This window comes from Vanessa atalanta, chromosome 7 (genome assembly GCF_905147765.1).
Source record: "Vanessa atalanta chromosome 7, ilVanAtal1.2, whole genome shotgun sequence".
Taxonomy (NCBI): domain Eukaryota; kingdom Metazoa; phylum Arthropoda; class Insecta; order Lepidoptera; family Nymphalidae; genus Vanessa; species Vanessa atalanta.
The window spans coordinates 9,509,337-9,632,199 of NC_061877.1; the positions used below are offsets into that span (position 1 = coordinate 9,509,337).

Genomic DNA, 122,863 nt, shown 5'->3' on the forward strand with positions numbered 1-122,863 from the left:
CTATATATAACAGGTATAGAAAAAGAAACATATTGTATAAATGAAATAAAACAAACCAAACGATTTACGAAATATCAAAACGAAATCCTTATTATTTACTTAAATATTACGACGTTCGTTCATAATACGATCTTAGTATGATTAAATGTTCTTTGAAAATCAAGGCTGAACAGGCGATACTGCTCTTAAGGCAAACTTACTTAGGAACAAAATTAGATTCGGTCCCTCACAATCGCACCATTACGTTCGCTTCAGGAGTTTCAATTCACTCTGTACTGTTTTTTTATATTCGCTTATTCGCTTTGATAAACTCCTTTTGCTTTATTGTTAGAGATGTTATTTGAATCGGCACTTATGAAATTCTGAAATTATTGGTGTTCAATTCGGAACGACGCTTCCTATAGTTCATCATATGAATTCATGATTAGAAGTACATAGTAGAATAGAATAATATTATTTATACTTGTAATAAGAATTAGTGCCTGATGTTTTATTATAATTGACACTCGACGAGCGTGATATATTCTTATACTCCGGGAATTAAAATTTACTCACCCAAACGCACACATAGAAACAGCTAATGCGAAACCTAAGAGAATATTATTCATATAGGTAATTTAAATGCTGATGTAAACCACTCTATTTTAAGAATTAATTGATTTAAGAAGCTTAAACGGCCCAGGTCCACCATACTTGATACTTGGGAGTGATAAGCAGCTTCTTTTTGTCTCCGGTCGGCCAAGGTGGTATGATTTAGTTTAAAATTTCCAGAATGGAAGCAATCAAACTAAAAACGTGCCGTGCGTTCTCTTACAGTCAGCAGAGAGACATTAACAGAGTGTTATTTAAAAATACAGGTCGTTCGTATTGCGTTTCGAAAATAACGCGCATTTTTTTATGGTCTCAGTAACAAAACAAGTGCAAAACTGTCAAAACAAAGCGAGTGCAAAATTGTCTTTTTAAAAGATATTTTATAAAATAATTTGAACGAGCTATATTATAAATTATTAGAATTCATGTTTAATTAAACTACTAGCTAGTATGAAAAATATATTTAAATACAAAAATTGTTAGGAGTAGTTATTCTTCGTTATGAGCCGAGATGGCCCAGTGGCTAGAACGCGTGCATCTTAACCGATGATTTCGGGTTCAAACCCAGGCAGGCACCACTGAAATTTCATGTGCTTAATTTGTGTTTATAATTCATCTCGTGCTCGGCGGTGAAGGAAAAAATCGTGAGGAAACCTGCATGTGTGTAATTTCAACGAAATTCTGCCACATGTGTATTCCGCCAACCCGCATTGGAGCAGCGTGGTGGAATATGCTCCAAACCTTCTCCTCAAAGGGAGAGGAGGCCTTTATCCCAGCAGCGGGACATTTACGGGCTGCTAATGCTAATTCTTCGTTATCTTATGATTTTCACCGACAAGTTTCTAGAAAGGAAAATAAATTTCTGTATTTTCCGGCTCAATTATTTCTCTTTCGGCAATTATATTGGACATGTTTTTATAAGTTTTAGGTTTTTCCCGTACATTAATTACTGACGAGGAAACAAAGGTTGAACAGGTAAATATTAATAGAAGTTTTTAAATGAACTGTTAATTTTAATCGAAAAATTTCGGGGTCTAATTCGAATAAAATTAACTTGTAAAATCCACAGGGCTCTCGGCTATAAAAGAAAAAAAAAAATTACAAAATAAAATGCGGCATATTACGTTATACGGCCTTTACGAGCATATATTAATTCTTAAAATCTAAAGCGTGTGTATTATAGCATATCCAGTGAAAAATTATTTGCTTTTGTTTCGATTTGTACTCTTATACTTTATGTCAATAAATAATATAAAAAAAAAGCTTTATGAGCTTATAAACTTTATAAAGAGGTTTTCATGTTTCTTAGCCCTTCATGATTTACATAAAAAGTAAGTACTAAAATTCCTTGGATTGTTGGAAGCGCATCATTAAGATATTGACAAAGTAAAAATGGAAAAGAAATCGCCCGGAGCACAGCGGTTGTTTAAAATTAATAATTAACACAGATTTGTTTTGCTGATATTAAATGATTAAAATTTTTAAAAGGGAAATCTTTGTACCCCTTTTTACGAATATAACGGAGTGCACGGAGGAGTGGGAAATTCGGCACAGTTAAAGTTTATATGGAGAAGGATTGCAGAAAGTTAATATTTTTTAATAATATGTACTAGAAGTATACTAAATGAATAAAATAAAAGAAATAACTCACACCACGCGCGTTTGACACACACATACTTAACTATTTAATACATTCATCGTTTACATCCATACGGCCAATGACAACTCACGTCAGGTTAAAGGTAAAAATCAATGACGCAGGACGCTTGTTTTGACATTTTGGTTTTTTATTCTAATAATGACAAGGTATCATCTAGCTGAGCCTTGATTTATTATACGTTCGAAAATATATGGTGATCCATTTTTATATATAAAGATTTTTACAAATACTTATAAGTTCGGGCGACCCTAATGGACATGAAATATAACTAAATAAATAATTATAGAGTGTATATTTACTGGGGTGAAAGGAGTATATTTTAATAACTTTCACGAGCGACGTAAACCAAAAAAATACTTTCATTTTAAACCACAAATAATAACAAACTTAATTAAATTAGTACACGTAGTCTAGAAATTTAATATTTGTAAAACGTATACACAGCGAATGTAGGCATAAAAGGCATATATTCTAAAAACGTTCTAATGTGTTTGTTTTAGAAACACAATACTTTTTATTTAGTTTATTTTTAAGCATGGTGTAAACGTTTTTATTACGAAACTCCCGCAAGCCCTAACATTATTTCTTATTTAAGTACCTGACTTAATGATGAAAATAGTAATTCTTGTAAAGTTTTCGGAATAGATTTTTAAAATAATTTTATGGATTTCTATAAGGCATAAAGAAAATGATCATGTAAAATTCTTGATTCAGCATGACATGTTTCATGAAGACTTTTCTCAAGTATCCTACAGGAACCGTGGACTTTCTGGACTAGATATTGGGTTATGCTACTCTACAGCCTTTAAAATATATTTATGTAAAAACTTAACCATTTATTCTGATCGCGCGTGGAAGGGGGAATACAGAAAAATACACTTTACCATCATGTAATACAAATAAACCGCAAACGTTGCCATGCATTCGTATAAATACTACTGTCATGGCGATCGCTTGGACAGTACAAAAGTTTATGTTTACGCCATCTGGCAGCGGGCTACAACAAAGTTGTCCATGAACTAAAATATATAAGTGTCAATTTTCACAATGATCAGTCAGAGTTGAAATCTATTAATCTTCACTACATAGTAAGAAATATAGTCGCTTCCCGCTGTCTGTCCCTATGTACGCGTAGATGTTTAAAACGACGCAACGGATTAATGCGTAAAAAAAATCATTTTTTGCGCTAACATTGCAAACGCTGACTAAACCTTATGAGATAGATCAAAATGATGTACTACAGTATTGTACACCTCAAAAAGATCTACACAAAAGTCCGCGATGGTTTATCTCTTAGGGATAACCCATAATATCAATTTTTTAACTTTTACTTTTTACGAGAAATAATGGCTAATAATGTATGGCTTAAATTCGTTTCTTTAAGAAGCGACATTTTCAACAACATTAATCTTAATCCAATTAAGTACCCTAATTACATTGTGCATTTAATATAGACCAATGTGGCCTTTTATGACATAAAAAGCAGTGAAAGTTGTATATAAAGAAATTCTGTAGTATATTTAGTATAAGCGAAGCCGGGTCGGGTCGCTAATAAACAGATAAAGTAAAATCCATTTAATGTATAAGATTACATGAATTTATTAAATAAATTGGTAAATTTAAGCTAAAACTATAATCTCTGAAATTTTATTTTATACAAGCTTTTAAAAATTTAATTTCAAACCGTGTTAAAAGTTAAATAAAAAATAAAAAGCGATGTAAGCGCTTAAGTTTCTGGTTTCGATTAATCGTCAGTGGTTTCATTTGCTTCGTTTTTAATTCTAAACGGACGAAAGTGTTTATGTCGCCAGTAAATTGAAAAACTTCCTAGCAATTCTTTGCCGCTTTTAATTGAATTTAGGTAAACGAATACGAGTTTATCTTTCCTGGTAATTTTATATATATCTTAGTATACTGGAAATTTCTTTGTTCGACTTTTTAGCTTCGAAAATGCACTGCATATGTTTTTTCAGTTGGTTCTATTGATATGCGTAAATGCATACGTTGGTAAATTTTATACTTACGTAATATTGCCCTTCATAAATGACTCCTATCCTAATGATAGAAGTCAAATTCAAATCTAAATATACATTATTCAAGACGGATTTTTACACGCATTTCATTTTACAAAATTAATTTTAATGTCTTGCTACTACCGGCTCGCAATGTTAATTCTAGCTAGAACGCCCATAAACTCGGTTTATTTCCCACTGCTGGACAAAAGTTGATAGAAGCAAATTTTACGATCCCAATTAGAAATTAACTAATTTCTATATAGTATGGAACAAAATCGCTTCCCGCTATCTGTAGGCTTAGATCTTTTAAATTAGGCAACGTATTTTTTGCGGTTTAAGCAGAGTAATTTAACCCTTCGGGTGCCTGGTGGGTAAAAATCACATGGCGTGCCTGATGGGTCTGTGGGACCCGGTAACAAAATGTTTGTTTTTTACTTATTTAATATGTCAGAATGCCAAATAATGTGTTTATACTTATTTTAGAGCTGTTTAGTTATATGAATGAAAAATAAAATGAAACTAAAGTTCTTTTACAAAGTTATATTAAAAAAATTAAAAAGACTCTAACTTTACGTTACAAAAATTAACACTTATGTTTAAATCAACAATATTAAACTTTTTAATTGAGATCAACAATCAGACTTCACGTTAATTTAAGGCACTAATTAATCAACTTACAAACTATTATATTTTGATCTAAAAGTAACAAAGGTATTGCTTATAACTAATCAGTATTTATGTGACAATTTTCGCAAACAAAAATCGCGTGTTCCAGGCAAATATGACTTGTGCAAGAGACACAGGTGTATTTAGACTTCCGATCTTTTTGGCTAGGACATATATAACAACGCCTTTTTATACCAGCATCATGTCTTTGAGGTTTTGTCTCCCAGATTTGAATAGTCTCTGAATATGCATATTCGTTTGAACTCTCATAACTCTGCCTCACATTGCGGATCTTATTGTTAGTGTGTTCCAGCACTATGTTCAACATGTCTTCGGTTACAAATAGATGGAAGCAATCAAGTTCTTGGAGAGCATTCTTTGCGTGAAGTTTTACTCCAGTTGTTCCCGTTAAAATGTTTTCTGCTCTTGTGCGAACACGAGAACTCGGAGGATTATGGTACCAAAGTACCCTATCTTTCCCTTTATATATTGATCTGTGAGCAAAATTACTCAATGGCTGGGACATCTCAAAATCACTATCATCGTTTTCACTATTATTTTGTTCATTAAAGACTTCTGCTTCTTCCTTATCATCATCAGAATCATGTGGTACACTCAAGTGGTCTGAATCATCTTCACTTTCATCAAAAACTACATCGTCATTTTCATTTTCTTCAAAATCTTTCTCTAAAGCTTGACTAATTTCATAATTTGTTAATCGCCCAGCCATTTTTAACTGCAACAATATTGTTTGAATAAATAATTTACCACACAAAATATAATAAAAAGATAAAACAAAAATAATAACTTACCGATTAAAAGTTACGCCGCGTGCCTGGTCGGGTCTCTGAGACCCGAGCGCATACAAAATGCATATTGTTCGGACGCGTGCACGTTGCGAACTGCGGGAGGAACGTCAAAATGGCCGCTAGTTAGTATCGCGAAGCTACACAGGTATGCAGCGAGTTTGCTTCAAAAATTTAAAAGGTATCGTCGATTTTTTGAAGTGACGGGTCTGTCAGACCCACCAGGCACCCGAAGGGTTAAGAACGTTCTTCAAGAGTCACTCTGTTGTGTGAATGTACAATACATGCATATTATAGTAGAGAAAAGCCGATTATAATGTCAAGACCCGGGAACGTTTAGCAATTAGCTACGCAGAATAGTTAACATAAATTAACTTCATAATATCGATCCAAAAAATTATTTTTTCTTTTGAAATAATTAATCATAATCATGAAAAATTGTTGATATTTTACTAGAAAAGGTAAAGTTATTGTTGTTATTCGTATTTATTAATGAAGTAGTTGTAATCTTTAGCTATGTTAGTTCATATATTCTAATAATAATAGCAATTGTGTTGATGTCTGGCTGTTTTATAACGCAGCATATAAAGTGACTCCCGGGCGCGAGTGTGGCCATTATTCTTTTCATATAAGATTAATAACCTCGAATAGTTTATGGAGAAGCGAGAAATGCTCTATTGAAACACAGTGAATTCCAAGAATTCCTCACTGAATATTTAGTATGAAAGGTTTTGTCTGTTATCAGTTGAAGGAATGTGCTTAATATTAGGGATATTAATAATGAAATATTTATTAGTACGAAAATATCATTCAAGATTTAATGATATATACAAATATTATTTATTATTGTTTGGGTTGGTGTAACTCTCACCCACACATGTACATTATCACACACACACATCTAAATAAGTAGTTGTCATTCTTTCTGTAAAAGGGTTGATTCATATATATCAATGGAGGGCTAAGAATTCTTCAAAGACGCAGTTTTTAAGATATATAGTATTGCTACGATGAATTTTTAAAGCCAAGAGGTTGTTTTAAATTAAAACCTATTTTAATCCCTTTTTAAGGACGGAAGATTATGAAGAAAAAGTTTTATTTTTATTCTCATTTAAAGAGTCGAGTCAATAAGTTGACTATGTAGTTCTATAAAGTATGACTAAATTAAAACTAATTGGTTCCACGGTTAATATTATTACGCAACATCTTACATATCCTTTATGCTGTGGATGTTGGATTAATCAAAATGATGTTTTCGAGTTCCAACATTCCGTGTGGCACACACTATGTTAATATGTGATATAAATTTTATGAATACCTGGGCGATAACGCAATTGGGGAGGGTACTTTTAAAGTAAAATTTTTAGCAATTTTTTTCACGGAGATAATTATATTTTTTCTCTCCGTGAAATATCGCAAAGCTGCTGCTGAATAGTCTTATACTCGTACCAAATAATTGAAAAGGAACCCATTGGAACGAAAAAATTGGGGTTGAACGTTTGTATGGAAGTCGGTTGTTGTTAAATTGTATGACAAACAGATAACGACATGTGTGTAATTCTAAATGTAACAAGATAGTATAAATGCCGTATATGTATATACAGTGTAGGCAACGTTATGCATTTACATACACTAATTGTTAATTGCCTTGCTAATTGAAGTGACGTACACCTCTTATTATTGAGCATATAATATACCGGTGAAATTTGTCATAAGACATAAATAATTTACCATTGCGAAGTGTAAAATTTAACTGTAAATTAAAAATAAACTATTCCTGAAAAACTACCGTATTTGTTTGTAGTTTATATATTACTAGCTGCTCCGACTTTGTACAAGTAGAATAAGGATTTTATCACGTATTATTTTTTAATTATTGAAATATAACCATTCACCGACTGAACTATTAGCCCACGCAGTGGGGTTTAGGTATCGTACAACTCGCCCTGCGTTTACTTAAATATCATGTATTATTTTACAAATATTTTTTAAAATATTTTGGTCGAATTGCTAAGGCATATTTAATAATAAATGTAATGTTAGCAATATTTGATTTTATACAATTATATTAACATAACAAGCGAAATTAGTAGATAGTCACAAAATTTGCTCTCTCCCTTTATAATATTAGTAAATATATAGATTCTAAGGTAAGGCTTTCACGACCCTCTAAAGGTCCACATTGAGTACTTTCTCTTTTAATATGTGATACATTGATTAAATGTAGTCCGGCCATTTTTTATATCTTTTTCGGGTTTTACTTGGTGGTAGTGCTTTGTGCAAGTCCGTCTGGGTAGGTACCACCCACTCATCAGATATTCTACCGCCAAATAACATGTAGAGTACATTGTTGTGTTCCGGTTAGAAGGGTGAGTGAGCCAGTGTAATCACAGGCACAAGGGACATAACATCTTAGTTCCCAAGGTTGGTGGCGCATAGGTGATGTAAGGAATGGTTAATATTTCTTACAGCACCTTTGTCTATGGGCGGTGGTGACCACTTACCATCAGGTGGCCCATGTGCTCGTCCGCCAACCTATGCCATAAAAATAAACCAGGGTCATAACTTTTTTATTTATATTTTGGCTGATATTTTGTTATATTTGTATAATTATATTTCTTTATAAGTATTAAGTTATATTTGAGTTTGTATATAATTGTAAAGATAGATATCTTTACAATTTATATAATAACAGTTATAAATACTTTTTATTTTGCTTTCATTTAACTCTCTGAAGCTAAGCCAGAGCGTGACCCAGGTGCCCACCAGGTGGCCTAATTACTGCCTGCCGTGTTATTGCGATTAAATCGAAACATAAATAAAAATATAATTACATTTATCAGGCATGTCCTTATTTTTATTATACTTTATATATATAATCTGTAATTATGGTATTTATAAATTGTTAACAAAAGAAATAAAATAAATCTCATATAAACCAAAGATATTGATTGAATCATCTTCAACAACATCGCCAATTTTTAATCAGTATCCCAAAAATAAAGTTTCATGTTTCTAACTTAAAAAATGACGGACTTCCGTACAAACGTTCAACCCCTATTTCACCGCCTTAGGGGTATGATAATGAATCAGTCAGTCAGGACATATTATTTTATAAGTATAGATTATTACGGATAATTCTGTTATTAGTTTAACTACTTACATTTATCTCACATAACACGCATGACGTATGGCACTTACGTTACGTTATTGCCGTCAAAGTTTTCAGTCACAAATTCTCTTCCTAGCATAAGTTCTACTGTTAATCTTTCGACACTGACTCGCTTGTTACTTCGTGAAGTATTACCAGCTCTAACTTTAAATTGAAATCATATCTTTTCGAGCGAATACGTGCATGTTCGTTATATTTGATGTAATCTACTCGTTCTCGGTGTAAATATATTTTTTTTATGAATAATCTATACAGTACCCTGCCAATGCCTTATTACACAACAGTACGAGTATTTGCAGTATTTACGAATGAATGGGCATCGAATATCGAAACAAATTTAGTATTTCTGTTATATAATACATCGTGTTTGTGTATTTTTTTTAATTAATCTAGGAATAATCAATAATGTTCACAATATGGAATTGTCTATATTTTTTTATTATTATATAGTATATAGTTTTTATTTCAATAAAGTATACTCTATTAAAATTATATACAAATTTATCCCATTTAATATTCTACTTAACACCTACCCCACTTAAGCTTAATGGGTTTTGTTCGTTTACGAGTTTTATTAAATTAATCAAGTACTTAAAATTCGAAGTAATTAATGTTTATTTAATTGCCATATACCATTTATTATTTTTTTAAATGCACAATAATATTTATCCTTAAGAGATAGCAGTATTATACAAGTAGAGATACATTTTTTTATTATTTCCCTTACACTAATATTCCTGGCTCTGATTCTTGAATCTATAAATTTACTTATAGTAAGATCGAGTTACTCCATTATGTCTCGCATATTCTGTTAAAAAAATGGCATACTATTGTCGTTTGGGTGTTAATAATTGAATTTAATTGTGAATTGGTTATTATTTTATTGGTTTACGAATCATGAATATAAACTCGGTAGCTAGTTTATGATATTTATAAGCTTTTTTTAAATTATTGAAATTGCTTTCGCCGGTTCTTCTCAGCGTGGTATTAATTTCCGAACCGGTGAAAATTTTTTACTATCAATAAGCAAGTGTATATTTGTATATCAATAAGCACTTCTATATTGAATAAAGATTTTAGACTTTTTGACTAGATTTTTGTTAGGAGTAAGTTTGGAATACGTTTCAAACCTTTCATTAATTTCAAGTTATCAAATGAAAAACATATAATCACTAGTTAGAAGCTATTTACTTTATACGAATGTAACGAGTAAGCCTATTATTTAAACGAGGATTATAAATACACGTTTAGAACTCGTCAATTTTGACCGAAGATTCAAACCACTGAGATTTTCATGTGCTTAGATTGATGTTTATAATGAATATCGTATTTTTCTCGGCGCTGCTAGAAACCCATTGTGAAAACCTGGAATGACCTTGAAAATCTTCTATAGATGAGGCAATTTTCTTATCTTAAGAACATCTTATGGTCCAGCAATGGCATGTTACGTTACGTAATATATAAGCAACTTCCAAATAATATATGATAACATAGTTATGTAGAATACAGTGACCATAGCTGCGATACAGTTGCAAGAGGCACATCGCCTCAGGGCTCTTAACTCGATTACGTGGTCGCTCACCTGTGATGAACAAATTACTGTATCACGTCAGGGCCCTGTCCACGACTATATTATATATGCAGGTTAATATCGTTCCTGCAAACAAATCAGGGTAACCTTTACGTGACTCCACGTCTCATATTAAACGAGAGATATCTCAATTCTGTCTCCTCTTGTACATTGTCATTCACTGTGGGAATCTGTTTCTTGATAAACTGTCCGTTGAAACTACGGTTGTGAGCTTTATAATCGTTATAATATCTAAAATAAAATTATATAGTGTTTTAATCATTTTTGTTATTTTATATGTTTAAAGTGATTTGAGGCATTTTGATTTCTTTATTTATTGATTGCAAGATTGTATGTTTAATTAAATTAAATTTTATCTGAGTAAAGTAAACAAAGGAAAGTAACGGACTGTTAATGTCCCGCTGCTCAATGGCCTCCTGTTCTATTGTGGAAAAGGTTTGTTTCTTCATTTTGTTTAACTGAAATTGATTAATTAATAAAAAAAATAAAGAAATATCTGTACTAAATTTGTGCTTAACTTGTCCCCCCCCAGGGGCCTGGGTACCTTTCTGAATGTCTCCACTGGAGACAAAAAATAAGTTTATATAAGCGTATATCTTCCAATTGCTAAATGAAAGGATTGTCCTAATTTTAAACAGAGTAATGAGCATTAAACAGTTGGTTTACAAAAAAAAAATCATTAAAAGGCATACTAATAGTCGAGTGTTGCGTTTTTAAAAATAAGCCTTAAGTAAAATAAGTGAAACACTGTTTGTTGGAATGAACAAAAATTGTAAAATACTTTGTCTGAAGGCTCTGAGCTCATTGTTTCACAGAAATACACAATCAATAATTACGCAATTAACATGAGTGTCTGCTATTTGAGTTCGTTGGAAATGTTAATTAAGGTTGATTGTTCTTTGATTTTAAAACAAAGTTTTCCTACGGGTAATGGAAACGTTTATCCGCAAAAAGACGTAATTGAATATTAAGGGGTAATTTAATTTAACTTGGTCTCTGAATTAACAGTAAAGTAGGTATTTATTATCTTGACTTATGGATATTTATAAAATTGCTATTCTTATCAATATTTATTTATATTTAATTCTAGAATAGGCTCTTAACTAATGTCAGAAATTATGTCCAGAAAAAAGTAATACTCTGGTTGGATACTGGATTTTTAATAGATCCACGAGTACAGCAATGTAAAAAAAGTTGAATACTTATAAATGTGTGGATAGTTACAATTTCGATTACTAAATTTACGCTCTTAAATATTGAGACAATTGATTTATCTTACTCGCAGTAAATGTAAATTATAAAAGGTATTGTTTTAGTAAATTTAATGTCATAATTATTTCGAAAAAACTATATGTGAAATATTTAAATGGAAGAAAAAATTGTTAGTATTTTTGTAAAATTAATTTAGTCCATAATGTAATTGATAGAAAAAAGAGTGTTTTATTTAATTTTTTTGATTATGGTTAAATTAAAAACTTCAAAGTAATTTTAAGAAGTCTTTAATACATTTATTGTTGATTAACATTGTAATTGTTAATACATACACTAAATTTAAACATACATTGAAATCTTCTATAATTAATGATTTATCATTTGATAATTTATAAATTATATATTTACAGGCTTAGTACATACTATTCTTTTGCCAGTTAAATAATATTATTGAAAGGAAATAAAAACGCCAAAGAACATCGATAAAAACTTTATTCATAAATGACGAAAGTCATATTCGTCTTTTAAGCGTACGTTTCTCCCGACGCGACATCTTTTTAAATTATCTGCTATACAATGATAAAGTTAAATTTTTTAATGGTTAACATTTGATTACAAGACATAGACTGTCGACAACGAGACGGGGTAGGGTCCGGAGCACGCGGTGGGAAGTCGCCGTGAGCGCGACGTGGAAAGTGCGCGTCCGTTCATTACAAATACTTACAATTTTCTAACTAACGATAAGTCTAATAATTTGATTGCTAATATCAAAAATTTTACAATGAAAATAGAATTTACTCTAAAAATAATTGAACGCAGAGCAAGCGTCGGTCGTGAGTCGACTCGGGACGACCGGCGCTGGCATCCAGCGTGCAGTCTATCACATTGAAAGATTTATAAAGTAAGGTACATCGAGGGCGACGGTGAGGAACCTCGAGTTGTCCTCACTTGCCGCCCGAGAAATAATTCAGTACTTGACAAATAGGTATTATGTGTAAGAATTTTCAATATTTCTTCTTTGTTTACACAAAAAGATCTTTCAGCGATGAGCATAAAGAAGCATCGCAGCCCTCTTCTTCTTCTGATCTGTTTATGAACCAGCGTTCACCTTCACTACGTCCCGCTCGGCTCGTGCTCGGTCGTGCTTCATTTTCGGGTTTCGGTTTAGTTACTTGTGGCACTGATATACCGGATGTCGATGGTCCGGGATTGACAGTATTGCCACTACGTAGGAAAACTTCAATAGCGCTTCCGAGTGCGCTTGCGTCCACTACTGAGCCCGATGGCTTGTCCCATACTACAGCAGCTGCGTCTCCTGTTGCTGGTTTAGCATCTGGTGCGAATGTCACTCTTGGTTTCTTTATCTCATTTTCTTTCTTCTTAGTTGCAAGTGTTTGATGTCGTCGAGTAAACCAAGTCGTTCCCGATTCTGATAGTTTTTCACGTAATGTCGATGCATCAAAACTGCTAGAGCGCATATCAGCCAGTCGTCTATTGCGGTCAGGCTTACCGCATCGATCTATCTCTGTAGCAGAAGAAGTCAGTGCATTTAACATAAGTTTGAGATCTGTATCAGTGCAAACAACGCCTGCTCCAGCCCGCGGAGGTATAGGTGGAGGCATTTCTGAAGCACGACGACGCGCTGGAATGGGTGGCAATGGTGACCCAATGAAATCTGAGTGTCGACGTCCACTTTTCGTGTATCTGACGGAACTACTTATGGGAGATCGTTCATCGAGAGGTTGAACTTCACAAACTCTTTCGTTTGACGTATTCCAGAGACGCATTCGTACTTTGCGAGCTTGAACGATATCGTCCATTATATCCAGTTGAAGGTTGTGCGTACTTCCCAGATTGTCAGTAGCTGGTGGACCTATAATCATTTAGCATATGAATTATTTTAAATAAGATTTTTATTTTTTCTGCCATGAAAATGAAAACTTAGCTTTACATTTTTTCGCACCCGAGTCACGACGACGGGAAAGAGCAGGGAAAGCCGCAATTGATTCACGACGACCTCGTCCGAAGAGCGCCTGAGGCACTCTCGATATTGTCACAACGGAATGTCTAAAAAGAAAAATAGCCTTTGTACAAATGAAATAAAACGTTTTGGTTTATTCGCTCTGACTTCAATTACCTTCGGCCTCCAGGCTGGGGCGGAGCTTGGCTTAAAGTGGCCAAGAATGCTGCTTCACGGGCTTCACGCGCTACACCCTCTCCACGCTCCGATAATCGTCGTACCTGGCATGTATACAAAGTAATTTTAAATTGAAACTTATGAACTAATTATAATAAAAGTAATTTTATAAGCTATGTATATTAATAGAGTAAAATACATAAATATAATATTTTCCTTTTAAATTATACCTGACTAGCAGTAGGTCCAGACGTGCATGATGGCGTTGGAAGAGAGTGCTTGCGAGTTTCACGCCACGGCGACAGGTGGTATGGATCTGGTGGAGACTCTTGGTCCTCAGAGAACCCACGGATAGGTACGGGGGACCGGTAAGATTCAGCATCTTCAGCCCCACTCTCCTCCACCACGATCAAGGGCTCGCCGCCGCCGGCGATGGCCATTGAACCGCGCCGCATCATGGCTACGAGATTCAAAATTATTTGTTTGTTTAAACAAAGGCATGCTGTCTATGTCGATATTTTCAGTAGGTATATAAAAACAGAAACTAAGCTCGAAAAAACAACGATATGAAAGATAAAATAAATGTTGGAAGCACTAGTTATCCAAAATTATTTTTCAACGTACGTACCTATAGGACCTTGCTCTTCCTCTTTTTAAATGGTACATCTTTCTTACACGTAAAATATGTTTGCCTATGCAATGAAAATGATACAAAATTATTATCAATTAATAAATAATTTGTTTGTTCAAATGAAACATAAAATCCAAACCTACTATGTTATATTTTGTAAGTAGAATTTGAAGTACGCCACTTCAGTGCAGCCAGACACCTTCATTCGCTTTAATTAAGAAACGCTCAGCAGGTGGTTTTGAATATAGTGAATGCCTTTACAACCTACACTTAATTTTGTTCAACATACAAAATTATACTGGGTTTTGAATTATATTCGCTAACATTTGCTTAATTAAAATAATGTTAGTCACAATAGATGTAATATGTACTTATTCATGACTAGTTTTATTTTGTCTTTCTTCATGAAATAATGAACTAACAAATTATTATTGTCTATCATCTGTTGCTAAATTAAGTTTTATACATTGCTAATTGCTAGGTCAATTTATAACGAAGTTCTTTTTTTGATTTGCTTTGCATGAGCACAGTTGGATATTTGTTATTTTATATATTTATTCTATATCTCATATGATTTTTATCAGCGTAAGCTAAGTACACGTTGAATTGAATTAGAAACTGGGAAACTTCTTCGTAAGTAACATGGAATCCAGCTATGGGGTATTTAGAGACTTCGAATTTACGTTTGATTTTTACTATAAAATATTATGGAGGTAAATTGGTAGGTAAGGCTGGTAAGTGGTCACCGCCGCACATAGACATTGGCTACGAAATATTAACAATTCTTATCTTAATATGTCACCAACAAATAGTATATTAAATTAGTAATTAGTAATACAAGATTATATTGATGATAAAAAAGCGTGGAGTTAATGCTTGTTGGCTTCCAGGCAGGAGACATAACATACATATATAATTGTAGGTATTTAACTAACATGACTGTATTTTCAGATACTGAGTTTCTTGCCGGTTCTTCTCGGTAGAATAGACATTCCGAACCTGTTTAAGTTTGCTTTACTTCAAATAGTTTGTTAAATGACGATTCGAAAGTGCTTGTAAAAGCCTACTTGAATAAAGTAAATTTTGATTTGATTTGATTTAATGCAGTTTTGTGTACCCGTAGATTGAGTGAGAGCTACCCCCCAAGACGGTCTTTCAGAAACATATTCTACAAAGTAAAATGTAAATCACATCAATATAAGCATAAAAATTTTTAACTGGAGAGGTCTTCCTCCAGGTTCAGGAGGACATTTAATGGGCTGTTAGTAAACTTTATAAACGATGTCACATAAACTTTAAGTATATTCTTAGAACATTTGCTTTTAAGATAGATTTCATATTTGTATTGGTTCGTAGCGGATTTAACGAGCATACTCCTAGATTCGAACGAGTAATATTTAGACGTCCGGAGTAGAATATACATGGGTTCAGATGGATTAAATGTTGTTAAATAAACCTAATATTATAACTCAATACTGCTGTTTATTGCTGTTTTATTCGATAATGAAATAATAGGTTTTTATGAAGTATAATGTATGTTCTTTCTACGTTTTATTAAATATTCAGTCTGAATTATGATTTATTTATATAGGTCATTGCAAAATTGACGGTTGCTTGATCTATATGAAACAAGGAAAGAAGAGTATTATGTGAGATCAAATAGCTCGTCATAAGACACAGATCATTTAAGATTCTCCAAGAATAACATTCTTAAAATCGCTGTTTATTTCAGCGAAAATTAAACAAAATTCCTTGTCCAGTGCTTTGACTTCCTTTGAAATGTTTAATGGATATACGTAAGATGTGCCAAATTAACTTTTCGATGTCATAAAACTACGTTAAATGTTTATAACCGAAATTATATACCTATGTACATGTTTCTAGCAAGATAGAATCGGATATTTTCACTTCCTAAGGTAATTGCTAATAATACTATTAACACTTTCACGTGAGCATGGTCGGCGTTTTAACCTCGGTGAGGCTACCGCTGATTTTCCAGGGATAGTTTGGTACTCGTTATATAATTTCACTTCCCCTCCCTTCCCCTTCCCCGGTTATTTGGAGATATTCGGATAAGCTTGCCATTATATATTATATTATATATTTTAACTAAAGGTGCTTATTAAAGTATTTCTATGTATGAGTCAATAATAGTCTTTTACAGTAACATTTTCTAGATTCTAATAATCTAGACTTCAATCGACACATCAAAAGAGATTAAATTCAAATCCGTAAATAAATAAAACTACTCACATTAAAAAATAAATTATAATTGTATGTATGAAGTTTAAAAGCACAATCTACACAGAAAAAGTCTATTGTCTGTTTACTTTTCAATGTTTAAAGTAATCTAGAATCAAAGGCCGGTATCGCAATTTACAACCAATGCCGGTTCGGTTATCCGAAGCTCACAAAAGCGAACGGTAATATAATCATACAAAATCTCAATCGATATATCAACAGGTCCCCAAGGCTGTGCGGCAAGGGTTGCCAGTTGGCACACGATTACCGATTTATTTATTTATTTATATATTTTTGTTAAATAAGTATATAATGATGAGTCGTTATTATTTAAAATTTTATAAATTAATTTATACTTGTTCGTCGAAGTAGTTTTAAATTTTAAACTATCATTAAATTATATTTAATGAGTTTCTATACATATTGATCATATTTATTATTTAATTATGTTATGAATTGACAAGAGATAATCACAATGTTTCAATTTGAAAGCCCCAGCTTTGACCCGGTTAAGTGACCTAGAGCCTCGCCGTAGCTGGAAAATGGCTGTCTCTGTTACTTTGACAAGTCTGCATAAAATAGAACTCTTGCCTCGACGCCTTTTAGATATTATCAAACTGTCATTTTGGTTTTATCGTTATATCTCTTTGAATAGAATGTGGATCCAGATATTTGTTGTAATCATGAGTTTTAAACTTTCATGGAAAGTTTATAAATAGTAAAATATTAAAACAAAGCATTATAATATACAAATAAGCTCTGTCTACCAATCCCTACGTATAGATTTATTGTATAACAGGTAACAATAGCGATTTCAACGTGTAGGGCGAGTCTACTGTCAAGTGCAAAAACACGGTTGGTGGAGCATTACTAATGGGGTCTGTTTCTATATCATAATTATATTAAAATATGGGTTTATTTTTATTTTCAAGATTTATTTCGATATATATGTATATTATAAATATGTATTATGTACTTTACGGAGTTTAACGAGGTATTTGGAAGGGTAGATCCGGGATCGATAAAGATTACATAAGATAAGAATAGATAAGAATGTCCTAAAGTAATTAGATATAATTAGTTATGAAAAAATAATGCAAACGTCTTAAATTAATTTTATTTTTAAAAAATAAAAAAATGCCTCTTATTATCATTCATCCTTTGAAATAACTTGCATATTCAAGAAAAAATATTCTCGTAATGTTGACTGCATTGGAGTTAAAATAATCCGAAATAAAGTTTCTTATTGTACATATTTTTAGGTTTTTTCACTAAACACATATTATACCGGAAAACAGTCATATTCAATATCGCTTTTAACAGCAACGGCAACAGTTTGAAGGGCGAGTTAGATTTTGCCGTCATAAATTTTTATAGTGTCAATGTCGAAAATATTGATCAACTCTTATATCACAACTTTTTAGCACCAGGTAGCCCGTTAGAGGTCAGCTAACATTTTTGAAATTGAATAAAGTTTTAATTTTGCAAATAAACCTTTGCATCCTCTGAAGAGTCGTACGTGAAATTTTGTTCTAAATGTTGCGTGATATATGGAATGTGTATAATATTGCATTTTATAAAATAAACTCTTGTATTAACATTAACTAGAAATATAAAACGCATCATAAATAAAAAGTTATGACATTTCCTTTAGTTTGTCAAATGGGCTGTCACTTTATGCAGTACGGGGTTATGAGAAATCCCTTCATCCGAGCCTTTATAGATTATTAAAGCCTATTGGAAACAGATTACGTCTCTACATGAAAATCTACTCAGATACACTAAGGTGGAATCGTAAAAGGGGAACGAGCCCTCTCGTAGAATATAAAACGTCCGTTATAATATTTATGAAATACTAGTTTTCGTCAGCGGCTTCGCCCGCGTGTAGGGGAGCGCTTGTAAGTATAAAAAAATAGCTTATGTCCTTCCTTAGAGCTCAATCTTGCTTCACAATAATTTCATCAAATTCGGTTCGGTGGTTTAATCGTGAAAGCGTGACAGACAGACAGATATATTTACTTTTGCATTTATAATATTAGTAAAGATAAGAACAAAGTTTCTATACATATATTTTGCTAGAGAATATGTTGAATGCAAAAGTTTATTTAAAATAAGCTGTTACTTGTGGTTAAGGGCGCTCTGCTATTGTCTTTGTTCTGTCTTCAGTAGATTTAAAATAATACCATAGTTAAACAATTTCCAGAATATCAAGAATATTTTTCAAACAATCTCTAAAACGTAATGCAAGAAAATCATATTCAAAAATTGATTTAACAGTTTTCATAATCAGTATCCATCAGACGCCAAAACCTAACAATGCGGGCGGCATCCCTAAAATCGAGTGGAATAAAAAAATCGCAATTAATTTACCCCTATCATCTAAATTATAGTTATCTTATTTAGCAGAACAATTTATTTTAAAATATATCATTTTGAATTTTGTATTCCTTCAAATTAGAGCCCGGGGCAGAATTTGCTCTCAAATCTGGGGCTGCTTAAAACCAACTATAATCTATAAATGATAAGATTTTACTGTATCCAGCATACATTCTCCAAATAAACTTGTAGATGTCTCAGTAATATACAAAGTTTATTGACAGTTATTGGCGTTGCGAACACGAATTAATACAAGAGCAGCAACTAACAACTAATCGAAATTTACTTTAGCCGCTCGATTAAGTTTGCTCGTATCGAGTTAATGTTTCAGAGAGTTCGAGTTTACTTTAAGTTCTGTTAAAATTAGCGACATTTATAAACATTTCGCCTTTCTCTTAAACGTTTCAGCGGTTGCTTATATTTACTGAATGATCTTTTTCTGGCCTCAATGAATCTTTCATGTTATATAATAATATAACATGAAAGACGAAGACGACATTATTTAACCAATCACAAAATTTGGTAAAGCCGGGTAAATATTAGTTTCGTTCAGGATTCCCTTTTCAAAATAAAGTATTTTCTTATTAATTTGAAATATGTACTTATATTGAATTTTTGCTTATATCTCGTATTGAAATATCAAAAGTTTATTTTAGAGTGAAACTTATAGGCTATGTATGCCCCGGGGTGTAAAGATCCATTCGCAAAGTGATACATCACAATTATCGAATTTCGGACAGTCCCTCGACGTTGTTTGTTATCTCATAAACTTCAGGAGAACGAAAAAGTTATAAACACGATTTAATACTAATTTCAAAATTGTCTCCGACTCAGAAGGTTATAAAAAAATTACCTAATTATTAAAATTAATTATTACCTATTAATTATTTAATAATTTCATTGATTTTAATTACATATTGAAATCGTGAACAATAACAAGAGAATCGCTGATGTATTTTATATGATTGTTTTATTTACTGACACATTTATAAAACGAACCATAATTTCTCTAATGCTTTGTAAATAATTAAGATTAAGTCCAATAAAACGTAAGAAATAAAAGAAAAATTCGTCGACGAGATAAATTTGAAGCTAATATTCATAAAAGAAGATTTATTTCAAAAGGAATTCTAAATTGTGGAGTGAAGTGTGAAAGATAAGATATAAGAAATAAGGGCAATAAAACGTAGCAAAGTTAAAAGGCTCGTAATAAAGGGAAGAATGGTGTCGAGGGACCCTAAATATCACTTGGCTCGGAGTGTGGGCTCTGAGCTTCGGGTTTAATTACGCTGTTAGGAAACCGCCCGCCTTTTACAATACTTGTTTTTCACTTATCATTTTACCGTTTATGAGGAAACCAATGTAATGTACTTGCAGAATGTTTTGTTTTGCACCCTATATTGAAAATTAATTTCGTTCACAAGAGCCTCTTTCTTTTGTCTTCTTGAAGGGTATCTCATTTGCGGTACTTATTAATTATTAAAAGTCTGACAAATTTATTCTCTATTCTGACTGCATTCATGTGCAGTCAAGTAATTACTTTTCGGTTTCTCGGTTTTATAATAAATTAACAAAATATTTTCAAACGTCAGTTGAAGTTTTCCGAACATTTTTGTGAGCAAATATTCCCCACAAAAACTGACAGAGTTGTGTGAGCGACGCGACGTTAGAACCGCAACGTTAGCGAAAATTTTATCAAAGAGAATGAAATAACTAAAATTGCTATACAAAGGTTTTGGGAGCTGTATTCGATAAAAAAGCAACAACAGCAGTTCTAAAAGAGAACGCATATAAAAATCTTACCGAGTTTTTTATTTGAACGGACGGATTGACCTATTTTGTTATTTTATATTTTTGCTCAAAATCGATACTCGTCTATTTCAGTAAGTGAAAAAGTTATTTTTTTTGCCCCAAAATACGTTCGCTTGACTTTGCATAACACCAATTTGCACGCGAATGTGAAGAGTTTCACTTTGTTTTAGTGTGTTTTCATTGGCTTTATTTCAGCTTGGATTCATTTTAGTGGCAACTTTATTCTGCAAGAGTAACCGTAACTAACTAACTTTATTCTGTAAGAACAAGAGTTCGTTGACATTTGATGGTATCTTTGTAAGTAAATCATATTTAATTGATTTTGAATTTGATTTTCATTTTCACTAACATAAAAAATGTCATCAGATAGATGTACATTGTACATACATTATAGTATACATATATGTATATCTATACCTATTAGTGTAATTACCATACGATTTAAAGTTGTAAAACGTAAGCTATCAACACTAATGACATTCCCATTTATTTAATAGTATGTCTCTGTATTAGACAAATACGACAAATAGCACTTCAGCCAGGCTTATTTGCTTTTATGTAAATACTACTTACAAGATATTTATTTTCTGTGGTTGACGCGTAGAACGTTTATAATTATAAAATATGTTAACAGTGGAGAAAATAAAATGGGCAATATAATTTTTGAATCATGTGCTTAGTTTAAATTATATAATGTAATAAAATATTCTATTCAATAAAATAAGTACCTACGTAACAGTAAGCATCCTTGGATCACGAGATGCTTAAATTTTGTAGGCAAATTATTATTATTATAATGGACTAGCAGTGCCTCCATTAATAGTATAACACCTCGCTGTATTGCCTCCACTGGTGACAGGAGGGTTGCTTCATTTTTTGCCCAGAGGATCGGAATTGCGATTCAAAGGGGAAATGCTGCTGATCTTGCCATCATTCCACGCGAACATGATTTTTACAGTAACTATTTTTAATTTTTATTTGTATGTAGTTATGGCCTTAATGTTAATAGTTCTTATATATAGCAATATAATATTAATAATAAACCTCCTAAATATAATATTGAATAATGAAAACTTATTATTCAAGTGATAGCGAAAATAGAGAAATTTATTATATTATTTATATATATTGTTCTATTATTTATTTAAAATTTCAGCCCATATCAATGTAATGTTTTCCGAATGCGACATATTTAAAACAAAAATAATATAACGGCTTACTATGTAGCATTTTGGGATAAAATGCTATTTACTCAATTATTGCTCCCCATATTACATACAATACGTCAGTAAGTAAACTATAATTAATAATTATTTTCAATGATAACTTCAATTAGTACATACGAATTAAAATAATCTGCTTGCAGCAATTTATTATACATTCAAGTAAAGTACTTATAATTATTTTATTATATTGAGTTTATCCTGATTTCACTGATATTTCGGATGAATTTCAACCACTACGCAACTGCTCTAATTGAAAAACGCACGCGGTACAGTTACCGTTACAGTTCGAATTAAAATTAGAATAGGTTTTTGACTAGTTATTTCCATTAGACCTTTTACGGCCTTTGATGATTTTTAAAAGAATGATAAGAAAATATGTTTAAACCGAGTTTCAAGTAATTTTATAAAATAATATATACCACTCAAGTCAGTGTTCAGTCCAAATTAAATAATACTGTACTATATTTCACTTGATTGCCGCATCGGTATAAGTGGATTAATTTCGCAGACCTCAAAGTCCTGGATTCAAAGTCCAGACCATTAAACATGTTTTGGTGTTTCTATTGAGAAATTCTCAGTAGCAGCCTGGAATCAGGGATACACATATTGACAGGGATACACTCCTGTGCTTCGGAAATCGAGTAAAACAATGGAACTATTTCCGAATTAAGCGTGGGAATAGTTGACACCGATGAATGTATGTATGTATGTATGTTTGCGCGCACACTTGTGCACTATATACGTAATAAGTCGGGAGGGCATTATGTTTCATAGAATCTTTATTTATTAATAACGGAATTAAATTATTAATTATAATTATAAAATATAAACACAACTATATATATATATTAATAATGATGATTGCTTGTAAAACGAGATATGATATTATTTAATAAAAGTAATTCCGCATTGAAAACAAAATATTTAGATGTTCATATATATACCAACATGCAAAATATAATATTTAGCATTATCATAGACGTTAGATGAAGTTATCGGATTGCGTAAACATTGTTTATACAGCAAAATTAACTACGCTGTTGCAATTAGCCCTCTATTCTCTGTTATTACATTATTGTGAAAACATATACTCAGATAGATCTGGTTGGACATAATATCATTGTTTCATTATCGTCATTGTTGGTTAGAATTTAACACTACTAAAGATAATTATTTACGTATACATGTTTTACATAAACGTATCTACATGCAAAAATTTGATAAAGAAATAACATTATAATTATATATAATTCAAGACGATTTTTAATTTTGATTAAAAATATTACAGTATCGGGGATTTAAACTTGGACAAGTGACCACTGTTATTATTGACGTAGACGTTTAATCAAAAAAATTTTTTTCATTACATATAGTATTTCTATAGATTATATTATATGATACAATAAAAATGACTCTTGCCATCATAGACGTTCCAGCTCTTACAGAATTTAATATAACTTTTTTATACCTAACACCTAACGACCAACCACAAAACTCGTTAACAAACTGGTATTTTTGTAAGGGATTGAAACGAAAGCCAAAACAGAAACTACCAGCAATAGCAAAAAATGCTTAAATGAATTTCGCTCGGGGCCATTTGCACACTTGAATAATTCACATTTTAATGTATGCACATCACCAAACACAAGCTCTCGACATTTTTTCAATACGTTATGAAAAAAAGATAGAAATTAAAATTCTGTCGACGTGTCATTGAAGGGAAATATGTTAAAATAGATTATAATCTATTGTATTTTCTTTAAATAATGCGGATTTCGCGTTTATTAAAATACCAACCATTCTTGTGATACTGCGTTGATACTGTGTATGTTTATTAAAATATCGCTTATATTAAAACTACGATATATGCCGTAGATTTTTTAGTATGCAAATGTTAGTTGCTTATTGTAAAATGTAGTACATATCTTATTCCTGCGTAACATGGTTGTGTTTCGTAATATTTTTAGAGTACAATATTTTTTCATATTTTTATATTATTTTATTCCGTAAAATATATTCCAATAATAATCTTCATTTCTTATATTTAAATATGTGACTTGTCCCTCAAATACATAAAGTACCTCAGTACTTATGAACCGTCATTTCACAATATTATTAATTCAAGTGGGCACTTTTGAATCATGTCATGTTATAATATTGAACGGGAGCATTTCCATTGTGTATAATTTTGCAAGATTTAAATTAATATTAAATTATCACCAATTTATTAAATTCTAATTCTAAGGGAAGACATTGCAAGAAACTGTACTTACTCTACTGAAAGAAAACCAACGGACATATGCATATACCGTTGATATACCTAATATCTATACATATAATAAAATTGGAGTGTCTGTTTGTAATATTGAAATAACTCATTTTTACAAAATGCATATGTATGTATACACGGTAGATATACCAAATTTTTTTTTTACAATTTTTGTCTGTCTGTCTGTCTGTTTGTTCCGACTAATCTCTGGAACGGCTGAACTGATTTCGACGGGACTTTCACTGGCAGATAGCGGATGTAATAAGGAGTAACTTAGGCTTACTTACTTTTATTTTAGAATTATATATAGAATTAAAAAAAAAACACGCTACAATATCCAAATAACTTAAATTCAAACAACGCGCACGAAGTCGCGGACACAGCTAGTCTACATATATAATTTTGTATAGATTAATATATTTTTAACATAAATAATATTGTAACAGAGCGTTTTTCCTGGGTAATATAAAGTGATTATTTTCTTAGACGAATGAATCAGATTATATCAGCATGTGCGTTGGTGTCCTCGGTGGCGACCAAATTCAAGGGAGACCAGCCAACTATGTACGTCATATTAGAGTGCACCATAAGCACACTCTCTATTCTATTCCTCACTCCATATTCTGATAGGACGGCAAATCCGACATGATCGGAAAGAATAATTTCTTTTTATTTTATATATACCATACATCACCTATGCGCCAGCAACTTTGGGAACTAAGATGTTATGTCCCTTGTGCCTGTGATTACACTGGCTCACTCACCCTTCAAATCGGAACACAACAATATTGAGTACTGTTGTTTGGCAGTAGAATATCTGTTGAGAGTCGATACCTACCCAGACGGGCTTGCACAAAGCCCAACCACCAACTTCAGACGCAGGACCATTTGTTGGTCTACGTACTTTCACACACTTTCATACACTTCTAACTTCGAGAACCCGGGCTGTTAATGATTTTTTTTATTTTTTTTATTTGACCTAACTCAGAACTTTAGGATCTGTGGCCTCGATGATCTAGCCACTAGACCAATGAGGCAACCAGATTCAAAATTATTGTCATATTAACAAAGTTGGAAATGAAACAGAGGACGTAGCTCATAAAGAAAGGACCTTATTGTTGTATTATTTGAAGGGCGTGTCAGTTTGCCGTTTTAAACTAAATCCATTAAAGGACCAGAGAGTTTACCTTTTAACAAAATAAACAACCTGTGTTTCAATATTATATTAATTGGGTATAAATTTGTAAATGTCTCACCGATGACGGAACCTTCTCTCCTCGTATGACTTAGAGCTTATTTCGCCTTATTTTCAAAAATATTATTCAATTAGTTATTTTTCTGAATTTCAATCGACACTTGTAATTTTCCTTACAATATACTGTAATTGTTAGCACATGAGCACATTTATATATAAAATAAGCACGTATATAATATAGCAAGTAATTTGAACTAGCCGAGATGCCCCAATTGTGACACGTGAATCTTAATCGATGATTTAATAACCCAGGCAAGTAATGCTGAATTCATATTCTTAATTTGTTTTAATGTGATGGAAAACATCGTGAGGAAACCTGCATATGTCTAATGAAAATCTGCCTTATATGTATCTAAGAACCTATATTCTATATAGCCTTCTTCTTAAAAAATTAGAGCCCAGTTGTGGGACTTAGTAAATCATTTTTGTTTTTCCGTATTTGATCTTGACCCTTGATCTTCATTCAACCACTAGACCATCACGACTCTTTTCAATTTCATTAAAATATAATTACATTATTACATATAACGATTATATGCCACGTTACTAAAACATAATATAGTCGCAAATACCCAGTGCAATCTGCGAATTACACATTAAATCTTGTGGGTAAATTATTATAGCGTTTAATCACGTCTATTTTATAAATTTCGTATTATATTATTGTGTGAATTTATCTAACGTGATTCGCTCGCAGCTTCCGTGGTTGCTGAACATGCATAATTAATTGAAAACCTTCATCCGAGACCACCAATGATAGAAAATTTGTTTAAAGATACTCGGGACCGATAATAATAAAAACATGTGAAACTAAATATTACGTTCATAAAACTTCATAGTTAACTTGCATGTTTCATTCATCGCTAAGTAAGAAATTAATTATGAATATAAATTAAGGTTTAAAATATTTTGCCGTTCTTACTTGGATTTAAACAAATATACACGTTTTACATACCTACTTATATTTACTACCTAATACCTACAGATTTGAATTCCCTGGTTTTATGTGTTCTATCGATTGAGCTGTCTTGGTCCTCACCGATCGTATATATAGATATATATATTTTTAACGTACATCCAAAACTATAAAAACATCAAAAATTTTGATTACTCTTTGGATTTTTCGGAAATATACTTAATCGAACTCGCAATAACATAACTTAAATTTACCCATTTTATATGATTTTCTGATAGCTCTATTTATAATACGCATTTCAAATAATTCTTCAAATGTCTTTATTTATTTCATTCATGAATTTTAATTTTTCTTTGAGCTTCTATACCGACAGTTGAATGTTAAAATTACTTTTGTGCCTTTCGTCTTCCTTTTGTTGGAATATAATTTTGGTAAGCTATAATTTAAGTCTTCAATAATAATAAAAGAAACTACTCCGTTTAAAAAGGATCATTTAATGTACATAATCTGTCAGTGCTAAGCTTTTGCAACAGCTATTACTAAGACATTTCTGAAACTGTACATCTAGCAAGCACCCCTAAAACGTCGCTCCGACAATTTAATTTACTACGACGAAGACGAACACAAGATTCACTAAACCTGCATAATATCACTATAAAATATTCCGGTGAAAACCTTTCTAAGTGGATTGAAATGTGCCAACCTTTTGTGACGTTTCTACAATAGTTTTGATTGAAAGTGGCGTTTTCTAGAAGGATATATTTTTATATATTTTAAATATAAATTAAATTACTTAAATCCTAAACTTATACATTATTGAAAAATAATCAAATTGTATTTATTATATTGTCATATATTAAAATCGACTACTCTATGTCAGATTCGTTTTCTGAAAAGAATGTTTTAATAAACAATTGCTATGATCTCATAGCAATCGTTTATTATTAGCGATACTTATTTATGTATTAACCAACGTTACATACATTTAGCTTCGCCCACATTTCGATGGCCATGCTAGAGGCTACGATGGCTTCTCTCAAGGGAGACTGGCCAGTTAAATAAGACATATCATAGTTTTCAAGTGTGGCAACAAACACAAGTGCGGAATGCACACACAAGTGCACTCCCTCACTTCCTAATTCAATTTGACGACCGAAAAGAGTTCAGGAGCAGAATAATTAAAATACAGGTTTTAGGTGTATTTCGAAGCACGGTGGAGTAACCGCTTCTCACTTTCATACTTCGGTCAGCCACTGTGAATGATCTCACCTCTCTCAATTTTAATAACTTATTTTAGTTCGAACTGTGTTGGAACCCAAAACTTCGGGATCTTAGACCGTATTAGATAATCACTAAACATTAAGAGATATATCATACATCTGTTTATGATAAATCTTTGATAATGAATAATACGAAAACGATGTTATTAAAATGCTTATGAAGAGTCTATATATGTAGAAAAGGTTAGGTTATTGTATTAATTAATCGTACATAGTATTTTGTTTGATGTAGAACTAATTTAACATTCTTTCGATTTCCTATTTAGGTTGGCTAGTGCTGTATCGATTTAAATTTTGATTTATGGAGTTCGGTATTCACGCACGGGTCTGATTATCTTTCAACAACATTCTGAATGATTGTGTTAGTTCGGTTTCATCGATATTCACCTCGTTAACACATAATGTGGTATATAAAATTTGCTTAAATAAGACAATAGAAATAGCAGTTTGAAAGCTTTTGAGGTGTGATTGCTATTTGATTTTCTGCAATTACTTTGCTCTCTTTGTTTATTTTATCTTTAAATTAATTTTATATTCTACAGTTATAGAAAAGTAAATGGTAAAATCACTAGACGACTCAATCTTGTTTTATTTAAGAGCGTTTAAATTTACAATGTATTTGCATTTAATAAATGAACCATGTCTTTACAAGAAATGTTTAAAGCAGTTATCCCACTGCTGGGCAACGGTCTCGTTCGGGTTGGTGAACGACGCAGAATTATTTCCGACACATGCATCTATAACGCAGACCACAAAATGAATTATAATCACAAATTAAGTACCTGGAAACTCAGTGGTATCCGGATTCGAACTAACAATCTTTGGTTTAGATTGTCCTGCCAATGGATTCATAAGTAATCTATATTGTTATATTTATTGTTTAAATATATTATATCGTATAAACGTATGAGACTATGACCAATCGATCCTAAATTGTCCTTTGATAGTTATATGTTATTCATTTTTTGAATTTCGATGATCGCTTTATTCAGATTTAAATTTTATTGAATGTCCAGTGAATCGGGCGTGTTATTGCTAGTGTATGAATAAATTGACATTTTTTATTCAGAGACGATAATTATGATCTATATATAAATATGCAAAGGCAAAACAGTTCAGTCCTTTGTTTGTCAAACAATTTCCTTTTTTTTTTATCTTGACGCAAGCTAGCTACTGTCTCGCTGGAGTGCTAACAAGAGTTATATGTTTGTTTACTCATAATATATGTTTTCCTCAATTTTTCAATAATGATTATTGGTCCACCGGTCATATAACACAAACGTAACACTAGTTATTATAATACGTTATGTCTATACTATGTGCACGCACGAAACCGTGTTCTAGATACATTTAAATGTAACTCTATTAATAGTCAGTCAACAAATTTTATAGACAAGTAAATATAAAGGTTTCTAGGGCATTATAATTACAACGCAACATATTTTTACGGACGAAAAGTTATAAAAAAATGTATTTGTAACAATGTATTCAGAATTTTGCGATATTTTTTTTAAATATCAAAATTAAACATTAATAGTATCAACGCGTTAAATGTTTTTGTAAATGAATCTTAATATTAATAGAATTGGTTTATATTGAGTGTTTCCAACTATTAGTTACGTCTTGATGCTGTAGTCATCTTGCGGAAATAGAGCTTGATGAGTAATTTTCCATTCGATATAACCGATTATCGATTGAATGTCAAATTGAAATTTAATCAGTCTTGTGTATAAGCATGCGTTAGGAATCTATTTATTATATACTGGCTTCTCAGCTCTGTTATACCCCTGTCAATCGCTACTGTTCCACACCCTTGGGTCATAGCTTCATATTAAACTTTCTCAATAAATGGTCTATCTAATAAATTTTTTTCATATCGTATTTTTAGATCCTGATTTGTGGTTGAACAAACAAACTCTTCGGCTTTATATATGTGATAGCAGAGTTTTGATAAAAGCTAATTTAGAAGCACATGTTAGTTGTATATTTTGTTAGTTTATAGGTATATGATTAATTATATAACATATATTCAGTTAATGATTATATATATAAAAATATTCAACTTATATTTATTCCTCTTATATCGTATAAAAAATACAATATATAATGGAGGTAACAAATTTATAAAAGGAGTCCTAGTAAATAAAAAAAACTGAAGGTCACGAGGCTTTATATCTGATATTCCAGATGAATGGGTTTATCTGAACTTTATATGATATTCTATAAAAAGGTTGCGATGGAAAAGTATTCAATGTAAATATGTACTTTGATAAAAAAGTTTTTAATTTTTTAATTTAACTTAAAACGCATCGATACGCCTACCCAATGCATAAATTTAATTATATTTGTATACACTTTAGTTATGTTCATTTTTAAATTATACTATACTAATTCTGTATTAATATTGTCTATTATGTTTCTATTATTATTTAAGTCTTTGTCATATGTCATTAAGTATTAATGTTTAAAATAAAAATATAAAGTATAATTATAATAAATTATATTGATAATGTTTGAATTGTTGAATATTTAGTACAACTATGTTTTCTTGTAAAATATCGAAATTTTGCTAACGTTGCGCCGCCATGCCCCGCAATCATGATTATAAAGCTCTACGCTTTATTGTATTATAAATATATCAAATTAAAATTAATAGTTACAAGTGAAAGATCATTCATCATAATAATTTTGTAGCATTCTGCATGAAAACAACTCTAAAAAGATGTTTTATGAGACGTGTGTTTGCAAAGAGGCTTATGACAAAGGAATTTCATCTAACTTTATTAATAAATCTGACAATGAAATCATGACAGAGATTATGGATCAATTTTGTTAGTAAAAAAGTAAAATATTACGTAATTTTGAATAACTCTTGTTTTTATAATTATTAATAAATATGTGTTTTGGTTAATTTAATAAAGTTGGTTGTTTTTTTAATAGAATGGTAGGAATGCCCCAAATTATTTAAGGAGTTACTAATATTCCTATTTACCCCTTATAAGCTTATCTCTTGTGTTAGTAGATATAATTACATTAATTGATTTGCTTTTTCTTAATATCTATTCAAAGATCATCATTCATAATATCAATTAAATATTTCTTGAACCGTAATTTATAATTTATACATAATCATAACTCATAATGTAGTATATGATATTTTTGGGACAGTAAATATGTACACCAAAATTACTTTTCTATTGTGTCTAGTGAACTATATGAGTGTGTTAAAACAAGAGAAGTAGCGCTCAAAATATATGTATAACAATAAAATTTAGGCGAAGCAATCTCCAATTGTGTGGGCTTCTCTCATCAGTTTTATGACTGTAATGGAAGATTTATGGTTGCGTGAACAGTTATTTCGGTTGCGTACATCAAAGCTCTCTTTAGTAAGTGGTTTACGAGGTGGCTAAGGCGATGACGGAACCGTACCTTAGCCTGATTATGTTAAAGCGATAATTATTTTTTAGCACTGCTTGCTATTGCGATATATATAATAAGTTTATTGTAAAAGAAACCGTTTAAAATACGCACTAAAACGATTAAAATGCCAAATATTAGATTGTTTTGTCATCAGAACCTAACATGTCACTAAACACCTAACAAAAGATCAGCTCAAACGGTTTGTGGGAAGCTTGTTTAATATTCTTGTTAGAATATCTGTCAGTTCAGGTGAAGTCAAAAAAGCTGGTGAGAACTACAACGCGATGACTTTATAATAATAATAGATTGTATTTCCGATAAGAATATATTTTGTAAAATAATAATTAGTACATTACAAGGCGTACTAACATTAGTAGTTGAATAATAAATAAATATTGGACAACATCACATACATTACTCTGATCCCAATGTAAGTAGCTAAAGCACTTGTGTTATGGAAATCAGAAGTAACGACGGTACCACAAACACCCAGACCCGAGACAACATAGAAAACTAATGAACTTTTTCTACATCGACTCAGCCGGGAATCGAACCCATGAAAACCGGTGTACACACTACTCGACCACGGAGGTCGTCAAAGGCAGTAGTAGTTGAAACAATAGAATTGAATTTTATATGAAGCAATAACTATTATATATTTCGTTAATATTATTTAGTATGTGATAATCGCGTTAATTCAAATGATTAATATCTTAATGTTAAATGCTGGCTTAAATTATTTTTATATGATGATCATTTTAACGTAACATGTTTAGATACTAGAACCAAGATGGTCCAGTGATTAGGATACGTATGTAAATCTTAAACGAGCATTTACCGTCCAAACCTGGGTTATTATTCAGCTGCATAATTTGTGTTATTTTGAGTATATTTACTTTTAAGCATTAGTCTACTGATTTTATTATAAAAAAAAACAACATTACAGTATATTATCTAGCAAAATCAAATACTTACCGGACAAATTATAAATTCAATAAACGAATTGAAGTAATCAAGTAAATAATGTTTCATTGCTTCCGTAATTTCAGTTACCTTTCAATATGTCGTAATGAACGTTTGTTTGTTTGGGGCCATGTTGTGTCGAGTTAAAAGCCCGCGCGAATGGTTTGACACATTTACTTTGGCTCGCATGTAAATGTGGTGACTAGGGCAGCCAGGCCTTTAAATAAAATCCGGGCTCGGATTTAAATTATTCCGGACACTAGGTCTAAAATCTGGATATTAATTTTTTAAAGGTGGAGGAAACTTTTAATCGTTGATATTACAGTTATAATAATCGACACTATCTCATTTACTCCTCAAGCACTGCCTGCAACTGTTATGTGTACACTATATTGTGTTAACATACTGAAAAAAGGCGTAACATAAACTGAACAAACCGAACACGTGAATATTTAAATGGAAACGACATTTAAAAGCCGAAAACCTGGCGACCGTACACGTGACTAGTGCTAACAGTTCATTCGGTAGATTCGCTTTACGTCATTACAAATATATTCATATAAAAATATGATTCACTTGTACATATCTATGATATTATCAAAACATCAACAATATAATAATTGCTATACGAAAACAATTCCTGAAAGTAAAGTAAATTTTTTTTTTAAATAAATGGGTTTATTGTATATAATGAGAGAAAGAGAGAGCAGAAAAATTATTTTAAAAATCAATATAAACCACGAATTGCTATTTATTATTAAATTTGATGAGATTATTTAGTTTGTAAATTAGTTATAATGCAATTAACTGGTATAAGTATTTCATATTTCGCTATGCTCGACAGCCGTGTACACATATTAAACGCTTTGCTGTAATGGACATAAAATATTAAATTATAAATATAATTGCAAAGGCCTTCATGATTCCTTCTTACCGAAATTTTATATCGTCATTTTACAGAAATATAATATAAACCTACGACCGTTTCGGAATGTGGATTCTTTAGAGAAGCATCGGCAACAAAAACAGTTTAATTTTTATACATCAAATCTAATAATCACATATAATTAAATTAAAACAGTATAATAAAAACTTGCATTAGAATCCGTTCGTTAAGATACGATACATATAGAGAAGTTGCAGAGATATTCTCACTTGAAATCGACTTCTCATCTTAAAATGATGCACTTCAGATAGAATATTCCGACACACATTTTCTAAAATTAAATGAAAAGTATAGAACAAACTAGTATAATAAAAGTAAGTTAGACGGGTTTTCCTATAATTGGTAAACTTTTTTCTACTACACGCTTTAGCTTTCTGATTAAATAACGCTTAGATTTCTACCCACGATGGAACAAAAACTATGAAATAATTATAAGAAAGTTAAGAAAGGCAGAATTATAAGCTTGTCTGCTTTCAAAACTATTTAAATTAATTTCAATCGAATATAAAATCTGATAAAGTCACCGTCATTCCGATCTCTACTAAAATTGAAATTTAATTTGTTCGATTGTGGTTCAATTTAGTGTCAGTAATGTCATTGGGTTGTTTAAAATGTTTTTGGATTCAAAATATATTATTTAGTATTAGTTTAAAAAAAAAAAACACTTTTTTCGACAAAATGATTTTCGAATTGTAAATTATTTATGAATATGAAATTTGATGATAAATGTATAATATCTGCCACTTAACAATAAGTAAAAAACCGTCGGAATATTACGCGAATAAATTTAAAATACCGCGATACAGTATTTATAATATTTTATAGATTTAATAATTGTTTCATAAAGAAAGAGTTATATTATTAATTTTAATATTTTACAATATTTAAATATAATGTTTGTAATAACGAAATATTTAAGTATTCATATCACGTTTAAACACGTTTCACTTTTATTAAGGTACCTATAAAATATTTTAAAATAAACTTATTTTGAATTTAGAATGTTATAAAAAAGGTAATATATAATTTAAAGTTGTTGAAAGTGAAAATTAAAAAGAAAAATCTAAAAACTGCCAAATAATTTAAGAAATGGAATTTTAAATAATTATTATGTGAGATTTTAGTGTTTTTATTGAAGACGAGATAAATTCTTTAAATTATTAGATACTCGTTGATTAATTTAGGTTCAGAGTTAATTGTTTCGCATGAATGAGACGGCTGAGTAGTCCCGGCGGGATTTTAATAAAATAACTTCTTATTGCTTCTATTGGATAAAGAAAAAGGACATAACCTTAAAAGAGAGATTTCTTATGTTATTTGATAGAGTAAATTAATTTAAACGAAAATACTCAAAGAAACTGATATTGGTTTTAAACTACAAAGGGTTTTGTTTATGTTTAATGTTAATTTGTTTTGAGTTGATCATTTTCATTATATGTTTTTCTATAAAAATGTCAATATAGAGAAATATAAGATTGTTTGTACTAAAATACAATAACTACGACAGACACGTATATTTTAAAACATTTGGAGTCGGAAAAAGCGCATGCAAACACCGAATATACGCCGCGAATAATAATTGCGCGTGTCCATTATTCACGAAATTTTGCGAAGATTTGTGCTCCGCGCAATTAGTATCCACACGGGGTGGGGGGTGGTTGAGTGGTATGGGTGTGGGGGTAGGGTTACGTGCGTGTAAGCGTGGCGCGTACCGACGGGTGCGTGGTGTGCGTGCGCGGCGCGGCGTGCACTCGGAACGGCGGTCGGAGATCCACTGCGCGGGACACGCGGGACACGCTGCAGCCTCGCCCGGACCGCCGCCCGCCCACTCCCGCCCTACATACTGATACAACCCCTGCAAAAAGTTAACTTCCCATTGACTGCGAGCACAATCCCATCAAATTCAATAATCTTACTTCACGCACGATGTATTAGTGACATTGATTTTTGCCTCGTGGGTGTTAAAATGTTACTGGAGTACAATGTTTGCATTTTTCTGATGCAACTCATTATTAGGTTACGCTTTTATTGTAATTATCACAAAGGTACATACACGTTTGTATATGTATGGGTATAGTTATCTATGTATAACATCTAATTCAATTAACTTTTGCCAAATAACTGTATAGCCTTTTTAGTTCATTATACATTAATATTAATACATTAAAAAAAAAATTCGCTACCAATCTGCCTTGTAAAATTATTATATATTTTTTTTTATTATTTACGCTTAAATCAACATATATTTCAATCTAAAATAATACACATATCCTACGGTTTAACGTATATATGTTATAATCAATATGTAAGACCTTTTTAACAGATATTTTTATGTATTAAAATTGATATTATTAATTAAGAATGCTTTCATTATATTACTTAAAGTCATTTCTAAGAGAACTAACGCCGTAGAGCTAATACTCTTAGCTAATGATCAGGAGGGATCGGAATCGAAGGACTCCGAACTTATTCAATAAAACCTTGTAAATCGTGCTTGTGAAATTATACACAGAAGTTGTGAAAACGACAAACTACACAAGCTTTTAATAAATCAATATTGAGTAGATTTAGTGCAGTTCAATTTTAACGAATAATTAAATCAATTGAGCTATTTGCCTGAAATTTTCAACCAGAAATTTCCTAAGGTTTTTTTTATATAAAATTCTAAATTCATCGGCTACTCTCAAAATTGATGGGAGTTAAGGAATAGAAATATAATTATATAATGTCCTGTTGGTATTTGTACTAGGTACGGTAATTGGGAAGGGGGAACCTCTCTTATCTCGATCGGCAGTTTTGTGAAAGGGAAGGGAGTGAAAGTAAAGTAAAATAAGGTCAAAATCTTAATTTCAAAACATTACGGTAAAAAATTATGTTGGTTTATATCTTTGAGATTAATAGACTTCGAAGTCGTTCTGCCGATCGCTATACAAAATAGGCACATATTTGACTATTTTTAATGACATTTGGTATACATTTAACACAGTTTACACTTAAGCGCTAAACGTAATTAAAAAAATAATAAGTATAGGCACAGCAACGCATGCCAGGGTTTAGGCTAGTAACTTATTAAACCAGTTTAGTGTTCTCTTAAAATGTTTCAAACTAACATAGCATGTTCTCCACCATTTATAATTCCCGGTGTAGCACCTGACGCCGCCGTTTTATGTCGTAAAGTTTGAGGCTCGATATTCGTCTACGGCGACCGTTTTAATATCTAATGTAGTCACTTTTACTTACCTTGTTCTCTATTCTCTAATATAAACATATATAGTCTGATTACCAAATATTTATATAGTTAAAAATGTCTTTCTCTGTGTTCTTTTGCAAAATTATTTTTTGGTTTACTCTTAACGTTTAACTGCCTTTATTTTTGTTTATTTCTTATTCCAATAAGATAGATTTGCTAAGTATACCAAAATACCTATAAGGTGTTTCTTTGACTATATTTAACTGAAACCAGTAGATTAAAAAAGGATTTAGTAAAATAATGCTATATAAAAATAAATAATATAAGCAAATTTTAATTTAGATTCTAAGAATGTGTTATATATCTGATCCGACCTACTAATGCATGCAATATTCTGACGTTATTAGGTCAGAAACTGCGTTACACGTCTCATTATACAAGTCACTTAAGTCAATATATATACCTACATAATCTATATAAAGCGAAGCTATAGCCATAAGTGAAATGTCTTCTATGATTTCGAAGGTAGGACATCAACAATGACGGAATGGACTATTATATATTTCCACCCATTTCAATATCAGCACAGGAATTGATCACAACAACACAACACAACAATAATAAAATAATAATAAATAACAATAATAAAGTAAATTGAAAACAAATACAGAACCATATTAATCAATGTGTTGTGAAGGTAAATATTATAAAAACAAATGCAATTACATTTGTTTTTACAATATTTTCCTTCACCGCGGCATGAGATTAATATGATATAATCGAAAAGATATGTATGTACAGTGATGCTTGTCAGAATTTCAACCCGTAATATTCGCTATTTTGGCTCAGGACAAAGTCGAAAATTTCTAGGAATATATTTAATTTTGTTTAGGATTATAATTCAATTTAGATTATTATTGCAGGATTATTAATTTTTTTAACGTGAAAAGCTTGAATTTTCTACCAATTTCACTTTACGTTACGTAAATTTATTTGACAATCGTTATAAATGAAAATAGTTTTGAGCAGTTTCGAACATAAATTACAGAACGTAGTATTTAACAAATTTACAATTAAATTTAACTTCTAGTTAAATTTTTAATTGATATACATTCAGGTTTTAATTCGATGTATATTAATTTTATACAAAATGTATAGAAATAAATAGAAGATTTTAGAACGTCTATCTTATCTTATATCTTTACTATAATCAGACAAAAGAATGTTCTAAAATATAGACCTACCAATTGGGCGCGCTAATTACATATGTTATAAATTGGGCGCGGTTGGTAGGTCTATACTATCAATCTGCATTCGTAGAAGTTGGGTTTGGCCGTCTAAATGTTTAATGAAATTTGAACCTACTCTACATACTTTACATCAAACTAAAGTAAATAAAGGATGTGTATAAAAAAAAATCGTTGATTCGATTTTTAAATTTTTGATCGTTTAACAAATATTATTAACACTAAATTCCATCTGCTTTTTCTCTATGAAACTTCCTTTATCGCATTTAGTAAAAAATTTTATTGATTACATATCGAGGTGCTATCTCCTGTTTTATTTTCTTAGTTATGATAATGAAGTTTGTTTTAAATTACTGTGACTGTTACATTTATACTGTTAAGAATTAAATTAACAAGTTTGAATCGATATATTCTGGTAACGTGTAAGACGAATGAAGTATTTACAAACATCCGTATATACAAATGTTGATCCTATAATCGAATCGATTTTTGGAAACATCAAAACGAGCTTCATTTTTGTTTCTAAAATATTAGAAACATTTCAAAAATATTTTGTAACATAAATGTTTATTACTTGTTTAATTCTACTGTTATTTTGAATATCATATGATATATCAAATTAAACTTTCCCTATGTAAAGAAACTTGTAACTACCATTATTTCAGTAACACGACCATTCGGGGTAATTTGCTCGTAGTTGTAACTTAATAAAGTTATGAGTCTCGCAAACACGTAAGAACACTTTGTCTTACCTACTTGTTCTAGACTTTCAAAGGCGATATCTATATATAGTTCTTTACATTCGATAACATTGACTATTCACGTATGTATATTCAGTAGAATGTACATAAGATATATATATGTAACGACAACGTAATAAAACTGATTATGTTTTTATATATTTTTATAAATAATATAATAGGATTATATAACACGGTTATTTATTAAATAATCTGCTTAACACGTGTTAAACGTCCCGGTTCCGTCGTCGAGGGCTGTGGCGTGATATAAAATAAATATTTCATAAAAAAAACTTATCGCGCCTGAGAAAAGCGCATTAAAAAAAACAAACAAATACATCACCTTTTTTAAATTAGGATAGATAATAATTGATTTATTAATTGTTAACCAAAATCGAATGAACAAGTCCCAGTCGCCCCGGTACACTGGCTGGTACCTACTATAATATTATTCTGATATAATAGTAATTCATATAATTATATCATGTATTAATGACTTTATCCGTTTAAAGATTTGTTAAGTTAGAGAAAAGTTAAAAGAAAGAATAAAGGCAAAGGACTTCAAAACATGATTTAAACCGATTACGTTATATGTTTAATTTCAGTACATACTTCATTGCTCAATTTAGTACACACGACGAAATAAAACTGTATCAGATACGTTTTACTATTGAAACGTTACACAGCAAAAATTCTACTTTAAAATTGTGCTCTAAAGAAATTTCTCTGTAAAAATTTCCGCAAAAGAGTAATCGGGAAGCCTACAAAGCCCGAAACTCCGTCAAGACCTGTTGCTTTATTAGTAAAACGGCGCTCGTTCTCTCGACTTGTTATCAAACACTTATGAAATAAAATGTTGAACATTATTTTCAATTTAATTATTTGGGTATAAATAATAATTTGTCGACTGTTTTGGGTTGTAGAGAGCGCACGTCATTTCTTTCATTTGACGTCATTTCGTCGGCATCTTTGTCTCGACTTAATTTCCGTTTGCGTTTGTTCTGTTTCTCTTGTAGTTCTTTTAGCGAAAAAAGAACTGAAATTGAAAAAAAGTTAATTGAATATAAAACATCTGAATGTTAACTGAAAATTTTGAGTTCAAGCCCGGCCGAATTTCTGTGTGCTTAATTTGTGTTTATAATTCGTCTCGTGCTCGCCGGTGAAACAACTTGGACGAATTAGATAAAAATATTCCAATCTGTGGCTATGTAAAAAAAAGTAACGATTCTGAATTAAAATCTTGTAATGAAATGTGAAAAAGAGCCTTTTATGAAATAATATTTCATTTGTAAAGCTGCGACATAAAAAGCCTCAATATGACTTAATAATATGCTGCCCTTGTATACTTCAGTACGCTAATGAGGTGACTTGCTGTTCCATCCCTTACTCGTGATAGAAATGAAATGACTATAATTTTAATTTAACCAAAGATATTTGGAATTCAATTTAAAATACTTTCATTTATTAATGATTAATTAAAAATAACAAAACATCAATTCAGACTTACAGGCAATATCAGCTTTACGTCTTATTGGAGGAACGGCAGAGTATATATTGCCTTCGTCCGAACTGTTACACAAGATTTAATAACAAATAATAATTGGTCTGTATCGAGTTTTAGTACTATAGGACCTTGCGACATTTATTAGCCACTACACCAACGAGGTACTCTCTAAAGAATATTATGTAAATAAATTGATTCTTGTCAATAATCGAGTTTTATTAGTAGGAGAGATAAGGATCGATTCGGTCGGAAATAGAACTAGCAAAGCGCCTTTGAAGATTCTTTTCTATCTGTCAGTAGCTCCGTAACTGTGAACAGTTATTATTAGTTTTGTAGTTTATTGTGTATATGGAACGTAATATTATATTTATTTTTGTATTTAATTCAATTATTTAACAGGTCGGCGAATGCAAATACATTTTTGGTCTAGGTCATCGTCATGACTAGGTAAATAAGGATTTACCTCGTTATATAATTTTAAAGTAATGAAATATCATTAAACAGTAAATATTTAACTAAGTATAGCTAAGGTAATTTTCTCTACATTCTAATATATGAACACACTACCGCACGCATCAATATTTATTGTTTATCATTTGATCAATTGCCTAAAATTACCAATTAAAAATATATATAATACTTAAAAATTAATGTATAATTTATTTGAATATAAATTAGAACTGTAAGTCAAATACATTTATCTTTATTCATTTATCTTTAAAAGAAAAAAATACTGTTAATATTTTGGACTTCCAAACACATTCCATATAAAAATTTTAAGTACCAGCATGTTTTATAGTTTTGACAATTTTTGCTTAGATAGCAATACAACATCAACATACCGTACAGTTTATATCCGTCCGGAAATTACAGAATAAAATAATATTGAAGCGTCAAATGCATCGGGTTGAAATATAACTATTATAATAATGTAAAATGTCGAATTACATGATATTATTATGCATATATATGATCTTCTAAAAACAACCCGAATAATCCTTTATTCGGGTTGTTTTTAGTCAATGAAAATATAAAAGATTATATTGGCGGGATATTATACGGATACAATATCCTCACTGTTGAAACAGATGTATGCTACGTTCAGACCATTAGGATTTGGTGACCCGTCCCCTCGTGACTATCGGCCGACGACGCCAATTTGAACTGATGGAGATAAATTTACTGTTCAATAGAGTATTACTCTCTGTATGTGGAGTAAGTTTTATTATAGTCAAAATCCAATTTATTTATAGTACTATTCTGAAAATAAAATTTGTGAGTTGAGAATAACTCAAATTATAAACTATTTTCAAATGATGCTTTAAATTAATGGATCAAAATCACTAAGGTTTCAGGGCTACGTAAATAAATATTTATTATTAATTTTTACAGGAATATGGAATTTACGTTTGTCACGCCAATAGTTTAAATTATAAGCGGATGAAATTGCGAAGCGCTACTGTTTATATGGTAATATTATATACTAAAACGTATTCGAGAACGCGCTGTATCATCCGGTTTAGTAGCTTTTCAGTAAGACAAAACCAAAAAGACTATGTTTAGCGCCTCAAATAGGAGCACATTTAATCCACTGTCACCAGGTCTGCGAATGGCGTCCTCTTTACATCTGTGAATCAGGTCTCCTTGGGCTAGGTTTCTGATTCACCCCACCTCAGTAGACCCTGAACGGACGTCGCTCGCCTTGACTTTCACCCAGTGGGGTACACTAACGCGAGCATCTCCGGCTGGAGTTTCCAGCGTTGCCACTGTTGATATCACAGTTCGGTAACCACGTACAGCCATATTTGTCGTAGAACCGATAACCGTTGGGGAAAACGTGTTCTAGAGTGGAGACCGCGTCTCGGCAAACGTAGTGTAGGACGTCCTCAGGCACGGTTGAGTGACGATTTGCGCAAGACGGCTGGCAGGAGCTGGATGCGAGTTGCCGAAGAAAGACCACAGTGGCGTGTATTTGGAGAGGCCTATGTTCAGCAGTGGACGAATGCGGGCTGATGATGATGTATAGCCATCACCGCTATGACGCTCTGTGGCCTTGTTTTGAGCGGTAAGAGTATCAACCCAAATGGGTGTATCGTACACCGCCTTACATACCTATCCTCGTCTATAAAATTTTGTTTTGAGTAATGCTCCTCAAAATATATTTACATTTTCTAATGGGCAATGTTAATATTATAATATTATTTTATTTTGTATTCTGATTGTGTAATTGTTGTTGGCTCTTACTGGATTTAATGGCGCAACGACGAGTGCTTGACTACGCTTTGAAATTCGAGACGTCTCGGGCTCCAAATGACGTCCATCTTAAGGGCCCCGTATGAGTTCGCACCTCATTACGGTGTTCGGGTGGCGTTTTTGTTCGTAAAATATGAAATAATTTAAGATAATAATTTACTTATTACAAAAAACTTGCCAGCGCGATTTAGAATCATCAAAACATTAATAAGAGCAATCTATTGACACTTATTATTAACATATTATCTTAGTATTAGTATAGTTAAACTATATATTTGTTGAACGAATTAATATTATTACTGTAAAAAAAAAACATTATTATATTTATGAATTTGCTACGCAAATAGTAACATTTTCAATATTTTACAAAATAAATTTAAGCTGAAAATATATTTTCATTTCTTGCTTAGTATATTTTACTTTCTAAGGTCACGTAGTTTATACGTTATGTGAGTTGGTTTGTGTACCTGTTAACTTTAGCCGCTGGAGGCGCCTTATAATTACTTCCCTCGGTAAGCCTTGGACGTACTTTGGAAATTATTTATGTATTTTGCATTGTGTACTAGATAACAACATAAAGTTTTTTTTACTTTAAATAACAAACGTTTCTTATTAACACTTAAATTAAATATATAAAGGTTTATATACCTATATAGCGAACATACATTTCAGGAAGAATAATCTGAAACTTATGATTTAATATCATATTTTTTAAACGTGAATCGTAATTGACGGTTTTAAGTTCGAACCAAGCAGTACTGAATTTTCATGTGATTAATTATAATTTAGAATACATTTTGTGCCAGGTGGAAATGCCACATCACGAATTGGATTACCGTGGTAGAATTCACTTTAAACTCTCTCCTCAAATAAGAGAGGAGGCCACAGCACAGCAGTGGGAAATTTACAGGCTGTTTCTTTTCCTTATTCGATATTATTTCTCAGTTTTATTGAATTTGAATCTAATGAATATTGCAGTTAAAAAAATATGTGTTTTTTTTAAATCAAGGTCATTTTCAAACCTGCATAATTTGGCAAAGATATTCAATTGAATTTTGTAGGTTTATTAATTCTTCAGCTTCGGCTTCGACTTCAGGCTAAGGTCATGGCGATAGTCAATTAATAAGCTTCGGAATCGGATTCGGCCATGATGCGACCTTTGGTCGGACATTTAAAAATTAAGACACTGAGCATTTGAAGGGTTGAGATTCTTTTTGGTAACGAGGTGCCCTAGTAGCAGGTACTAGGTGTCATATATCTTGGTCGTTTTTATTGCTTTGGTCACAAGTAATACACACTGTATCTCAAAGTTAGGTATTAAATAATACTAAGGTACTTTTTAGGTATAATTGGCTTTTATATAAATTAAACACATGTGAATTTGAAGGGAAAACTTCGTGTGGAATCTTGTACGAAAAACTGCCACGAGTATCCCTCAATCCGCATTGGAGCCGCGAGTTGAAGTAAACTCCAAAGTAACTCCTGGCCTGTAGACATTAACAGCCTGATACTTTTTTGTGTACTAAAGATAAAATGATGTAAAACATAACTATTTTATACCGTCTCTAATAAACTTATTCATTTTAAACATTCTGTATAGATATGCATGTGTAAAACAACACAACAGAGCCTTTTATGATGCATTCTCTTAAAAATAACTGAATCCAGCTCACAGAATATATGTACGTCATGAATAGTTATGTAAAAGTTTTGAAACGCGCTTGCAACAAACCAATGAATATGTTACAGAAGCGAAATGCAAAATAACTAAAACGAATGCAGATTGATTTATTCGTTTTAAAGAACTGTTGCCGACTATAACTGACAATCATATAGAACTATTCGATATTTTTTTTAATCCAACTTACTTGTTTTATACAAGCTATCGGTACATATTTTAGTCGTTTCTATTGTATTGCTTATTCTACAGACACAAATGATACAATATTATTATCTCTAAATCAAAAAAGTTCTGCTTATGTTTCTCCAACTTTCTATATAAACGGGACAGCAATTAGATACAAATTCTAAAACTAAAGTAATTTGACATTTCAAAAAGCTCAGCATGTGTACGACACAATCAGTGGGACTGTTTATGTTTCAATGTTCGTAGTACTTTTATGCTTACCATTTGAAATTCTATATTAAAATTGTAGAGTTATGAGGTTATTAGAATTTAAAAGATGTTTACTGTGTCATTGGCTGTCGTAGTGATTAGCTTATAAGCTAATCTCGAGGTCTTAGGTTGAAGTCTCGGATTTGGGCATTAAAATTATTGTCTGTCAATAAATTTGCACTAAAATCTTACACTCTGGCGCCCGGTTATGTACCTGTTGTATCGTCGGTCGTGTTAAGTTGTGAGATAAGTACATCTGTGTTTTTGCGAAAACATTTGCACCATTGCCTCTATGACCGTTATCGATCAAGAGGATACCATCGTCATTATATATAAACTATAACATATTTATTGTTACACAACTATTTATAACGTGATGTAAAATTCACTCTGCGGTCGAAATTCACCCGTAATAATTATCGGAAATTTGTGGTATTGTACGAGTATGTATCAATTTACATGTTTTGAAAAAAAAACTACTCTTATATTTTTTTAATTAGTAATATTTAAAATTTGTTAATTAATGCTAACATATTGTAATTTATACATAGATAAAGTTACGTCACGTAGATTGTACTAAAACGGCAATAGATTGAATCATTTGTTTTAAGACTCATTGAGTCATTTTACACAAAAACGAGATTACGTTCAACTGAATAGGAGTTTTAATCAAGTTTCAGGATTCACGTCGATTCGATTGCTAAGATTTTGATGAATAAATTCATTTTAGGGACCAGGTTAATCTTTTGAATCAATGCTAATTTGTTGTTCGTTCCAAATATGTTTTACTTTTGATATATTTTATTGTATTGAAGGTATTTATGTTTTCGTTTATAACAAGTAGTATATGACAAAGATGAACATTTTATACTCATTATAACTATGTTTTAAATTTGGTGGAAATATAATAATTGTCTACTTCGCGTAGCGTCGCGAGTTATCGTGACGACCTCGGGAGGAGCCCGACGGTCTCGGTAACTCGGGAATTCGGTAACTCAGGAATACCCGAGGACGGTGACTATGTCTGGGTAATGTTTCCCTTACTAAGACAGCGTTTGCGGTAGAAACTCTATAGGATTTTTAGTTCCGAATGCTCGTAGGATTTCTGAGTGCAGATAATATACGAACAGGCCTGAGCTTATCAACAGATGACCGTGTTGTCTGGGTATATCAAAATACGCCGCAGATAGTATTTTGATTGGTGATGGAATCGATGTCGAAGTCTTTATGGAGATCGATCGTACAAATATACCAATGCGAGTAACGGCGATATGCGAGTAACGGTTTTGAATATTTGCAATCGCTTAATTAGGTATAGATTACTGTAAACGTTGATGAATATAAATATGTCGATAGTATATACAGTTATTGCCAAAGAAAGTATTAATAAAGTAATTCAGGCAAACCATGTATAATTAAAATGTCGATATAGTCTTTATTGATGTATTCCTTTGTTATTCAAGTAACTAAGTATGAATGGATAATAATAATTAATTGCAAATAAAAGAAGATTACATTTTATACTCCGAAACTATAAGATTAACTTAAAGTTACTTTACTTAAATTAATTAAATTTTAATTTTAAGGGGGAGAAATATGACGATAAATAGTACGATTTTTATATACGGATTACTAGTAATCATATTGATTCAGCATTATGGTTTTCATATTTTTTGTTACTATCAAACACAAATATTAATAAACATTTTTAAGGTGATTTAATTGTTTTAAAAGGTTCTAATGTTTATTTTCTTCAAAAGTAACAAATTATTGATTTACAGCTTAAACGAATTCCGTGTCGGGATTTTTCTAATGTCCTCGGGCAAGCTATTCCACAACCGACCATTTCCTCGGTGAACGAGGTCAGTAATAAATCCGACGCGATGCGAAGGCATCAGGAACATAAGCTTTTCTGCAGAGTGAAATACCTACAATATTTATCTTAGCTATTAGCACTACGAACTAAATAATAAATTAAACGGCATATATGTGTTTTTTCCTGTATCCTTTTATCATTTACGTATTTGGAAGGCGTTCCATTTTGTTGAGAATCTCATCGCTTAAGTTAACATACATTAACAGTTTAATTTTATATCACGTTAGCTGTTTCTTGTCGCTACGCTGGGAAGTAATTAAGTGTGCCCCCTAAACACGCCCGCATACGAGATTGCCTCTGCTACTCGTATATAAATATAGTCAGAAAATCCTGACCTTGTATTTCTATACAAAGGAATTACAGGATTTTGGTGAAAGGTGAAATATTCAATTTTACATATTATCCGCATGTTTTTTTGTTGCATTGACCTAGGTATATAGCTTTGTACCATAAAATATGTAATGCTAACGAAAAAAAAGTTCCATTAAATTTTTGCTTAAAATTTTGGGACAATAAATACACATATATTATTACAAATGCCAACATTATAAATTAATTAAAATTTGTTTAGCAAAACACATGTACTTATCCTTATAACTGCTTCTGCTGATAAAACTGTTCGTGATCTCCTAGCTCTGAACTTTAGAATCAACTGATCATCTACACTAATATTATAAATTCGAAAGAAACGCTGTCTGCCTGTTACTCTGGCAGAACCTCTAAATCGAATTTAAAAAAAAAATGGTATGAAGTAAGCTTGTCGCACGTGACATTGGCGAAATAATCTGTGCCCTTTCGGCACAAATAAAAGCCAAATTAAAAAAAAAAGAATTGAGCTTGAACTTATGCCTGACATCTAACGACAGAAGCCGCGGGCTATAATTGTTTCTTATATTCTTACTCGCTACTTTTATTAGAGATAGGAATACCAAAGAAGAAAATCAATCAGATAAAAGCGAGGTAAACATTATCGGGCTTAGCTTTTATGAATGTTTTTGTAGATTTAGACGAATTTCAATGAAGAGATTTTGTCATATATTCAATTATAAAACATATTATTACACATACATCATTCCTACATATATATTAAGGATTAAAGAGCTTTGAGTTAGTAGTTGTTCATTGAACATTCCGAAATGACACTTGTAAAATGACGATTGAATTTTGCTCGTAAGAAACGATTTCAATGAAGTGCATTTTTGGTCTTTTTATACGTTTACATCGACTTTTTCAAGAGAATTAAGTTCTGAACTAAATTCCGCACATAAAAAAATATATCACGTACTTAGTGACGAGCTAGACATATCGAGCTTAATTAATATTTAGTTCAGTTAGTTAGGGTACTTCACATAGATCAAAAATTTTCAAAAATTGTTTCATAATATAAAACTATAAAAGAAATAGTTTTAAGAAAATGTTAACTTCTTTTCTTAATTAGTTACTCGATAATTTGTGAATATGCCGATGGTGTTTTAAAAATCTATAAATAAATAATATGGATAACTCTGTCTCCATAACATTTACTCTCATTAGTATTATTTAAAAGCAATTGTGCTTGCTTGATTAGAATTATTGACACTAATGCTGGTAATGCAAATCACTAATTTTGGTAATTCGTATAAATACATATCTATAAATATCTTAAAGGGCCATGAACTTATTTAGCCATATCTGTTAATTTAACTTCGGTGAAGTTTAATTGCCTTGGCGGAAATGACGAGTGATTTTTCAAAAAGATTAAAATATTTGATTTCAAACCCAATTATTTTAATTTTAAATGTAGTCATTTTTAGAGTTAAAGTAATTACTATGTACGCATTGTACGCCTTATATTTATTTATTATTATATCAAATTTATCCTGTTAATAGATTTAAGATCGATAAATGTTTAAATATTCAAGAAGGTAGATCTTGGGTGGCTTATAATTGGAACTTACTAATAATGTTAAGCCCAGTGTATCAATTAATACTTTCTTAGTCAACTGAAATAAAATAAAATAAAATCGTCGAGATTGTGAATCTATAAAAACATTTTTGAAGTTGACATAATATATTTGTACTTTTTTTAATAAAAAAATAACTTTGAACGTATACTTTAAAGTTTTATTATAATTAATAACATGCACATATTTTAAGATTACCAGACTTGTCTCGACAATAGCGTGCCCTCAGGTAGAGCTGACATTTTATGCAAATGTCTCCGAGCTACGTCGCTCTTTGTCCAAAGTTTACTGCTGCCTACGAATCTGAATATAAATTGACTATTTTCCTATACAATAAATTCGTTTCGTCTCGATACAGATAAAGCTCAATTTATGGTGTATTAAGAAGATGATGGATATGTATTCAATATGTATGACAAAAGAAATCTTATAAGATATTCAGATGTGTTGGCAACGGCCCCAAAGGATTTGCATCTGTTACTCTCGTAAGCGATCTTAATGACATTTAACAAATAATCATTTAAATAAAAAAGTGATAAACTGTACACATTCCACTATTAGGCTAAGCCTATCTCTCCTATTGAGGAAAAGGTTTTAAAGTTTATTCCACCAAGCTGTTGCAAACTAGGTTGGTGGATACACATGTGGCAGGGCTTTTGCTCCGACAAATGTATATATCGATTGGTCAATAAAAAGGTGATTTAAAAATTATCTATTGAATTAATAATATTAAAATGTTCGGTTAAGTAGCAAGTGGACCACCTCGGCTCGTTGAGCATTTAATTAAACTATATTCAATAGTATTAACGTGAATTGCAATCAATTTGCAGTAGCATTCCGAATGAAGATATTACGATTTGGATGTTTATTTATTTCAATAAAATTATGTCACGAACTTGCTTACAGAGAAGATTTTTTCAATAGCTCCGGGGTTATTGTATTTTGATCACACGCGGTTTTGATGCCCTGTTATTAACATTCAGCCGACGGAAAATACACATATCTGCCTTAATATAAAGAAAAGAGAGTTTTAGTGCCTTTATCTGGTTTTTTTTTTCAGCTTCCATTGAGTGAGCTATGATAATGATAATAGAATGTATCTTTATTTTTGGATTAGCTTAAAATTATTCCTTATATACCACTCTTAGAATTGGTCTTATACTCATTAACAAAATTGGCGATACTCATAGAACAAATTACTGTACTATATAGAAACATGTCAAACATGATATGATTAGCCAAGATGGCCCAGTGGTTTGTATGCGTGCATCTTAACTGATGATTGCGGGTTCAAAGCCAGGCACCGCTGAATTTTCATCTACTTAATTGGTGTTTATAATAAATCTCGAACACATTCCACTACTAGGCTTCTAGTAAGCCTAGGCACATGTGTATCTAATAACCCGCGTTGTAGCTGCGTGTTGGAGTCAAACTCAAACTCAAATCAAACTCAAACTCAAACTCAAATTTCTTTATTCAATGTAGAAGCATTACACTTTCTTATTGATGGTCAAATTAAACACTACCACCGGTTCGGAAAAAGGAACACCCTGACCTGAGAAGAACCGGCGAAAGAAACTCAGCGGGTCTTTTTTTTTTTACGTCAAAGTTGACTCCTAACCTTCTCCTCATAAGGAAGGCCTTAGCTCAGCTGGGGGACATTTACAGGATGTTACTATAGAAACATGGTGCATATTAAAGGTTATTCTAAGTAAAACTCTCTATTATTTCTCTGTCACTATATCACCCACTTATAAGATATTTTTCCTCCAAACAGAAATAATTAGTATTGTTGTGTTTCGGTTTGAAAGGTATGTGGGCCAGTGTAACTACAGATACAAAGGACCTAACATCGTAGTTTCCATCGATGTAAGGAATGGTTAAAATTTCTTACAGCGCCAATATCTATGAGTGGTAATGACCAAAATTCATTAGGTGGCCCGCACTTCCGCTTACCATAGACATGAAAAAAAATCCCCCTTCTGAATTCGGGAGGGGCGGCTAGTATATTATATAATCATAACAAAGAAGTCTTTAGTCTTTCATTAAAGTATACTATATTATATTTGGATTGTTATCGAAGGACATATTACACGTGTCTATATTTTTATATCTTTATAAAGAGAATCCACGCAAGTCGGTAATCTTATCTTGATTGATTATAAGTGAGTAGCAGCTTGCTCAAGTGATATATCGTTTACCTACCTTTCCTGATTTATTTTTAATATTAATTAGTTTGTATTTTCTTAAATAAAAATAGTTAAAGTCAGACAAGTGTTCAAACAAGTTTATTATTAGTGTGCCTTGGGAACTGAATATAATTTTCAGGAAATATAAAACGTAATTATTAGGTTAGCTTTGGGTTACATTATCCATGTATTACTATCCTCATTTACTTACCTTCTAAAATACACAATATTTCCTCTTTTCTAAGGCACTAGTAAACTTTATTCATCATAAAAGACGCCTTCTTTGAACTGTAGAAAAAATCTTTATCATTACTGGTTTCCGATGAGGTTATAGTATCATAATGCAATGAACATATGACATTTGTGTATTTATGGATAACTAGTTGTTAGATATCAGGCATAAAAATCAGCCTTTGTCCTTCCTTGGAGTTCAAGCTTACTTCGTACCAAATTTAATCAAGTTTGGTTCAGGCCGTGAAAGAGCAATAGACCGGAAGACAGTTAATTTTACATTTATAATATTAGTACAGATAAGCTGAAAATGAAATAGTCTTTAAAATCAAATCAAAATATAATTTTTTCAAGCAAGCTCTACAAGAACTTTTGAATCTTCACGTACAGAAATATATTCAATGAATACCTAATTACACCATTCTTCATTACAAAATATACCCAATTAAGGTTGATTTTTGTTAACATCAAATTTAAATCATTTAATAGCGAAAGTACATAAAAATCTACGTAATATATATCATTTATTATAGAAAGGAATAAGCCTTCAGAAGGATATTTGATTTTATTAAATCGAAACATTTTAGGTACTAGTGTTAATAACATTGATTTCATAAGCTCAGTTCTTTTGTAGCGGATTTATTGTTGTCACCGGACTGCCAGTAGAGTCAATGTAAGTGTCACGTAAGGTGGCATACTATTCCCTCTTCCTTATTTAATCTGCATGAATTACGTCTATTTTAAGTCCTCTCCAACACTCACATATGCAGATGATCTCTAAGTTTGCTCATCGTCTTCCTAATCCTATTACAATAATTAATTCAGACCCAGCTGGCATTTCGGAATAATGTGAATATCACAGCCCGACTATAAATATTTTCACTATTCATGAGATTATTTCTTTCACTGAAAGCCATAAACTTTTTTATAAAATTAATTGGGAAAAATCATTTGTTGTGGTTTGAAGTTATCGTACATACGGATAACGTAGTTCTGGAATTCATTTCGACCAATATCTTCGTCTCGCCGGATCTCGCCCTCTTGTGAGGGCAGAATGTTAAGTACCCTATGTCCCTCTCTTTACACCGGACAGACCACCATTCACAAAGACTCTTTCTGTAGTTAAAACGAGAAAACGTAACAAACCAAGTCACAGTCAATATTAGTTACGATTTTGAATTACCGTAAAAAACTCAATCGGTTACTGGTTTTATTTCACTTACGAGCGCCTATCTATCTTAAAGAGAATTCAATTTCTTTGTATTCGCAGTAAAAGACTAAGATTTTCTGAAAATCTTACATAGCGAGTGCCTATTCAGAATAAAATTCTGTGTATAATGCTTCTTTTATTATTCTTCGGAGCACAAGTTATCCTGCTATTGAATGTATTGTCAGTTCAAGTAAGACGAGCTCAAAATAAGATTTTTTTATAATAAAACTCTAATCATCTTCTTTTCTATTCTTTCTCTGTCCTCCTCACTGCATAACTGCACTTGACTCCACTTATAACGTCTTAACTGCTTACCCTAGTATATCATCATTACAACATATGAAAATGCCAAAAACTCATTATATTTACTTCCTTTAAACTTTATAAACTTCAAACTTGAATATTAAAGGGAAAAAATAAATAAAAATACATTGAAACGGTGTGTTAATGATAAAAGCCGGTAGCTAAGTTTATTATTCGCACTAAATTTGCTCGCACGTGGTGTAAGTCAAATGTACGTAAAGTGCGTTTTATGATACGTAACCGGATCGTTGTTCTGTTTTGTAGATTTTACTTAATATTTGTACTAATATTGTAAATGCGAAAGTAACTGTATCTTTGTCTGTTACTCTTTCACAGCCGAACCACTGAACCGTATTTATAAAGTTATTAATATATATATATATATATATATTTTGATAGTATAAAGCAAGCTTGAACCTCCAGGACATAGGCTACTGATATTTAGGTATAAAACTTGATCATCAACCTTATAAAACGCTAGTGAAGCTACAGATGACAACTAGAATTAAATATTTATTACACAGTCTGTTATAGTTAAAATCCTTGTTTGAATCGTTATAATATTATTGACTGAGCAGATTTAGGATCAGGTGTTATTGCTTTTAGAAAATTGTAGGAGCAGCAACAATTTAAACATGATTGAACATTTCACGAGCAGGAAAGTGTAGCTCAACTTTCCTGTTCATGAAATAAATAAAATTAAACGATTTACTGTTTTTAGAATATATATTTTTAGTATCATAATTAATAAAGTTATGTTTGAAAATCTTGGGTTACTATGATAAAATAATAATAATGTAAAGTAAAGGAACACCTTTAAATGTCCGAGCGTAAATCCATACTCTCCTCTTGACGAGGTTTGGAGTTCCACCACGCTCCAAGGAGGGATTGTGGATATATATGTACCAGACTTTTATTCGATGTTTGCAGCTTTCCTTATCGTGTTTTTCTTTACCGCCGAACGCGAGATGAATATTAAAACACAAATTGGTGCTAGCCCTGGTATTGTTTACGATTCACATTTTCTATATTTTCCTGCTGGAATACTAATTGTATGACATGGATTTTGTCTATGTCTGATGTGTTAACCAAACGAATAATATTCCATTGATACAGATGCGTTCAGGATAGTGTTTGAGCTGACATGGCAAACGCGAGTCCTTTTCTAAAACCTAAATATACCTCACATCTATAGTATATTTCAACCAAGAGAGGATAAAAGTCAAATAAACAACGTTAGACATTGAATCGACGCGATATCATTGGACGAGTGAGTTGAATAATCCCCCATTTATTATGGATTTGCGAAAAAACGTCTACAAAGCTGTAGTCGGAAATTTGAAGGTAAACTTATATTGGATAAAAGTATTTACGTGGAATAGTGTAGCGTTATAAATAAAGATATATTAATCAAGAACTGTTAGCCTTGTACAATATAGCTGAGCTATTAGGAAATTTCATGGAATACGTAAATATGAAGTTTGTTTATCTTTATTATTTCTTCGATTGCTAAAGGTGGTACCACCTACTACTACGCAGTGCTACAGTTCTATTTGATTGATAAATTAATCTGTACCATTAACAGGTGCACAGCATTTTAAATACTATTTCGCATTGACGGGTTAAGTCATTAATATTACTTGCAAAGAAAGTCTAAGAATAGTGTTTTGTTTAAAAAAAAAAATAGGGAATCGAAATGAAAAACTCAATGTTTTATGGATTTATTTTATTTAATACGTTGAAGTGTGTAGTATACATTATGGCACTTCTCTCCTATTATGTAAATATACCTTAAATCTTATTCTACTTACATTAATATTGATACTAGACAACAGAAATGATATATCGACTACAAAAATACATCACAACGTAAATTTGTTCGATAGATCGTTGTATTGTTATTTAAAATAAAAAAAAATCCTTTTGAAAACGGAATACTTGGTAAACTTTATGTACGACTTATGCGGTAACGACATTTAAATATGAAATATTAAATTTATTCGTATAACTGTGTTTACTTAAGTAAATATTATTTCCTTTTTTTTAATAATGGTTTATTTATACTTTGAAATTAATTAGCGATAAAAGTGGAATTAAGTGTTCATTGAATTAAAGGCTTGAATTTAATATTCAAACGTATACGCGTTGATACGTTTAAAAATATGCAATTCAAAATAAAAAAATAGGTAAATTTTACTACATTTTTGTATCGTATTTGTATGTGTACATAATACAATAATGAAATGAGATTTTCACGTCTTATTATTGCAAATTGATCACCTCTGAGTACAAAAAGAGCTTACTGACAATTTGGTCTTTGTGTTTCATATTTCAATCAGATATTACTTGTATTCAAATTTAAAATATGAATTCATGTTTTCCACAGGTAAAAATATATCTTCAAAAGTTCAAGTTCAAGAATTTAGTTCTTTTTTTCCTAAGCGATTTCTCTTAAGTTAGGATTAGTTTCGGACCATAAATTACAAGTTAATTTACGACATCAATCTTTACAACACTGAGCTATATTAGTGACTGGAGGGTCAAGTGATTTGTAATGACTAAGTAATAAGTATACGGCAATCTATTTCCTTAAGATACTCCATCAATCTTTCCAACAGAGAGACAGGCGTTGCAACAATATTTTCTAAAAGGTGGAACGACACAGTTCCTCTCAAGCTGGTCTTTGGTGAAAAGTTCGCAGTACTGGGTCGCGTCAGTGGCGGGGCACACGGGCGGCTTGGCGGGGCAGCGGCGGAGGCGGCATCTGCGGCGCCGCTCGCGAGGCTTTGGGCCGCACAGCGCCTCGTCGGTCGCCGGGCAGACGAGTGGGCGGTGAGACACGCCTCGGCCGCATGTCGTTGAACACTGAATGAACAATTAAAGTTAAAAACTTTTCTGATTTTTTTGAGATTCATAACTCATTTTTCATAAAAAATAAATCATTATGATTGTAGAATGCTGAAGTAACAGCGCAATAAAGCAATGCAAGCCGGTATCTGCTTTTATTTAAACATAAATAATAAAAACAAACAGACGTGGTTTGCTTCTAATGGCATGAAATAAACAATAATAGCGTTTGACATCTACCATAGACTAAAATGTAGTTTGCAGGTGTATGTACTTTTTAAAAAGGTGTATGGTTTAAAATTCGAGTACGCTTCGATTGGGTGAATAAGTTATATATATGTAGGTATATAAGTTCTTAAGAAACAACAAGGAAGGAGTAAAAGTTCTTCTCTTTACATAGTAATATCTTTCTGTGCACTCATAAAAAAACAATCGTATTTATTCGATAATGTAAGTACATAAAAACTTTGCAGATCGTAAATACCATATGACAATCATTGTAGATGAATCGGATTAATTAATCATAATAATTTAATTATTTCGTGTTATTAGAAAGTGTAGCTATAAATTAAATTTGATTAATAACTAAATAATAATGGTTCCCTCATAACGGTAAATTAAATCTCTAAAAATATAATAATAATAACACGAGTACAATCCAAACATACAGTAAATACATTTCATAATACTTTTTCAAAAACTAATCGGAAGACTCTTTGTGCAGACTGTGTTGCACTAGAGTAGAGATTGAACGTCAACTCACCTGAGTCCAAGGCATCTCTTGCCAGTAAACGGGGCAAGGTATTCTATTGCAGGGCTCCATTTTATCAGGTTTGGTGGGGGGGCAAAGTGCTGGTGAAACGCTTCGTCGTATTAACTCTCTTCTTGTTGTTATACTGTAACGAACGAAGAACTTCTATGGTAATATTTGTTATGTTAGTTTCATAGACATAAATAGTCTCTTAGACTCATATTACGTTCTTTCATTGGATTTCTCCCTGTATGATATTTTTTGTTTTGAAATTAAAAACATTGAAAAAAAAAACAATTATTACAAAAATCACGCGACTTGATAAAATTGTGTATTTAATTAAATATTAATTCATGAGAATCATTGCTACTCACTTAATAATTATAGCTATAAAATTAGTTGTAATAAAGGCAATGATAGAAAGTTAAGTTATTTTTTTTTTCAATATTAAAGAATTGAATATACACGATTAATTAATTATAATAATATCAAGTGACGTATTTAATTAATATTATTAATTCATTGATGTCGTTTATAAGCAGTATCAGTCGTTATAAATAAAAACATGAAGATTGTAAGTTTAGTTTTAATTTTGTATATTTACTGCAGAAACCAATATTGGATTCAATTAACAGCGTAGATGCGCTGGTCACTTCGCAAACACTAATTAGGCGCTCGAAACTGTAAATTTGCATTCAATTTTAGACAGATTTGTCTCACCGACTGTCTTTAAATAACAAATCTTAAACCGATATTATTTCAATTATTTATAAAAATACAAGTTACTTTGTATAATAATATACATGTTTATAGTATCGGCAGAATGCGAATAAGATAGCTTAACATAGTAGTAAAATATTGTACACCAAAAAAAGAGGTGTGTCATGGGATACTCGGTGGGAACGATGTTAACAGACACAAAATAAATTTAAAAGAAATAAATTTACAGTTTGCGAGTAATGAAAGGATAAGAAATAAAATTATAAACGATCGACTCCAGTTCGACTTTGGCCAAGGCATCCATTCTCTAGCGAGACTACCGACAGCGTGAAAAAAGTGTGTGCAATATAATATAATTATATATAAATGCACTCTTACAATACGAAGGGGCTGAAAATCCGAACCGACTGGATAGAGTTCAGGTGCAATATCAATAGCCTTATATGTTTTTCGAGGCACTGGAATACTCCAATAATGTATTCTTGATATAAACTCCAAATACCAAACTCCTGCTAATCAAAATTTCTTGAAATACCCGAAATCCGATCTTGACATTTGCACCCCTTTCAGCTACTAGACTGTCAAGGCAGTTCGTTAATATATAACGTGGCATTTGGATTGTTTTCCCTTGATTCTTTTGTATGGAATCAATACTGTGTAGAAATGATTGTTATATCACCGTGGCAAATGTCATAAAAGAGCAATATTCATGCATTTTACAAGTACACGAAGGCTAGAATGAAACTCGGTAAAGCTCGAGGGATCCGTTGCTTGATATTGGAAGCTGTGTTTTGTCTCTCCGTAAAGTGGATACCTACATCTAAAGTATAAAGGCGAATACACCAGTGATATTATATTTTATATAAAAAAATATACTAGTAAAAAGACAATAAAAATATAATTTTAAATAGTCTTTAAAAAAACATTTATAGAACAGTTTTAAATTTTTTTTGTGTCGTTGTATCATAAATCACATGTGTAATTTAGTAGTTGTTATAACCAAAATATACATTGTGTTATCCTATTTGTTCAAATATCAATAAAATTCACCGACATTTAATTAAACGTATATAAAACTAAAAACGTAAACGTATATAAAACTAATAACTGTTTCTTGGGAAGATACGATCGCACAGGTTTCTCGCGTAGAAGTTCTACAACCGAGAAGATAAATGGTTCAATGTTCGAAACGAATGTCCCTATATATATATATATATATATATATTTGTTACAAATATATATATATATATATATATATATATATATATATATATATATATATATATTTGTTACAAATAATTTCAGTCGGAGTTTAAATATCTGAATTACGATGGATCTCATCAAAACCTCAAACGAAGAAGCGATAAAATTCAGAAATGAATTTATTTTTTTGTAGTATTTTATATTATTCCGTGTATTGCGCTTTGTGATTTTATCGATTCCTTTTATTTTGTAGAAAATGGAATATATTTTTTGTACCTACATAATAACAATGATTACTTACTTTTTTAAATAAACTTTATTTCGTTCTTATACTATAATATATTGCATGTATTGATCTGTCTGGCCGCAACCTAAGAGTGGAAGGAATGAACGAATGGTTTTGTTTAAATTCGCTTATGTAGATTCAAAAGTCTCCGTGCACGTTTCACGTTCACATGAATGTTGTGCGAACGGTGAATTTCGAATACCAGCCAAGCTAAAGCTGTTTAATGTAGGTATGTGAATTCACCGATCAATCTCATTATTATTTAGAATTAAATTTTAAATAATATTTAATCTATGTGTTGTCTTTCATCTTTTCTTATAGAGATATTGGATCTGATTTTATGTGTATTCTAAATGAATGTAATGTCATTTCTGTAATTAATTTATTTCGTATTACGGGTTTTTGAAAGTCCACTCAAACGCCGAAATAATTAAAACAAATAAACATTTAATTTTAATCAGTAGAAACATAATTTAACCGAAGAATATTAGACTGACAGACAAACGTTTAACGTTTATCCATCCGTTTTAAATTGGATTAGATTAAATAATTATGAATGAATTATGAAGTATGAATTATAATCTTCTTTTGATGTAAAATATAAATTTAATATAAAGTTAATCCCGTGTCAAGTAAATTTTGAATTAATCCAAATAAATGGTGTATTTGTTAATTAACATTTACGTTGAAATTAATAAAATATAGAAAACGCCTGTTGGTCTATGTAAGTACTAGTCGTCTGTCCCGACTTCGCACGGGTTAAATTCCTAGAGAGTTACCCTTCAACTTCTATATGAAAGAAGTTTAAAGTTGCAGAAATTATTTCATAGTATTGTAATCAGTAACACCAGTATACTAGTAAATTAATTTAGAAACAGTATAAAGAACTTTATGAAAAAATATTTACCTAATGTACATATTATCAGTCTGTGTACTTTTCATTTAAAAACAACAGTCTAGGTGAGAATCGTCCATCGGATTATTCAGCATGATAATTGCTTAAAGTCAATATGAATGAAATTGGTACGCTCCAATGTGTAAAATGGAAATGTATAATGAGACACTTACTCATTATTCATAACTCATAAATATAACAATACGAAAAGCTAATTGAAATGTATGTTTGAAGAGATACATTCATCTTTTGGATATCTAGATTTCATGTATCCAACTCATCACGAAGTAGTTAAAAACAATAAGAAAATTCCACTTTCACAGACATTGACCGAGGCGAGATAAAAATTTTTACTGCACCTGTAATTATATGCTGTAAGAAAGTCGGAGCACGTACCTCATGTTCCCGGGTATACAGAACAGCTGTCGCTCGCGTACGCCCGACGAGCCGCACGTGGCGCTGCACTCCTCCCATTCGCCCTCCGCCCACGAGAACTCGCAACTGCAGAAAAGTGAAATCTTGACATTTATAGTTTAAAAACAGAACGCTTGATACTTTGACTGATTTTATTGGCGAAATCACGTATGATCATTTCTAATCTAGAAAGGAATAAAGACAAATAAATCTTAGATTAACGTATGCCACGCGGTTTTCTAATAGCTCAGCTATCTTGTGGACTATCTTCTGTTATTGAATAATCATTCTTTTTTTATAAAAGTATTTATATCCACTTTAGTTTTACTTCTAAAGTTCCGATAATTCATTAGTTTCGTTGACGTTTAAGACGGTATTTTTACGTCAATTCACAATTAATATCATTTTTCAATTATCAGATTATTATTATTCAAGCTCTCGCTGATAACCGTCACGTTACTTCGATGTCAAATGCTGCTTACTTAGCTTTTGTCCTCTTATGGTTGGAAAAGACTATGGATGTGTATATAAATATATGTTAAAGTAATGTTGATATCTTTAACGTAAATCTGTTTAAGTTTTTTAAAACTCAGGAGCCGTAATAACTCTATTTGTCATTAACATTATTTTTGTTTGTGTTTATTTTATATACTTTGATTATCTGTTAATTACTTGTTCTTATTGGGTTCACTCCATGTTTTTATGTAACAGTAGAAACTTTGTTGGCTTATGCGACACTTGTTTTGATATCAAATGTTTGTGTATTATAATTTGCTGTATGCTCCCCGAAAATAAATAAATGTAAGTAACAATCTACGTTATTTTTTTCGGTAATTCAAATTACATAAAACTATTCTTTGTTGTATTGTAAAATTAGATATTAACTTCTATGATGTTAAAATCTATTTTATTTACGTTTTTGTATTGTTAAACATTTTATCGACAGTATAAATTAATACGGATGTGACAATTGAGATGCAATCTGAGTACCAGTACAAGTTTTCATAGTTCTCAAAAAATTAAAAATGATCACACACATAAAGCTTCAAGGTAGGTCCATATGACACTATAATTCCTTTGAACAATTGCCTCATGAAATATGTTCTTAAAAACTGGTTTAGAAGGTAGATTCAACCAATAAAAACCAAAAATCAGTAGTCAGTAGTGACCCGTTTGCACCAAAATAAAATTACATTACATTTTATAATCATGTACGGTTTTAATTTAGTTTTTTTATGTTTTTCTTTTATATAAGTTTTAAAGGTTTTACTTCTGAAATGATCACATAAAGCGCTCTGCAGGATTTTATTATAGAACCGACTACCCGCAAGATATTGACTTTGCGAAGTCGCAAACTTGGTCTTATAAGTTTATCTTCACTTCTCGTGTTTATACAATGACTTTCATTGTTTCTATCAAAGTAATCAATACTATCCAATGAACATAAATTGGTTAGTAAGCTGATTGCAATTTATAACAAAAAACGAACTTAATAATGAGACACACAAAAGGTTTACTCAATATGAGGCACACGTGTATTTATAAAATAAATACTTATGTTTACGAACAGCTGCAGTATTTTTTACTAGTGTTACATATCGATAGTCCACTATCGATATGTAACACTAGTAAATTAGATTATCGATAGTTAAGGTGTTTGCGATAGTATTGATAGCTCCCCATGAGCAATACTATCGACAGTATTACAAAACCCATTACTTTTAACCTAAACTATCGATAATCCAAAACTATCGATACTATAGATATTATAAATAGTATCGTAGCTACCAATAGTATTGCTTACAGAGAGCTAGCGATACTATCGATAGTATCGATAGTATTGCGATAATCAATAGTATTGTTCAAGGTGAGCTATCGATACTATCGATAGTATTGATCAAAACGATACTATCGATAGTACTATCGATATTCCGAATATTTTTACGCGGTCAACTATCGATAGTCAAACTATCGATCGTTCTGCAACGGTTAATTTTTACATTAGTGTTGAAAGATTATTAGTTTCAAACGTTGGACGCAACTACTGCTAAATTGGTTCAATCTGAAGATCCATTATTCGGTGACGATTCAGATGTTGAATGCCATTCAGCGAATGACGTTTGTAATGTTGGCTTTCAATTTCCAAAGAAAAATATCTAGAGGTTTTATATGACACCGTTTAGATGGCCAATTCACCTTGGGATTTCTGATCAAAATTATAAACACATCAAACACATAGTCTTTGACATTCAAAAAAAAAAATATAAATATGTTGTGTAGATATATATATAATTTTATATCTGAATCATTTATAATCTTTAATTCAAATTTACTCGAATTGAAAGACCATAATAATTAATTGCATTGAATCAATACAAGGTAATTTATGAAACTTCAAAACAGAATAAAAAGAGTTGTTGCTTGCAAAACTAACACTGCTTATTAAAAGTTATAGAAAAAACGGCGTCTCCTTGCTTTGCTGTACATTTTTTAAATATCATTCATGGTATAAGATTTTAAAATAACATGGTTATTTTTATTACTAGTAATCATTCATGGTGTCTCCTACTGCGTCCTATATCAAGATGCTCAAAATATATGTGTAAGAAATTCTATTCAATATGAACCGATTCACATACTACGCAGTGCTAAAAATTAAAATAAATTGAAGCTGAGTGAATCGCGGTTTTTATTTTATATCGACAATACGCTCCACTATGCCGCTTCATGTTCGATGTGTGAAATAAAAAAAAAAAAAAACTGGGCAAGTGCGAGTCGGACTCACGCACTGAGGCTTCCATACCACCAAACGATACTGACAGATTTATCAGTATTTTGATATTTTCCTACACTTATACTGGTGTTACAAGATATCGCTTTGTGTCAAATTTAATGGTTCTAGGTCAATAGTACCCTCTAGGGTTTGATTTCCTTTGCGAATGTATGGGAAATACGATATAAACGGCCGTATCTTTTGATTGCGTGGACTTAGAAGTTTTATTATTCCACAGCACCGTGGGATCGCGGCCCTTAATATTTGGTCTTACCTTTACGCTTTTCTGAGTAAAATGGGTCTTGATGAACACACAGACATATAGAGAGACAGACGGACAACGAAGTGATCTTATAAGGGTTCCGTATTCTTTTAGAGGTACTGAACCCTAAAAAATAAATAAAACGACAACAGATATACCTATTGTTAGAATTCTTATGCAATCTTTACATTGTCAACGCTCTCCAGTCACGATATCTAAGATGCTACGTTACGTGTCCTAGTAAACTGACTTACAAAATAATGATATATCTTTGCCAAAGTCCACCTGGGTAAGACCACCTAACTATCATTTATTCTACAACTATACACTAATACTTTATAGTGCAGTGTTGCCGTTTGAAGTATGAGTGAGCCAGTGTAATTACAGGCGCACTGGATAATCGCTTGAATACGGTTGAAAGCGTATCGGTAATGACTGGCGCGCTTAACTCTCCGAACTTAGCTATTGTTCGCGAGGCACGCTATCCTAAACTACTTAATTGGTATTTCTGGTCTTCCGCCTTTTATTTTCGGTCATTAGAAAGACTATAATCTCAGTGACTGCGTTTTATTTTATTCTTTTATTTAAATAAAGTTAGTTCGCTTTCGATAAACATATAATGTTCTAGAATATTTCGAAGTATATCTTGTCTTCATTTAAGACATATTTTTAGCTTATATAATAAAATATGTTAATAATGTTTTTATATATATGTTTTTGAATTGAATTCATTTTTACTTGTAGTCAAGGGTATTATCAAAAGAAAATTAAAAAAAAAACATCAACTAATGAACTATAATCAACTCATATCCTATGTATATTTTAAACGGTGGATATGAGTTAATACCTATACGGGTAAATAATTCTGTGTATTGGATATAATATTTATTGGCAATATAGTAGAATATACTTCGAATCAAATAATTGGTTGTAAGATTTGACATTTGATCCACTTATACTGATAGAAAAAAATCTTTAGTTTTTAAAAAAAACATACATGTATTTGTGTTAAAACGTCTTAAGTTTAATATTACGAATACCAGCACTATTACGCAAAATGGCATATGTTATAATAAACGACCAATATGAGTTCATTGATTCAATTCTGATTATCAAGAGTAAGGGTTATTGATATTGGGCCTTTTAGCACCAGGCTATAGAAATAACAGCCCATAAAAATGCGTCAGCTTATACGTCATAAATTAGCGTCATCGAGGATAATTTTCATTCTGTTTTCATAAATAAATAGGCTGGTTAACGGGAAGATTTAATTGTGCAAATCAGCTGATTGTGTGTCAATTAAGATTGAAAAAAGCTTTTATCCTTTAAACTTTTGCCTTTATAAAACCATTTTAATAAGAGCCATAGCCACACCGTACAAATTATTGGTATTTGGCTTTAGAGCAAACGTCTTTGTTTATTGGTTGAAGGGTTTTTTATCCCAGTAAACTAAGACCTTAAGTCAAATAATAATAATAATAATGTGTGTTCTGACTGTTCTTTTCACACAGAGATAAATTCACCGTTTATCGACTAAAATTAAATCGCAATAACAGAAAAAGGTTGCATATAAGAACAAATTTAGAAATGCTAAGATATAATACTGGCCGTAAATAAATATACTAATTGAAAATCTAACTTACCTGTGTGTATTGCACCGTTCGTAACGGGTGGGCCCGCAGCGTTGGTCGCGCGGGCAGCGCGGCCGCACGGCCCGCACGCCGCCGCCGCACGACACGGAGCACGGGCCGCGGTCGTTCGACCATCTGAATACAAGAGATAAATATAAGGTGACGGACCTTAATGTAAGATCATAAATTATCAGCATTTCGGTGTAATATATATATTATTATCAAAAAATGAACGCTCAGGAAATAGGGTTAGTAACGTCATGATTTAAAGAAAGTCGTTCGACTGTTATTAGTGTTTTCAGCCATTGTCGTTCGGGCAAGTAAATACGTTATTGCATGTGTAATATAAACATAATTACATACTCAAAGCTTCGTCGTTTATCGCTCTTTATATTAATTAAAAACGCATGAAAATCCGTTGAGCAGTTAAGATGAAGTTAGTGGATACACAGAATAAATATATTTATAGACACATAAAAAAAACATATGTGATACAAGACGTCTTACTAGGTCAATAATTGGGCTTGTTACTCGAATTATGAAGTTTAAATATTGGTCCACTTTCGTTTAATAATGTGCATTTGACCATATCATAAGCAAAGTGACTATTAGTTAGTCGTAATTAGTCCACGATGCAAGTTCGAATTTGTGGTGTTGTCGAACACATGGCGGTGCTCTGCGGTCAGTTCCTGCGGTGTTTCTAATTCACTTTAGACATGACTATGTATCGTATTTATAATATGAGTAAACTGTCTCGGTCTAGTGTCTAGCTCATAAATAATAGCTGCAGATATATATCTTGGGTTAAAATCGTGTGTCAGGCTATTAAAAATGTTTTGGTTTTTCTTTTGAGCGTGTACGCAAACTACTTGATTCGGAAACCACGTAAAATTTAAGGTTCGGTCGCCGTTTTCAGATTGTGCTTTAATTTTTTTTTATTTATATATGAAAATGTGTTTATTTACGACATCACTTCAGAAATCTCTAAAATTATTAGTGTTCGTTTATATTGTGCATGTATTATACATATAAACCTTCTTATTGAATCAATCTATCTATTAAAGAAACTCTATCAAAATCCGTTGTTTAATTTTAAAGATCTAAGCATACATAGGGACAGACAGCGGTAAGCGACTTTGTTTTATACTATGTAATGATAATAATATTATACAGTAAATCTCCGAAACGCGCTTCATCTCTTGGTACAATCACTTATATTAATTTCGAAGTTTATTTAATGAAGCATTAAAAATCTATTTCTTTTTATGAGCATAGTTGTATAATGTATTTAGTTAATTTTAATCTATGTATTGTATATAATACTAGTTATGTGTGTTTGTTCAATACAAAGTTACGTAATGTTAGACTGATCCTATCTGAGTCTCGGACTAGGATAGTTTAGTCTAACTGAAATTGGTCTTGCTAGCCCTGAGAGATTTGGGTGAGATTACGTTTACAGATATATTCTAGATTCCCTCTCTATTACTGTTGAGTTAGTTAGTTTCATGTTGATATTTTAGTCTCTGGAGTATTTTTCAAGTTTCCAGACATAAAAGTCGGTTTATGGATAAGTTTCGAGGACACTAATTCAGTTACATATTTAGTAAATAACTTTAATATTGTACTTATTTGTTGTGATGATTTAAAATTTTACATAACGAGGTATATCTTTAAGGAGGGTTATTATAGATTTACATAAAAACTGAAATTAAAAATATAGCTTTGCAGCCGATGGTTATTTATTAATTAATAATCTGAAATATCATAAAGTATGTAGTTAACCTACCGCTGGACTGATGCTAATTATAAATTTTAATAAAGCATTTTAAAATTCAGCCTTGCTGCCTTGATTTGAATACGCAAACTTCGGCAAGACTTACGGGTTCTAACTACCGGACCATCTCTCTATGGATTTAAACAAAACTGGGAGATGGAAATCTTAAAAACAAGCACTTAATTACGGTAGTTACGAACATTCAAATAACTACGTCAAGTAAAAAACAATCACTTATATAGGTAAATAAGGTTACTCAGACATTATATGTTTAATGTAAAAGTAATTGTGAAAATATGTTTAATAAAAAATAATTCTACTAAAATGTTCGACTAATCACTATTACTTTACTTTATCTCAGTCGCTTCTGATTTCAGGGAATGAGAGGGGGGACCCCGTTCCATTTAACGGGTGCCGAGGAGAAATGGAAGGTCATCCCAAAACAGGGCGTGATAGAGAGACTGTTTTTCAAATTTTACAAAACTATCATTTTGAAGGCTATTAATATCTATAAGTTTTTTTTTAAATAAGATCTATAAGTTAATTAAAAATAAAATAAATTGTTAATTTATTTAATATAATGGATTGATTTGTTGAATGGAATATTTTTTCTTTTGTATGTACCAAAACATATCTGTAAGAGGTTCTCGTTTAGCGAAGCAGCGTGGTGGATTAAGCTCCAAGCTCCAAGCAAAAAAGATTAGAGATCTCAGCCCAGCAATGGAATATTTACAGACCGTTAATTTACTTTTAGTTTTACATATTGTTTTGATTTCGATTGCTCGTTTATATTGAAATAAAGATATACCATTACGATATCCACTCAGGTTTCGACGACGTTGGTCACACGAGAATTACTAACAAGGCGCTCCTTGCAGATGTGCCTGAATTAATCTCTGAGTAGCTTACATGTATTATATATAAGCATTAATAAGTCCACCTATCTATTTCATTCAATGATACAAACTTATATTCAGTACAAGCTGAACCTGTGCCGTTATCCGCGCGATATTTATAATACTTTATCTTTAGCACACACACCACCCCCTGGAGGAGTGAATTAAAAAAAATAGCCTATGTCTTTTCTAGGGCTTCGGGTGGACAGAGTTACATTTGCATTTATAATATTAGTTAGCGTACATAAACATATATATCCGATTAATTTGAATGCTAAGCGTTTGGACATATACCTACAATACAATTAAGTATAATGAATTTCTAGCCCTTTTTCTAAAAAAAAAAATCTCCAGGAAATTAGGGCTTCGCATAGTTCTGAGTTAACCATAAGATGATAATATGTAAAATATATTGTCAAAAATATTATGAAACATTATTATTAAAATTATAGAGCCGAGATGGCCCAGTGGTTAGAACGCGTGCCTCTTAACCGATGATTTAGGGTTCAAACCCAGGCAGGCACCACTGAATTTTCATGTGCTTAATTTGTGTTTATAATTCATCTCGTGCTCGGCGGTGAAGGAAAACATCGTGAGGAAACCTGCATGTGTCTAATTTCAACGAAATTCTGCCACATGTGTATTCCGCCAACCCGCATTGGAGCAGCGTGGTGGAATATGCTCCAAACCTTCTCCTCAAAGGGAGAGGAGGCCTTTAGCCCAGCAGTGGGAAAATTTACAGGCTGCTAATGCTAAAAAAAAAATTATTAAAATTATTTAAAATAATGTTTCAACTATATAAGATTTTAAATTAACATGGTTATTTTTATTACTAACAGTATTTAAAACGGGATATTTACCATGTTTTTTATTTTTATTTGTTGAATGTCTCGTGAACAAGACATTTGTAGATAATGTCGAAATATCGAGCTCCAACAAATAAAAATAAAAAACATGGTAAATATCCCGTTTTAAATACTGTTAGTAATGTTTCAACTGTTGGCAAATTTTCTTCACACAAACCGGAAAAGTTAAATAATAAAAAGACGATGAGCACGAGTACAAGGAGCATGTAATAAATAAACTCAATTTATACATGATGTCACCTATAATTGACGCAGTAACGAGTGATAAAAAAAATGTCTATAGTTAAGACCAAGTTAAAACAAAGTTTGAGTATTGATTTAATTAAGAATCAGTAAACAACAATATTAATTTTATACATTTTCAATGTTTCAATATTAATTTTATACAAAAGAAAGATCATTAATTTTAATTTTTTACTTTTAATTAGTAATATTTCATTCTCGGGGTATATTCCAACATGCAGTTCCAATACGTGGTATGCATATTGTATACAAGTAGGTAACATTTAATTTAATTTAAAAGAAAATTAAACCTGCCATTTGCAGACCACAACGCTGACCACAAATGAATTATAAATAGAAACGAAGCACATTAAAACTTGCTCGTCTGGGTTGAACCCGCATTCATCGTTAAGATTACCATGTTCTAACCATGGGGCCATATCATAAGGATCTTAATTTTTGAGTAGATCTCCAAAGTATGTATGTATTATATATATTTTATTTCTGGAGGCAATGTCATCCGGAAATAACCCAAAAAACGTGTTCCTGCGTCCCACATTTGATTTTTTACATCTTCCGTCGTATCATGCCTTGAATCAAATTTGATCAGAAAGATTTCTTCAAGAGATGCTCATGTTTATTATTATTCTATCCCGTCTTTGCTCCCCCACTCCTTACCGACACGAAATGTGCGACAATTATCTATCTAACAAATCGACAATCGATCAAACAAATTGTATTATTGTTAGACATGAGATATTTGAAATTAACTAAAGACGAAAAAGTACATAAATATCATAAAGTTAACCATAAAAATATATGTTCTCGATACATAAACAGAACTCTGCAACATGTGATAAATGGGCTTTCGTTAGTTTTCTGAAAGTCCCTCGTGTCAATTACTGTAACAGAAATGTAATATGGCGGACAGCCATTACGTTGTAAAACCTTTTATCAGCAGCGACATTTCACATCTAACCTATAAATAGAATTATTCTTACTTCGTTATAGATATTTAAAATTATATTTTATCATAACCATAATATTTTTGACAGTTTAATTTAAAATAACATAACATTTAAAAGAATATTTAGCTAAATTATCACAAGATATAGGAAATATATTGACTATGCCTTTAGCTTTTCTATTTATGTTATACTTTTGATTAATACACTAAAGTTGTATGTTTTGCTTTTATCTACAGTATAAAACAAAGTCGCTTCACGCCATCTGTACGCCTAGATCTCATCAACTATGGAACGGATTTAAATGCGGTTTTCATCACTAAACAAAGGATTCAAGAGGAACGTTATATGTATACATCCTATTATATTAGAGAAAAGCCGTTAAATTTAAAACCTGAAAGTGAGAAAGCGGAAAATCGCGAAAAAGCTAAATTATTAATATAGATATACCTACATACATTGTTTTATATATGTAATATAAATATATATTTAATATACACCAATACGTCGTATTAAAATAGGTAAGTATATATAAAATTAGGCATTTACATATGTCACGGCAATTATCTTACGACGTTTTAAGACTCGTCACGTGTCATGTGTCACGGTCAAAGATCGACGGCAAGTTAGACGTTACGTGGTGCCCTCTCGGCACAAATAAAAGCCAAATTAAAAATAAATAAATAAAGACGTTACGTGTATATTTTCTCGTGAAGAAAGTTCACAAAATGTTGAACTCATTTGAATAAAAACTAAGATGCTGTAAGTACGTGGGCAAAAGCTGTGTGTACAAATTCTGAATCTAATGGAAAAATAAATGTTTCTTAATTATTTTCGGTATAATATTACAATTGTAGGCTCTTTCCTGCAGCCATATTTTCACTACCAAAACACCCATACAGACACAGACAAAATCACAAACAATCATTATTTAAAGAAAATATCTAATTACGTATTTTTCTTTTCATTGTCATTGTTTAATTCTAGCTACTAACTTTCATTTCACTTAATTTCAATTTGCATTATTATTTCAATACATTTCAATAATTGTAAATTAATTTTAATTGACACGTGTTTGGACAGTGGTCACTGAAAGGCACATATCTAATTCTAGTCTAAAGTTTGCGGTTTCGATCAGCAGCCATAACAAATATTATTATACGGTTAGCGTGTTTATATGTGTATCTAGACCCCAAACAACAAATCATTGTGTGTATCGGACGAGTCTGTGACTTTTATTTAATGGTTTGTTGGTATTATTTTATAGAAGTGCTAAACGATAAAACCACTTTAGTCTCAATCGATTAGTATATTCTTAGAAACAACTAAAGTCTAATATTTATCTGACTGAGCGGCGAGTGCTTGGAAATAAACAGATTTCCAAGAATTTCAAGGTCGAGTTTATCATTTGAGAAGAGTATGTCTGGTTTAAATTCCGTTTCTTTGTGAGGATGTACGTACTATCACAAGGTATAATACGTCCAAGTGGAATTGTTGACTATAGCCTTATTATTATTATTATTTTTTTTTAATTAATTTGTTTTTTACATTACACTTTGGGCACCATGACCTATGGTAGTAAGTGATTGATAAATAATAACAATTTTTGGACAAAAGGACGGCAACCACAAACAGTTCAACAACAACAAAGCTTTACTACTATATCTACTAACTACTATCTCTCTATTTTATATCTCTCTATATTATATTTAATTCTATATAGAAAAAAACCCTATTGGTTTGAAGTTTATCAACTTTTTGCACGCCTAGGGAGTAAAATAGTCAGTCTTACTCCCTAGGCGCACAGGGACCTGAAACCTTAAAAGCTAGTTCGGTTTCGTTAATATACTGACTGAATATAGATAAAAAATCGTAAGCTCCACCTCGCTTCACTCTTACAATTTCCTTATAGTTTCAAATAATTTTAAATAAATATTTTTCATTACCTGTATTCCATCGGCCTCGTGCGCCCGGTGGGAGTGCTGTAATTAACGGACACTTCTACAGCGACGGATTCTGACAGCGGGACGGGGTGATCGGGCACTGCCTGTACAATATTTTAATACACGCTAATATTTACCATTCAATTAACATACCACAGAGACAGGCTCGAGCTTAAGTTAAATGGCGTTGATTAAGACATTTAAGATTTGTCTGTGATGACTTGGAAACAAAACAAAAACAGCTCCGTCTTGAGAAGTGTGTTTGACGAGAAATACAAAAATCGTAAATACATAAATGATAAGGCAGCATAAATACATCTGTGTTACGTTATTATATAAAAACAAGTGTATATATAATGTTTTATCGTTTTAATACAAAAAGCCGATTTTTAATGTTTAAAAATCCTAGAGAAATTTAAATGTGCCAAGCATCCATTAATATACATATATGATATAAATGGTGGTATCTCCATTTGCGATTATTAAGCGTCAAATAATGTATGTAGCAGATGTATGTATGTATTTTTATGGACAGACAGGACAACGTTTGCTGGGATTTGTTAGTCAAATATAATACTTTAAAAATGTTTTAGATGGGCATACCGTTTACGAATATACATAACTTATAATTCTTTCAATGTTCATAATTTTCGTAAAATATTTTTAATATTATTAAATACTTTTTAATGTTTTTTTTTATAGTCCTTAATTATTATTAGGTTGAATTGCTTACTTTTTAAAAATAAACAAAAACCGTTAAAACAAAAGAAGTTGGCGAATTTAACCACACGCGATCCTAGTCTATAAATCAACATAAAAGAATCATCGACGTATGAAGTTGGTGGAGCAAATACCTAATTAAGTACAGAAGGCGAGTTGAAAGCATCCGTGAATAATTAAACCGCCTCTGGACCGGACCCTCATCATCAAATGTTACGCTTCGTTTCACGTCACATAGTTCAGTCCCTTTTGTATTCGAAACGTACATTTTTGTTAGTTCTTAAGACTTCATTTCGTTTATTTCCCCAGGGGTGGAGTAATGGAGCGTTTGAATTTGTTAGATTATGTTAGTTTTTTATACAATCTGCAGATTTCACAAGTCCTCGATTTTAAAATGGGAGGAGTTTGTGTAAGTTCGTCTGGGGAAAAAGCGTGAGGCCGTTGGTCAGAATGTAATGCCAGAACTTTATATGGATGTGAGGAAGATGCTGGATTTATGAAGGCGCACATACTTGCAGACTATAATGTATCGTACGAAACTAGTTAGTCTATAGGATTTTTAATTAACCAATCGAAAATGCAAAAGGTACTTGCACGCAATCAATGTGGATTCATTACTGATTTGACGACTAGATTCAATAAAATCCAAGGTAATATTAAAACAGTATTTGATATTCTCAAATGATAGAAATCAATTCATCATATTGTAGCATGAAAAATACATATATATATATATACAATTTTATACACTAGATGCTGTTGGTACAAGAACTAACATTGTGTGGAATAATTTCAGCCCACTCGGTTTGGTGAAGCTCATTTAAAACGTTTAACATATATAATAGCTGAAATTATATTAAATAATGTAAAAAAAAAAACTTAAGTTAAGTTATTAAGTTAAAAACCAACCATAATCATTAAATCAGTCTGTAATTTCGCTGACGAAGATATAAATACATCCGTTTCAGTCTGCCTCCAGCGCAGTAAGCTACCAGCTGCCACCACTTCGCCCTCCCACCCGAAACGTTCTCCCTCCTTAATATCAATAACATTACTATCCACTTCTATTATCTGGAGGTTCTGTGGCACAGTCGGGTCATACTTCAGGTAGTTATCTTGACGATTGTCCAATTCGAATTTTCTGGAGTGCTTGGCCAGTTCGAGGATGGGTCTGTCCCTGCGACGTTCCCGGATGGCTACATTTAATGCGACCGGTGTGCCGATGTGAACGGAGAGCTGGTTTGCTTCATGTGGGATCACAGTTAGACGTGTCCATCCTGTTTAACATAATTTCATATATATTATTAAAAAGAATGCATTGAAAATAATTTTACAATTGCATATTATTTGCTTAAATTGCATTGTTAATGCTACAATTTAGCTTTTTTACTGTTTTTGTTAACCATAAATAAGTGCGCAGTAAGTTGTCTATAGTTTATCTTTTTTGTGAGAATGGCGGGTGGTATGTTGACTACTTCAAATCTGTAAGTACCATATTAGGTCATGAGGACGATTCCCACATTTAGGACCTATTTTAACTTTTTATTATAACCACTATTTCTTATACTATATTGTACGTATTTATTTGTTTCTTCCCGTCGTTTGTACGCTCTACACTATGCAATGGATTTTAGTACAATAAACTTAGTATTTCAAGATGAAGGTTTATATTTATAATACATATTGTAGTAGAGAATGGCAAGGAAATTTTAACTTTCTTAGCGGTATTTTTTCATTTTATATTTATTCTTCAATCATTTATAATTTAAAATTCATATTCTCTCCATTTAGGACAAAAAATACCAATTACGTAATAAAATGCCCCTCTTCCTTAACTGTTTATGTTACGATTACGGTGTACCTCCCCTGTTTAAGTTACAGTCATTAGTATCATTATTTGTCGGAGAGATGTAGAAGTTCTTTTATTATGTAACTTATACACATTATTGTTCTCGTTTTGAATTCGTTTGGGTTTCACTACGTAAGGACATTATACTTGACTACGATCTCTCAAAACAAAAACTACAATGTAATATGATTATACTAAATCATACTCAAATAAGTTTACCTTTGTTGTTGCGTCCAAGTATCATTATACACAAGTAATTACCGATAAAATAAAACATTTTCGTCGACTCAACTCGATGCTAAGAGTTCGCTCATTTTGTCATGTTTTAGAATTGATAATGGTACATTTTCGTTTTTTTTATTGGTTGGTACGTCGCGATTTGACACCCGAATGATTGGGCTTGGATTAAAACTAGCTATTTCTTCATCATGTGTCATGTTATACTCATATTTAAATTCAACATAGGCAATGAAATTCATAAAGAATTCTTTAAATTGACGAAAATGGCAAAACTATTTATACAGCAATATGTGGTATATCACTACAGTAGAGACGGTTTGTCAAGTGCACCAGTGTACCGCAGTAACGACTTTGACTAATCTGCAAAGTAATTCTGGTTATAAGGTTACCTTTGCCAAGTTGTCTCGAGTATACGTGTGTATTGTTGTTACAATATCCGTCAGGACAAGTCTCACAGGCTGGATCCGTCCCATTGCACTGGCCTTTCACACATGTACCCTAAAATAATTATTGAATTAATTAATAATGTGTACTGTCCAACACCTAAGACCAATATTACCCGTTTAAGGGAACACAACATTTTATGACAAAAGAGGTATAAACATAAAAAGAATACTAGGAAACGGTTCTAGAACCAAAAAATGTTCAAATTTAGATTGTGATGCATTATAAAGATATAAAAAAATGCATTTCAAAAACAAAATTTACAGATTTGATTATTTAAGAGAAAAAAATCGCCAATCCAATTTTTTTTTCGTCGATTTGTATTTTATGTCTTTAGCGTTGTGAGCACATACCTGATAGCAAATGTCATAAGGTCGATCGTAGCTACATGGCGTTCCATCGGGTAGCGGTCCGAAGCTGACCGGCTCTCCGCCTGCGTAGTCCACGCACCATATTTCACAGTTCTTGGATTCTGATAATAAAGGGACATTTTGAATTATTTTACAATTTCATAAATAAGTTGCCTCGAGGCAACATATTATCTCTGGTTATAATTTTTTTTTTATTTAACTGATGCCAACGAAATTAACCTAAGGAACTCTCTTAAGCAAGTCATATACTAAAAGTATAAGTAATAGTTGACAGATGTGTATAAGGACATGTGACGTAATATAATGAAAAAAGTCCTCTGCTGTTCCACGCTCATGTTCTTGGATTTCTTTTCTATAAAGAGCTAGAATCTTAGTTTATTACACCGCGCTACTTCTTTACGCGATGTTGGATAAACATCGCAGTATCTCTCACGTCACGTGCAATTTACCTAGAGATTATTTGTATAAGCACCGAGCACAAGATTAATATTATAAACACTAGTTTCGCGAGAATTATCAGTGTCTTCTGTCAGTGTTTTTAGAGCTGAGATGGCCCAGGGGTTAAAACGCAAATATCTTAACTGTTGATTTTGAGTTCAAACCCAGGCAAGCATCACTAAATTTTAATTAATAATATTAAATTTTTGCTTATAATTCATCTCGAGCTCGGCGGTGAAGGAAAACATCGTGAGGAAACCTGCATGTATCTAATTTAAACGAAATTCTGCCACATATGAATCCACCAAAGCGCATTGGAGCACCCTGGTGGAACATGCTCCTAACCTTCTCAGAACGAGAGGAAGCCTTAGCCCAGCCGCCGCTATCAGCCTTGGCACTGTTGTCCATGAAACGATAGGTTTTGCCAATAGTTATGACACGATCAAAGAGTCGTGGACAACCTTGAATCCTACCTTTGGTTGATGGATTGAAATCATTAATCAATATCAATATTATTTTTATTATTATTAAGATTGAATTAAACTGATAAGTTTAATTCAATTTTTATGTCATACATCATTAGTTATGTTCTTAACGAATAGTCAAAACATCAGAAAATAAATCGGATAATATTAATATTTTATGTGACTTATGGATTTTCAATTAAATATTGCTCTTAACTGGAATTTGAATATAATGGTGATATAGTTTCATCGCATCGAGTGCAAATATTAGTACATCTTCCAATTTTTGATTACAGCAACTATTTTTAAACTGTCTTAATAATTTTCTTAATACAATCAAGCTACAACTGATATCTAAGAGAAACAAAAATAATATATTTTTATTCTATTATTATTTATTATTTTGGCTTTACTTTATTGAGTAAATAAAAATAAGTAACTCTCAAACTTCAAATACATCACATTGATTATCATACTATACAAGAACGCGATAGATAAGATTATATACATCAAGCCTAAGCTAATTAGTTTAGCTTGCATTTGTATTCATCATTGGCTAATTATCGTGGGCACGTGATGACAAATTAAATTAATTGTTGCCATCAGAACATGCCTAATTAATTACGCAAACTATTCTAAACATACAAATGCAAAAGTAACTGTCTGTTTATCTGGTACGCTTTTACGGCCAAAATAATTGGACAGAATTTGATGAAATTTAATATAAAGCAAACTTAAACCGACTCACCCTTAAAATGCGAAAAAATCCGCGGGCTAATACTTGTTATTTATATAAATGACAATGAATCTTAAAACTGTCAAAATATATGTCTATTTTCATTTAATTTTCCATATATAAGCTAATTGTAACACCTGTTTTATAATTTGGCTTTTAATTCAAAAAAATAATTAGCCAGGCAATATCACCCGATGGTAAGTGGTCGTCAAAACTGCCCATAGACATTGGCAGTGTGCGCCATCGACGTTGGGAACTAATATGTTATAACAAGGGATATAGCCCGTAGTTACACTGACTCACATTCACTCTTCAAACGGGAATACAACAATATAGACTATTAATTAATATACTGTTATATGATGAGTAGGTACCTACACAGATTGGCTTTAAGGAAACCCTACCTAAAAGTAAAACGAATACTGAGTTGTATCAAGTGCATTTACTTGAATTATTTTATGAATGCGAATCATGTTTAATTGGGAATGTTACAAGTCGGTACCAAAATTTGGTGCTGTTAGAATATTTCATATTTCTGAATCGCACCGGCTAGATACAAAGACTGGTCAAATTAATTTCAGTTATAGGTACGGTGGACAGAACTGCCTTCGTTTCATACCGCATAATTTGATTCTGAATGCTAGACACGTTGGACCTAAAATCTTGAGTAAATAATGAATATCTATATTTGGCCAAGTGTAAGTCGTTTGTTTTTTTCATATTTTGTCAATATTAAATACTCTTAGCTAGTTACATTAGCAGCCTGTAAATTTTCCTCTCCTGGGCTAAGGCCTACTCTTTTGAGGCGTCCTCTGAGGAGAAGGCTTGGAGCATATTCCACCACGGTGCTCCAATGTGAGTTGGTGGAATACACATGTGGCAGAATTTCGTTGAAATTAGACACATGCTGGTTTCCTCACGATGTTTTCCTTCAACGTCGAGCACGAGATGAATTATAAACACAAACTAAGCACATGAAAATTCAGTGGTGCCTGCCTGGGTTGGAACCCGAAATCATCGGTTAAGATGCACGCGTTCTAACCACTGGGACATCTCGGCTAATTAACTAGCTAATAATTCCATTACGCAATCGATTTCTCCTCCTAAATCTTATCGCAAATTTAATTTACGAAGACTTATGTGGTAATTTTTTATCGGAAACATACAGGTTCCCACGATGTTATACTTCTTTCATTCATTGCAATTTATGAATATTTAAAAGCAATGGAACAAATACTAATATTAATTTAATATAATACCTTCATGATGTAGATGCGGTATGAGATAGCTGGCCTGTCGGAAGCACACGTCGGCTCGCATGTCGCGCGCGGAGCCGCACGCCGCGCCCGCCCAGCACGTCGCCACTTGCGATCCCGCACCCTCGCACGCCGTCTCTGACGTCGACCTACAAGAAAACATATCACGTTAAGTTCTTTTCATTAAAATGCTTTGCGTAAATGATAAATAATTCGGTTTCTTCATGCAAATCTGTAAATAAAAAGATATGTATATTTTATGGGTCGTAATTGGACACATCGGGTCATTGCAAAAAATAAACTCTTAGATTAGCTAATCAGGGTTTAAGCTTCAAATTATCCTATGCTAGGATTTTTGAAAATATCTTAGTCCATTACTCAGAGACAAACTATCCGGTCCTCCGCAATCGTCATAGAATTTTCATTTATGTTCAAACAATAAAACGATCATCGAGCGAAAAAAAAATCCACAGCGTGTTCTGGTAAATCTGGTATATTTAAATCATTTACAACGTGCTAGTCTTGTTATGCCACTTCAAAAAATATGTTAAAGGGCTGTAAGCTATTTTAAAATCCAAAACAAAACAATGTTACTCACAGGAGAATTTAATGATATTAGATCACAACAACACAACAAATTATTAGTATGAAACGTTCGACGGAGTAAATTTAAAAATGGATATCGATATATTGTGTTTGATATTAAGAGACTTCGACAGTCACACTGTTTGACTGATCACTACCATAATTGGAACTCGTATATGTATTTTGACACGAAGAATACTTTTATATTATTAATTTTGTCGTAACTCGTTTTTAGATGACGTTCTGATCACGGACAATTAGTATATATAGTATGTACATGGGCACGACAGCATTTGTCATATTTTGTTAGTTTCTCAAATATGATTTAGCTAGAAAAGTGATTTTTAATATTTTAATTATTTACCCTTTATAGCGACATCGTCGAATGCGAGTGCGCAGTCCGTACCCACAGTCAGCATTGCACTTGCTCCACGCGCCCCACTCTCCCCACTCGGGTGGTTTTTGTTCTTCATTCTTCTTGTTTTCTATACTATGGCCTGGCATAGGCTCACAAACCCGGTCGACGCACCACTAACAGGAAAAATGAATACATTTGAATAAAACAAATTTTACCTATTGTAAATATAAGAAGCAACTAGATATTGCCTGCGGTTTCGCTCGCGTTTTAGTGGCTGGTCGTCAGGCGTTAAAGACAAAAAAGCCTATGCCCTTTCTAGGAATTTATGTTTGCTTCAAAACTAATTTCATCAAATTCGGTTCAGTAGAGTGGCCGTTAAAGACCAACAGAGAAACAGACAGAATTTCATTCGCATTTATAATATTAGTATAGATATTTGAAATTATGTAAAAGCAATAATAAATAAAACATCAGTTACAGTACTAAGACATTCTAAGGTCCACTTATATAGTATATGATTCTCTGCGCAAAGCGTAACATAGTTTTTGTAGGGGTGCTATAATAAATGATCATAATTCATTTTTATGTCTCTATTATGTTCAGTAAAAGTAATATATAGCTTATTCGAAAACTAATAAATTTTGTCATTGAATGGACGTAACTCGATATCGTTGGTCTTGATCTTGAATAAAATCGACAATATTCATTATGAACTCGAGAAAGAATTGCCTTTTTAAAGTTGGCGTAGTCGTTATCGTAACTTTGGAAGTAATATTAAAGTGGGTATTAGTTAAATGAACTAGTTTTGTAGTTTAAATAAATATATATTAGCCAAGAATTATTTGTAGTGCATAGTATAAGGAATATGTCAATCTAAGATTTTTCTTTATCTGGCTCTTTCAATTGGTTTAAAACGATTTAGTATTATTTTTGATCCTAAGAAGGGGGAAATGTATTTTGTTGATAAACGAATATGAATGGCAAAAAAGCGTCTGAAAGGTTGAAAAGGTTTCATTAATTTTGGTGTGCGTATTAACTTGCAAATTTGGAATTTGTAATGAAAACCTGCCTGTTTGTTCATTAGTATACGTGTACACGAAGAGGTTAATTTTTTTTTTACATTATGACATTTTGATATGAAAAAAATGTGAAGGCACGTGAAAATTCAGAAGTGCTTGCTAGGGTTTGAACCCTCAATCATTTATTAAGGTTCCGCTAACTGGACTCTAGCTGGGTGAGTTGACAGCTAGAGCAGCTGAACCTGAGGCTGAGGCTGAAAGCGGATGCTTTCGCACAAACTTGTTATTTTACTTTTTACAAATAAAGACTTCTTATTCGTGTTCATGAAGTTTCCAAGTTCTTTTTTTTAATATTTTTTAATATTGCATAAGAACTTCTTGCATAATTTTAAATGATGCAAACTATAAGACTATCGGGTAATACATGTAGAACGTCAAATAGATTTGAGCAGCGTAACACTGTATTCGTTTTGTATTAATTCAAATTATATCGTTAACATTTCAATACAATATATTACATTAAATGCGTTAAAACTTCTTAAGCAACGTTTTATATAAAATTTTATTTATATCACTCGAGTAAACGCTTCCAGGCATTAGAAAATAGAAATGAAAAATTCTATTTCCTTTGTAAGTCACCGCAGCTGTTTCATTTTGAAGCTATTAAAGTCAGACTTCACAAAATAAATTTTAAACATTATATTTCGTTTTATTTATTCACGTTACCCTAAACTTTATAAGCCCTTTTGTTGGAAGATATTTCTTTATAATGCCATAAGCAGGATCATTATCGCTGCTCGCTCAGCAAGAAAAAGAACAGGCTTACTTTAGTGTGGATTTCAAAGAATTTATTCATTTAAAATGTAGCTGTGATTTATTGAACGTTATTATCATTTTTGAATTTATTTCATTTTACGTGTAAAACATCATTTAAAATTAATCGTGTCGTATGGTTTGCTTATTGTTAAATGAAATGAATAAAGATTCTTGAGTGGAGACAGAATAGACAAGCTTAGTGTAGGATGCCCTGTGGCACGGTGGAGCGATGATGTACGGAAGGTGGCTGGTAGAACATGGATGAGAAGGGCTGAAGATAAATGTCGATAAATGTTCCATAGCAGAGGAAAAGATTTAGGGCTTATTCAAATGTATTGCTTAAAGGAATATGCAGGTCAGTGGATACACGTGTTGTAGATTTTCAACTGACACATGCAGTATTCCTCACGATGTTTTTTCCCTTAACTGCCAAGTACGAGATGAATTATGAACTCAAATTAAGCACATACAAATACAGTGGTGCTTGCCTGAGTTTGAATCCGCAATCTTTAATTCAGATTCACCTAATTAACCACCGAGCCATTTCGGGCGGCAAATGTTTATAATAGAAATAATTTTCGATAAGAGTTGTTTATATTATTACTATTTTTGTTATTTCTCACATATTTCTTTCATCTTCACATTACAATAATATCTGTTCTTGTCCTTATTTATGCGCGTAAAGAGATTTATATACGTTTATTACGATTAACATCGACAGCTGTGTGAGTAATAAATCTTTGTCTGTTTCAGACACTTCAACAATCGTCACAACTTATTTGCGCGGTTACTACAGTAAGCTTATGCACTTATAGCCGTGGGCTCAATCTGCGTCTGTAAGAAAATTTACATACGCTATATGGATATCGCATCGTTATCTATGTTTGCTGTTATTTTATCATGAACCTTAACACAGGTTGTTCAAGACTGAAAATAGAGTGAAGCGATTATTTATTTACGACCTCCGTGGTCGAGTAGTGTGTACTCCGGTTTTCACGGGTGCGCTACTCCGAGGTCCCGAGTTCGATTCCCGGCCGAGTCGATGTAGAAAAAGTTCATTAGTTTTCTATGTTGTCTCGGGTCTGGGTGTTTGTGGTATCGTCGTTACTTCTGATTTCCATAACACAAGTGTTTTAGCTACTTAGATTGGGATTAGAGTAATTAATGTGATGTTGTATAATATTTATTTATTCATTTTCTTATTCATTATTCATTTATTTAAAATATCTTGCTCATAAAATGTACATTTTCAGAAAAGTAATCGTCAATATTAAAAATAGAAAATATATTTCTTTTTACATATTTAGACAAGTCATAATGTCCTTTGGCCTCTAGCCAGGAAATATTACTGAACAAAGACTGCCGTACCTAACGAATTCGAGGAATTAACAGGTCACCGTGACTGCACGAAAACCTTCAAATATTATGAGGATGGTGCCAAAAACAACACAAAATATTTAACCGAGGCCGCTATGCAAATTAATTCTTCGTTTATAATCACTTAATTAAATATTAAATCATCAGACGCGACTTTGTAACGTTCTTGATATTATCTGCCCTCGCGACGTTCTAGCGTTTGAATCAATGAAGAGCTTTAGAATAAAATTGAACGTACTTTTGTATTCGCAGTGCTATCGGCTGGGAACATGTGTGAACTAGTAACGTATTCATAAAGGATTTTATTGCATTAATGCGCGCACACGAACGCTAAAAATCGTTGATGGAATCTCAAACAATATGCATATTCTGCGATGTTATCAACTTTTCGTGTGGGCGGCTCTTTTTATTTAGCTAAAGAGACATTCTGCTATTGTCCGCTTAGTTTGAAAATAATTTCATACGATATTTCTTACGAAATAGAAATTAAAATCAAAAACAAAATAGGTATTATTTATCTTTTACAACCTTTTATCTCTTACAACCGGCAAGAAACTCAGTACCTATAAATAATGAGTAAAGTACAAAGATATAATTTATTTAAATACAATTAAACTATTATCTATCCTAGATAAAAATTAACGAATTATTATCATAATTAAACGATTTATTATCGATACATCATTTTATCCAGTAAAACGAAGGCGTATTTATCAATATTTTTTACATAAATTATAAAATTAATTAAAAGGCAAAGTTATATAATTGTAGACTATTTTTTTCTATGCTGGTAAATTTTAGTTTTAACTTAACTTAAGCCGTTAGTAGACAATGCGGACAAAATAAAATTAGAGTAGGTCATATAGTACACGCGTCCGCGGCATAATAAAGTGCACCGAACACGTGACAAGCGTGAAAATATTGTCTAATTTAACTCTATTTTTGGTCTTTACAAATCTCTATGGTCTCTTTGGATTATTTGAGTATGTTTTACGCATATAATAATCTACAGTATAAATAGCGAATAATTTAACGATGGCTCAAAAATAGTAATTAAATTAACGACTTTATAACAAGATTTTAAAAGTCCCACTACTGGGCAAAGGCGTTTGCATCTCCATGCATAAAATAAACGCATGAAAAAAAAAACAAATATTTTCCATCAATTTTTTATTGTATATGCACCATTGGTATATACACATATACCAATGGTGCTGACAATTATGCATCAGCTAAGCCTCAAACATCGGTAAACTATTTTAGATAAATAGTAACGAAATACTTTACTACAAATCATGACTAATTATTACCTCGTGAATGAAAATGGAAATATTTCATGAAACAGGCACATGCCATACAGATCAACAATGTATCTATAATTACATTATCGCAAGAATTCGAAATAATTCAACAAAACAATGGGATGTTAACAGTTTAAATTGATAAACAGCAAAGGTTAAACAATAAACTTACAATTTTAGCCAAAATTTTCTGAGATATTTCTCAATACGTGTATTTATTAAACAAACTTGATCGATTTTTTTGATGATTTAAACTTATTAGACGCATAATTAATAATCAATTGTTAAACATTTGATACATGTAGGAGAGGTACACGAATTTTGAAAAGTTTCAGAGTCCTCGTTTGATTGAATTTATAAGAATAATATAGTTTTAATGATAAAATAATAAGTCTTGAAAAATTTTATCTATCATAAAATCGATGTATAAATAATCTTATTTATCAAAGAACGGTTCAATTTTATTTTTTTGTAATAATATATTTCGAAATGTATAATCAAATAAATTGAATTTCGTAAAAAATTGGACAAATTTCGAACACTCACGACGATATTACTTTTACGAGTATTAACGCGTTATATGATATCAAGGTTTACGTGTTCATTGGGCCACGTCGCTCAAAAGATCGAGTAATATAAATAATACGACACACAAATGTATATAAAAAAATTGTGCAATTGCTTTTAACCATTTGGGGGAAGGCTGCGTTCAAGCTTGTCTGGGTAAGTAACACCCGCTCAACAGATAGTCTACACCCAAACAACGCTTAGTATTGGTGTTGTTGTTTGAAGGTTGAGTGACCCAGTAACTACAGTTACAAGGGAAATATCATGGGCATTGGCGGTGTAAGGAATGGTTAATATTTCTTGCAGCACCAATGTTAACGGGTGGTGATAAATGATTACCGTCAAGTGGCCTACTTGTATATTCATATATCTATTCACTGGCGACGGTGCGTCCTGTCTACGTCGAAACTTACGAATTAATTATAAAAATTATATATTCTACCGCCTAATAACAGTACACTGTATTGTTGTGTTCCAGTTAGAAGGGTGAGTGAGCCAGTGTAATCACAGGCACAAGAGACATAACATCTTAGTTCCCAAGGTTCGTGGCGCGTAGGTGATGTAAGGAATGGTTAATATTTCTTACAGCGCCTTTGTCTATGGGCTGTGGTGACCGCTTACCATCAGGTGCCCATATGCTCGTCCGCCAACCAAGCACATAAAAAAAAAAATTAAGCGGATACGAGAAAATTTATACCAAAAAATTGTCTTACTTATAATCATCATATAACATCTGTTTCAGCAGTTCGTTGCGGTGTAATATTCTTTACCATATTATATTTGTTGACATATTATAATAATTATATATAATATTTATAATACTTTAGTTATGGGCTACCTTTACCTTTAGACATTCACAATGCTAAGGGCGTTTGGCGAGGCTGCGACCTTTACACTTAAGATGTCACAAACACATACACGTAATGTCCATTGCGATAAACAATATCTCGGAATGTAGACACACAGACATTATTTATTAAGAGGACCTATATCTTGAAAGAAGAAAGATCATATAATCTTATTGATACCACACATACAGTCAAGTCAAGTAACTATTAGAAACTATTAAATGTTGTCTCAAATAATTTAGAAAGAACATTACTCCATAATTTTATTTGCTTGGCTTGTGTTAAAATAAATGGCATTGTTTAATTATTAGAGAATAAGTGTAGTGTTTCATTTAATCGAAAAAAAAATAATAGGAATTTGTTTGATCCCTTACTTGAGTTTCTATAGTTAGAGTTTTATGTTCAACAGTAAAAAATAAGATCTTTTACGACTTTTTTACTATTTCTTTCAGGATAGTGGGTTTAGTATATAAATTGAGATGGCTTCTTGAATTGCCATACATTTATGACTCCAATTTCGTCGTTTTATTTGTACAATAACGTAACACGTCTGACATACCTATTAGTTATTGCCTACTATATCTTGTAGCACGTGGGGTGAACTGTCTGTAAAATTTAGTGAGTTTTATAAATAAGCAATTGACTATTTTTAGCAAGTGTAGCTTCTCCAATGGGTTCATGAAAAAAGTAATGGATTTTAGGCTACGATGCAGGATCAAACCTGGGCAAGAACATCTGATAAATATTTTTTGTGTAAAATTTCGGATTATTTTTAATATAAAATAGCGATAAAGAGAACTGCAATTCTCATTACGTACATCTAGTTGATGTTCCACAGTAAATGACCTTGATTCAAGCAAGCTATGTCTTTTCAAAGGAAGAAATGGCCATTGAGTATATTTTAAAACCCAATATGTACGTTAAGTATTTAAATTGAAACTTACTTGGTTATTACCACAAGGCGTTCCTTCCAAAGGCGGCGCACGCTTGGAACGACACACGTGCGGCATGGAGCGATGCGCGCACCACAGCCGGGCGCATGCCGACCTCACCTTCACCGACTTGCAGACCGAGAAACTGGCGGAACAAATTAATGACATGATAAACATTTAGATTATATTAAACGCTGCTTATTAATCAGTTATTAAATCATATAGCATCATTTTCGTTCCAATTCATTTTTACTATATTTACAGCTTTATTTATATCGAATTACTAAAGTCAGTATCTAAATAAATTTAGGATTTTGAATATAACCTACCTTATGTACTACCTAGATAATACTTACTATAATTATTATATGGATTCAAATTTTGGTTAATTCGAGTAATAATACAAATACTTGGACCTACAGAGCTGATTTGTTTATAGAACTAGGGAAAAGTCGAACACTTAAACGGCAGGACAACTCTCGAGTTTGGGCTTAATTGAATTGTTTTGATAAGTTCCAGACATTAACAATAAAATAGATCGTACTTTTTAATTATTTTAATTTTATAATTTCTTTTAACTTTTTAAATATAGAATAATTGATTAACATATAACAATACATTGGAACGGTATTCATCTTGTTCTATCGAAGTGTAAATTTCGACACAATACGAACAATCTCTTAGTTGAGATAAAACGATAAGTCATATAAAATTTCAGCGTAGCGGAGTGAGGCAGTAAATCAATAGTCTTATCCTTTGTTCTCAATAATTAGGAGCATGTTCAGCGTAAACGAGAAATTCCTGATACATATCATTTAACGATTGAGTCAGCTTTGAATGTAGGTGAACTAGAGCGATAATATGTATTGAAATTATATTTACTTATAACCATTATTGTAAGACTTATTTATATGATTATGTATTAACAAACTACTGGTTTATTTATATTTAATTGGAAAAAAGTTCTTCGGTTTTTGATACATTATTTTACTGCCGAGCTGAAATACCTGGTGTATAGATTTTGGTAACATATCTCTAATTCATAATATAACAGTCACGTTCTATCTGATTTTATTTCTTGTAATTTCACGATTCACGTCACAATCTTTATTACTAACTGGAAATTCACATTCAGTTGTTTTTACAGAAGGTGATTGGGGATTTTATATTAAAGAACCTGCAGGTGGTCGTTTTATTAGCATTGGTTTTTATATCACCTGTAAAGCTGTTAATTTATTGAACGCAAGGCATTCAAGAATTTCAAAACACTTTTTCAGATATTACTTTTGAGATATTATGAACGTTTTCTTGGATCCACTTGTAAATTGTGCATTTTACAGAAAATATTCAAAGAGTCAGGGTAAAATTTTACTTGGTAATAGGGCTTTGTGCAAGCCCGCCTGGGTGGGTTACAACCACTTCTCACTTATTTGACCGCTAAACAGCAGAACTTAGTATTTTTGTGCCTAGCTTGAAAGAAGAGTGAGACAGAGTAATTACATTCACAAGGAACATAAATTCTTAGTGCCTACGGCTGCTGACTCATTGTCGATTTGTGGGCTGTTTATGGGTGGCGACCTAACCATACATAAGAAAATAAATAAGTTACATGGCTATGTTACAATATGATGAAGATGAAATTCGAGTGAACTAATATTATAGCGTTATAAATAATTATTATAGGTAAGTAATTGGAATTTTATCTTCAATTTGTTTCAAATCATTCAAATCTACTTCCTATATACAATCAATCAAAATATCGAATGTTCAAAGCAATAAATCAAGGTCTGAATTATCGCAGAAGGTCTGGTCTGTATCACCGATTCGTGAACTTTATAGTATCAGACGCGTTCGATCGTCACTTGTATATTGTCGTTAGAATCATAAGACTCGTATACATACATATTAATATGTTGATCGAGAGAGGAGATCTGTTTCTGTTTAACACATTTTCAAGAGAAGCTTCGATATGCGATTTTGTTTTTTAGTTTGTAATTAATTTTGTACGATTGTAATTGTATTGTAACTTTCGCATTTATAATCTTAGTAAGATTTATTTTAATATGAAAAACATTACTATTAACTTTAATGCACAATTTACATTTCAAATTAATTAACAATGCATTGTTAATAATGTTTTTACATATGTAACGAATGTATTATTATTATGTTATTAATATTACTGAACGAAAAATAAGTGTAGGTATTGTATGCTTATTTTAAATAAATTGTAAATATTTTTGCATTCGACATATTAAGAAAATGGCGATCCATTTTCTTAATATAAGGATATGAAAAAGGTTACCTTTTTGACAATGTGTACGCGTAGTTTCAAGATGATCTTTGAGTAGTTAAGACGACAAGCGTAACAATAAAATAAAAATGTCTTTCGCATTTATAATATCAGTTAGGATAGTTCTTAAAAAGACCGTTTGGTTAAAGTATTAAACTAAGGTAAGGCTGTGTAAGTTACGATTCAAAACCTCTTAGTGGTTTCGGTCTGTAAAGTAAAAAAAAACATATGAATCTCATAAATAGACAAAAAACTTGTTAGTTTTTACTGCCTTTATAATTGATGCTATATCTTTACGATGATTTTATATCGCCTATAAAATAACATTTAATATTCAAATTAATTCGATTTTTTTTTACGGGACCTTTTATTTTATAACATAATTTAATAAATGAAATATATTTCTTTTCTTTTTGACAAAATACGCCAATTCGAACTAGGTAGTTAATACAATATATACGAAAATAATAATATTTAATTGTAAGGCTGTATTTCATTGAATTATAAGTTAGTAATAAAATAGCATGAACGTTCTCTTAATAATTCCAATCATCGTTGCAGTCAAGAATTTAATCATAAAACAAAGGTTGGTTGGCAAGTGGCGATCAGGAACTTAAAAGCTTTTGTGGCTTCGGTAACTAAAGCGATTATAAAGTTTCAGATTTATGTAGACAGCTTTTAGTTGAGAATAAATTTATTTAGAAATTACTTAATGTGTTTTACGACTAATCCGGCACGACTGAAAATTGTTAATTGAAAGAGTTTTTCGTATTTCACTAAAAAAAAACTAACATATTTTTTTCCTTAAATTTATTATTGTCACCGAAAAGTATTTTATCATTCCATTTCGCTATTTGTTCAACAATTTCTATTGAAATAGACTGCAGTAAATTATTGGATGGCAATTTCATTCGGATTTCAGGTAGTTGCTTTATTAGTAAAGCTTTGCTGATTGGCTCTGTGTAAACCGATTATTGGAAAAATCGTCAATAGCTGTCGATATTCAAACGCATGTAGACGTGTTGCTTCACGGATGTGTCTTTATTATTTTTTTACTGTTATTATACAACAGCTCTATTGAATCGCTTTGGTTTTTGGTTTCCATTAAAAACTAAACTCAATTTTCGTCCTGTCTGTTCGCTGGTTATCTTCACGCAAATTATTTTTGCTATTACATAAATAAGTATTTACGTTAAACAAATTGTTGAAAAAGAGTAACAAACGATTTTGACAAAGTGCTACCGGTTCGATTCTGAGAATCTTCATTCCGAACCGGTAGTGCTTTACATTTAATTAAATAATGTAACATGGTTCAAAAGTTGATTGTTTCTTTGGAGAAGCAGATTGTTGGTTTAGTTTTTAACCCTATCATATTTAAGAACAAATAGTAAACAATAATGTTTGCTAAGTGTTTTGAACATTTCTTTTTACATAAAAATTGTATACACTGTGATCTTAAACAAGTAAATACAAAACAAAATTAACCTGACAAACTACCACTTGGAATAGTGGCAAAAATGCTAGCAAAATTTCTTCCGTAATTCCGATTCTCTTGGCGAGGAATGAACCCGCTTGTCAACAGCAAAGGCAATAAAACGTGGTGCTACACACTTAATAAAAGTATTTGTATTATTACTTAAAGGTAATTATTTCAACTGGAAACAGAACAAAGATATAATTCAGAATTATTATTGTCTCAAGATAATAAATATTCTCAAGAAGGGAATAAGTTCTTAATATATCGGGTGTGCTCGTTGTAGTAACGAGAAACAGATTGGAAATAATTTTCTTCATAAAATCTTTCGTTGACTTTGGACGGGCCAGGTTACGACCTTGGCTTCATTAATAAAAGACGTGATGAATTGACTAACAACCGAAATCGATAAAGTCTGGTTTTACATTTGTCATATGGTGAATGCATTTGTTAAGATTTAAACAGTGAATTTTGGTTTGCTCAAACTGTTAAATGCGCATATGAAAGCCCGGTGGATTGCTCTTATGATATACATTAAATTTTATTAAAAAATATAAATTGTGCATTAAAAACATTACTTAAATATTTTAAATTAATATTTTCAATAAAACGTATCTCTGGCTTACGCTTTTTTCCAATACTCTTTGTGTTAAATATTACAAATACTACAAAAATATATACGATTTTCTTCCATCTAAAATTCGCAGCATTCGATGTCGTTTATTGAAGCGTCTTAGTTTTACAAATATTTCTTAGAAAAGTATTATGTTGGATTATTCGATGGAAATCAAGTCTTCATAAACTATATTCAGTTCTTATTATTATATATTTATTTATTTAGGTAGGAACGGGCAAGTAGGCCACCTGATGATAAGTAGTCACCACCCCCCATAGACATTGCGCTGTAAGAAATAACAGCCAATAATTATATTACATCAATGCGCCACCAACCTTGAGAGCTAAGATGTTATGTCCTTTGTACGTGTAGTTACATTGGCTCACTCACTCTTCAAGCTGGAACACAACACTAAGTATTGCTGTTTGGTGGTAGGATATATGATGAGTGGATGGTGGCAAGTATTTTCATATTTTTTGTTTTCAAGCATGTTGGTGTAATATTTTATTATTGGTTCAAATACGAACAAACTTCTTAGCACTATATTAAGAACATATTTACTTTGAAATTTATTTAAATATAAACATGTGAATTTAACGTCATCGGGAACTTAAATATAAATGTTTTTGATTCGTTTATTTCGCAGCGAGCGAGTAAAGCATTTGTTTACGAAGGCGTCTTTTGTAAACGTGTCGTGTACTTTTTGTTTACTTACAACGAGTATACAAACATCTAACCGAAGAACTTTGACATTTACTTCTTCTCTTTTCCTTTTCCAAGTACTTATACATACTTTAATAACACATGCAAAAGATTGTATACTATAAATTAATGCATAAACAGTAATTAAACATCAAAGAGCCGAGATGGCGCACTGAATTAGAACATGTAGATCTTAACTGAATATTCCTAGCCCATACTACGCTCTGATTTTCACGTTTGTAATTTATGTTGAATTTATCTCGTGGTAAAAAAAACGTCTTGAGGAAACTTGCACGTTTAAGACGAAATTCGGTCACATTGCTGTCTGGTACTGGTATGTCACCACGAAGCGGGTTTTCGGATGTATCGAAATTAACGGCATAAATTACCGACTACGGAAAAATATATTGCTTTAGTTTTCATTGAAATCTGCCCGGAGATTTGGCTCTGTGAATTTTAAATTTGGCTATCCCACCCACTTGAAAAATCGAATCTATCCACTTCACAAAACTTTAAAATGTCTTACTGACGTATAAAATACCAGAACAGATATAAAATTTTTCAGAGAACGTCCTTCCAGGGACTTTTTTTAAATTAATCTCCCGATAGTTTGTTTGAAAATTCGTAATTTCTGAAGTTAGAAACATGGGAATCGTATTTAAGCTTATTTATCTGAGTTAAAGACGTTGTTAAAACTCCTTTGAAAATTTATATTTAAGTATGGATTTATGTCGTTTTTGTAGCTTAGATATACAAAATCAGTTTAATACTAAAATACAGCGGAAATTACTTGAACGTCAGCATAAACAATATACTGAAATATTCAAAAGTCCCCATCGATAATCAAATAAATTACATCAAATTTATTGCAAAGCCCAGGTGTGTAGTATGCAAGGTCAAACTTAACAAATTTGGGGTTTTGAATTTTTAACGAATCTTTTATCTTAAAAATAGCTTAATGTAATGACGTAGATAATGCATATTGTTCTTACGTTTTTTCCTCTAAGATTCACAATTATTGAGAGAAAAATGATCCTAAAATATCCTAGAGTTAAACTTATCATGAAACATATTGATGGATTTTCACTCTAAAATTTATTTAATTTTCGGTGAGTGATGTCGCGTCTAAGAGAGCAAATATAAACTTAATAATACGATTCTCGAAACATTTGTTTTCAAATTAGAACAAATATGATTTATTGAAACCAAATCATTAATAGGATTGTAAGTTTGTTTTTTTTAATACCAGCTCAACGATTTTTCAATGTTCGTCTAAGCTGTTATCATTATGCGTAGTATTATATTACATCAATATATTATCTTACCCTTCACCGAACTCAGTGCGGCACTGCTCGTCCATAGTAAAAACATAGTTCGAGAGCTCCTTGGCGCCCCCTAGCTCAACGCCCTCATCCTGGCTGCGCTCGTGAAGACACCACCACTTCCTATTATACATATTTAAATATATCATTTTTAATTGGTGTTATTGATATATTAGAATGGTAGAGATTTTAATTATCGGTGATACAAAAGACGCAACTTTAGAAGTAAATTTAAAGATTATATAAGATTTAAGTGGAATAGTGTTGTATTATAAATAGATATTAATTAATCAGGAACTGTTTGTAGTGCATAATTTATACCGGAGCTATTAGCAAATCACATGGAATATGCAAATCTAAGTTTATTTATCTTCACTCCTTCGATTGGTTACACTATATAATACTTTATTATATGATTGGCCGAGCCGAGATGGCCCAGTGGTTAGTACTCGTGCATCTTCACCGATGATTTCGGGTTCAAACCCAGGCAGGCACTGAATTTTCATGTGCTTAATTTATGTATATAACTCATCTCGTGCTCGGCGGTGAAGGAAAACATCGTGAGGAAACCTGCATGTGTCTAATTTCAACGAAATTCTGCCACATGTGTATTCCACCAACCCGCATTGGAGCAGCGTGGTGGAATATGCTCCAAGCCTTCTCCTCAAAGGGAGAGGAGGCCTTAGCCCAGCAGTAGGAAATTTACAGGCTGCTAATGTAAAAAATGTAATGTAATATGATTGGCTTTTGAGTGAGCTCTTGTCGGGTTAATTTTAACAGTCGTTTGTATTTGTTAATGAGCAACATATGACATTAGAAACAAAAGAAAAATAAGAATCGAATGTTAAAAGAGAAATCAAACGGGGTCTGCAGCCAATTACACACGCGACTAATTGCATAGCGGACGGACACCGAACGAACTAATTAAAAAAGTTTTTATTTCTAACGAACTTTATATAGATTTCAAAATGTCTAGCATTACACCAAAGATTGATTCGAGACGGCACAGTGGTTAAGCGTGAACACTGAACATTAATCAAAGATTGCGTCTTCAAGTCCAGGCTAGTACAAGTGAATTTTCATGTGGTTTATTTGAGTTAAATTTGTTCTCATGACCTGTGGTGTGGGATAACATCATCATGGAACCTCGGATTAGAGTATGTCCATTTCGTTGGGCAGAGATAATTAGTCGCTAATTACAATTATAAAATAACTATATAAAGTTAAAGCTTTAATTATTTAATGTTTTTCTTTGTGAATACTAAGTTTATTTGTGTATAATTATATCAAGATTGTTTAAATAACTATACATGTAACTTACTTCGATTTGTCATGGAATTGCTGCTTGGAACACGAAGACCAGGCATAGTTGTGTAGTGTAGCGAGAACTGTAGGTGCCATCACTGATCCGCGGATCTCGTCTGCATCACATTCCCCATCGCCATCGTGGGTCAAACCCAGTCTGCGTAGGAAAAATATCTATTATGCATTTTAAATAGAGTTGTGTGTACACCGGTTTTAATGGGTACGCCACTCCGAGGTCCCGGGTTCGATTCCCGGCCGAGTCGATGTAGAAAAATTCATTAGTTTTCTATGTTGTCTTGGGTCTGGGTGTTTGTGGTACCGTCGTTACTTCTGTTTTCCATAACACAAGTGCTTTAGCTACTTACATTGGGATCAGAGTAATGTATGTGATGTTGTCCAATATTTATTTTTTTTTAAATACTAAATATATAAAATTTACAATATTGTATGCTTACTTCTGAAATGTTTTGTAGCGACAACTATTCAAAAATATTTCTTGGAGCGATATATATTAATTATTGCTGATCTTATATATATATATATATATAAATAATTTCTGTTGTAAAGTATTAACTATACTTATATTCTAATTGCGACTGTTACTCTGTCTGTTTTCTCTTCACGCTTAAAAGAAAAAGAAGGGTGTGACGTTTTATCAATTTCGTGCGGGTAAAGCCGCAGGTTCAGCGAGTACTTTATATTAATATACTTTGATATATAAAGTATTATGTTTGAAATTAAACGTGTACAAAAAACCAACCAATTATAATTTTTCAATCATCATTTTTACAGCGACAATTAAAAATCTCATATCGAGAATAACTACATTAATGTCACATTGAGTGGGGGCTATAAACGCCCACCAGTGTAATGGCAAGTTTATATGCTATCCAGGTAAAGGATAATACGCAATAATATAAAAGTAATGAAACTGCAGACAAAAGGATATCATGGTTAAAATATCTTAGTTCCCATGGTGCGCATGAGCGATGGAAGGAATGGTCAGTAAATTGTCAGTAGGCTTTTCAGGCATTTCAGGGCGGTTGGCGGTGTACCTATTTTTTTTTAGCAAAAAAATCAATTGTAATGTTATGAATGAATGTATCCTTTCAATTTACGTGAGACTATTTAAAAATAAAAATAATTCGTTCTACGTATCTACCACGTTCCCAGATTAATTATGAATCAAATAATTAAGGCCATGAGTCATTAGAAGCATGGACAGTGCCTTTTTGTACAAGTTCGGATGTGATGATTGAATGTTCTTGAGTCGGAGGCCAATTGCCGTCCTGCTATGAGTTGATAAAAACCATCAAAGAAACGCCGCACTCGGCCGAACTCGGAGTATTTATAACGAAGATAATTATGTTACTCTCTGAGTAATTATTACTAGACTAAACCCAGTTACTTTATCAGTTTGCTTTTAGTAGCTGTAGGAGTACTAATTGCGGTTAACGCATAAATATGTCTAAGATAGCATTCGTTAGTGGAACTATCACCTTCTACACATACATTGCTTATCTAGATGGAGTGTCTAACAAAAAAGTGTAAAGGAACTAAAAAGAACGGGCTAACTTTATTATCTTGGTGTGCGTTACAACTACGTTCGTATCTCACCAAACGTCATACAACTTTACTATTGTACGTATAGTTAATAGCCAAACGTTGGACACTATTTTTTCGATGCGTTCTCAGCTTTGATAGTCCATCTACGTCAAATCAAAGATTCTACGTTATATTATAGGATACGATACGTATTTATTTCTAATTAGAAGAATATTTTTTTATAGATCTAATATGATTATTTAATAAGGTGTGTGTGTTAAAACTTTATTTATTGAACAAAAAGTCGGTAAAAGATTCTTTCAAATATTTTATAAATAGGCATTAAATTGTTATATGCAAGTGACAGCTGACAGGTTCATTTTTCATTCAGAGCATCGGAATAACGATTAATCTGGTAAATTGCTGCTAGCATTCTAGCCACCTTTCCGACGCGGTTACGATTTGTACAATATATTTTTTTATGTACATATTTTTAAATCATTAATGTAAATAATTATTATTTAATTAAACGTTACTTTTGTAAATATTTGTCGCATCAGAGTAACATAACTAGCTAGAGGACAACTCTATTTACCGGAAGTTCTTGATAACATTAATTTATACCAATTGTCACAACAAATGTTACAGTTGAAAACAACGATAGCGTGATTAAGGTACCACCTATCACATAAAATCTATAGTGAGTATTTTTAATACAATTTTTACTACCCTTTTTATAAAGGAACTAGCCGTACATACGATGGGTGTTACCATCGAAAAAAAAAACATTATGCTGTGAGTTGTATGTCAGCCAGTCAATCTTAAATTGTATGAAGTAGAAAATTAATTAATTATTAAGCAGAACAAGTAAAAAATAGCACTTTATATTTTTTACTTTTAAAGCAATATCTGCTGTTTATTTCTGTTAATAAATAATACGTTGCGTGACGTACGTCTCTTAGAAGTAACACGATATTTTACTGAACCTTCATTTGTCTCATATTGACCTCTGCGTGGCTTTCTTTGCCGTCATAAAACTCTATATCATAAATAAATTACAGATTCAGTATAAATTATTGCGCATGAGCGCAAGCCCTCCGCTGTACATTCGTATCGTCGAACTCCTGAAAGACATCGAAACCGAATCACTGGTTCCGAATATTATGTTTTTACAAATGAACATTTTTTTTTAAATTGTATCATCAATTTCGGATACTATATCCGCTACATACAAATAAATATTTTTTACCTCCTTTCGTGTTAAACGTTAAACGTGTCACGCAAAAACCACAATTACGATCGATATGGAACTTTCATATTATTTTAGTTCATAACTTCCGGTCGGTCATGGGTCATATAGTAAGTTATTATGATGATTTGTATGTTATTAAAATGAATACAATAAAAACAATTGCGGTAATGACTAAGTTAATTGTTACACTATACTTGGTTCTAGGGCATTGTGCAAGCCCGTCTGGGTAGGTACCACCCACTCATCAGATATTCTACCGCCAAATAGCAGTACTCAGTATTGTTGTGTTCCGGTTTGAAGGGTGAGTGAGCCAGTGTTACTACAGGCACAAGGGACATAACATCCTAGTCCTCGGGAACTCGGTTCTCCTTACTCCGTAATGGTTAATATTTCTTACAACGCCATTGTCTATGGGCGGTGGTGATCACTTACCATCAGGTGACCGATTTGAACGTCCGCTTAACGATATCATAAAAAAAAAAATACAAATAATTAATCCTTATAAAATTAAAATATAAATTGAAATATTAATTTTAAACGTAATACTACCTCTTAGACTTTCATATTGAACCAGTGATTTAAAAATAATACGAAATATTCAAATAAGTGCGTAAAAATAAGCGGGGCCTGTTGTACGTTATAAGCACAGCAAGCACAGTAAGTATCGGACCAGTGGAAGCTTTACGTTTAATTCAACACTCTAAAATGACGATCCAAAGCTGCTTATATGAGCCTACTTGAATAAAAAATGTTTTGATTTTGATTTTTAGGACGCATATATCGATAAGAATATAATTAGTCAGAAAGTGATTTTTATTTTTAAAATAAATGAAATTGGAGCAAATTTACGTAAAAACGGGACCATTTGATATGAATTTTAAATATTATTAAGGTAACCGGTATAACGAAAGCTATTTGTAATTGCCACAGAGACGAAGCAGGATTAATTTCATAGTGCATTGTGGAGCATTCATATAAATTAATAGAGGAATGAATATTGAAAATTGATTGAATTTAAATCCTCTTACAGTGTTCATCAATATAAATTATATTGAAATAAAATTGTTTTTTATAATACGTATTATCTATATATCTATCAGATATTTTTTCTCAGAATATTGTGTATTATAAAATCATTATCTTATTTGTTGAGTATTTACTTACTAATGAGGATATTAAGACAGTGTATTGCTCTTAACGTTTTAGTTCTTTGAATTTTTAATAATGAACTCTAACCTCACTGGTAAAATATTGATATAATTGAAAATCGACATCGTGATATTATTTTGATGCGCGTATTCTTTAATTGTTAGAAATACTCAGTATTGTCGAGTGAGTCACCTTGTGTAACTTTACGCACAAGGGACATAACACCTTGGTTCCCAAGATTGGTGGTCCCAGTGGCAATGTAAGGACTGCTTGATATTTCTTGCAACGCCAATGTCTAAGGGTGGTGGTTACCACTTACCATCGGGTGGCCCATTTGCCCGTCCACCTACGTACTTCATAAAGAAAAAACGAAGATATGATTAAAAATCGTAGAATTTATATTTGTTGGATTTAAGATAGAATATATATAAATGGTATTTAATTAACACAACTTGTTAACTATGTTCTTGGAAAAGTGTAATACTGAGTTGCCGGTACCGGTAGTTTAAGATTTGATTCATATTTTTAATAGCAATTGAAATTAAAAAAAAACCGATACGATGATTTTTTCGATATTAAAATTTTCAACGAATGCTGAATCACCTCGAGTTGCGTCACTAATTTTAATTATTGAAAAAGTTTGATCAAATTAAATGATCACGCAATTAAAATCAATTACTTTGAGAGTTTTTTACCGGTGATTTTAATAATTTTAATTGGATATTTGAATTCTCTTACTCATACTAAATATATAGATAGATGTTGAAACAAGTATCGAACTATAAATAAGGTGCCTTTTCTACAACGAAGAAATAATAAGTTTAATAATTAATAATAATTAATTATTAAACTTATTATACTTTTAATAAGTCATTACATGTTAAAACATGTAACGACTATTACGAATTACAAAATGATTAAACTAAATACATCTATTGTCTAGATCGAAGAAGGAACACATATAAACTAACCTTTTATTTTCATTTTCCTTCCGTGTTGCTAATAATTACGTTAATTAGTTATATATATTCTATTATATCTAGTTATTTATATCTACTTTAATTTTACTTCCAACGATACGTAGGAACTTCGTCGATATTCACAACGCATTTTTGACATCAATCCATACGGTATGTCATAGACTAGTTGTCGTCCGCAGCATCACTTTTGGCGGCGTTTTAAGGTTTGGCTGTTAGTTGTTAGTCATTAAAAAGTAGTATACCAAAGTTAAGAAAAAAATCACCAGACAGACATAGTTATATATATAAGTATAGATTATTCAAGATCTAGACCGAAGATATCGCCCCAATTCAATGTCAAAGTTGTTTATTTGCCTTTACTCCTCCTCTAATTGGATTTGTCTGTACATCATGAACCGAAGCACTTGTTATTTACACGATGCAGGCATATGTAAATCATCTCATTATGTAACAGCAAAACAGATCTGAATCTCTAAATGTAATCACAAGAACATATATACAATTCACATAAATAAATATTTTTTTTTCCTAATTAAAAAAATATATTTCATAATAAATCAGATTCGTACTTTCTTTCTTTTGAAAAAGACATTGCTACGGTGAATTAACTAAAGGAAATTAATGAAGCTAATTACTCGTGTGTCGAACAAAATATACCCTGGAACCTGAACTAAAATAAATAGTTTCAGAAAAATAAACTCTTCGAAGAACAACATAAAGTTCAGTTTAATTTGAGCGAATTAAGAATGAAAACCTGACATAAGCTATCGTGCACAGACTTTAGTTACATAAAAGCAATTTTTGAGTCAGGAATCAATAAGAGCTTTAATTTTTTTTAAATAAATTTACGTAATCCTTATTGTTTATATAGCTTATAAAAAAACACGTTCCTGAGAATGTAAGATAAATATGTGCTTATAGTATAAATAATATTGATATCATAAAAATAATATTATTTATGCCGAGGCGAGTCTCTAGTTTATAAATATAAAAAGACTAAGTTTAAAACAGTAGGCCTTGTTGGAACTCTCCCATATATATCTATACTTGCTCTATATGGTGCTTTATTAGGAGAAGTCATACATATAAGGTTCGTGTCCATATAAAAATCTATGTTTTTATATCATCATTCCATATTAATCTACTTCTTGTAAACTATCTTGCATCATATAGAAACAAGTTATGTGAGAACAATGCTTACGTATGTAAAACAATATTAGGGTTTCGTAGATTCAATAGAAAAAACCAAATCCTTATATGAGCGCTCTCGTATCTGTCTGTCTATCACAGCCTATGATATCATCCACAAAAAAAAAAAACAAAAATAAATGATATACTGTATCCAATTACGCACAAAAAAGCACTTTAGCGTCATGTTAGAATGTTGAATTAATTGTACCAATGGTTCGGAAAGTAGATTCTACCTAGATTAACCGACAAGAAACTCAGTAGTTACTCTTTTCCACCATTTCATTTGCATTGTATATCAGTATAATTAATATATATCACGCCTAGAAATCCTCAAATAGCATGTTCACGCTTTTCTATCATTAATATAATCTTATACATTGATATAATAGGTATCCTGTCTGTCTGTGTGTCTGAAAGTCAACTCACTAAGTGTACGATTTTTCATCATCTGTATAGTATTGTGCCTTATTTATTCATGTTTATATAACAAACGATTAAAATTTATGAATTGGCAAAGTTAATAATATCTCCCAGCGGTATTCATATACAGTTCGGTGAACTAGATATACATGCTTAGCGTAAATGAATAAAATACGAACATGGAGGTAGGTATGGAGGGGGAGGGACACATGGGTTAAATAAAAATAAATATTTTTCAGGGCCATCGAATGAAAAGCAAGATTATTCTGCGGTTTTTTTTTTTATAACCTTCTCTTATACAATTTGTTTACATAACATTTACGTTGAGCATTAAAAAAATATGTGAATAATAAACATTGGGCTCATTAAATATTCGAGTAGCGTCTTTAAAATTAAAAATTCACTTTTTAAATATACTTTAGCTGGGTGTTATAAGTTCTTGCGTTTTGGCGTAAGATTGCCAGGTATAAACTTCAAGTGAACATTTAGGATGCAGCAACTTTCCACTTATATCACGTGTGATGAGCAGTACTTGCTTTATTATAGTGATATATTTTATGAGCAGTTACTTTTTGTTTTATTAATACAGAAAATTTCAAATTATTAACGGACAAAGGCCTAAATATTATTTTAAATTGTTGTCTTTAAATATAACCTAAAATGTTGACGTGGGTGTAGAAAAATATGTCGATTCGAGCTCTTTCGAAGAAAATGCGGAATCAAAACCGATACCAACAAACATTGTTGAAAGTAAAGTAAAAAATTAAAGTAAAGTAAAGTACCTATCTCTTATTATCTAGGGATTATAATTCACAGTAATTATATAATAACAATACGGGCGATCATTTGTATCTAATTTTTTTCGCGAATGTTTATATCTCATTGCTTCAAACACATCTTAATAAATTTAATAATTTTATTTTGGATAAAATTTCTATTTTACGCGTACGAAGTATTTTTTTATATATATCACTATCAGGTAAGAGTTTGCTTATTTTATCTAAAAAACTAGTCATAATTAATCCACATGTTTAAACAAAAAACTTCTTTACGCTTCCTAAAACTCTGTTATCTGTATCTTGCAAAAGTATATTCAGTATTTAGGTCAACGTGATAAGCTTTTCGTAACAATGGTAACTCAACTAAATATCAACCCTATTAAGAGTATAATATCTATGACGGTCTTTATAGGGCTGTGTACCAAAACGGCTCTATGACACCCATATGGTTACTGTAATAATAATTTTGTTAGATCTACATATATGCTGAAATATAACTTATTTATATCAAGGTTATTTATGTGGTATTGTTGTGCATTGTTAGACGATGTTATGAGTAACTTAATATTGTAAAGGCTATTTAAAAAAAAACTCATATTCTCTTTTAGAAATGCCCACTCACATTAAATATAACACTTATTTATAGTTAATTGTACTTTTACAAAATAAATAAAAACCAAATTCAATAAGAATTTAGGAAACTGTCTCAACTAACATCAAACTAAACACTAAAAGAAATACGTTTAAAGAAATATACAAGGCCATCAAGTACACGTATAATAAATAGTGTACTTTAAATATATATTACAATTTAACCCAGTTTATATTTTTACAATTTTAAAAAATGTCACGATTATATTTTTTAATCTAACTTACAATTTTTATCGATATTAGTTCTATAAGATAATTAAATACCGACAAAATTAATAAATAAAAAAAGAAAAAAAATCTCGATTAGTTATTCGTGATTGGTCATTTTTTTGGTACCAAGGTTTTTTTTGGTATGTACCAAGGGCCCATGTTCCTGTTATGGAATTTGCTATACTGAGCTAAATATACAACAAGGCTTTGCATGTTGTATAGAAAACTAATCTATAACCGAATCACATCATCCGAATTAAGGTTAATAAAACAATATTATCAACTTTATTATCACTAAAATATTCTCTGTCATAATTCGTTTGACATTCGAAAGAAGAAGGTGCAAAATTGTTTAACTAATCACATCTAAAGCAACATTTATAAGTGAGGCCGTGAATGTATTTTCTTATTGTAATTAAATTATACACTAAAAAAATCGCATGGATTTCTTAAGTCACATGGTACGTGTCAAGGCTGTAAGTTAGCATTATGCTGTCAGTAATTTAGCTAAATAGAATTCAATAACTCCTAAATTTCCTTGCTCGTATTTATTCCTACATCATACTTATTTTATTATTATTTATAATGTTAAAAGATATGTGTTTAGTGTTATACAAGTCCAAGTTCTAAAACTCGTAGTTACTTAGTCGATAACCTAAATATTTAAATACCTAGGGATCGTGGGGAGCGCTTTTCAGAGAGTATGATCTGAAATGAACCACACAAAGGGTAATGGATCGTAATGCTCCCTTGATGTACTTATACCTTGTTAATTCATTCGAAACGGAAATAAGTTTTAATGGGGCATCATGAGACAGATGCAATGAGAATTATAAAATAACACTCAACGCAATTTCGTTCGTTCGTGGAATTAATTTTTATATGTAAATAAATAATTGAAGTTTTAATAAGATAACGATTTCATTATTTTGATTACGTAATATTTATTAAATAAATATATATCTGTTTTTAATTTGTCATTAAGCGATATTGTATACATAGAGTCATATGTATACTCTATTCTAATCATAACAGGAAAAACCCAAATAAACAGCATTTGACAGCAAATTGATGCGATATTCACTTGATATTCACTGTGGATTTTCGAAAAATATAGCTGAGTTATTAGCAAATCGCAAGAAATACGTAAATGTAAAGTTTGTTTACGGTTTTTCCTACTTCCATTGGAATAGGCTATAAGTATAAATGGATATTTGACACATATAATTCGCTTGTAACTAAAGCAGTTATTATCACTATGACATACGATATGTATTATAAAACAAAGCCATCCTCCACCCGCTGCGTCTATCTATTTGTCTGTCTGCATGTGATAAACTCAAAGCTAAGTCAAAACTTTCATACGGTTTTCAACAACAGACGGAGTGATTAAAGAGGAAGGTCTTGTTTAAATTGTCTGAAGTATGACAATTCTAAAATATCCACCAACACGCATTGGAGCAGCGTGTTGGATATGCTCCAAACCTTCTCCTAAAAAGGGAGAGGAGGCCTTAGCCCAGCAGTGGGAAATTAACAGGCTGTTGTATGTATGACAATTGTTGAAGGTGTTGGAAAATCGATTGTGAGCTTTACTGGTTTGCGTCTCATAAAGCAATAGAGTTTCATATGTGTATGACATATAATGTTTTATGTACATCCTCATTCTATCCGTGCGAAACGGGACACTAACTTGTTGTTTATTTTTGACTAGATATACTTAATCATGAATCATAATCATCAATAAATAATTGGCACATTAAATCATTAAATTTTATTAATCCAATAAAACGTAAAACGAATCACAGAAATCAAAGGAAAAACTTTAATGTTTTTTTAGAAAATTGTAGATACAGAAAACCCGCAACCATTTACAGCTTTACGGTTTTGTTGAACACGTACATTTTATCGGCAGATACGAGTTTTACGGTCAATTAAAAATTCTCCAACCACGATATTGCTCGTAAAAATAAGAAGTAACTACATTTTTAATTGCAAAAAAGTTTAAGTAAAGTTACTTAGACGCGCTGTCAAAATATAGAAACAAAACGTTTTCATGTTACAAGTAGCCTTATATTATAGTGCTCTATGTATTTATATATTTATAATTTTATTTTCTGTAGGTTTGCTCATAATCAGATCCCTTTTCTTGATCTTGTTATTAGTATTTGAAGTGAAACGTCTATGGCCGCGCCTTGGGGGGTGAAACCGACTCGTGCGTTATGATGGCAAACGGCATGACGCTCTTATTCAATCGTGCCCCTTTTCCTCCAACCCCTTGTTCTCTTGTGTGTGTGCCCGTATCATATACTCGTATACAATATACATAACTCGTTTCTATACAAATGTTACCATAGTATATTTTTATTTTATCAATGAAACTGTTTTTATTCATTGTACTCTATATTTATTTATTGTTTGTTTTTATAATTTTAGCTTCTTTCAATAAGCGTCAATTGCAATGTTTCACGTCTGCCGGGCGACCCGTGACAGGAAATTTTTTTAATATTATATGACAGTACACTACACCATCACGCTATTAAGAATTTCGTGAAGAATACAATAGAATTAGGTATATATTCAATTCAAAAACATTACACGAACATTACAGAATATCATGTCGAGTGTTGTTTCCAGTTTTATTAGTTTATTTTATTTCACATAACAAAGATGGCTCTTAACGAGAATGTACGATGTATTTTTTTTCATTTTTTATTTCTAAAATAAAAAAGTTATTCATTATTAATAAGGTGTGGTTAAAACTTATACAGATCTATTAAAAGTCTGTTAGATAATCCAACGAAGTATGGCAATGGCGTATAAATAACTAAAAACGAGAAAACAAATATTGAAAATATGTTACAATTTGCTTAACAGCTTTTTTACGTGTTTTTGCACGAAAAAAACGTGCGCGAAATAGCATCGGTTTCGTAGGAATTAAATTCAAAAGTATATTTATAGCGCGCGTGTCATCATGCCCAATCAATCGAATTAAAATAGACGAGATATCTGCATATACTCAGCGGTGAAACGGGTCACGGTAAGCTCAGTTAAATTTGTTTAATTATATTGAATTATTTTATTTGAAAATAAAAATTGTTTGACGTAAACTACGTCAAAAGAAGGAATAAAAAATGTTGTCATTCGTTGGGGAGATAATATCAGTATGTGTTAGTGTACTTTTGATCATTACTATTTTAAATCTAACAGAGGGCAATTCGCTACGCCTAAAAATACGATAAAAGCAGGACCAACAGTTTTACGTGGCTTTTTATTGAGGCACGGGGCTATAAATCTACCAACTATCTATATAGGCCACTATCGAGAACATCTTGAGAGGAAAACCTGTTAACTTTTATTAAAATAAAAAAATAAGACATAATATAGTACGACAATCAGTCGACATTGCTTTTCGCTATAAAAACATTTTAGATTAAAAAAAATGCATATTACAATACAACATAAATCCTTTAAATGGATTAATACCATATACACTTTTTAATGGAATAACCTATTTGTTTTGATAGTAAAGTAACTTTATTGATGTTCGTATTGATATTATATACCACTACGAGTAAAGCAGTCGGCTGACGTTGCCTACAATGTAATGTTACCTATTATGGATGTAAATTCAGATGTAGTAGTTTCTGCAGTTAGAGAACACAAAAAATCTTCTCCTCATTTATTAATATAGACGTATAATGTAATAGTTTAAATATTGATACTATTACATAACTCTGAAGAGTTTGTTTATTTGAACGCGCTAATACTAGGATTTACCAGACCGAACTGAAATTATTATTTCATTAGATAATCCGTTTATTGAGAATAATTATTCACTAAATAACATCATACGACATACATACATATATATAGAGTACGATCCATGGCGAGGAAGAGAAGTGACGTTTAAGCACACGGAGCAAATAGTAGTATCACACGATCCTATTTCGAATTTCATAGGTATTTGAAAACAAACGGTGAAGATATTCGTAGTATATTCAGTATTGTATATTCCTTATTCCTTAAGGCTCATGACACTACAATAAAAACCTTTTCTTTTTTAAAAACATCGGCTGTTTTATCACGCTTATTTATAGTATATATATAAATTTAAGAACATTACATTTTTATGTAAGCTATTTAATTTGACCCTGCAATTCATTTTTGCTTCAACACTAGAAAATTAATCAAGCTTAAAAGAGTAAGAGTATGTCCAAATAAGACAAAGCGTAAAATTCTTAATAATAACATTAGGATCTATTTTGTGATAAAGTAAAGGAGAAATGAACGAATACCTTCAAAGAATTCTAACTGACCCAAATGGAAGTGGAATTAAAATTTCATTTATTGAACGTTCTTTAGGTTTATTAATGGAGTTCTCTACATTAGTAATGGTTCATTAAAGCGGTATCTTAATTGATGTTGTGTGTCTGTATAATACGCTGTTCTGTTGGTCTAGTAGCTAGTTCATAAGGCGGCTCTCGGAATCCTTAGTTTAAACCTGTAATGCCTACTTTAAATATTATACATAAATTACTTTTAATAGATTACATATTGATAGATTTGTTTGTTAAAAATATAAATGCCAATTCCTTATGATGGCGTCTAAATTAACAGTCTGCAAATACGCATTAATGGAGTAAGGCCTCTTTTCATTATGAGGAGAAAGTTTAGAGCTTATACCACCATGCCGCATGATTCAGATTTTCATCAGATACACGCACACTTTCTCACGATGTTGTGACCGAGCCCGAGGTGAGTTATACACAATCATGAAAACTCAACGTTGTTTGGATTTTACCACCCACTTTGATTAGAATCATTACCTTTAATTAAAGCGTATATATTGTGACATAATTAATATAAATATTACAATACCTTTTGATGCTGACTGTACAAGTCTATTTTGATATAGTGAATGTGATACATGTTAACTTTCCGCGACCTAATTTACGACAGACAAGACGTCGTTAGTCTTAGTTACACAATATATGAACTAATTTTACCAGCAGTTTCACTTTGTAATTAATAACGTTTTAATCTGATACTTATGTATATCATAGTAACAATTAATATGTTTTATCTGTTATTTTTACTCTGGATTCACATACATTAATCCATTGGACATATGTTTTCATATTAGCTAGATTAAAAATAAGTAAATGTACTATAGTGACCTCAGATTATAAGAAATGGCAAATGGAGCGCAAGGGATCATTGCAGTGAAGCAACAAAAGCGAATACAAAGTCAAAAGCAAATGCGAATTCCCGGTAGTTTGACACGACGTTTTTTTTTTTAATATCTATGCTTTCGCTTTTGATTTTATATTCGTTTTTGTTGCTTTACTATAGTGTTCGACGCGCTCTTTCTTGTAATTTGAGATTGTGAAAAGAAAATTATATTGAATATTTTTGAAGGTAACTGGAGCTGAGCTTAAGTGTTTTCTTTTATTTGTAATAGGTAGGCCGATTGGCATATTCAAATAAATAAAATAGATATTATAAAAGGAGTAATGAATGGGTGGTATCTTCCTAGAGAGGAAGTACAAAGTACTTACTATTGCCACCGAGTAAAACCAACACCTTTATCAATTATCAACGTCTTTACAACTATTGGTTGTTGATCATATCGAAAACTTTTAACATTTATACGTAGAAGATAGGTCAAAGAAACTACCGCAAAAATTCATTCTGATTTAAAAAAAAATCAATAGTATTAAAAAGGAACGACTGATTTTGTTCGAGTTATTAGATTTCGCCCTCATCATTTTACAGATACACACAGACACATACACAGGCACCCACACATAAAATGTATATTCGTCGAATAATATTTCACTCGGGGGTGAGGACTGGTTATTCTAAACCCGTGTTATTTTTTTTTTAATTGAACACAAGTTTGTGTGTATTACTTAGTTAATTGCTAATTATATCATGCTCATATGTTTTTTGGGATTACATATTATCATCATTTACCTAATAAAAGAGCTTGGGTAATTATTGACATTAAGATAAATGTACTAGGCGAGCAGTAGACAGGAGAGTTACAAGAACTATAAATCAGTCGCCGGTACTATGAACTTTTCAAAGTCGACCCTTTAACTCGAATCAAAATATACTTTGTTCTTATGGCCTCTTACAACTTACTCAATTACTTTTGAATCGTCATTTAACAAGATTTAATTACGTTGAGCTACCAAGATGAAATTTAGATTCTACTTAGAAGAACCGTTAATAAACTGAGTTGTTAGTTAGTTCGGTTCCCTAAATAAATATTTGATTGATTTATATACAATGCCCATTGATTTATAGTTTACTTAAAAACCTGACACAGAACTACGAACGATTTAACGATTTATAAGGAGCATGGGTACCATTTAATCTAATAAAATGTTTGTAGCCTGACCCGAGATTTGAACTCATGATCTTGTATTTCCAGTTTATTAATTAGCCACTAGAACAACGTGGCTCTACAAAAGACAATATACAAAAAATACATTAGTACTCAGAATATTCGCATCATAGGGATATAAATATATAGTCTTGTGTTTATTGCAAAATCCTAAAATAAACAATACAACAATGCAAGGCAACTGAGGTCTGATTAAAGCGTCTCATTTCAAAATAGTTGGCAAAGGGTAAGTGCCTTTTAGAGTGGAATACTTCTCGCTTTGAAGGAATCCCTCACTCGGTGTTTGAGAGCGCTCAATATTTCAATTACTGCGAGTGCAAGAGCTTTTGTTTATTTTTATTTTATTTGTACAAACATTTCTTTTTGACTCGTACGTTTTAGACTACCTTTACTGGTATTTTAATCAACTAGTACGAACATATGTTCCGTCATATTAGTTTAAGTATTCTATTAATTGATAACAAGTTCCTATAAGTTACCGGTGTCATTTCATTAATATGTACCGTTGAGTCTAATTTTATTTTATTTCCTTTGTTACTTGGCAGCTACATCTCGTCAGGGACGCCCTTTATTATTATGAACGATTAGTTGTCGCCCGCGGCTTTGCAATCGTTTTAGGGGTCGATCATAAAAAGTAGCTTATGTCGATCTTCGGAGTTCAAGCTTAATTGATACTAAGTCGCCTCAAATTTGGTTCAATGGTTTGACAGTGAGCAACATACAGACAGACACTTACTTTCGATTTTATTATATCAATATAGTAGATATATGACGGATTCCGTAGATTAAGCTATTGTAGAGACTACTATGTTCAATTAGATAATGTTCATGTTCAATAAATTTGTAACATAGTTTTGATATACGTTGTCGATTTTTTGAATTAAATGTATGATTGTTAATAAAAAAAAACACTTTCACATAAATAATTTCGTAGAGGAATATTATCGAAATGCATGCATGCGACTTAAAGTATGTATTACCTATAGACTAATAGAACGGCTATTGAACTTGCTTGTTTTTTATACGCATCTTATCGTCGTATGTTTTATACGCTGGTTTTCCTTTAAATAATATTGTTTAGGTATCGTGGTTTTTTCAGTCGCAGTAAAACGTGCGAAGGGGCACGTTTACTAACCGTACCATGTGTTCAACTTTAACTGCCGTTGTATAGGGAGCGTTGCTATTTATACTCATATAACTGTTTCGTTGATATATTTAGATTATAAAAACGGCTACTTTTAAATGTAATCTCTGAGTGGTAAAGGGAAGTCTTGAGCCACGATTGAATTATATATCTGCAAAACACTCCAACGAGCTTCAACTATTTGAAACGATAAAAATACATTTTTATATATCGATTCATCTACTCGTAGCTTCGGTCTATTTATTGTTTCAGTTACAACCTCATTCATCTCTTACGCGGTAGCAAACGTCAAATCAATAAACTGTGTTATCATTATTTATTACTATTTCATTAACTAGAATGTCGCCACCGCTTTACATTCTTGGTAAATAAACATTATTTGTTCGGCGTATTTTAACTATATGAAATATAATTTGACTATAATCAATTCTTTTAACTGCTCTAAAGGCTAAGTTAACTTGAACGATAAACAATAATAATAACTGTCCGTTATCTATTTTCTTTATCGCTAACCAAAGCTCGTCTAAGGTAACAAAAAAAAAAGAAAACGCTACTGAAGTGTTTTACTTTTCCTATTTATTTATGCATATATATTGGTTGATTGAGCGTTCGTTACTGAAAAAAATTGCCGTGCGGAAATCCTCTGTTCCCTATAATTACGGAGAAAAATGTTCCAGGTCCACAGAGTCTCGTCACGCACTCATTTATAGGCGGCAGAGGGATTTATCCGTAATTTGCGAGTTAAAAAAGTTATTAAAGTTAGTAAAATAAACCGAAGGTTCTTGTAGTATTGTGTTACGTGATATTCTTATGTTTAAATAAATAAATATCTTGTGATAGACAGCTCAGGAAAAAAGCTAATAATAACAAATTCAGAGAGTACTTCGCATCTTTATTTCTCTTACTTCTAATTGCTTTCAATTTTTTTGAAAAAGAAGAAAAAATGACTTATATGATCAGTGTTGACATAAATATATTTTTTAAGTATTCCGGTATAAAATTTCCGTGAAAAAAGGAATCAATAAAATTCCATATGAAGCTTCACGTATAATAAAGGTTTTACTCACAGATGTCCCAGTTCATGGGCAATGACGAACGCGCTGGTTAGCCCTTCATCTCTGTCTATAGCTGCTGAGCGCATTTTGGTGCAAACGCCTCCGACCGGAGCGAATCCCGATGGGCCTCCGAGTTGCGCGCGTGTTAACCATACCGTTGCATCCCAACCGGTACTGTCTGTATGGAAAATAACAGCCTGTCAATATCTGCTGGTATAAGACATCCTCTCCCTTTTGAGGAAAAGGCTTGGAGCTTATTCCACCACTCTGATCCAATGCGAGTTACTGGATACGCATTTGGCAGAATTTCATTGAAACTAGACTAACACAGGTTTACTTACGATGTTTTCTTTCAGCTTAGAGCACGAGATGAATTACAAACACAATTAAGCACTACAAAATACAGTGGTGCTTGCCTGGGTTTGAACCCGCAATCATCGTTTAAGATGAACGTGTTCTAGCCGAAGGCCTAGTGGTCTTATCTGTATAATTATCTTTAACTTCGATAAAAGTTAAACAACATAATAAATTATGTTAAATTTATAACCTAAAATTATAATGGTAAAATTAAAAAATTGATCGACTTAATGCGTATCAATTATTTTGCACGAAAACAAGCATAAATAACTAAAGACGTACTAAAACCTACAATGTTTAAAAATTAAAAGCGTAATTTATTCACGTACAATAAAGTTGATAGTAGATACGTTGCGTTCAATAGGCGTACCATATCATTTATTATGTACCTACATTATTATCGGAGAGCAAAGGAGATAGCCGTCAGGCACAATTATGTCGAGAAACAGCTGATTTGCAACGTTGTTACCGTCGTTTTACAGATTCTAATTATTTATAAAAATAAATAATATTATATTACAATCATTAAATTGTAAATGAACATTTTTACATAAATAAGTAAAATATGCTTCTATGACTTCTTCTCTTTGTTGAAAATAAAGCTTATTGCTTTTAAAAGCAGAATAAAATGTATCAAAAATGAATTAAATGAGTAAAAACTACTGCTCACATTATTAATATGAGCATTACTTCTTTCAGTGAATTACTTATAGTCCTATTTACTCCTTAATATAAGCGTCGAGTATATTTTAGGATAGACGTAAAATTATATTATAAAGTATTCATCAAACTAAAAGTAAAGTAATTAGCATGATGTATGGTGTTATCTAGACGAGATTTGTAGTTGTTTGTGTATAAGTAAAATATTATGAAAACAATTCATTTTTAGCTTATCTGGATTTTGTACAAAACCGATACGAGCTGTGCAGCGCTTACGAGTTTGAGAGATGACTGGGAATCTCATCTGTCTAATAATATAACGAATATAAAAAAAGTGAAATGAAAATGTAATATTTTCTATTGTAAAATATATTTTAATTTAAAATTAATCTGTAAATGTATTCTAAATTGAAAAAGTAAAATATACTTGGTAATCTTGAAACTTCTTCATAGGATTAACAATAATTATTTAAAAAATATTTTGTTTAGAATATCCTTAAACATAAATCCTAAAATGTATTTTATTGTTTTGTGGGTATAACACCTTAAAAGAGGAGGAAAAAGTCAATCATAATTGTGGTCATGTTTTTAAGTTTTTGATTTAAAGAATATGAATCATCGTAATTGAATCAGCCTGTCTCGTGTCCGTTGATGCGAAAGACCCCTTTATTCGAAATAAAATAAAACGAAAGTTATTTACTTGCATCAGATAAACCGCTAATTTAGATTGGGTACAAAACATTCCTGAATTCAATATAAATTAATTTAAAAATATTTTTATATGAATGACAATAAAAATCATCGTAAATTATACCATACCTGGTGGTAGCTTCATTAAGTGCCGGTAATTCCATTTATTGACAGCTTCGAGTGACCTTTTCACATTGCCATATTTTATTACTGGATCCTTTTCTTCGTACAAAAACAGTTTATTGATAACGAGTGTCATGTTTGAATTGAGGGATTGGTCGTTGAAGATGGCACTGACCTTTAAAGTATTACATAAATTGCCTGAGTTACGATCGTGCACTTGTAATTAATTGCAATATAAGTATCCTATCTCATTGGTTCTACTTACGATGTTCATTATAGCTAAGATATAATGTTTCACTCGTTCTCGACCGTGGAATTTCAGCATTGTATGATCTGCGACTATAGCCAATTCGAGCCATAGTCCTTTGACGCCTGCAACAATAAACACAGTAATACCAAAACTGATGCGACATCATTCATAGAATTATACACTACACTCACACGCACCTGAAATAGGTCTAGTAATTGGAAGCATATTCCGGAAATACTCGACATCCGAATGGTCACTGTGTCGCGGATGCACGTGAAAAGCGGCCATTGGCTCGTCATCATCGAAGTCAATGTCAAGGTCAGTGACCGTGTCACCGGTAAGGTTGTAGGCCGCCGGCCGTTCCGATAGCAGAACGTCACGCCGACGTAACACATGATCACCGTCCGCCCGAGTCGGCTGGAGTACGAAATCCTCGCCTCCGACCTGAAGCAAGCCATATAGCTGGCCTTCGCACTCCGTCACCGTCACAGTAGACTCTTCCTCGTAAAGCACTCTTCCTTTGTAAAACTGGCACTCGTTGTAATAAGGTGAACGAATGGCACGATTTTCTTGTAGCTCGAGGTGCCATCCCAGTATATGCAAGTGACGAATAGCACCACGTGCATGGCGTGGAACACGAATACGCGAGGGAGTGACAGGGATTAGGATGGGTTGTGAAGGTGGCCTCCACGCGTCGACGGCCGCGAGAGCTGCGAGGAGCGTCGTTGCCCACAGCCAGCGCGCCATCGTCCGCGCGCCGCCGCGGGCACCGCCTCTCTGCCTGGCGGCGCATGCCACGCTGCGCTCACGCATCTACGCACATGGCGGCTGTCTCGCCGCACGGAAGGTAAACGACTCCGCACTTTATAGATTGCATTGAGCTCCGCCTCATGCGTCACTAGTAAACAAAGAGCGACGCCTGCCATATTCGCGTCTTACCTATGCGTAATTACATATTTATGGGCTCAATTGAATAAGAGAGCAAGTCAATTGCATAATAAACACACTGATTCAAAAGAAGAGATGATTCCTATCAACGAAGACAAACACGCATTTATTTATAAGTTTGAGTAAATTGGGTTATATTTAAGAAATATATAGGTATAGTAGATTTACGTATTATGTATCAACGCAGTTCTAAAAATAAACGTACCGCGGCTATTAACAAAAGGTTTGACGGCATTTTTTGCCAAAATAAAGCCGAAGTCCTGGAATGTCAAGCCATTAACGCGACATCGCCGACATCTCACGACATGAAAGTATACTGCTCGAAGATCTCAATAAAAAGTATAGAATAATAAAAAATCAAATGCAGAGGTAAACTATCAAGTTAATTAAACCAAGTCTCGCAATGTTTTACTTCAATCAATACAAGTATGTCGAGTTTATATTATTGAATTACTAAAGGAGGGCTTGTACGTATAAGTTAGGTGAGTGACCGGAATATTGTAAGTAATGGTAAGTGAAGGCAAATTGCTAATTGAAATGTAAGTCCATACTCGTGTTTGCTCATTTAAAGGCAAGTACTCACTGTACGAATGTTGCAACTTTCCTTATATTCTCCAAGAGAATGTTACAGAATATTCATATGTACGGGTTCTTAGCTTGCTTCGCAATCAAGTCCGCATTTTACGGTTCGTGAGTGCATGACTTTATATGGAACAAACGGGTGACTGAGTACAAGTCGAGAAGCTAGGCGCATTTAGGATTTCAAAAAGATCTTGGCCCTTTTCTCGAATCCACTGGAGAGCTCTTCATACATTGCCATGCGCTTTGTATTTTTGTTATAATATCATTTGTATCATGACGAATAAGATTTCATATAATTCAATTGTATATTATGTAATATATAAATATAATATCGTATCTTGAAAATGATCACCTTGTGTAAATTTCAAGTAAAAATTATAATTTTATTGTAAACCAAATTATTGTGTTCATGTAAGTATATTAATCCGGTGTGATTTATCGGTTTTTCACAGAAATGTGGTATTTCTTATCGAATCAGTAAATTACTAAGAAAGTATTGAGCTTCTATTTTGTCTAAAGAGTTTAATTTTCAAGTTTCCTTTACTATAGTACATATTTGAAGATACTTTTATACTTCAGAAAGAGAATAGTTTTATTTGAATACATTATACTCTAACGCTTATGATAGATACATGTCATGAAACGTATAATTAAGCGCTTCTTAAGCTTATTATAATATAAACAGTGGCTCCAATTGTACACTATCTTAAAATAAACTAATTTGACATGACTAAATATTGCTATCTCTTTCTTAGACAAAGGATGAACGACCAGACTTTTATTCTAGAATACAGACTTTTATCACTGTGAGTTTTATTTTAAATAAATGAAGTAGTTTCATTGTGACGAATGTCCAATACGTCTGACAAACGGACAGACGTATGATTCTCAAAAAATATTTTTGTCTATTGTTTCGTTGTCCAAATCGACATGGGGTACATGTCAGTCGCCTCCTCGTGGCGTACCCTGGGCAACGGGGCCGGCTTGAGCTTGCTCGCCGGCCACGGCTAAGACTGACGCGGAGGAATGCCGCGGGGTCGCTCCTGGTACTTCTCCGACCAGCGGAGTGGACTGTGTGAGCGGCCTCGTTGGTAAGAAGGGGGGGGGGGGTTCGTTATGAGCGTCGTTATGAGGTGTGGTCGTGCACCGGTGGTCAGCGGCGGAGCCAGTCATCCTATCTGCCGCAGGGCGTCAGCCCCTGGCGCCCGGCCTCCAGTGGCGGACTCGGGGGAGTCCGTCGCGTTGACGGGACGGAGGCAGCGGAGGAAAGCGCGCCTTTAGGTGCGCATTCATTTATTTGGCCGCCTCACGGTGGCCGCCGCAGGCGGGGCCGCGGTGGTAAGCCATGGCGTTCCCGTAGCCCCACCATTATGCGGCGCGGTGGAAACCCGAGGAGGTTTTAGTGGGTAGGACAGGGCAAGTCGGATGCCCTGGCACGGGGCCTTAGGCCCCGGTTGAGTCCCACATACCCGTCCCCCGACCGGGCGGCATGCGTAAATGCATTTCCTCCTCGTTAAACTAAAAAAAAAAAAAATCTACATTTAAATTCACAATAGATACTTATTTTAAATATACATCATGAGAAGACATGATATGTCTCCATTTTATAATATGTCTCATATATATTTTTATTTATTTAATGATAAAAGAAACAAATTCGCGAAATGTACAAGAAAAACAAATTACAACAATAGTAGAGTAGTGCAGTGTCATACATCATTAAAGGCAATTTTAATTATTAAATAACATTACACTTGACGAAACTTCACTCGACTAACTTACTTACAAAAAAAAAAAAAACAAATATATATATAAAATCTAACTAAACTAATTAATTAAATTATACAGCTGCTTATTTAGTTTTTTATATATATTGTATACAATGCATTACAATACATGCTGATGAAACGAAGAATTTACACAGAAAAATAAAACAATACCGAGTTTCGTGTTACAGTTCCTAATTGCATAAAGATCGCGTGGCTGCTCTGTACATTCGATACTGCGAATAATTCTGCACTTCGTCATAGTAACATAATGTCAACTTAAATTTACTATGTAAGCTGTAACGTTCATGTGATTATATTAATCAAATCGAAACACAGATTATTCAAGAAGGCACTTATAATGACTTTTGAATTCAGTCATTTATTCACACAAGATTTATTATTTTTTAAATTTACTGAGTAGCAATCTTTTTGCTATTTGGATATTTGCCATTTATCTACAACTCTTTTGATGAAGATCAGAGCAGCAGTGCTATTCTGTAAGAATTTCACTCGTGAAATGAAATGTGAAATGATATCCATCTTACGGTGATACGCGATTTTGATACGTGTATACGAAATTTTTTATAAATATTATAGTCGATGTCGCATATCACATTCTAACATTTCACGCTCGTCTTCTGAGCTCATTTCGAGTTTTTTCTTACAGACTACCTCCACTGGAATAACTAAAGACTGACTGTAATGTCATGTTTTGCATGAAATATTTTTTTTGACATAATTTATTTGACATGCACTTGGCAGAGCAGTTACAGAGCAAGTACAGGGGCTGACAAGAAGCAAATAAGTCTTACAGATATCATGAAAGAGCGACCGTCCTTAAAATCTTGATTCATCGACATCACTATCTGGTAGGCTTAACAACACCAATACTCAGGCGCGTCTTTTCATTACGGAGGGGAGTTCTTTCAACATAACTCTCACTCTTCGTGCACCTAATTCCGACATCGGCCAACTCGATATTCTTTCATAGAGTTGACAACTAATTTGGATATATTTTGAATTTATATAAAGCTGTGAAAGAGATATCGAAGCCACTTATAAATCACACTTGGCTCGATTCAACGTAGAGCTGAGAGATTAATCGGCAACAAATCGTTATTTACATTTAAGCTACAAATTTTAGCTCAGAGACGAATAGTTGCATCATCACTGCAAAATCAACTATCTATAATCTCAAGACGTACTGCAGGATCCATATTTAGTAGAAATTCCTAACATCAGACAAATTTCTTCACTAACTGTTTCAAAATTCGCAGAGTCAAGTTGCGGCATTTACTACCGGCATTTGTATTTCCGGGCACTTACATCCCTGACGCTTTCAAAGCTGAGTGAATCGGCATTTAATAGGTTTGCTTACTCCATCGTCGGCATCATCTTGATATAACTGTCTAAATTGCGGTCAAGAGCAAAACTATATTTAAAAAAAAAAACCGTTTGCGGACATTGACCCCTCTTCTGTCTGTGTTCGCATCAGGTGAAAGCAATTAAATCGATTGTATTAAAAATTAGGTGAATTGTAATTGTAGCTAATATCATTATTTGGTTCCGAAAACTGTACTTTGTTTCATTCAACTCGCCTGCAAAATAAATGTATTAAATTATATTTGTAAAAGTGACAAGTTGAAACAGATACTTTGACGTGATCAAATTTCCAGTAAATATTTTAAATTTTCTTTCTTTTTATAACTATTTACTACTGACATTAAAGTATTGCTAAATTTATGTAGATAATTATCGAGTCGTTAAAAACCACATGTTTAGAATATAGCTGATAAAAATCGTGTTCGTAATTATTTTTGGAAATTTCAAGAAGTTTGTAAATAAATTAAACAAAAACTGTTTTAAGACATAATGTCTATTCTTATCCTTTTCTTTGATGTGAAGTATACATTACAACTATTGAGTAATGATTACGTCATTACACATAAATATAAAATCCGAAGATGTCATAAAGCTCTTACGGAACTCATGTATTTTTAGACATTATGCTCTCCGAAAAATTTTATGTTGATATTTTAGGAATCCTTAGAAAAAGATTAAAATAAAAAATGGAAGGATTCATTAAGTTATTGTGATCCCTCAATAAAATTCAATCGTGCTTGATACCAAGCAAAGACAGTAATATATACTTTTTAAAACTTGTGTCTCTATATTGAGCCAATGACCCCAACATGTACAGATATTTTGAAATATAGTGGCCAAAATTAACTCTCATATTATAACCGAGGTAATAAGAAAAGAACCACAACATACCGGTTCTGGCGTGTTAACAAAACAATAATCAGAAGTGATAAAGAATTCTCAGAAATCACAACCTAAACTCATCATATATCCATAGAAATTCTTAAAATTCGAATTATTTACATACTACTGATAAATAGCGAAAAATCTTGGACGACACGTTGATATGCGGAATTAATATACTTTATAGGATCGTCAAGAATCAATCTACTATGTTAGCTGTTGGATTAACGTTGTATCGTAAAGCAATACGAACCATTTTTGCTTAAATTCTTTGTCTTTGGTAAAAATCTTCGAGTCCATGAATAACTGTGAGCAATAACAAAGTTCCAACGAAGTATCAGCGCTTAGAGTAGGTAATTTAGATGGTATATAATTGGAATTATATTTTAAGATTATTTAAGAATCTAAATTTTCATAACAAATATCTTACGCATTATGTTTAACCCATATATTTATCAGATTAATAATTTGTAAAAATATCATTAAATATAATAACAATATTATATACTAATATCTCTAATTTCAAATTAATCTGTTTTAACTATACGTAAATAAAATAAACGGTCACAAAAGGGTTGAACACAAACAAAATGCATCAGCAGCTTGGCGAGAAATAATTTGGTCGATAAATTTAAATAAAAAAAGTCAATCTTTACATCCATTGTATATTTCTTATCTGTACAATTATTATTTTTTTAATCTTTATATACGTATCCGTAATCAAATTAAAGCCAAAAAATAACAAAACAGTGTTGTCTTTGTATTGTCAATATCGATGAAAAATATACGAAACAATATACGTAGTCAAACAAAAAAGCCTGGATTGAAATATTTTTACGGCTTCCATTGTATAATGCCGCATAATGTTCCCGATGATTTTTGGACAATGCGCAGTGTTCTTACACAATGTTTTATAATAATAGTAATTTTTTTTATTTATCTCATTTTTTATTTATTTTTTATTTTATACGTAAATTACATGTGAATAGTACAGAAAAATAGCTAGAACCAAATTGTAATACAGTCATTATTGCTCGCAGCTTTGCTCGCGTTCTAGGGGTAGGTTACTTCATCAGACATACAGAGTTACTTTAATATTTAATATATTAAAAAAGATATTGCATAAGACATATTTTCCAATATATCAGACTATTTTTAGAAAAAGTTACGGAGAAAATTTAAACGGTTGAATTGCGTTTAAGGCTGAGATCGCGGCCTACAAAGACGTTTATTAATTATAATTAATATAAACAGCATTGTAGCCATGCAATTTTATAAATAACTACATATGTATACTGTTATACGTTCATTAATAACGCGAATGTAACGGAGCATCAATCAATAAAAAAAAACTCAGAAAGGTACGATACTCTCTGTAAAATAAAGAAAAATATTTAAAAAATACATATTTTTTTTTGTACATTTTCAAAGAGATGTTATTACGCCGAGTATTCATTTATTAATTGCATTCCTTTGTAGTCTGCTGTAATTACAATTGCAGAAACTATTAACCAGAACTTTTCACCTATAAATCTTAGCAATGTCAAATTTTAGATTTAATTAATGTTGTATTTCTTATCATACTTTAACATAATAAAAAATTTATCAATATGACGAGATCGAATTTATTTAATGGAAACAAGAGATAGAGAGAGAAAGATAAAAGTTGAGGAAGGTAATTAAACTGCATTGAACCAAAGCAATACAAATAGACCGTTTAAAATTATTAATAAACTATAAATAATGTTTCATGTTAAGTCGAGAAAATTGTTACCGTAATTGATACACTCATATAAGTTTTATTCCTGATGTCTTCCCAGATAATATGTAAACTTTATGACTCTCTGGACTACAAACTATTTAAATGCAGAACATCACGTCAAACTATTGCACCGTTGTTTGCGTGAAAGAACTTCGAACCAAACACTTTTGCATTCATAATATATTTATAAATTTATTAGTAAGTAAAAATAACGTATGTATAATATACTGTATATTTTCCACAGCTGGATTAAGTTTCCCACAGCGGGCACTTCTCTTTTTTCAGAAGAACGGTTGCGGTTTATTCGTTTCAGAGACAGATATAATCAATTACATGATATATTACATTAACAATTGTTTGGAGCAGAAGTGCAAAAAGCTTTATAAAAAGTATAAAACCTCGCCTTATTCCCTGCACTGGTGACAGAGGGCTGGTTAATTTTTTTGCCCAGAGGATCAGAATTGTGAATCAACGAAATTCTACTAGCATTTTAGACACAATCCACGCGGTCATGATTTATATAGTAACTATATTTAATTCTTATTTATGTATATTTGAGGACTTAATGTTAATAATTCATATGTACGCAATATATTTTTCTCCGAAAAAAAAAACGTTTTGAAAAAAGTGATAACAAATAACAGATTTATATAAATACACGCGAAATGTGACACTGTGATATAAATGTTGGTATTCATATAGTTTTTTATTGAAATGATTGTTATTTTCATATAATATACTAAGTACAGTTTCAGCGCTCGAACTAGATGATACTATAATAATGTCTACACTATCCTGAAAGTAGCTTCTATATTCTCATTCTAAAGTTTACTGTGAATAACGGCTTTCGTACACAACAAGTTCTCTTACGGTGTATCTCAGTGAGTTTGTAGATAATATGAGTTTGTTGAGAAACGACTTCTTAATAAATAAACGGAAAGTTTTTCGTTAAATTGTTATTTATTGATAGAACGCTTTATTTTACAAGCCTCTATTCAACTTCGGTAGTTGTGGGTCAAATTTTGCCACTGAATTTTAAACAAGTTTCACCCAACCAACTAAGCTGAAAGTTGGACACAATTTAGATTTTGCTGACTATAACGTTACATAATAAATATTTTATCTTGTTCAAAGTGACCGAAGTTTTTATTTAACTTAATATTCCGTTAGATTATAATGTCAGAGTATAACGTGTCAAATGATTGTGAATGAATGTGAATAATTTAACGCATTTTTCGATAGATTATAAATATAACGTAGCGAATTTCAGTTACATTATAAAAACTCTAACCTTAGATCAATGTCAATAGGATTTTTTTACATAATGAAACCCCAATCAAAATCTTTCGACAGTTTCGCAAAACAAATATTATTATATCTACCGATTAGCCTCATATACATATGTATATCATATTAATTAAAATATATATTTAATTACTTTTACTTTACATATTAAAATAAACTTTTTTTTTTATTTTTTTTAAATATATAAAAAAAATAAAAATTTAAAAAGTTTTACATTTGCAATTCGTAAGCTAAAACGGAATATTTTCTTCGACAATTAAAAGTTTAATTACACTAATTGAGTCATTATGTACTTAACAACATTTAAATTACAAATTTAACTGATAAATTATGTCGGCCTTAAAAAACAGACATATGTTAAGCAAGCAGTGAGATCACATCAATAATTCACTACGGCTATAATCAAATTCACATTAATTCACTTAAGAAGTCACACGGCCGTGGGGATCATCGCGTGATAATTTATTCCTACATTAATCTCTTTCAAGGACCTTGAACGCACATGATACGAAAGATTAACGAAAGTTCTTATTTTGAAATTCGTTATATTTAAAATATAAATAAATAATAAGGCTGTTAATGAAATGGAACACACAGATAATTGCGCTGTACGGGATATTAGGCATTCCTTACGTCATCAATGCGTCATATATGGGAACTGAGATGCTACGTCCCTTGTCCTGTAATCAAACTGACCCACTTGTTCTCATACTGGAACATAACAATACAAACTACAATTGATCATTGAGTGGATAAACTTTAAATAAACAATATTTATTATATTAATAGTGTTTCTTTAAAAAATATCCTTTTGCAAAACATTCTAATTTCAAAAGGATGAACTTCTTTTTAAACGTTTTGACGCTATTATATTTAAAAAAATATCTTACTATACTATTTTACATTACATTAACAGCCTGTAAATTTCCCACTGCTGGGCTAAGGCCTCCTCTCCCGCTGAGGAGAAGGTTTGGAGCATTCCACCACGCTGCTCCAATGCAGGCTGGTAGATTCACATGTGGCAGAATTTCGTTGAAATTAGACACATGCAGGTTTCTTCAAGATGTTTTTTTTTGTTCCACCGCCGATCACGAGATGAATTATAAACACAAATTAAGCACATGAAAATTCAGTGGCGCTTGTCTGGGTTTGAACTCGCAATCATCGGTTAAGATGCACGCGTTCTAATCACTAGGCCATCTCTCTCTTACTTTATTATAATTAATGATAACTTATATTTTTACGTCTTAAAAGACGTGATTATTTAATGTTAATCATTGTTGTGCCAAAAGCCCAGCATACAGCATACAACTATACATCTATTTAACTCTGTTTTCGCTTTCCACTGATCCGAACTTTAATGATCAAAGCAAACGTTTAATTACCTAATCAACACATTCACGTAACGCTCTATTTATGTTTCTCAATGGTTTACACATGTCGTCGTAACCTTTGAGTACAACCGCACTTAATTTAAACCCTATAAGTATAGATTTTTTATTGTTATGTTTTTTTGGTTGTTCTAAATAAATAAATCAACCTAAAGGGACCGACGAAGAAATACGTAAATGTACGTTTTAAATATGTCAACCTTTTTTCATACCATAAATGGGCCGTCTGATGGCAAATAGTCGCCCAGAACCATAGACCTATAGACCAATGGAACCATAGAAATTGGCATTTGCTATATTACTAAATTTCTTATAAATTCCTTATATTACTAAAGAGCCACTAACCTCGGGAATTAAAATGTTGTATCCCACGTGCTCACCTTATCACCTTACTGGCAGTTAACAAGAAAAAGTAACATATTTGTATCGCCGTTTGTAATCGTATTTTTTTATGTATAATTCTATAATACGTATCTTTGTAAGTTAAATCCCTTTAATGTACTATCGGTACGTAATAAATTGAATTACATATGTAATGAAATCAAGATTAATGTTATTTTTAATGATATCGTTTTAATTAATAACTATAATACTTTATTAAAAACCACTTCCTAGCATTGCACGAGTAGTATAAGAGAACTATTAAATTGAAGGAACGTCTTGTAAAGATATATTATAGATACCTGTATATCGTGTTTTTTTAGGCTAGGAACTTTAGAGCACCAAAATTTCACCAAAATTTCCATAAAAATCGGAGGAATGGTTTAGAAACACATATAGGGTAAGAATTTTTATAATTATCATTAATGACTTCTTAGTCTTGTTTAGTTACTATTTACTGTACATACTAATTATTACTACATACTTCCCTTTGCATAGACCCTACTCGAGCATAGCCTTCTGGCGTACTTTCTCATATTATCCATTCTAATCAAAGAATGGGATTTAGACTACATAATTTAACCATGTTTTACTAATACGTAATATCCTATCAGCATTTTTGTTTCTAGAAACAAGTCACATTAATTTTTATTTATAGAGACAACTTAAACGTAAGCCCTTACGGAAGTCGGGATTTATTTAAAGAGCTTGTATATCCAATGAGTGTGTAACACATCCTCTTTCGAAATTATGGGCATGTGGCATCGATAATTTTTGCTAAACGAAGATGTGTATATATTGAAAATATGGGACACAAAGAATATAATATCTTAAGAGTCCAGAAGTGAAACAGATAAAAAAGAAAATAAATCAATTACTTAAAACAATTTACTAACAAACCAGAAATAGCTCTAACTTCGAATTTATCTTAACATAAATAAACCACCGAAACAAATATTGAATTAAAATACTTACTCAGTTAAGTTTACAAATCCAAATAAAACACGTCGAACACTTTTAACAAATAACAAGTCACGCCAAGAACTCAAAAAGAAAAAAATATGCTGGTTGAAATCAATTTAGCGCACTTTTTTATTATTTGTTCTTTTTTATATATATTATAT

General features: G+C 31.8%; 2 protein-coding genes across 2 annotated transcripts; both read right to left on the bottom strand.

Annotated features, from left to right (window-relative positions):
• Positions 1–12,188: 12,188 nt before the first annotated feature.
• On the bottom strand, positions 12,189–34,948 carry LOC125065241. The gene is made up of 5 exons (XM_047672754.1): positions 34,898–34,948; positions 14,081–14,310; positions 13,851–13,954; positions 13,665–13,780; positions 12,189–13,586 (listed from the first exon to the last, which is right to left on the bottom strand). The coding sequence occupies exons 2-5, from the start codon at positions 14,306–14,308 to the stop codon at positions 12,736–12,738; spliced, it is 1,299 nt and encodes a 432-aa protein (XP_047528710.1). The 5' UTR covers positions 14,309–14,310; positions 34,898–34,948; the 3' UTR covers positions 12,189–12,735.
• An 18,748-nt stretch (positions 34,949–53,696) lies between these two features.
• LOC125065256 (A disintegrin and metalloproteinase with thrombospondin motifs 3-like) lies at positions 53,697–112,174 on the bottom strand. Its single transcript, XM_047672772.1, has 17 exons — positions 111,534–112,174; positions 111,352–111,458; positions 111,093–111,261; positions 109,269–109,434; positions 92,485–92,625; positions 91,167–91,286; positions 84,769–84,901; positions 77,903–78,069; positions 76,957–77,102; positions 74,042–74,160; positions 73,634–73,742; positions 72,065–72,432; positions 70,439–70,539; positions 63,782–63,904; positions 59,086–59,190; positions 55,598–55,730; positions 53,697–54,852 (listed from the first exon to the last, which is right to left on the bottom strand). Exons 1-17 carry the CDS (start codon positions 112,147–112,149, stop codon positions 54,577–54,579), a joined length of 3,099 nt encoding a protein of 1,032 aa, XP_047528728.1. The 5' UTR covers positions 112,150–112,174; the 3' UTR covers positions 53,697–54,576.
• Positions 112,175–122,863: the final 10,689 nt, after the last annotated feature.

Excerpts from the sequence above, each read along its gene's own strand:
- LOC125065256 (XM_047672772.1), bottom strand. The coding sequence starts at position 112,149 with ATGCGTGAGCGCAGCGTGGCATGCGCCGCCAGGCAGAGAGGCGGTGCC. Across the intron at positions 77,103-77,902 it reads CGACGATGTCGCTATAAAGG|GTCGACGTCAGAGACGGCGT; the intron begins GTAAATAATTAA and ends GTTTTCTTGTAG. Across the intron at positions 59,191-63,781 it reads GAACGGTGCAATACACACAG|TTGCGAGTTCTCGTGGGCGG; the intron begins GTAAGTTAGATT and ends ACTTTTCTGCAG.
- LOC125065241 (XM_047672754.1), bottom strand. The coding sequence starts at position 14,308 with ATGATGCGGCGCGGTTCAATGGCCATCGCCGGCGGCGGCGAGCCCTTG. Across the intron at positions 13,781-13,850 it reads CCCCAGCCTGGAGGCCGAAG|ACATTCCGTTGTGACAATAT; the intron begins GTAATTGAAGTC and ends TTTTCTTTTTAG. Across the intron at positions 13,587-13,664 it reads TGACTCGGGTGCGAAAAAAT|GTCCACCAGCTACTGACAAT; the intron begins GTAAAGCTAAGT and ends AAATGATTATAG.